The sequence below is a fragment of the Triturus cristatus genome, chromosome 7 (genome assembly GCF_964204655.1).
Source record: "Triturus cristatus chromosome 7, aTriCri1.1, whole genome shotgun sequence".
In the NCBI taxonomy this organism is placed as follows: Eukaryota; Metazoa; Chordata; class Amphibia; order Caudata; family Salamandridae; genus Triturus; species Triturus cristatus.
This window is the reverse complement of record NC_140590.1, coordinates 294,784,037-294,928,215: the sequence shown is the minus strand read 5'-3', so window position 1 is coordinate 294,928,215 and position 144,179 is coordinate 294,784,037. Positions and strand designations below refer to the sequence as shown.

The 144,179-nt window shown below is 45.8% G+C and overlaps 1 protein-coding gene across 1 annotated transcript; it reads left to right on the top strand.

Annotated features, from left to right (window-relative positions):
- Positions 1–32,282: 32,282 nt before the first annotated feature.
- LOC146809486 (galanin peptides-like) lies at positions 32,283–100,922 on the top strand. The gene is made up of 6 exons (XM_085614347.1): positions 32,283–32,478; positions 64,025–64,105; positions 67,010–67,064; positions 77,395–77,484; positions 95,210–95,284; positions 96,979–100,922. Exons 2-6 carry the CDS (start codon positions 64,025–64,027, stop codon positions 97,038–97,040), a joined length of 363 nt encoding a protein of 120 aa, XP_085470473.1. The 5' UTR covers positions 32,283–32,478; the 3' UTR covers positions 97,041–100,922.
- The last annotated feature ends 43,257 nt before the right edge of the window (positions 100,923–144,179 follow it).

The window sequence follows — 144,179 nt, the reverse complement described above, 5'->3', positions numbered from 1 at the left end:
TTATTTTTTATAATCATAAATAAGTAAACGATAAACTATTTTCAAACTTTATTTTTTTATTAACATATATATGAACGATAAACTAATAAACAAAATATACCAACAATAATACAAAACAACAAGGCGGAACACTCCTGTAGACACCATGGATGTCGACGACAGACCTGGAAAATCAGAAAGATTGTTAAAAAAACAACAACATGGTATTCTCAACAAAATACCACAAGAAACAAATCACAGATATATAAAATGCATACAGCTAACAACATTTTATAAGTTTAACTTACAAAAACTGTAAATGTTGCCGCTTTAAAATATTTACCGAATCTGAGGAAAATGTTTTGCAGAAGGAACCACGCCCACAACGTTTTTCTTCAGTGGTGAGGAAATGTTTTACTTTTCCCAAGGGGCAAACAAAGACCAATGCCACCTTGATCATGCACAAGATTTTCAAAAGAGTTCTGTTACGAGGGGATCCTAACAAAAAATACTCATGCGGCACGGCAAGTATGATGAAACACCTAAGGACCCTTCATCCGAACAATCTTGCACGAGAAGAGTGCAAACAGATGAGAAACACTCCTATTCTGTATCTGTAAAAAAGAATCACAAATAAATGTATATTAATAACTTTTAAAATTATACTATTCCATTACTGTACAAACACATTTTATATAAATACTGTAATAACTATGTCCCTGAACCACAAGTGTGACGATGGTTAAAACACTACATCGACGCATCGACGCAAAAGTTATTCCAAATAGAATGTTGCGGATTTCCTATGGAAACACGGTCCTAACTATAACTATCTACTGGCGACCGCCAGTGGATAATATATATATATATATATTAACTACTGGCGGTCGCCAGTAGGTAGTTATAGTTAGGACCCTGTTTCCATAGGAAAACCGCAACATTCTATTTTGAATAACTTTGGCGCCGGTCGACGAATCCTCGTGAAATTTTCAAAACTAATGGGGCGCTATGCTCCGCTCCTACCCTGAAAGTCTCGGGGGGATTCGTCAAGCGGGGGCTGAGAAAAAAGGGGGGTCCTAAAACGCGTTTTCCCCATGCATTTTTCCATAGGACCTTTAGACACAGCTACAGCCCGAACGGCTGAACAGAGTTACTTGAAATTTGGCAGAGAGGTAGTCTACAGGTCAAGGAAGTGCCTTTTGTAGGTCTGGTGTAAATCTGTTCAGTAGTTCCTGAGAAAATAGCATTTAAATCAATATATATATCTGTGGCAGCTTACCGTGCGCTTACGGTAAGCTTACCGTACGCGTACGGTGCCGTGCGCGAGCGCGATTCTGATTGGCTGTTAGATCTTAGTAAACATTCGAATCGGTCGAAACCAGGAAGTGTCGGCCGCCATTTTGTCTCTCGCAGTCCGAGGGAGGTGAAAAATAAAGGTGGAGAACATGAAAAGGGGGCAGGGTGGACAGTTCCTGACCCCCTAGCCATTGTCAGGGGGTCCCCAAAGGACCCCCAAGGCCAAAAATTCATTTTTTTTTTTTTGAAAAAACGCCGATTGCGCTTACCGTACGCGTACGGTTAAAAAAAAAAAAAATTATCCACATTTTCCACACCCCGTGTGCAAAAGGTGCCCGAAGGGCACCTTTTGTGCCTGGCATATATTATTAATATGAGCATTTAATTGATAACCTTTCACAACGAAGCGCATAATATGTCCTCCGTGTGTGGACGATGCGCGAAGCGCATCGTGCCTACATGGCCCACGGCATGGCCCACGGCACTAACTGCGTAAAGTGGGCGCGCGGTGCGCGCACGGAACGAACTGCGTGAAGTGGGCGCGCACGCCACGAACGGCGTAAAGTAACTTAGCATTTAAAAAACCGTACAAATTCACTGAAAAAACCATAGGTTTCACACACGTTATAGTTAGGAATTAGCATTTAAAAAACCTTGCAAATTCACTGAAAAAACCATAGGTTTCACACGTTATAGTTAGCTGGACATTTCACTCGTAAAAAACCATTGAAATTCCCCCGTTATAGTTAGTGCAGGCAACTATAACTCACGCGACCACAATCCTCTGCTGATGACATATGTGTCTTTATGAAAAAAAAATATTTGCAATATATGTATAGCTAAAATTTAACGGAAGAAGACATGGGCAAATAAGTGTCTAAATACAGTATTAGCTTCAGCAGAGGATTGCGGTCGCGTGAGTTATAGTTGCCTGCACTAACTATAACGGGGGAATATATATATATATATATATATATATATATATATATATATATATATATATATATTCTTTTTACATGCTTCACTGTAGTCCTGCACTGTGGCGGCTAGTGACATTTGAAAGTGTTGGGCATAAAATAATTGCCGTACTGCACTGCGGCAAGTGAGTGTAGTGAGCGAGCCCGAGCCACCTACGGAGGGGAGTTCGGGGGGGTTCAGAACATTTTGAAACAAGCACTGGCATAGCCAATAGGTCTTGCCTTTGGGATCTTATAAGTGTTTAGCCATGCAACAGTTGCATAACTAAATACTTATAAGGTCCCAAAAGCGAGACCTATTCACTATGCCAATGCTTGTTCTGATTGGAGAAAGTCCTCTGTAAAGCTGAATCCTTGTTCTGCATTTGCTTTTAAAATATGCGAGTGGTACAGATGTGTACGTTGTGCTCAGTAGCTTGAAAGAATCAATAGTGTACATGTGTTAAGGCATGTATCTGTCATTTTAATTTTGAAAGCGCTTGTGTTGAAAAGTGCCATAGGTAAAAATGCATATAATTGAACAAAAAATGAGTTGTTACCAGTGCATAATACAATGAGGAAACCTATTCTGGAGCAACAATATGTGCCAATCATTGTACGATGGGGTATAGAACACGTTAGTAATTACTTTTTATTAACTTATAAAAAGAGAAAAAAAAGCAAATAAACAAGGGGTAGACCATGCTTTAACCCCTTCCCCGCTCATGACGGAACCGTTCCGTCATGAGCCACGGTTGGCGTGTGCTCATGACGGAACGGTTCCGTCATGACAATCCTGTTGGCGGCCGCTCCGCCTGCGCGGCGCTGTTTCCCCGCCTGTGCGGGGCGACAACGCAAATGGGCGGAGTCATGACGGAACCGTTCCGTCATGAGCACAGCTCAACTGTGGCTCATGACGGAGCGGCTCCGTCATGAGCACAGGCCCACCGCGCTGCCCCCCTGCCCCCCCCAGCGATGCAGCGGAATGTCCGCAGCAGCGAAGGGGTTAATGCAATAAAAGATCCAGAGAGGGAAACAGTCACAGAGGAGCCACTAAACATGGAAAAAGAGAGAACATATGAAAGGGGTGAGACGGTTGTTATTGAATGACAGGATAGTAAATGTAGGAAAAGTAAAGTGATTGGAAAGGTGTAATAACTAGCCAAGAAATTGAAAACACAAAATTAGGAAGTCACTCGAAGCAAGAAAAAAGAGAAAGAGAAACGTGCACAACATAAACATACATTGGCAAAGCTAATAGGCCTGGGTATATTGTCGTGACACATTTGAAAACACAAAATTAAGAAGTCACTCGAAGCAAGAAAAAAAGAGAAAGAGAAACGTGCACAACATAAACATACATTGGCAAAGCTAATAGGCCTGGGTATATTGTCGTGACACATGCACCAGTGCTTTACTTTTAACATTAAAAGTAAAGCGCGGGTGCTGCAATTATAGCAAAAGTAAAGAAATAGATGTTTGTTTCTATGTCTTTACTTTTGCTATATTCGTGGCACCGGCGCTTTACTATTAACATTAAAAGTAAAGCGCGGGTGCCGCGATTATAGCAAAAGTAAAGAAATAGATGTTTGTTTCTATTTCTTTAATTTTGCTATAATCACTGCACCGGCGCTTTACTTTTAATGTTAAAAGTAAAGCACCGGTGCCGCAATTAGCAAGCTAAAAATGCTACCGCCGGCCACAGCTTGCAGTGCATGTGCGCCTCTGCTGAAGCGCGCGCCCGCGCACATGCACTGCAAGCTGTAGCCGGTGGTAGCATTTTTTAAAGCCCTTACTAAAGTCTCTCCGAGCAGCGCATGCACGCTGACTCAGCGAGACCTAAAAAGAGTGGGCAAATGGTGCATTTTCAAGAAAATAACAGTGTACACATGGCCCTTGTACACATTCAGTATTACTTGCACATATAAAACACAGCTTAAAACCAGCTATACAGCTGCGGTGCATTTGTTACACCTATACAGAGCCAGTGCAGCACACGTGCCATGCAAGATTTAAAGTTTGATCACAAGCACAGCAAGTTTAACCTGTACCCAATTACAGAGCTGCGCCCAGCACTTGCTCAGCCTGGAGATGGGTGCCAAGCTAGTGTAGCTTTGGATTTGGAGGTTCGCGACCTCGCCATGAGCCCGCCGCCTGAGAGGCAGAGAGACCCACGAACTTCGTGTGTTTGTATTCCTTTGAGAAACTCTCTGCCTGCACCCGTGGAGCTGATTCTACGTCGGACCTCTTTGGGGAAACCGGCACCACCTGCGGTACCTGCGGAACCGCTGCAGTCGGAGGGCGGCTTCGGATCAACAGCTATCGTAGGAAGGTGAGTGGTGTATTCCTCAGTTGTTTTCAGGATTACTCAGTAACCGGGAAGTTCAAAGTGTAATGACATGCAGAGCTATAGTACATCACACATCCAACCTGTGACTACGTGCAGAGAAACAGCACACATACCACACAAGTTCACTGTATAATTGTATGGGGGAAGGGGGTAAATGTCTGGAAAGCTACAGCACAGAGCGCATTATACACAGCACAAGCTAGCACATGCAGCGCTACAAGATACAAGTGTAACCACGTAAACATATTCAACCTGTAACTGCTTGCAAACCTAAACTGCATACAACATGTGTTCAACCTGTAACCAAAACTACATACAAGTGTTCAAGTCATAACTACACTTCTGCAAGGAAGGTGATGGGCTCCCTGGGTGCCCTTTGAAGTGTAAAATACAGCAATAATCAGGATTTGATGGCCCCTCAAGCCTCTGGGTCCCGGTGCCACTGCACCTGCTGCACCACTTGAAGCTATGCCCCTGCCTATTATTGTAATTGTATGTTCCAGGTTGTTGCTGTTCTGCACAGCAAAAGTCTCTTCTCTAGTACTCATTGTAACAAAGTTCAGAAAGAGAAGCGAGAAATTGAGTGATATCTGAATGTGTGACCTGCCGGCTGCTCTCACATCTCTGGAGTGAGCTGAGATCCCCTGCGTCTGTCTGTACCCTCAGAGACAATCACGTCTGTATATATTGCATTGCTGGCACTTCTACCCTTGTGAAGCGCGCTCCCCCAGTTCTCACCGGTGTGGCCCATTCCAGAGAAACAGGGGTGGTTTTCCTCACGGCCGAGCTGTGCTCCACTGAATGGAGGATGTGCCTGGGCTCCTCACTGTCCTGCAGAGCCTGGGAGATGCAGCAGAGGCTGGCAGGCTGCACAGTGACACAGGGTGCACAACCAGCAGGATGCACCCGCCCGTCGCACAGAGGGCGCAATGAGTCCCCGACGCCTCCCCTGAATGGACGGACTGTGCACGGTGAGCAGAAGAGGGGGCCTTTCTGCTCGTGGTACTATGGACAGTGAAATAATACAAATAAGTGGGGTACGGTCACACTCCAACATGTAACCAATGTCAACAAAAATTATAACATATGGTTTGTTTAGGTGCTAGTGAGTACCACCTCCTGATCCGCTGAGGTGTGAAATAGATAGTCATTCAGTCACACCCTCCTACAGGGAAAGGACGAGCTCACACAAGCACTCTGTATTAGCGATCAATGCGCGTGAAAACTGTGAATCAAGTAATCAAAAGATTCCATTGAATGTAGACTTCGGATAGAAGATTTAATGAATTAATTATCGATATTTCTTCTTCATATGATACTTCTCATATTTCAAATAACTTCACGATCATGTTGTAATCAGAATGCCAAGTAGCATAGACTCCCCGCTGCATTTCGGGTCTAGCCCTTCGTCAGGGGGAATATCCTAAAAGAAACAAATACACAAGCTATACCCCAGGAGCTCATGGATGCATCACCAAATCATACAGTAAAATGCCAAACCTAAATAAACATCATCAATACTTCGTTGTTTAATCACCGTAGCAAACCTTACTGCACTACTTATAAAATAATTAGAGAGTCCATAGTGAAAAGAGGTCAAAAGAAACCTATGTCATTAAAAAACATTGCGTGTCCGTAAAGACCAAACCAGTGAATATCAGCATGCGCATAGACGTGAACATGAAATAAGACGCTCAAGATTATCACCGAGCAGTGATAGAAAGCTGGGAAAAACGTTAATGTTTTTAAGAGGTTCAACACCCGAAAGCGTGTAAACACAAATGTTCAGAACTACATCAGTGTCCTTGTTACCGTAACGGACTAATCGTGTGCAATAGATGCATGCAAAACCCCACATGCAGTGTAGAAAAGAGTTCTAAATTATAATCTTCAAAAGTCGTACCTACTCCAGTGGCAGTCCTCGCGCGTACAACATGTGTTTAGAAAGCGTTCATTCACCCGGAAAAGAGATATCCACGGGACCGGAACCAGGCCCTCGTGATGTCAATGCGAGCAAGAAAATAGAAGAAATACTATGCGTGGTCAGCGCGTGTGAACTATATACAGTTAAAAACGGTGAAATTGTGAAAAGCGTGCAAATAAACACATCTGAAAGATGTAAATAACATACAAAAAGGAAGGAAATCATGGAAAGCGAGCAAAAAGAAGTGTTAGCTAACATATGAAACGCGAGCATATAAGCGTGCATATAAAACAGTGCTTGCCAGGAAACAACACTGGTGGTAATGAAATAAATTCAGTCTAGCAAGTTATAAAAAACAACTAAATTCCAAACGTTCATTTAACCCCTTTGGGTGTACTGCATCGAGTTTGTTAATCCAAAATAATTCACGTTGCAAGAGAACATTTCTGTTATCCCTTCCTTCTTTAAAAATGATTTGTTCTAACACCATAAATCTCAGTTGGCTGATGTTATGATTAGCCTCAAGAAAGTGTGCTGCCACTGTGGACTTAGTGTTCTTAGTGCGTGTATTGCTTTTATGTTCCGTGAGGCGAACCTTGATTTTACGTTCAGTTTTACCAACGTACGGTAAGCCACAAGGGCACTTCAAGAGATATACTAAGTTGCTGGAATCACATGTGGCATTGACCCGTAATTTAATGGGTGTACCTTTTGAAGGATGCAAAACGCTAGTGCCCTTTATGATGTTGTTACAGCTGCCACAGTTGTAACAAGGGACAGTGCCTTTGTAGTTCAATTCTTGTGAAGGAGTGTTCTTGTTGAGTAGTTGTTGTAGGTTATTTGTTCTTTGATAAGCAAAAATCGGAGACAAATGAAAGATGCCTTTGAAATCAGGCTCTGCTTGTATTAATGGCCAATATTTCTTGATTATTTTTTTGATTTTGTTACTGCGAGACGAATATTTTGACACAAAAACCATTCTTGAGTCTGCGGATTCGCAGCTAGTTTTGGATTGCAAAAGCTCAGTTCTACTTATAGATTTGGCACGGTCAGTAGCTTCATGGAAAATAGGTTAAGGATATGCTCTTTGCCTGAATTACTTGATAAATTGTTGGCTGCTTTCGTGGTACATTTCTTCAGTGGATTAAATCTGTTTAATATGTAAGAGTTGTGAGTAAGGTAAATGTCTCTTGAGAGATTTTTGATGATAAGTGGAGAAATGCAAAATGTTATTACGGTCGGTGGGCTTGGAGTACACAGAAGTTGATTGTTTTGCAAGGTGATGTGAACATCCAATTATGAGATCCTATTTGAACTAATGTTGTAGGTGAATTGCAACCGTTCATCAATGGTGTTCAAACGTGAGATATTAGAAAGCAATTCCGATTGATGTCCCTTCCAAATCAAAAAAATATCATCAATATACCTGTAAAAAAACAATCAAATTATTAAACCAGTGCTCTTGTGACAAAATGTGATCCAACTCAAAACTGTGCATAAACAAATTTGCATACGAAGGTGCTGCACAATTGCCCATAGATGTACCAGAAAATTGTGTATAGTAATCATTGTTCCAGGTAAAATAACTATGGTGCAAGGTGAAATGCATTAATTCGAGCAAAAAGATTTTTTGACCCTCATGCGTGTTGCTGTTTATCAAGAATGACTCTAAGGCCTGTAGACCCAAGTCATGGGGAATAGAGGTATAGAGTGATTTAACATCTATGGTACACAGGATAGGGTGAATTTGGTCATCAATCGCAATGGTAGTTAACTTGGTCAGAAAATCGGTGGTATCCCTTAGATAAGTAATCATATTTTGTACAAGAGTTTGCAAATGTCTATCAATGTACTTGCCGATTGGCTCGTGAATGGAATTCCTGGTACTCACTATTGGTCTGAAAGGTGGTCTGTCTAAACATTTAAGGATTTTCGGTATCATATACAAGTATGGTACACTGAGATTTTCTTTACTCAAGTACCTCTTGTCACGTTCGTTAATGGTTCCTCTGTCTAAAGCATTGTTACAAATTGTCATCAAAACATTAGCAAATTCTCTAGTAGGGTCAGATGTTAATTTCATGTAAACATTTTTATCTGAAACATGAGCTGTGAAATTTTCAATATAAAAACAAGTATCCAATAAAACAAGTGCACCCCCTTTATCTGCTTTACAGAACATTAGATCATGATCAGAGGCCAGTTGGATGATAGTATTGCGCTCCTTGATGGTAAGATTAGATCTAAATTGCTCCTTAGAGCTGAATAAATCATTAATTTCCTTCCCTACTATACTTTCGAAAGAGTCAAGGATTTTGTGGCTCAGTGGTGCCATAAATGTACTTTTAGGTCTGAGACAGAGCAGTGTTCCTGTCTCTTGATTGGAAGTAGTTCGATGATATTGGAAAAGTAATGTTTCAGTCGTAGCTGGCGCATGAATTTGAAACAACACACTTGGGTTTCCAATACATTCGTTCTATAGGTAGGTACAAAAGATGTACCCTTTTGTAATGTTTGAATTTGAAACGGTGACAACTCTTTTTGAGAGATGTTAATCACTAATTTGTCTGACTCCTCGTTGATTTTGCAATTGGAAGATCTTGTTTCCGTGCGTCTTGACCTCCTGGTTCGACGTGTATACTCTGTCCTCTTCCTAAAAAAGGAGCCGACTCGATGTTAGTTGCACTTGAGGTTGAAGGACCCGGTTCTCTGTCAGATTGCGAAGTGACATTTTTGGATGGTAATCTCCTAGGTTGTGAATCGTCAGAAGATGATGTTTCGCCATCTGTAGCTCTATTGAATGGTTGTTGTTGTCTACGGGAGGCGTATACCTCTGCCCATGTGTACACCTCGCCAAATTTATAATCCACAGTGTCTTTCTTGAACTTGCGTAATTTTCTCTCATTGATTTCTTTTTGATATTTGTAGAGTTGTAGATTGACATCCTTAAGTGTTTTTGCCAATTAATCAGCGCTTAATTTCTCACTCAGATCATGTTTAAGCTGTGTCACTTCTTTGTTGAGTTGATCCAACAAAATTGAAATGCATCGGGGAGTCTATGCTACTTGGCATTCTGATTACAACATGATTGTGAAGTTATTTGAAATATGAAAAGTATCATATGAAGAAGAAATATCGATAATTAATTCATAAAATTTTCTATCCGAAGTCTACATTCAATGAATCTTTTGATTACTTGATTCACAGTTTTCACGCGCATTGATCGCTAATGCAGAGTGCTTGTGTGAGCTCGTCGTTTCCCTGTAGGAGGGTGTTACTGAATGACTGTGGACAGTGAGGCAGAGTTTGGCAGCACCCACAGCAGGCACGCAAGGGGCTGAGGCATGTGTCTGCCTCCTCACCTTCCCAGGCAGAACCTGAAGAAGTGAAGGCACAGGGCGCACGCTGGCATCATCACACCTTGTGCACTTGTGGTGAGACGCGCCGTTTGCCCACGGGCTGGAGAGTTAAGTACTCAAATTAAACATGACATCAGTGTAAGCATAATTTGGAATGGCCGTCAAACTCCTTAGTAGCATTAACTTTTTAATATTACAGTGTTTGAGACATGAGCGGCAAGAAAATTGGATAAGCCCACTTGGGCTGCATATTTTCATTAATTTTCATTAAAGAATTAGCATTAATTCAAGGTGCCCGATTTTCTTGGCCCACAGGGGCGGAATTGTCACTGTTATGATTCAGTTTGACTGCCATTTCAAATCATGCTAACACTGATGTCATGTTTAATTTGAGTACTTAACTCTCAGTATGAGTGATTTTGTGGCTCAGACGCGTCCACTGACTAGAAGTTTACCACTTTAAAATGGATGCTGTTTTTCTTTTGTTTTACTAGCATTGGGATATATAGTCCTACTTCTATTTTTGGTGTGCACTATATGTTAATGATTTTTTAGAAACAGTCTGCGATCAGTGATCAAGGTGCGGCTGCACCGAAAACGCGTTGGTCGCTTGTTTGCCACATGTAATATTAAAAAGTTACACGCTACTAAGGAATTGGGCTCGGATTCGTACTTTCTGTTTACTGACAAAGGACTTGCTTTGGATTTGGAGGTTCGCGACCTCGCCATGAGCCCGCCGCCTGAGAGGCAGAGAGACCCACGAACTTCATGTGTTTGTATTCTTTTGAGAAACTCTCTGCCTGCACCCGTGGAGCTGATTCTACGTCGGACCTCTTTGGGGAAACCGGCACCACCTGCGGTACCTGCGGAACCGCTGCAGTCGGAGGGCGGCTTCGGATCAACAGCTATCGTAGGAAGGTGAGTGGTGTATTCCTCAGTCGTTTTCAGGATTACTCAGTAACCAGGAGGCTGGCGGAACCAGTGTGGCGGGACAGCTCTGCTACAGCTGAGGAATAGCGTGTACAGGCTTAACTGTGTTCAGCCAGAAGATTCAGTCTATTCCAGTTTTCCCCATTAATTTCAACATGAATCCGGCAAACTGAGAGGCTACGAGAAGAGAAGCCGCATAATTGCTGTTCCTACCCATCAACAGGAACATTGGAGGTTCGCGACCTCGCCGTGAGCCCGCCGCCCTGAGAGGCAGAGAGACCTGTGAACTTCGTGTGTGTGTATATATAAATATATATATTACCTACTGGCGGTCGCCAGTAGGTAGTTATAGTTAGGACCCCTTTTCCATAGGAAAACCTCAACATTCTATTTTGAATAACTTTGGCGCCGGTCGATGAATCCTCGCGAATTTCTCAAAATAGGTGGGGCGCTACGCTCCGCTCCTACCCTGAAAGTCTCGGGGGGATCCGTCAAGCGGGGGCTGAGATAAAAGGGGGGTCCCAAAACGCGTTTTCCCCATGCATTTTTCCATAGGACCTTTAGAACGAGCTACAGCCCGAACGGCTGAACAGAATTACTCGAAATTTGGCAGAGAGGTAGTCCCTAGGTCAAGGAAGTGCCTTTTGTAGGTTTGGTGTAAATCTGTTCAGTAGATTCTGAGAAAATAGCCTTTAAATCAATATATATATCTGAGCCCGCTTACGGTACGCTTACCGTACGCTTACGGTAAGCGTACGGTGGCGTGCGCGAGCGCGATTCTGATTGGCTCTTAGATCTTAGTAAACATTCGAATCGGACGAAACCAGGAAGCGGCGGCCGCCATTTTGTGTATTTCACTAAGAAAAAAAAGAGTGAAAACAAGAAAAGGGGGCAATGAGGAGAGTTACAGACCCCCTTACATTTGTGAGGGGGTCAAAGAAGGACTGTAAAGTACAAAGAAAACATTTATTGATTTTTAAAAAAATCACGGGGTACGCGTACGGTAAGCTTACGGTAAGCGTACGGTAGAAAAAAAAAAAAAAAAAAAATGAAAATCAGATTTAAGTGTTTAGATATTAGGGGGCTCTAAAAAGAGCCGTTGTGTTTATGAAATGATTTTTTAGTGGTACCTACAAGTAAGTACCGATGCAGAGTCTAAGGTTCAAGAGGAAGACTCTGTTCCCTTCATCATTGACGTGCACATCATCTCCTCTATAAATGTCTTGCATGTCATAACGCAAGTTGTTGTGGTAAATGGCACCCATACCATAGTCACGGAGGAAAGCAGAAACAGATTTGTTGACGTGCTTTCTTGCTTTGTCATCGCACCGCGTGCCCACCGTGCGTGCACGGCACTAACTGCGTAAAGTGGGCGCGCGGTGCGCAAAGCGCACCGTGCGCGCACGGAACGAACTGCGTTAAGTGGGCGCGCACGCCACGAATGGCGTAAAGTAACTTAGCATTTAAAAAACCGTACAAATTCACTGAAAAAACCATAGGTTTCACACACGTTATAGTTAGGAATTAGCATTTAAAAAACCTTGCAAATTCACTGAAAAAACCATAGGTTTCACACATGTTATAGTTAGCGGAAATTTTACTGATAAAAAACCAATGAAATTCCCCCGTTATCTCTATCAATTCCAAAATGTTGCAAGGAAAACTGGCTGATTCTGAAATGTGAGATCAATTATTCATGAAGTTATTTACAAATGTACATAAAGTTCATCATCTCCGTTCAATCCTCCAGGGATTCTAGTTTTAAAACGGATGATTAGTTTTGATTCTAATCGTCTCAATTTAAGAGTTCTGTTTCCACCTCTTTCATGTTCTTTGATACATGCAATGCCCGAGTACTTGATGTCCTGCCAATTTTTTCCAACGTGACTCTGTAGGTGTTTAGTCATTGCATATGTCATGTCATTGTTTTGGATTGCGCGTATATGTTCAAGGATGCGCTTTTTCAGCGGGCATATTGTTGATCCAATGTATCTCTTTCCACAAAAACATTCGATCAGATAGACTACAAATTGAGTGTCACAGGTAATCTTATTTTGAATTGTGAATGTTCGATCTCGTGGGTCTTTGAGAGATTTTAGATTTTTGCCTATTTTACACGCTTTGCATGTCATGCATTTTGTAAATCCTTGTTGGAAACAATATGCATGTATCAAAGAACATGAAAGAGGTGGAAACAGAACTCTTAAATTGAGACGATTAGAATCAAAACTAATCATCCGTTTTAAAACTAGAATCCCTGGAGGATTGAACGGAGATGATGAACTTTATGTACATTTGTAAATAACTTCATGAATAATTGATCTCACATTTCAGAATCAGCCAGTTTTCCTTGCAACATTTTGGAATTGATAGAGTGAAATTTAAATGCAAACGTGTTCACTAAGATTATAATTTTTGTATGTAATAATGGATTACTGTCGTTTTCAGATGTGCCGTGTGGTCATCTTTTGTCAAAATTAATGAAATATCAATGGCACTCAGCCATAATGCCTGTCTGAATTAACTTTTTCAGCCACTCTGACATTATACACGTAAGCCTTCGTGTATATGAATTGCAACTAAACGCAAAATCAGACATTTACTACAAGTGTCTTTTTGGTATGTCAGCCCATCTAATAGATATAAACTTGCCACTGAGGACTCGATATTAACCTTTGACATTGGTGCCCACACAGTCACTCAGACTCGACGCAAATCCTAAATGTATTGCTATACATTTTGTTTGTAAAGAACTACCATACCCACAATGCCTCATTGCGGGTAACAGTGGTGAATTGGTATAAATAATGAAAGTGAGAAGGGACTTATGTATACTACCGTGACCAAGAACTGTCAGAGTTCGAAACGCGTAGGTGAAGAGAAAATAAAACTTTAAACTTTAAAGATTCAGGAAGAGTGCGGCGTCTTTGTTTCATCAAAGCTTGCTTTTGGATACATATGCGAGGCTGTCCTTACCTCGCCGCCGGCACCAGCTATACAGTGCTCCTCCCGCAGGGACAATTTGTTGGACTCATTTCATGATTACGGGGGAGAGCCCAGCACGTATCCGGACTGCCACGAACCATTTTGGAAGAAAAACGATTCGTATTTGTGCCGCGATCTGCATACTGGTGGAGAATGAATACTCCTTGAAAAATCATTGCCAGGTCGACAGAGGATATCGGCAAAAACAAATAACGAAGCACCAAATCCAAGGAAAGCGGCCACAACAAGCAGATAATTACCTTCAAGGGGCAACTGGTAGAGCGCCGGCGTGGAGGCGTCGGAGGACACAATCACGACCGGGAGTCTCCCAGGTAAGCTTGAACAACCCCTCGGGTATTATCCGCATATCGTGCTGTAGCGAGTGTGTTTGCTTGCCATAATTACTAAAATTACGGAGTAGAGTACTAATGCGCTAAAGACACACTTTCCTGATAAAAGTAGTTATCTGTGACAAGAACGTCAGTGGGGGTGTGAGAACACATCCCTATCTCTTCACAAACAGTAGCATAAGAAACTTTCACTAACAGCCACAGTGAATTGGACATAAAAAAGACATTTTCACTGAACAAAATAGCATTTGAATAATTGAACTCATAATCAACGCAAAATGGAACAAAGAGCGGCTAAACGAATGGAAAAAGCGGAAAGCATGTTCACTAAACAAACACCTACCACCTCAACTTCAAATACCAAAACAACTGAGCCAAATACCGCCACAATGTCATTGAAACAATTATTTCTACAAATGGAAAAGTTACTTAGGAAAGAGATTTCACGTAGTTGGGAAATAATCACACTGGAAAAGTATGTGGAAGTGGGAAGAGTGCCTCGTGGGTTACGCATATTCACTCTTCCAAACCATCCTGACACCAGCCCCGAAATGCTTGATGAATGGGGGAAAAACAACATGGACTGTTCACGTACAATGATGCTCATCATCATTAAGTACGCTAAAAAGAATGTTGATGAATTGCACATCAAAATAGAGGAAATCGAGCAACAGATTAAAACGCAAGGGCAAGATGAAGAAAGTATAAAAAAGTTAAGAATGCAAATGGATAAAAATTTGGACAAACGTGAGTGTGAAATCCAAGAAAGAAAACAAAGAAAATTTAGGAGAGATGAGTGCGACTATGAAAACGGTACCATCTTTACATTTGCTAAAAGATTCGAAATCTTAAAACAACAAACAGAAAGCAAAAAAGTCAATGTGTCGGAATCTCCCTGCACTACACCAAGTGAAACAGAATCAGACCTAAGTGAAGGAGAACAGCAGTCAATAGTTACCAGAAAGTTTTCTTTTTTAGAAGAAATGAAATTACTTTATCAGGAACAACAAAATCCGAGAACCAGAGGAAGAGGACAAGGCAGAGGACGCACAAGGGGACAAGGAAGGAGCCAATTCGGAAAACCAAACCACGGCGAAAAACAAGAAGAAGCAGAAAAACAAAAATACCATTTACGAAACCGAACAGTGATAAGAAAATAAATAAATCTACAAAAACAGATCCCAATTTAATAATCAACTTATCGAATTATAACTTGACACAAGCAGAACGTACATTATTGAATAAAGGCTTAACATTCTGCCCGGAAAAACATCATGATGCAATCGAAACCCGAATCGACATGTACAAATATGTTCGAAAATTAAAACTAAAGAAATTCTTTGCAAGAATACCTAAACAACTCAAAGCTTGTGAATTGGATATTAATCCAACTTCAAGTGAATCACAAGGAGGATACATTATTGCTGAAACATCAGCTTTAAGAACTGCCTATGATCTTGCCCATGAAACGACTCAATCAGAAACAACAGACATTCAAGCATTGGAAGAAATGGGAATAAGTACAGACAATCATCCACGGACTGAATTTAGGAATAAATCAAAATTCTGTCCATCGCTACATCCAGGAAACCGAATTGACACATTCCAAGACCTAGTTGTGGCAGAGCTAGAAGTCTTGGAAAACACAATCAACTCTAAAAAAGAGAATCTATCCTTAGAAGAGCGTCAAGCATTACAGGCATTAAGAACCAACAATGCTATAGAAATCAAGCCTGCGGATAAAGGCGGAAACATTGTTATCCTCAATAAACAAGCATATATAGAGGAAGCGAATCGCCAACTAAACAACGAAAATAACTACACACTTCTATCCTCTAATCCCATTCCAATGATGACTAGACACATACACAGTCGTTTAAATGAATGGTATGAAGATGGCCTATTAAGTGCAGAAGAAAAGAATTTTTTAACGGTAACTAATCCAGTAACACCTACGATATATTTTTTACCGAAAGTCCACAAGACCCTGCACAAACCCCCTGGCCGACCCATAATATCCAGCTGTGGGTCACTATATGAGAAAATAGCTGATTATGTTGACCATTTCTTGCTACCGATAGTTCCAACTTTAAACTCTTACATCAGAGACACCGGCGATTTCTTGAGAATCCTAATGGAAACAGAATGGCAACCTGACTACCTACTTGCAACAATTGATGTTGTCTCATTATTAAGGGTGGGCGTAGTGGGCGTAGTGGGGCTACGTGAAGCAGCACGTAGTGTGCCCAAATCTACGCACACTACGCGCTTCGCGTAGCCCCACTACGTGCCACCCACCTCCCGCCCGCCCTTCTTTTAAATAATATAAGCATTGAAAAATAAATTAAAATAAGTCGACTTACCCGTAAGCGCGGCATCTCCGGGGCTCCCTCTTTCTGTTTCTAATTTCTTCTGGCAAATGCGCATGCGCGGACGCCCGCGCATGCGCATTTCTCGCATCTTTAGTTTTATGGCTACGCTTCATTGATGACCTCTTCCTAATATGGAAGGGGAAGAAGGAAAAACTGGAGGAGTTCATCACAATATTGAATCATAATGAGGTAGGCCTAAAATTCACTTTCAATATACAATCAACTGAGATTGAGTTTCTGGATACAAAAATCTACATCAAATCGAATAAGATACAGTCAACAGTCTTTAGAAAAGCAACATCCACAAACAGTGTCCTTCACGGATCTAGCTTCCATCCACAATCCTTAAAGCAAAGTATTCCGTATGGTGAGTTCATACGGATGAAAAGAAATTGTTCTGAGCCAGAAGAGATGGAGAGAAAATTTATGGACACTAGACAAAGATTTGCCTCACGAGGATACAAACAGAGTGACATTACACGAGGAGAAAACAAAGCCAGACAAAAAACAAGAACACAAACTCTCACAGTAAGAAAGAAAGTAACAGAAACCACCGAAGAAAGACCTCGACTGATTTTAACTTACTCAAAGGAGAGTTACAACATTCGAAAAATTCTATCTAAATATTGGAACATCATAAAAAAGGATCCTGACATTGGACCGATGATTGGAAGTCATCCACTAATTTCGTATAGGAAGGCACCGTCACTTCAAGATACACTGGTAAACAGCCACTTTGAAAACAGAACAACAAAATCTTGGCTTGAAGTAAGACAACAAGGATTTACAAAATGCATGACATGCAAAGCGTGTAAAATAGGCAAAAATCTAAAATCTCTCAAAGACCCACGAGATCGAACATTCACAATTCAAAATAAGATTACCTGTGACACTCAATTTGTAGTCTATCTGATCGAATGTTTTTGTGGAAAGAGATACAGTGGATCAACAATATGCCCGCTGAAAAAGCGCATCCTTGAACATATACGCGCAATCCAAAACAATGACATGACATATGCAATGACTAAACACCTACAGAGTCACGTTGGAAAAAATTGGCAGGACATCAAGTACTCGGGCATTGCATGTATCAAAGAACATGAAAGAGGTGGAAACAGAACTCTTAAATTGAGACGATTAGAATCAAAACTAATCATCCGTTTTAAAACTAGAATCCCTGGAGGATTGAACGGAGATGATGAACTTTATGTACATTTGTAAATAACTTCATGAATAATTGATCTCACATTTCAGAATCAGCCAGTTTTCCTTGCAACATTTTGGAATTGATAGAGTGAAATTTAAATGCAAACGTGTTCACAAAGATTATAATTTTTGTATGTAATAATGGATTACTGTCGTTTTCAGATGTGCCGTGTGGTCATCTTTTGTCAAAGTTAATGAAATATCAATGGCACTCAGCCATAATGCCTGTCTGAATTAACATTTTCAGCCACTCTGACATTATACACGTAAGCCTTCGTGTATATGAATTGCAACTAAACGCAAAATCAGACATTTACTACAAGTGTCTTTTTGGTATGTCAGCCCATCTAATAGATATAAACTTGCCACTGAGGACTCGATATTAACCTTTGACATTGGTGCCCACACAGTCACTCAGACTCGACGCAAATCCTAAATGTATTGCTATACATTTTGTTTGTAAAGAACTACCATACCCACAATGCCTCATTGCGGGTAACAGTGGTGAATTGGTATAAATAATGAAAGTGAGAAGGGACTTATGTATACTACCGTGACCAAGAACTGTCAGAGTTCGAAACGCGTAGGTGAAGAGAAAATAAAACTTTAAACTTTAAAGATTCAGGAAGAGTGTGGCGTCTTTGTTTCATCAAAGCTTGCTTTTGGATATATATATAAATATATATATATATATATATATATATATATATATATATATGAGAAAAGGAGGTTGCCGTTGTATTGAGTCGCACTCCAACTCGGTACGCTGTTCATGCAGGCGGCCCCTGTGCGGACACACATCACCCCGTTCTTTCCTCGCCGACGCGTTTCGGGCTATTGCGCCCTTCATCATTGGGCGTGGTTAAGGCAAAGCGCGTCGGCGAGGAAAGAACGGGGTGATGTGTGTCCGCACAGGGGCCGCCTGCATGAACAGCGTACCGAGTTGGAGTGCGACTCAATACAACGGCAACCTCCTTTTCTCATTTAAAGTGGTCCTGCCTGGGCCACGAGCCGCACCATCACAAGACCCCATGTGAGTCCGTTCCTGCTTATTGGGGCATGGTGTAACACGGAGCAACTTGGAGCTGTTTGGTAAAACAGGCGGGAGCTGTGATAGGACATATTTGAGCTTCTAAGAACTTTTTAATGGACAATTCTGTGGCAGCAACCCACCTGGGTAATATAATGACTACCAGTCCCAGAAACCAGTGCGTGATACTCACCTGTACGCCATGTTGATTCAAATAAAGGGGATGTAACTGTTGGTCCTGCTTGTCATGGCTTTGCCTTAACCACGCCCAATGATGAAGGGCGCAATAGCCCGAAACGCGTCGGCGAGGAAAGAACGGGGTGATGTGTGTCCGCACAGGGGCCGCCTGCATGAACAGCGTACCGAGTTGGAGTGCGACTCAATACAACGGCAACCTCCTTTTCTCATTTAAAGTGGTCCTGCCTGGGCCACGAGCCGCACCATCACAAGACCCCATGTGAGTCCGTTCCTGCTTATTGGGGCATGGTGTAACACGGAGCAACTTGGAGCTGTTTGGTAAAACAGGCGGGAGCTGTGATAGGACATATTTGAGCTTCTAAGAACTTTTTAATGGACAATTCTGTGGCAGCAACCCACCTGGGTAATATAATGACTACCAGTCCCAGAAACCAGTGCGTGATACTCACCTGTACGCCATGTTGATTCAAATAAAGGGGATGTAACTGTTGGTCCTGCTTGTCATGGCTTTGCCTTAACCACGCCCAATGATGAAGGGCGCAATAGCCCGAAACGCGTCGGCGAGGAAAGAACGGGGTGATGTGTGTCCGCACAGGGGCCGCCTGCATGAACAGCGTACCGAGTTGGAGTGCGACTCAATACAACGGCAACCTCCTTTTCTCATTTAAAGTGGTCCTGCCTGGGCCACGAGCCGCACCATCACAAGACCCCATGTGAGTCCGTTCCTGCTTATTGGGGCATGGTGTAACACGGAGCAACTTGGAGCTGTTTGGTAAAACAGGCGGGAGCTGTGATAGGACATATTTGAGCTTCTAAGAACTTTTTAATGGACAATTCTGTGGCAGCAACCCACCTGGGTAATATAATGACTACCAGTCCCAGAAACCAGTGCGTGATACTCACCTGTACGCCATGTTGATTCAAATAAAGGGGATGTAACTGTTGGTCCTGCTTGTCATGGCTTTGCCTTAACCACGCCCAATGATGAAGGGCGCAATAGCCCGAAACGCGTCGGCGAGGAAAGAACGGGGTGATGTGTGTCCGCACAGGGGCCGCCTGCATGAACAGCGTACCGAGTTGGAGTGCGACTCAATACAACGGCAACCTCCTTTTCTCATTTAAAGTGGTCCTGCCTGGGCCACGAGCCGCACCATCACAAGACCCCATGTGAGTCCGTTCCTGCTTATTGGGGCATGGTGTAACACGGAGCAACTTGGAGCTGTTTGGTAAAACAGGCGGGAGCTGTGATAGGACATATTTGAGCTTCTAAGAACTTTTTAATGGACAATTCTGTGGCAGCAACCCACCTGGGTAATATAATGACTACCAGTCCCAGAAACCAGTGCGTGATACTCACCTGTACGCCATGTTGATTCAAATAAAGGGGATGTAACTGTTGGTCCTGCTTGTCATGGCTTTGCCTTAACCACGCCCAATGATGAAGGGCGCAATAGCCCGAAACGCGTCGGCGAGGAAAGAACGGGGTGATGTGTGTCCGCACAGGGGCCGCCTGCATGAACAGCGTACCGAGTTGGAGTGCGACTCAATACAACGGCAACCTCCTTTTCTCATTTAAAGTGGTCCTGCCTGGGCCACGAGCCGCACCATCACAAGACCCCATGTGAGTCCGTTCCTGCTTATTGGGGCATGGTGTAACACGGAGCAACTTGGAGCTGTTTGGTAAAACAGGCGGGAGCTGTGATAGGACATATTTGAGCTTCTAAGAACTTTTTAATGGACAATTCTGTGGCAGCAACCCACCTGGGTAATATAATGACTACCAGTCCCAGAAACCAGTGCGTGATACTCACCTGTACGCCATGTTGATTCAAATAAAGGGGATGTAACTGTTGGTCCTGCTTGTCATGGCTTTGCCTTAACCACGCCCAATGATGAAGGGCGCAATAGCCCGAAACGCGTCGGCGAGGAAAGAACGGGGTGATGTGTGTCCGCACAGGGGCCGCCTGCATGAACAGCGTACCGAGTTGGAGTGCGACTCAATACAACGGCAACCTCCTTTTCTCATTTAAAGTGGTCCTGCCTGGGCCACGAGCCGCACCATCACAAGACCCCATGTGAGTCCGTTCCTGCTTATTGGGGCATGGTGTAACACGGAGCAACTTGGAGCTGTTTGGTAAAACAGGCGGGAGCTGTGATAGGACATATTTGAGCTTCTAAGAACTTTTTAATGGACAATTCTGTGGCAGCAACCCACCTGGGTAATATAATGACTACCAGTCCCAGAAACCAGTGCGTGATACTCACCTGTACGCCATGTTGATTCAAATAAAGGGGATGTAACTGTTGGTCCTGCTTGTCATGGCTTTGCCTTAACCACGCCCAATGATGAAGGGCGCAATAGCCCGAAACGCGTCGGCGAGGAAAGAACGGGGTGATGTGTGTCCGCACAGGGGCCGCCTGCATGAACAGCGTACCGAGTTGGAGTGCGACTCAATACAACGGCAACCTCCTTTTCTCATTTAAAGTGGTCCTGCCTGGGCCACGAGCCGCACCATCACAAGACCCCATGTGAGTCCGTTCCTGCTTATTGGGGCATGGTGTAACACGGAGCAACTTGGAGCTGTTTGGTAAAACAGGCGGGAGCTGTGATAGGACATATTTGAGCTTCTAAGAACTTTTTAATGGACAATTCTGTGGCAGCAACCCACCTGGGTAATATAATGACTACCAGTCCCAGAAACCAGTGCGTGATACTCACCTGTACGCCATGTTGATTCAAATAAAGGGGATGTAACTGTTGGTCCTGCTTGTCATGGCTTTGCCTTAACCACGCCCAATGATGAAGGGCGCAATAGCCCGAAACGCGTCGGCGAGGAAAGAACGGGGTGATGTGTGTCCGCACAGGGGCCGCCTGCATGAACAGCGTACCGAGTTGGAGTGCGACTCAATACAACGGCAACCTCCTTTTCTCATTTAAAGTGGTCCTGCCTGGGCCACGAGCCGCACCATCACAAGACCCCATGTGAGTCCGTTCCTGCTTATTGGGGCATGGTGTAACACGGAGCAACTTGGAGCTGTTTGGTAAAACAGGCGGGAGCTGTGATAGGACATATTTGAGCTTCTAAGAACTTTTTAATGGACAATTCTGTGGCAGCAACCCACCTGGGTAATATAATGACTACCAGTCCCAGAAACCAGTGCGTGATACTCACCTGTACGCCATGTTGATTCAAATAAAGGGGATGTAACTGTTGGTCCTGCTTGTCATGGCTTTGCCTTAACCACGCCCAATGATGAAGGGCGCAATAGCCCGAAACGCGTCGGCGAGGAAAGAACGGGGTGATGTGTGTCCGCACAGGGGCCGCCTGCATGAACAGCGTACCGAGTTGGAGTGCGACTCAATACAACGGCAACCTCCTTTTCTCATATATATATATATATATATATATAAATAAATTTATATAAATATATATATATATGTACATACATACATATATATATTATAAATATATAAATATATACATATATATATATATATCCAAGATTCATCAAAGAACAAAAATATATTTCCACTACAACGTTTCAGCTTCCGCCTTCCTCAGGTAGTACAAGATGGTTTGCTCTGTGGCTGCACAGATGACACAGCTGAATTTTCAAAAAGCACCACTAGACAAAACTTTGATCCCTCTCTCTAGCAGGAACATTAATCACAAGAGTTGATAATAATCACTGGATGAGCCACTTGTAAGAGAAGTAAGATTTATTGTAGAGAATGAAAAGTCCCATCCATCCAGTAGCTGTAGCCAGGTGCAACTGACACTTCCTTTACACGGAACATTCTATCTCCATGGTACAAGTTGAAGGAAAACAATATGAAGCACACAGTACAGTGGAGAAGACATGGGGAGAACTGAATGAAAGGTTAAAGAAAATGCATTTATAATAAGCATAATGTTACACACCTTCCTTCCATAATAAACAAAGTACAGAAGGAAAAGTAAAATACTTGTCCTAAAACAAAAACATTAATTATTCATCACAAAATCCTTAAATTTTGAAGGTATTATCCTAGTTCTTACACTCTTCTCCCTTACATGGGTGCTTGAGGGTTTCCTTGAGCCAGAGACATCATCAGATGGTTTAACATCAGAAGCATTTCTTAGTACAGAAGTGTTCTTTACAACCACAACCCTATTAAGATTTCAGATGCGAGAATCTTCAGTCTTAATAGCATTGGTAAAAGCTTTCACAACTTTGTGAGGTTTTTGAAACAAACCAGAAGTCTTTCGCCCCAAAGGTTCCTTAATCATAACAAAATCCCCAACATTGACTACTGTGGTTTTAACTGCTTTCCCGATATCATACTTTTGCTTACGTACTCCTTTTCTCTGCATCCACAGATCTTCCTGTGAAGACACATTACTCTTTTTCTTGCACTCTAAGTCATTGACCCAAAAAGGTGCAACAAGCGTACTTGCATATCTTTTTTTAAGTAGATCAAAAGGAGTGCGTCCAGTTGTTGCATGAGGAGTGAACCTATATACCGCAACCTTTTTGTTTACTTCTTTCCAATCCAAGCCATTTTGTTTTGACATAGAAATGGTTTCTTTAAGCACAAGTATAAAACATTCCACCATACCATTTGTTTCTGGATGATAAAGTGAGCAGCGTTTGTGTTTTATGGAACAATGCTGTAGAAACTCCTCCATTTCAGCAGACACAAATTGAACTCCATTATCCCTTAACAAAAACCCTGGTAGTCCATCACGCGTAAATATCTCTTTAAAAAATGAAATTACATGTTTAGTATCAATATTCTTCGTAAATTTAATCTCAGGCCATCTAGAATACATGTAGATGAGAACCAAAGCATAAATCTCACCTCCATCTCTAGAAACCGGGTCCAAGATGTCTAAAGCTAATTCTTGCCACAGACCTTTTGAGCGCTCCCTAATAACCATTGGTTGAACCCTTGGTTTGAGGCATTTTTCACTTAAAGCACAAGGTATGCACTCTCTGATAGTTCACTCAACCTGCAGATCAATACCTGGCCACCAGTGATTAAGTCTCAGTCTTTCTTTGGTCTTAGACATTCCCTGGTGACCTTGATGAGCTAATTCAATTAATTTCTCTCTTAACACCAACAGGGAAATTAACTTAGAACCTCTAAAGATAAGACCATCTATTTCAGACAATTCATTTCTCACATGCCAACAGTTTTCCAGCTTACCATCAATTTTCTTGCTCCAACCCTTCCTAATTAAAGGAGATAGTTCTTTAAGATCCTCATCAGACTTGCACTCCTATTTCCACTTGTCTTCACTTATACCTTCACTTTCAACAGTACAGACCCATTCATTCAACTCATTGTATTTATCATCCACAACCTCTTCATTTGAGTTTACAAGTCTAGAAAGGGTATCTGCAATGTAATTGCGTGCACCAGGTAAGTACTCAACATTGAAATCATAGGCTTGAAGACCTACCACCAATTTAGAAATCCTGCTAGAAATGCCATCAATCCCCTATCTGTTGAACACTTCACACAGTGGTTTGTGGTCAGTTCTAACACTAAATGTAGTACCCTAAAGCAAATTTTTTAAAAAAAATTGTTGCCCAGAATACTGCCAGAGCTTCTCTCTCGATAACAGAATATCTAAGCTCTGCTCCTTTCAAACTCCTAGAAAGAAATAAGATAACATTGACAGTATCACCTTTCTCCTGTTGTAACACAGCCCCCAGACCTTTCATGCTTGCATCAGTGATTAACAGTGACTTTAAAGAAGGATAAAAACTCCTCAGTTTAGGAGCTCTCTTTAGGTGTGCTTTTAAGTTGTTAAATTCTTCTTCACATTGAGCTGACCACACAAAATCAACACCTTTGCACAGAAAAGTTCGTAATCTTACACTCTTTTCATCAAACCCTCGCACAAACTTACTGTAGTACTCTGCCATTCCTAGGAATTTCATTAATTCCTCTTTGTGGGTGCAGCTAAATTTTGGATGGCTTCTATCAACTCTTCTTTAGGCTCGACACCATTCTCAGAGATGGTGTGCCCAATATAGTTGATGGAAGACTTCTGGAATTTACATTTGTCCAACCTTACAGTGAGATTATGTTGACTAAATCTCTCCAACACTTGTCTGACCCTCAAATCATGTTCTTTGTCATCTCTGCCAAAAATCAGCACATCGTCTTTTTAACACCAAGTTGACCTCGTAACACTTTTTCTAAGGCGCATTGGAAGACAGAGGCTGCAGATACTAACCCAAATGGTAACCTTACGAACCTAAAGGTCCCAAAAGGGGTGATAAAAGCTGTGTAGTCTTTCGAGCTGTCATCTATTCTAATCTGATGATAGGCAGAATTGAGATCCACTGTTGAAAATACTTTTGCATCCTTCAACAACATCAGCATGTCACAGATTTTTGGAAGTGGGTACCTATCTACAATGACATGGGCTCTCAAATCTATGCATAGACGTAAACTTCCATCCGATTTGTGAGCTGCGACAACCGGAGCCAACCATTGAGTCCCTTTAACCTTTTCAATTATGCCGTCAGATTTAAGTTTCTCTAACTCTTTTTTTCATCTCTTCTCTTACGGTAAAGGGAACACCACAAACTTTACTCGTGACAGGAACGGCTCCTGAGATTAACTTGATTTTATGTATATAGCCTTTAAGACAGCCTAATATGTCGCTGAAGACACTGGGAAAGGATGTTTTGAGATTGTCAGTGTAAATAGCGGCATCATCACTAGTGTCAATGGTACTTACGTTGAAGTTTTCTTTGATCAAAATGGGAGGATTACTATTAGGATCTAACATCACTCCCAGGTCTCTCTGATGAAACCAGCTTAAGATGCTATCGCTCTTATGCGATACAAACTTTACCTGCAATGAACCTCCCTTTGTATTCTATCACTCCTTGAAAGTACCCCAACAGTTTAATTGGTTCACCACCATACGCATAAGGCTTGATATCCGCTTTAAGAATTTCAACCTTGTCTTTAAGATGATCACAATAAAACTGTTTTAAGGCAATAGTTATTTTTGCTCCAGAGTCAAACAGTACCTGTGTGCCCTTCCCTTCAACCATTATTTCATCAAACGGTCCTTTCTTACTATTGTTGGAAATGTGCAGAACTATTTGACCACAATCAAAATCTGAATCCGAATCATCCTCCACATAACAGCTTTGAGAAATTGAGTTCACTTTCGTTTTGTTTTTCTTAGCTTTACCAGCGGAAGTGAAGTGACCAACTTTTTTACAATTGGTGCATGTGCTTTTCAAGGCAGGACATTTCTTGTCATTCGCTAAATGACCAGTGTTCCCACAATGAAAACATTTTAATTGAAAACTGGCCTTTTGAGAAGGTCGAGATGGAACAAAATCAGTATTGGATTGAATACCCTTCTTTGAAACATTAGATTTAAAATAATACTTTACTTCATGTACTGCTTCACCATTACTTTCACGTTTTGTAATGATTGCTACACATTTCTGGGAATGCTCGACCTGCTTAGCGATAGTAATTACGTCATCTAAAGAAGGCTCATCTTTTTGCCAAATATCATCTCTAACTTTTTGTATATTGCAGCCTAACATAAATTGATCCCTTATTCTTTCCTCAAGTAACCCACCAAATTTACAAGATAATCCTAATTTCCTTAGAGATGTGATGTAGTTTTCTACACTTTCACCATCATTTTGGTTTCTCCGACCAAAATGATATCGCTCTAAAACTGTGCTTATCTTAGACTAGCATCATCGACATCTGGAAGATGATCAAAAACCTCTTGTCCTTCTCACCCGAGGCAATGTAGAAGAAGTGCAGTCTTTCTTTCCGCACTTACATTAGTGCCACAAACCTTAGTGCCACAAACCTTTTCAAAAACTTTCTTCCACTTTTGCCACCTAATGGGTGGATCACCAGGTGAAGATAAGAAGAAAGGTGGTGTGGCAACGTTTTGCATGATGACACAAATAAAGTAAAGAAGCTTGCTTGTTTAAATGAACAGACAAAACATGAATGAGTGAAACTTTGTATCACTGAGCTTGTTAACTTATTGTAAAGTGAAAGAAAGTTGGCAAAGTGGCAAAGTTGTATGACACAGCTGGCTAATGTAGTTCAAAAAAATAAAAGAAAATATTGATTAAAACGTAATAAGTGAATCTATGCATTACACAGCGTGCATAGTTATTGGCAATATTACATATAATACTGAAAGAGCGATTAAGACAGATTGTCAAAGCGTTACTGTTCTTTGCTAACTTCTAGACGCCTAAATGATGGAGAGAAAAATAAATTGAAAACAAGGATTAAAGCATAAATATCAAACCTGGATAAATGGATTTTAAAAAAGAGTTTCTCTTTCAACGATGTTTGAAATATGAAGGCAATCGCAATTAATTACGATGAGGCAACAGGAGCGTTTCATTGTCGTTAGGCAAAGGCAAACCTCAAATAAACTAAAACGCTAACTGTAAATTCAACCTGAACATACTGAGAAAATCCAATATGGCCGCCACATTACATACATTGCGTGTAGCGTAACGTGACAGCGTCCGGCAAGAGAAGTTGAATCACCACGTCCAACGAGCAGGCTCCAAAGATTCCGAAGCTTTAGAGGAGAAACGTCACTGTTGAATGTGAGGAGGTCTCCGAGGGTCAACAGCCGTTGTCATGGTGTAAATGCAAGCAGATGAGGACACGGCGTTGTTTACATACGAAGAAGAGACCACGATGACAAACGTTGAAGCTCAAAGTGTCGCTTGAAACTGTTGTGCCACTCAAAGTCAGTAACCACCGTCTACACAGAACATTCTATCTCCCTGGTACAAGTTGAAGGAAAACTATATGAAGCCGAAAGTACAGTGGGGAAGACATGGGGAGAACTGAATGAAAGGTTAAAGAAAATGCATATATAATAAGCACAATGTTACAGTTACCTTGATATTTGTATTACTGTCTGAAAACTGAATGCACAAGGAACTCTGCTGCAGGCGTTTTTAAATCGTAAGTTATTGCCAAACACAGTGCCCCTTCTTGAGGTCAGAGCCCCCTCCCCAGGTCAGCGCACAGTGCGGCTGCACCAGTTGCACTGCCCTAAAGCCGGTCCTGCAGCAGCTCATTACAGTTATCGGATGTCGGATAGGCCCTTAGTTTCCTTATTGGAGGGCCAAGGTTTTCACCCCTGCCCATTATCTCAGGGAGTGATGCCAGTCTCCACCGGAGGGGGCAGACCAGGCTTTTCCAGTACATTGTGATGGACATTTTTACAGGGATTAGGGCATGATCGAGGAAGCAGGTGGCTGTTTTAGCTTTCTTTGGCCGTTTCTAAAGTCTCAAGGCACCAGCCTCCCAGGAGCCTACCCATGGCAAGCCCGTAACAGTCTCCGGACTCTGTGACACCATGTCCCAATACTGTTGCAGATCAGGGCAGGCCCAGAGCATGTGCTTTATGTCCCCCACTGGGGGCTATCTCAAGCACTGGAGTCCAAAGTGCCAGGAAAAAATTAATTTTAAGGGGCGAAAGATAGGCTCTGTGTAGTAGGTAACATTTTAATTTTTTAATTGGGTATTGCGAGAAACGTTCTGAGGGTAGTATAGTGCTCTCTCCCCCTCTATGTTGTGGAAGACTATGAAATCTCCCAGGTGTCTCTGGTGCCCTGCAACAAATTCTGAGTATGAGTTACTAAGGGCCCTAACCAACCAACTCACGATCACTACAACCACTCCCCACAGTGTGCAGGGTATGCTTTAGAGTATGGGTAGTAGGCTCAGAGGCTACCACTGCCTGGGTCGCTCGGAAGGCGTGCATAAAAAAAAAACATAAATTACAAGCTGACCCTCATGAAGATAAAACTAGTCCACAAGAGCCGGAAATGGAAGTAGATGGCCATCTTGAAGCAGATTTCTCATTATGGAGACCCCGGCTTGGTTTCAGAATTGTAGTTCCCGCTGTTCAAGTGCTCAGTCTGGTTGGGAAGATCCAGCAGAGACATCGTAGGGGAATAGGGAAGAAGGGCTTTAGTAATATTCTGAATTGTTTTCAGGCATATCAGTGCTACCTGCAAAAGATGGGAAAGACTACATCTGTGGCAAACGCCCAGGGCGGATAGCCCCAGGACTGTATCATGGTTGAGGGGAGGTTTCGTTACTCTTGTTTCTTCCAGAAAGCTCGCATCCAGACAATGGCTCAGCCATTGGAGTTTATCTGCTAATAAATAGTATTTGAAGTAGTGAGCCCCTAGACCATCTCGATCGGGTGGAAATCACAGTTTGATAGAGCAACAAGAGTTAAAAATAAGTTCCTAAAACTCAATTTATAAAGGGGTCAAAAGGGACTCTAAGTTTAAGGACTACTACACCTCCAATCCCTTCAGAAACTACAAAAAACTAACAGAAGGTGTCAAGTCCATTGAGAGAAGGAATAGCGAACCACTAACCACTGTGAAAAGGTGCATGAAAACCCTCAGGTAGTGGGGACAACACCAAGCTGGAGTTTAAGAGTTCATCAGCCCACCTTTACTGGCGGAGCATCGTCATCTGAAACTCTTGGGAATAGCAGTCTGAGCCCAAAGTCACGGGCCAGGTAGGCTCTGCTGGATGCTCAGCCTGATGATTCCCGAAAAGAGATACTCCTGCCAGGGTTTGTATTCAAAACCTGGGGACTCAGGTGGTGTGCAGTGCTCAAGTGTGATAGTGAATTTAAAAATGAATACCAGGGCAAAAAATATGTTTATTGGAAATTACCCAAGTTTCATATCTAAAAAGCCTATAGTCTTTGAAAAAATAGACTATTTCTTGATTCAATTACAAAATGGTCGACATGTTTCAGCCGAGATGGTCACCTGACCCGGCTTTCTTCAGGACCAAACCATAAGAAAGATGCTACTGCAGGAAAAGAATTTCTTGTGAAATGTGAAAAGTGAAAAACACATACAATAAAAGTGTGAACGTCAGATATGATAGTGGCAATAGCCACCCTACCAGACAAGCAATCTCGTGCTTGGACGTAAGAATTATCTCTTCTTTCCTAGAGGGAGAATCCAAAGAGTGAACCATCAGGAAAGGACATTTATCACAAAGAAAACACAGTATTTATGGCCGCTATTCGGTAGTGCCTACTCTGCACTGCTATTCTTACCAAAACCTACAGTGATATTACCAACACAATAGTATATGAACGATATTGGAAACTTACCCAACATTTTGTGGGAGAAACGCCTCACCTCACCCGGCTGACTGCTCGGAGATAGAGGCACCGCTCTGTTTAAAAGTGAAGGCAAACAAACAAGTTGCATGTTGATACTCATCTTGTTCAGACTCTTCACACAAACCTTTAAAAAAAATAAGTTCTCCAAGCAGCATATCCAGATCATGGAAACACCTATTGGAAAGGAACACCGGAAGAGTGGCGAAGTGGTATAAAAGACTGTTCATCCTAAACTCTGTCGGGAGCTGGGCGATACCAGAGTGACACCCCGCCAGGTCTTTAGGGTAGAATAAGACATCATCCGCATACAGCGGGATGGCGTGAATTCTGTATTGTAACGGAATACCCCACTCCTCCAGTAAAGACGGGCTCAGGCTGCCATGGGATTAATTTCCAATTCAAATAGGAGGGCAGAGAGGGGACAACCTTGTCTAGTGCTGTGCAGACTGGGAAACGCACAGAAACCAGGTAAACCAGCTTGACTCTTACTGAAGGGTCTGTATGAAGGAGATGCTTGATACACATGTTAACGCTATCTCAGCAAATGTTCCACCTTATTAGTGCATCCAAATACAGTAATAAGTAACTAAAAATTGATCAGTCAACCTTTGCATAGACCCTTGCACTGTGCTGCAATACATGTTGCTGTAATTTTAGTAACCTTTCATCTGTTTGAGCTAGAAACAATTTTGTTGTTGAAATCTGTGCAGCAGATAATGGATTATGCGGTAAATGCAAATACATAAATATGCAGAAACCAATGCAGTCGCAGAATTACATATGGGCAGTGAATTTTACTGATGGCTCCATATGTAGTAGTATTCTTTTTTCTGTTGGGATTCCCCCTTGATCATTATACCATGTTTGTTTGCCTCATAAGCTTCAGAGAATCACTTTACAGATGTTGGGAGTACCTTGCCCCCACGTTCCAGTTGGTATAGAGTAAAGAAGGACGTCCACAAACTTTGCTAAGCAACTGTATGCAGGAACGTTAGTTATTGGGTGGAGATGGGAGTTGTAGCAGCCACAAGGTTTACTTGTGTCCTGGGTCCGAGTCAATGCACAATAACTGCTTCTTAGATTTGCTGACAGGCATGAGTGACAACCTTTGTAGGACAGTCTAGGGAGTTAGTCGAGAGCTGACCGAGGTTTGCATGAGGCGTAGACTGAAACAGCATGCATTGGAGTGCCATGCAAAGGGACCATTGGAAAGGGACTATAAGTGGGAGGAACCGTGCTGGCCAGTTAGCCAGATGTGACATTATCTGGTACAAAACATAAGGGTACTTCCAGAATTGACAGCGTTTTCTGTCTTCCTAAAACTTTGCGCCAGGTAGATGCTGAGATGCAGAGGAAGTGTTATGAAATGGTCTACCATTCCCGTAGGAAATCAGCTGTAGATATCTTTGTGGGCGGCGGAGGGCTTCATTTTCTTTCCCTTGATTGCTCCTAGACTAGAATACCAAATATTTGCCCAAATGCTCCTTACTGTGGTCTAGTGACGTAGCAAAGGAGGGTGGTCCGCCCCCGGTGGCACAAATTTTGGGGGCGGCGAACTCCCCCCATCAGCTCTTACCACGGGCGGCCAGAGGCCTAGTTATGCCACTGTGCTGGTCTACCACTGGCTAGCTAGGGACCAAGCACAGCCCAGCTCCGGCAAACATCTGATAGGGACAGAGACAACAGAGACACAAAAGATATTCCAGGAGTCCAGGTTCTGCGGAACACTGGACCCCTCGCGTCGTTTCATATCCGCCTCTTCCTACCAAAGGCACTTCCCGTAAGAACTTCTGCGAAACGACTACATTCTGTGATGGGAAATCTGCGTAATAGCAATAAATTCAAACAAAACCAAACAAAGGCCTATGGAGAGTGGGAGGAGTGGGGATGAGCAGATTACACAGAGAATGAGCCTTCATCCTGAGAGGCTGCTATAATGCAGAAGTCAATTATACATAATTACAGCTATCAACTCATTTTCCTGTCTAAAAAAAAACATCCACCTTAATCAAAAAAAAAACATGAAAAAAAGCTTTTTACACATCTCACTCCCCCTTTGCTTCCTCTTCAGGATAATGATAGAAATTATGCCCGTAGTTATTGGCGGTGGAGGTATAAATACCGTCGTCCTTACACCCAAGTCCCACAGGCTCACGGCGCAGGACGAGAGGGAAGCAGTGAGAGGAAGCCGAATATTCGCCTCAAAAATCAGAGGGCCGCTTCCTGAACCAGCCTCTAAAATCGCCCTCCTCGCCTCCATTTTTTCTATTTAAAATACAATTAAGGTTTATGAACTTCAGCCCCTAACTTTTATTTCCATCTGCTGTCTGCACGGAAGACTTGAATTTGGAGCCACAGTGAGTAACGTTGATTTGTTTACATTTAGTATGCTGTGCAACACTTTTCTTTCACTTTCGGATATTGTTGCCTGCTGTCATGCACATTTGTGGGCATCAGATTTCAAAGGGGCATCGAGGCACAGAGACAACGTTATTCTAGAGCAGACACTTGAGCAGTGACTCTGGGACAATTTTCAGAGCTGAATTTGCTGCCATCGATGTTACATCACGGATTCTGAAATTATTCGGCATCAGACAAAGCACAAGTGTACAAATGAGCCACGCTCATTCAGAAGGCGTGTGGGGAGGTTGTAGTATGTAAGTGGTGATGCATTTTGGAGAGCACAGTCACACATATATTACTATAGCTTGGTGTCTTTGGTTTGCTCAGAATTACAGAAAGTGATTAATTAGTGCTTTCCTAACTTCTGACATATTTCAAAATATTTCTACACATCATTTATAGGTATTAACATTTTGTATTGTTCGAAAAAATAACACCATACAGCCTTTAATTCCACACCAGCAGATCCACTTTATAAAACCCTCTCATTTTGCAGTCAGAGAAACAAACTTTAATATCATTCTCCATGTTAAAAGAACAAGGAGCAGTTTGTCATAAGACATAGCCTGAAATTTGACATCTGTCTATAAACACACAGCAACTGTGACAAGATAAAAACAACATTTAAAGGCATCTGCATCGGAAACGTTTTAAGGCAAGGGCAAAGTGGGCTCTGGCCCAGGGACCCAGCCTTCGAGGGGGGGCCCTGAAAGAGCCAGCTCTGTTCTGCAGAGTCTTGTCCCGATTGCCTTGAATAATTCTTAAGAAGATTGAGTTAATACCGTTTTCCTTCAATTTATTTTTAATGTGGGTGAAGTGTGAGAATCTATTACAGACATTTTACAGAGAAATTTTGTGTTTATGTTTCATGTAACATTCATAAAAAAGTTTCTTTTAGATCAAACCAGGACCTCACAAATGAGAAATGATAGGGTGTCACAGAGATTATTTACAGTAATATTAGTGAGCTGGTGCTGTGTTAAAATATTGAAAACACACATCACTATCCCTGAATCCTATATGCAAACACATTTAGAATTTGGCCAGAGTGCCTGTGGACTGTCAATGAACTGGTCAAAGAGGGCATGAAAGAGCTGGAATTGGATCATACATCCAAAGCTGTTCCCATCAGGGGGCCCCAAAATATGTTTGGCCCAGGGCCTCCAAAATCCTTAAGATGTCCCTGATCTGCATTGCTTATTCGCCTCGAAACTTCAGGATGGTTACCTTGGAGGTGCTGCCGCACTCCACATCCCTTCTACCAGCAGCTATGCACAAGTAAACGCTGCACTTATTACAGTTCTCTGGGGCTGGACCTCTGCACTTAGGGGCGTTAGATAAAAGTACAAAAATATCAAATGCACAAAATAAGAGTAACTAAATTAGGTATAAAGATAAATACCTTGTTTATGTAAGGACAACGGTGCTATGGGGGCTAGCAGCACAAAGTGGGACATTGTATCTGTTCAAATGTCGTCTGATTACAGATAAAAATTGAGGGAGCAAAAATTACTTTTTGAGCTTTAAGTTGTATTAGAGGGTTGGAATGATTTCTGTTTGGAGTTATTAATTTTAACTCGATTTGTTGAGACGTCAGGTAACAAAGACTGCCTTTTGCACTCCATATTCTCTTAGGGGCATATTTACAATAACTGGCGCATCCCTGCATATCAGCAGGGATGCGCCAGTTATTGTTCGCCACAGCTCCGCCACCATGGATGCGCCGCATTATCAATGCGGTGCACCATGGGGCAAAAATGGCACAGATGCGTGACGCATCTGTGCCGTAAAAGTGGCGCATTGCTGAAGTTGCGTTGCAAGCGCGACACAGCTCCAGCAATGCTCTGGGGGGCCCATCTTGCTAATTCTGCGTCAATCCCTACGCCTGCTTCAGGCAGGCGCAGGGTTTTGACGTAGCATGGGTCTAAAAGTGACTGAGTGAAATCTTGTAGATTTCACTCAGCCACTTTTAGGAGGCGTTCCTGCGCCGGAACGCCCCCCCCCCTCCCTGCGCAGGAATGCCTACATGTGGTGCAGGGCTTTACAACGTCTCCCAGATGCGTCACGTTGTAAGTACCCCGCACCATGGTGCAGGATTTGCGCCGCCGCTGCGTCACAAAAGTGACACAACGGCGGCGTAAATGAGGCACAAGGGGCTTGTAAATCTGCCCCTTAGTAGCTGAGGATTTTTAATCGGAACTGTGTACACATATTAATTATCCTGTAGGAACCCAGACCAGTTGAGTGCATGTATTAATTTACACTGCCTGTCCGATAATTCTCCAGCTGTATGGGTAGAGTCCTGCGCTTACTAAACCGCAGGAGATCTTGGAGTTGAGTCTTGTACTCCGTGTACCAAGGTTGCCCATGGGCACTGGTCCCCAGCATAATTCTATCCCAAGATCTCCCTGGAACCGAGTTCCATCCTGTAATCTGGCTCTCCCAGTGATGTGATAAATCTGGTTCTTATTAACCAGGTTTTTGATTCTATCAGCCCAGTTGTTCTTGAGCTCATTAATCTTTCACTGTCTACTGGGATTGTCCCTTCTCCATGGAAACGGGCCATGATCAGAGCCCTTCTAACGAAACCTACCCTGGATCCGGATATCTTTGCCAATTATCGGCCAATTTCACTGCTGCCAGGTTTTGCAAAGATTTGTGAAAGATATGTTACTCTGATTCTCTCTACCTTTTTGGAAGAAAACGATTGTTTGCAGTCTTCCCAAACTGGCTTCCGACCAAAGCAAGGCACTGAAACAGCCCTCCTAGTAGTGGTCGAGGAATCAAGGAAAATTCTTGATATCGGGGGGACCGCAGCTATAATATTACTCGATCTTAGCGAGGCCTTCGACACAGTCAATCACCAGCTTCTGATTGATAGACTCAGGGAGGCCGGGGTTTCGGGAGCCCTACTTAAATGGCTTGAGTCATTCCTTAAAGACAGATCTTTTCAAGTCTTTGAGGAAAACTTTATATCGGACAGAATGCCGGCGCATTGTGGGGTTCCTCAGGGTTCCTCCCTAAGCCCTACGCTTTTCAATGTGTACATGCGACCTTTGGCAGAAGTGGTTAAGCCTTTCGGGGTCAAGATTGTCTCATACACAGACGATACACAGCTAATTGTGTCCCTTAATCAGCTGAATGATAATCAGTTTTGCCTGGCCAGCTGTCTGGAGAAAGCGTCTGCTTGGATGGATAACTCCTTTCTAAAATTAAATGCGGCAAAAACTGAATTGATGTTTCTGGGTAAGCCCACTAACATAAACCCTGATGCTTTTTGGCCCAAATGCCTAGGTACTATGCCCACACCCAAAGAACACATAAAGAGCCTTGGGGTCTGGCTTGACCGCAAATTAGAGTTCAAGGAGCAGGCATGTAAGGTAGCTGCTGCCTGCTTCGGAATCCTGAAAATGATCAGGAAAATCCTACGCCTGCTCCCTTTTAGTGCAGGGAAACTGCTGGTGCAGGCCCTGATTTTATCCCGGCTCGACTACGCCAATGTGCTCTACCTTGGCTCTGCAGGCGCCACTATTAAAAAGCTTCAAGTGGTACAAAATTGTGCCGCTCGCGCCCTTATGCAAGCCCCCTACCAATGTACGGCAAAGCCTTTGCTCATCTCGTTGCACTGGTTACCAGTGGCAGAGAGAATCCAGTTCAAGGCCCTGTGCATCATTCACAGGGTTCTGTCCTCCTCTGCACCTCCACATCTGAGGGCTTTCATTACCCCTATGTTCCAAACAGATCTCTACGGTCAGGAAAGAAATGCCTGGCGACAGTCCGTAGAGATAATCGAGTACAGAGTGGTGGCAGAATGTTCTCTATTATATCTTCGAAAAGTTGGAATCAGCTTCCAGACCATGTTCGTCTCGAGACGAATCACCTTTCCTTCCGTAAATCGCTGAAGACCCTACTGTTTCCCTTATGCTCCTTATGGTGGGTGATTGGTACTGTCACTAGCGCTGGGAGGCCTTTGGTAACCATGCGCTTTACAAATACCTATTCATTCATTCATTCATTCATTCATTCATTCATTCATTCATTCATCCTTTAATATATCCCAACTGCTCCTGGGGATGACTTTGTGCCACCATCATACCCCAGAATCTCTATGAGTTGAACCCTGACTTTATTATAGCCGCCCTTGTTATACCCTCGGAGCTCTAGTAGTTGATTCCTGCCATAATTATTCATTAAGAGCTTCATTAATTGAGCCGTGCCCTTTCAATACCTTAAGAGCTCCATGACAATGAGTTGAGCCCTGCCCATATTATACCTTAACAGCTACATAGGTTGAGAACTGTCCTTATTATCCCTTAAGAGTTCCATGAGTTGAGCTCTGTCCTTATTATACCTTGAGAGCTCCAGGGTCAGACTGGGACGGAAAATAGGCCCAGGCATTGGCCCGATTAGCATATAAGATAGCTCAAAAGTGGCCCACATTTGTGAATTGGGGCAGTTTTGAACTTACAAAGCAATGCTTGTATAGGTATTTTGCAAGGATTAGGAAAATGTATGCATTTTAAAATGAAGTGGGCAAAGTTTATAGTAAAATCAGAGAAAGCAAGAGCAAAAATTGGCCCACCAAACCATGAAAGAGGCCCTCAAACAGCCAAATGCCGGTCAACACACTGACATGTCAGGATGGCCCTTCTGCCACCGCCACATTGCCCTATAAGCCAGTCACCCAGAAGAGATCCGTGAGTTGAGCTCTGTCCTTTTCATACCTTAGGATCCCCGTAAATTGAGCCATGCCCATATTGAACCTTAAGAACTACACGAGAAGAGCTCTGTCCATAATATACCTTCAGCTCTCCATGAGTTGCGCCCTGTTCTTATAACATAAGGACTCTGTCCTTGGTATACCTCAAGAGTTTTTGGGGCCATGTACCTCCCCATACCTCCCATAATATACTCCAGTGAGCTGTAGGAGGTGGATTCTTCCACATACTATACCACAAGAGCTCTAGGATGTGACCCCCACCCCCCTTCTTATACCCCATTGCCCTCATGAGCTGAATCATTTCCCTTAGGATATCCCTGTAGCTCATGGAGTTAAATCCTTTCCTTTAGTACATCTTAAGAGTTTTAGGTGTTGAGTTATTTCCCTTATCACACCATGAGCTCTAGGAGATTAGCCATTCCAGTATTAATTCTTAGGAGCTCTAGGAGTTGAATCCCTCCAATAATTATATATCATGAACTGTAGGAGTTGTGTCCCTCCTTTAAATATACCTCAAGAGCTCTAAGAGGTGTGTCCCTCCCCTTATTACACTCTGGGAGTTGAGTCTCATCCATCATACTTCAGAAGCTACAAGTGTTGAGTATCTCTCTTTAACATGCCTAGCAGATCTAGAAGCTCTGTTCCACTCCTTACGATAACGCTTTAGGATTTTGGAATTGAATTCTTTGGGGCTCATGGAGCTGGGTGATGCCTGGGTAATATGGTTCAAAGCTCACTAAGTGCTACCTGGATTTCTGCACGTATTACAGGAGCTTGGTCTGTGCCTTTCACATAAATCACATGTTCCTGGATCTTAATACCCAAGGAGTGACAGGAAATGTATAGCCAACATTTCTTTTTATCATGACATCTGGGCACTGCATTCTTATATCTCAATGGCATCTGAAGATGGATGCTGGATTCCTGCAATGATTATATCTCAGGTGCTAGTTGAGATGAGCCCTGTGCATATCATACCACAGAAACCCCAGAAGCTCATTCTCTGCAATTTGTACATCAGGAGTTGTTGGAGGTTGGCCCCTGTCCTTATCATGCTTTGGGAGCTCCAAGAGATATGTCCCGACATTCTTATATATCGAGAGGATATTTGGGGTGCATTTCCTCCCTTTCCTTTGCCCTGGCAGCTCCAGAAGCCAAACTTCCCCTCTTACTCCATCTTGACCTCCACTAGCACCCTACCCATACCCCAAGAGCTCTAGGAGTTTAATTCCTGAACTCACCATATCCTAGAAGCGCTTGGAGTATAGTCCCCTACCTCACTATACCACAGGAGCCTTTGGAGTTTAGCCCATTCCCTATCTATTCCCCAGGAATTATAGGAGTTGGATTCCAGTCTTTACTATTGGTCAGGAACTCATGGAGGTGGGTTCAGTCATTGTTATATGTTGCAGTTCCCTAGTGCTGTCTCTGTGCTCTTTAACTGCTGAAGTTCAAAGACCCTGACATCATCCCTTATTAGAGCTCAGCAACTCATTGTAAATCAGTAGTTCCTTGATACTAATACACAAGACGCGACAGTTAGTGTTCCCGGCCCTTTGTGTGCGTCAGGACAGCCTGGCACTCAGTGGCTCCTAGAGCTGAGTTGAAGCTATTATTATATTCCTGTTGCTAGTGGGGATAAGCCATGCCAATACCATACATCAGAAACTCAGAGAGCTGACACCCTGCTGTTTATATCTGGAGTTATTGGGGACTTGTCCATGACCCTATTGTGCTGTGACAGCTCTGGAAGCTGTGCCCTACTCCTATTATACCTCAGTGACTCCCTGGATCTGGATTCATGCTCTAATTATACCACAATACCTCCAGGTGGACGGGTTCAAGCCATAATATATGCCAGGAACTGGCCCTTTACACTGTGCCTGAGTCTCTGCACCATTGTGCCCAGTGAGGCGCTGGAGCTGGCCTAAAGTCTACCCAAGGAGTTTCCTGGGAGTGGCCTTCAATGCCTGTTATATTGGCGGAGCTTCAGGGGTTCCAAGAACTGAGTCCTGTCATTCTTATACCTCACAAGCTCCTAAACGTGGTATCAGTTCTCATATTTTATCGCTGCAGTTTCAGGAGCGGAGTCCTATTATACAATTATACTCCAGAAGCTCCTGGGATTTAGTCTGTGTCATTAATATATATTAGTGGCTCCAGGAGCTTAGCCCTGGCATATGATTCTCAACGTGCCCCTGTAGGTGAATCTATGTTATTATGTCACTAGCTCTAGGAGCTATGGCCTGCCTCTCACTCCCTCTGGTGCAGATTTCTTTCCCATATCAAAGACACTGAACACATGGAGCTGAGTAGTACACAAAGGGGGTCACTGTTCTTTGAAGAGGATGAAAGAGGAAGGACTTTTTTCGTGTACTACTCTATCTGTGGGGGACAGTGTGTCTTCATCATAATGCCAGATTTTAAAGAAGGTGTGCAGTTCCTATGTGAGTGTAAGGGGAAGACAGGTCTTTCTTCGTGATGCCCTCACACACCCCGAGAAGTGTCATGCTTCATCATAGGGCGATTGCCCCTCATCATGCCGGCGCTGCAGTGCCTGACGGGCTCCCGAAAACGGGGCTCTTTGTTGGGGATCTTTTGAAGAAGAAGCCGTAAGGTGCGTGCGGGTGTGGGGGCTAGCTAGTGCACAGTGAGACTAAATAGGATAAAATAGGTGTAGAGCAGTCCTCTAGAATCACATTTTATTAGAAAGGTAACTCTACCCTAACTAAAAGCAAGAGCGAGCCCCTGTGTGGACGATAATGTTCCTAAGGGGCAGTTTATGTGTGGAAGGTCAACATGTTTTGTGCCTAGTCTTGCCCCTAACGGGTCAATTGGCACTTCTTCAGGACCGTTTAAAGAAAAAGTGAGATTCGTGCACTACCGCCTGGTATTCAGATAATCATTATAAATTACCAGGGGCGGTAGAAATGCCCTAGTTGACGTATACTGGGGAATTTAGTAGACCCCTAGTACACTGTCAAGAGGCTAACGGGGATGGCCAGAGCACCACGTTGCTCCGGTAGTGGGTGTGGAGAAGCAACTTGCCGTCCTCCTACCCTAGCTCCAGGGTGCTGTCATAATGCCCTCACACACCCCGAAGGATGTCATGCTTCATCATTTAGGCTTTGCTTCTCGTCGGGCTGGCGCTGCAATGCCCTACGGGTCCCCCGTAGGGTCTCTTCATCTGAGATCTTTTGATGAGAAGCCATTTAGGTGCGTGGGTGTAAGTGGCAGTGAAGTCTAAAGTGATGTGTTAAAAAATGACTGGAGGCAGAGTGGGTACTATTTATTAGGGTGATCCCTCTGTCATTGTTAACACAGAGTGTGTAGAGCTGCTTTAGGGGATATTATGTCCCTCTGTAGCTGGGTATATGTCCCTAATGGACATATATAACGGTCAACATGTTTCGCGCTGTATGTGGCCTCAGAAGGAGATCCAAAGCGCTTCTTCAGGATCAAAGGCAGGTCAATTTTAGTATCAGTGGCGGCCTGAACTAACCAGTGCCGCCAAGTTTGTAGAAGGGAGTAGCGTTTCCCTTAATATTAGAGTCAGGACCACATGGAGCTGAGCCTGTTGCTTAAGGAGTGTGTGCCCTTGTCTTTAGGGTACCCTAGGACATTCTGAGGACAGGGGTTTTGTTGTTACTACTGAGCAGCATCTTCCTGGCATTGAATTCATGACATTGCTACTCCCAGGAGGCAGAGTTTTGGAGCTGTGGCATTGCTCCTTTTTTACCACATGTGAGCCCTTTAACCTAGTTCTACACTTACTATACTATTTTGTTCAAAGGGATGTCTTCTTTTATTCCTCAGATACTGCATCTGTGCTTGTAGTATACCTTAGATGGTCTTGCAGCCAAGTCTTGTTTTTTTCCTATACTTTATATGCCCCTTGAGCTGAGTCTTTTTCTTATTAGAACCCATGTTCTCCACTCACTGAGCCCGGAAGCCTTTCCTTGAGTCAGTGTACTTTAGGAACTCCTGAGGCTGAGTCCCTTGCTGTATTATACCTTATTATACTCTGTTCCTAGAGGCACACATTGCTACCCAAGAGCTCTGTGGGCTGAGCCTGGTCCATACTGTGAGATCCTTGTCAGTCCCTAGTAGATCCTTGATCTTATCTCTTGCTTTATCACAACGTTGGAGCTCCTCGGAATGAGTCCCGGATTTTATTACACCACAGGATCGATTGTAGCTGCGACGCACAAGGTGCCATTCTCTGCCTTATTATACCTGGTGCTTTAGGAACTGAGTCTTTGTCCTTATTATAGCACATGCTTTCTTGGCATTTATCTCTGGGGCTAATACCTCAGGTGCTCAAAGAGCTGAGTCTGCACCCTTGTGGTATCATTTGATTTTCCTGGGCTGAGTCTGTGGCTGTCATTATATCGTATGAGCTACTACAGCTTATTATTATTATTAATATTATTATTATTATTGTTATACTCCATGAGCCTCTGGCTCTCAGGTTATGCCTTTATTATACCCCATTACCTCCTCAGAGCTATAGTTCTGTCCTTAAACCTCTGGTGCTCCGACCCTATCCTTAGTATACATCAGGACGTTATTGGAGCCCCTGCACTAATACCATCGGAGCTTCAATAACTCTGTTCTGAGCTTTTTATACAGCAGGGGTCTTTGGAGTTGGGCCATGTTCTTATATTTCAGAAACTCTCTTGTGCCGAAGTCCTAATCCTATCATACATCTGGAGCTCCAGGATGCTGAGTCTTTCCATTATGATACAAAGGGAGCTCCAGTGAGCTGAGCCAATGTATAGATGGATGTACATGTGTGGTATTTCTATAGTGCAAATCCAGCCAAAATATGGTGGAGTGTTGTACATGGTTAAAGGCAGAGATACAGTCAAAAGTGACCGGAGAGAATGATGGTTTGAAGCTCCATATAGGTCCTAGACATCCAAGTCTGGATGAGGTGAAGGCAGGTTTTGAGGCTTTAATGTCAGGAACGGAGAAGACTTTTAAGTAGAGTTAAATTTCATCAACGTATTGTAATGTAATGTAAAAGAAATTTATAAAGCGCAACGTACACCATACAGTTTCTTGGCGCTGGGAAAAGCAACTACCTGGGGAGGAGGGGGGAGGAGAGAGAGGGGGAAAAAAGGGAAGAAGCGATAAAAGAGAGGAGGAGGAATTAGTAGTAAGCAGAGCGGAAGAGATGAGTCTTAAGGAGAGATCTGAAGTGAGTGTAGGATGAGGCCAATCTTATGTCCAGAGGGAGGGTGTTCCAAAAAGAAGGGGCAAGGAACGAGAATCTGAGACCGCCCCATTTCTTGCGCTTGACTTTAGGAACTTTGAGAAGAGCCAGGTGGGCAGAGCGCAGATTGCGATAAGGAACATAAGGGTGAATGAGAGAAGAGATAAACAAGGGGCTGAGACCAGCCAGAGATTTAAAGATAAGGCACCCCAGCTTAAATTTGCAGCGTTCAGATACAGGGAGCCAATGCAAAGATTTTAACAAAGGGCGGGTATGATGATGCCTAGGTTGATGGAAAATGAGGCGGGCTGCCTGATTCTGGACAAGTTGCAAGCGTTTGAGCTGGTAGTCGGGGATGCCTACATATAGAGAATTAGCATAATCGAGTCTAGAAATGACTAGGGCTAAGAGGGCCAAGGTGAGGGCTTCAGTAGTAAGAAAACGAGCAATTTTACGGATTTTGCGCAACTGAAAAAAGCAGGCAGAAACAGTGGCGTTAATCTGGGGTTTCATTGAAAGATCTTTACTAATGATAACTCCCAGACTTTTAGCCGAGGTGGAGGGACAGGGAGGCAAACCCAGACTGGCGGACCAGAAGTTGGAATTCCAAGGATTGGAAAGGCCTCCGACAAGGACCAGTTCGGTCTTGTCGGGATTCAGTTTCAAGTGGTTAGCCCCCATCCAGTTGCTGATGTGACAGAGGGTAGCTTGAAAGTCAGCAACTGACTGATCCGAGGAGTCGATGTTAAAGACTAATTGAAAGTCATCCGCATAATTAAATGCGGAGACATTTTTATCTCGGAGAGAGCTGATCAGAGGAGTGAGGTATAGGTTGAAGAGTAGGGGGGACAGGGAGGATCCCTGAGGCACACCACAAGTCAGGTCGACCTTATCCGCGGAAAACTGAGACAGACGAACCGCTTGTTGGCGGCCGGAGAGGAACGAGCGAACCCAATCCAAGGCAGTACCCTCGATCCCAGCCTGCCTGACACGGTCGACCAGAATCACATGGTCGACCGTGTCAAAGGCAGCCGACAAGTCCAGGAGAACCAGGGCCTGGCAGATTTTAGAGTCGGCTCCCCTACGTAGTTCTTCCATAACGGAGAGTATGACCATCTCCGTGGAGTGGGCAGGCCTAAATCCGGCCTGTTGGGAGTCGAGAAAATGAGACGACTCGACATGAGAACTCAGAATGTTAGTGACATGGGTTTCGAGTACCTTCCCGAGGTAGGGGAGGAGAGAGATGGGGCGAAAATTACTCATAACCGTGGGGTCAGCGGTCGTTTTTTTAAAAATAGGTACCACTTCTGCTGTTTTAAAGATGCGAGGGACTTGACCGGAGGTAAGGGAGGAGTTCAGTAGAGCCAGAGGGGGAGCGGGGCAGACCAAGAAGGCCTTACATAAGATCTTAGGGGGGCAGCAGTCCGTGGGAGATCCTGAGGAAACTTTGCTGAGGAGGGCGGGAAACTCCACTTCCGTAATGACAGGGATCCGAGTGAGGGGCGGGGAAAGAGAGGGATCTACGCAAGGGAAGACTGGGGGCGGGGAGGGGTGTAGGAGGGGCGGTACCTGGATGCTATTTTTGATTTTGGCAATCTTCTCAATGAAGAAATGATTGAGGGAATCGCAAAGCTTCTGGGAAGGGAGGGGTTTGATGGACACTCTGTCAGGATGGGATAGTTCCTCTACGATCGCAAAGATGTTTTTAGCTTTGTTAGCTGACTCCATGATTTTGTTGGAGAAGTGTGTGGTTTTAGCTAACGCGATGGCGGATTTATATCCTTTGAGGAGGGACAAGAACTCTGCCTTGGCTACAGGAGAGTAATTTTTGCGCCACCGACGCTCGGCTTGCCTGAGGCCGAGTTTTAAAGCTTTAAGGTCCTCAGAGAACCATTTTTGTGCGTCATGAAGACGTCTAAGTTTGATCCGTCTGAGGGGGGCGACCAGGTCACTGGCAGACTCAAGCCAGAGATTTAGGTTCTGAGCATAGATGTCTGGAGAGTCAGATTCCAAGGGGATGGAGGTCCTGAGTAAATTAAAGAAGTGATCAATGTCCGCTTTGTTCCAGTTACGGGCAGAGAGGTTGGAATCAAGGGGACTGCTTGGAGGAGTAGGAATTTTGAAAGAGAAGGAAATAGAAAAATGGTCGGACCAGGCACATGGCGATATGAGAAGGGCCGAAATCGCAAGATTGGAGGTCCAGACCTGATCCAAAATATGATCTCTGGTATGGGTGGCAGTATTAATATGTTGGCAGCAGTTCAAGCTGCACAATAGCTCGGAAAAAGCTGCCGAGCAGGCACTTTCCTTCTCATCCAAAGGCCAGTAGTTGAAATCCCCGAGGACAAGGATTTTGGAGTTGTTAATAATTATCTGGGAAAGGAGATCTCCGAACAGGGATGGAAAGTCTGACATGGATTGGGGGGTGCGGTAAACTAAAACACAAATGAGGGGAGATACAGGGGAGTCCAGTCTGACAACAAGACAATCAACCTGGGGGATGCAAGATGTGGTGACAACGGAAAACCTGAGAGGATGCTTAATGATGGCTGCAACGCCACCTCCAGGTTTACTGGAAGCCCGGTTGCTTTGGATAATATAGTAACCAGGAGGGATGGCGGCCAGAATATCGGGGAAAGAGCCGTCATGCAACCAAGTTTCGGTAAGAAACAGAATATCGGGACTGTCAGTGTCGAGAAGGTGAAAGATTTCTGTCTGATGCTTTACTAATGAGCGGGTGTTAAGATAACATACTTTGAGTTCAAGATTGGGAAGCGGGCATCGGGAGGAGGAGTGAGGAGAGATTTGAGGAGCAGTGAGGTGTGTGCGAGCAGCTAACTCGGGAAAAAGGCTGCGAGTACAGGCTAGACCCAGATGGTTAAGCTGCGAATATATAGTGGGGGCCAACGGCCAAGCAGCGTGCAGATTGAGAAGGTCCGCTGAAGAATATTGAGTGGCGTGAACAGGAAGGGCAAAGTGACTGGCCCCGTGCCCCGGTCGAACGCGGACGGGCGCAGTCGGGCTTGCCTTAGGCGCGCCTTCGGCACGCCAGCGGCGCGCCCGCTGCGCTCGTCCGCTGCGCGTCTGATGGAGGCACATTATTTATAGACAGGAGAAGTAAGGGAGAGGGCGTGCCCAGCGCTCGTGGGCGTGTCCTGGGGAGTTCCCGGGGAGTTCCAGGAAGTGACGGCAGTATCCAATGCGGACCCGAGGCAGCGATGGAGACGCTGTGCGGGAATTGCAAGGTAAGCCAAACGAGTGACAAGTGCCCAGGAGGGGTGAATTTTGATTCTGTTATCAGTGAAGTAAAGTCCCAAATATGATGGGGGACAGTCTGCAACCCTGGGGAACTCTAAGTGATAGAGATCTTCTGGGACAAACAGGTGTCAGTTGGTTAGATAAGGAGAGAACCAGTGAAGGACAATGCAAATAAATCCCACTTGAATCTTCAAGGTGCGGGTGAAAGCAGGATGAGTGATTGTGTTAAAGGTGGCTGAGAGGTCCAGTATTATCAGGATACAATTGTCACATTTATCTATGGAAAGGAGAGCATTCACTTTTATTTGTAATAGAGCTGCCTCCATTCTACATTGTGATCAAAAGGTGGAATGTTAGCCATGTAAGAGATGGTTGCCATTGATGTGATATTTGAGTTATGTGTAGACTGTCTTTTCTATTACCATGGAGAGGGCAGAGGAAAGCCAAAGGCAGAGGTTGGGCTGCAGGGCATACTTGAGTCTAACCCCCACCAGCTCAGGGTCACTGGAGCTCGGAGGGATGGAGGAAGGGTAATGCTGCTCAGCTCCTGGGTCTCCCTGGATCGGTTGAACAAAAAAAAAGCAGTTTGACCAAGCTGGGGAAAACCAGCAACTGACTTCAGCCATCTTTCACAGCTCCTGCTGTGAATGTTCAACAGCTAACAAAGGTAGGCTCTGCATGTGGCTGTTAGATGCTGAACAATCACAGCAATAGCTGTGAATCAAAGGCGTCAGAGCGTCAGATTTCAACTCCCTCGAGCTCCGATGCCTTTGTTTTTATAATTAGAACATTCTGCCCTTTAGGTGCGGAATGTTCTGATAGCCTTATAGCCTGCCATAATTGGGCTATATCGCCATCAATGGTTCGCACCTTTGTTGAAGGCCCTTGCCTCCGACTCGGGCCTTTAACACTGGAACAGGCCTTTAATGGCCGGTATAGCCCGCTACATCGAGCTGTAAGGCTATATTATATCTCAGCAGCTCCCGGATGCTCATTTCAACTTATTTTATTCCCAGAGCTCCTCCCAAGAGCTCTAGTGAGTTGAGTCTTCCTCTGTTGTACCTCTGCAGCTACCTGATATTGAATCCCTGATCTGATTATGGACTAATAGCTCCCAGCTTTTCTGCATTGTTCATTGATGTATGGATGAAATTTCTCTTTTCATTGGGAAAGCTGTGCCGCCTTGCCCCTGCTATACGTTTGCTGGTTTACCCTTGAAACAACAATTTCTCAGTCCACTTTCACTGGCCCATGATTTTTCTAACAATTAACACAGAGCTAGACTCTGCTGGTTATGGGGTTCACCAAACGTTGCCGTTACAAATACTTGACAGAAGTACAGTTACTTGTACGGTTCAGTATTATCAGACAGTGCCAGCGTGCATCAGTAAACCAACTAAAGGACAATCAAAAACACACAATGTAGGTGAACAAAGGACAACTATTCCACCAGTGACCGAATACAGTAAGTAGTGATTTACAAGAAAGTGGGCTATAATGAAGAGAAAAAGGCTAATAGGAATAAACAATTTTAAATAACTCAATAAACCATTCCAAAAAGACAAAAATAGAGGGAATGAAAGCATTACAATTCAGAGCTGGAGAGCGGGGGACGAAACAAGGCCTCAGCAGCATTACAGAGAACGGTAGCCTCGGACTTTAGGGACTGGAGAGAGGTGATAGAAAGAATGTAGTGCCTTAGAGGATTAAAAATAGAAAGATGTGAGGCTAGGAAGATAGGGAAAACACGAGGTTGAATAGAGCTGTAAAGCATACATATATTCGAAGTATACTGAGGTCAGGGAAAGAACCATCGGTGTAGAGTACGTTTGATGTTCATGTGAAGAGTCAGTGTTTGGCTCAAGCTTTAATAGTTTATGGTATCAAAGGCTGCTGTCAGATCAAGCAGAACGAGACACATTCTACCTTTTCCAATGACAGAGAGAGCATCGCCTAATATTTTCAATGCAAAATCTATAGAGCCTTTCAAACCGTGGGTTTTTATCATTTCACTGTTACACCCTAGGTATGTGCATAGTGTGATGTGTGTGAAATGAGTGTTGTGTAGTTTGCAGACCATGTACCGGATCAGTGGTGTTCTGTGGAGCACTGAATGATAGCCTGCCAAACATGTTTTTCTCTTCCTGTCCTCCTTGCCCAAACAATTGAGTTTGCAAAGCAATTGCTGCTGTCCCTGGGTCTTCCCACCAGAGGTCACAGATATCTGGTGGGCTGAGGTCGGAAATATATATTCCCTGCAACAGCATCTGAGCTCCTTACTCTGTGTTGTGCTGTCCATCGCATACCACCCTCACATCTTGGTTGAGATTACTGGTATTGGTGAAAGCTAATGCATTTATGTTGATCAACTGATACCACCTATTCTGTCCACCCAGAAAGCCATAGAATAAAATAAAAAGCATTGGAAGATGCACCGTGTCCTGACTGGAAAGAGATCACATTTTAAAGTAAGCTAACCTTTTGGCTGGCTTTGGCTTCCCACTAGTTCTAGACAGATGTTTGAGCCAATTGGCTGTAAATTGTGCACGATGAGTGCCCTGAAGTATAGTTATTGCACAAGCTCAATTAGATGATTGCCATGGCAGGACTGTGCTGTTGCAAAGCCCCTGCACGTATTGGGCCTGGCCAAGCAAATGTGTGAGCAAGCTATGCTTCTGTGATCTGGTAGGGGGAAGGTGAAGTAGCTGATGTAACCTTTCTAGTGAGGAGTTGGCTTCTGACCAGGAGGCCAACAAGCAAGGTCGAGCTCACGTAGGATTACATGCAGGGTACCTCAAGGATGTGAGCCAGCAAGGAGTCATCACAGCCTTGCAGCTGACTTGCAAGAACCAACCTAAGCACTTTAGATCATGAAGATGGTTTGGGGACTGCAGAGAGCATTGGAGGACTGCGAGTGGAGTAATGACAAGAAATATGGATTCCCTGTGTTTCAAACAGGTCTCTGATTAAACAGTAACAATAATTAATTCAATGTAATTTTCAAAAGCCAGAAGTACACCAAATTATATAGCAATGTAATGATTTGTCCTGCATGAATATCCATGAAATGATGGCCCTTTGTTTTAATTTTTATGACAGTGTTCACATTTACAGAAATTGTAACACATTACAGTGTCAGCCATATTGAATCCTGCCTGTGTTGACCAGGCTATTGCATGACATCCAACATGTCAAATGGTTATCTAGTAAGAAAGAGCTTCAAATATAGATCAAAATTGTGAAATCCTATCAACCCGCCCAATGTAGCTAATCACACCTTAATTTGTTCAGCCTGACCATACCAATAACACAATAAAGTCATGCTGAAATCCATTATTTCATCACCTGAGTATCAACTGCATTCAATCTAGTTGTTCCATCAAAGCAGTTGCTTATGTGATTTAGGGCCATATGTAGGTAGCAACACATTTACCGATTCATAAATACCGAATTTTACCGATTTGGTAATTTACCGAATCCTGAATTATGCCTCCTACATCCCAAATAGCTAAATACCGGTCGGTAACGGGATATTTTCCGAATTTCGGCCGTTACCGTCCGGTATTTAGCTACCTACATGAGGCCCTTAGCCTCTAAAGACATTAGGATTGTGTCCCAGGCGTAGGGGGTGATGTAGTGGTGTCTCTTTGCAGGAAGAACAATGTAACTAATTTAGCCCGTGTCCATTTTATAACATCATGCAGCCATTTCCGAACCTACGGTGAATTTTATGCCGTTCATTCCATTGCAATATCTCTTTTAGGGATTATTAAAGGTAAATCTACATATTTACATTTTTGGTACATGTGCTTGGGCCTTCATTTTTGACCAAAATAATCCAATAAACGCTACAGGGGTTCTAATGGAATCTCTTGATCCGAAGCTCCGAAAATCTTGGCCCTAATATGTCTCTATTTTATTTGTGTGCACTCCCAGACCATGTGGTAAAAGTGTGCCTATGTCGGCAGGCATCTGGGAAAGTGTCTACCGCACCATGAAACATTTTGGTGATCTGAAGGGAGATAAATATGTTTGATGCGCATAATTAATTTGAGTGAACTTAAATCAGGCATTCCAAGCTATCTTCTTAATCTATTCCTCTTTTTCCCTATATTTCTGCAATCTCATCCCCGAGAGAACGTTTCCAGATGCTCTTAGCCGGTGTAGTACTGACCTGAAATAAGAGGGATAACGTGGTGCATAGGATTAAGACAGATTAATACAATCAACAAGCTTTAGGATGTTCAAGAGTGTGCTCAACTTCATAGGTTCACTTACATCATGCAGTATGGTAATTTGGCTTCTTTAATAAGTGAAGGCCTGGTGTCAAAGTCCTTTGAAATGTAATTGAGGCTGGGTACAGTCCCTCCCAGTCATCCTGACAGAATGGCCCACCTACCCTGTCCACACCTAAGCCTCCTTTGTGTCATTGTCTGGAAGCAATACGCAAACCCAACAATCCAACAGCAGAACCATTCACAGCCATGTAATTGAGGATTCAGGCAGAAACCGCAAATGGTTAGGACAAGAAAATGCAAACTTTCTAAAAGTGTCATTTTCCAAATTGTGACTAAAAAGCTGACTTTACCATTAAATAGGTTTTCGAATTACAATTTACTTATGTGTTTAATGTTACTTGTGGACTTCAGCACTTATTGTGCCCTCACTGCTGTGATAAGGTGAAAACATGGCTGTAGGTTTGCCACTGCAGCCAAGTTGGGTAGCTTTTAAAACTGCCAGTTTGACATGGCAAACTAACCCTTTTATCGACATGCTCTCTCTGTTCCAAGGGGGTAAAATCCGTTGTAGAACCATTTTTCAAGGAGGAATGACAGATTATACTGGACCCACCTCAGGGTGGTGTCCGTGGCTCGTCCCCAGGGAAAAAGCATTCCAGCATCTTGGACTTGGGCAGAGTGATGCACTGTTGGACTTTTTAGAGCCAGCCCCACAGTAAGAGATGTAAAAGGGGGTAGGGTTGCAGTGGCGGCTCGCCGAGGGAGTGCTGCAGAGCGGTGAGGTCGGTGAGGTTTACTCCGTTCCACCGTATGTCGGAGGCTGCTACCCCCCCACCCATCCCCTCCCCTGCCCCACAGCACACCCTCTACGAGCTGCCACTGTAGGGCTGACCTGTGGAAATAGTTGCCCCATTGGCTAGTGAGTCCTCCCCACCCACAAACTCCAAATTGGCATAAATGTTGCATCACTGGCTTCCAGCCTCAGAAAACCATTGGACTCGTAGAGAACTGAAGAAGGAATGCACCTTCCGGACCTGTGCACCTCAGAAAGAAAGGCTACACCTATCAAGACTGCACCTGCTGGGAAGTTGGGATATTGCTTAATCTTTGTTATTTGTTTTGATGTTCATAGCTCAGGACCAAAAGAGATGCACCATGCATGCACGGATAAGGGGAATGGAGAGCGAGAGGGAGGGGCGTGAAACGAATTCTGGTACAATGGCTAGGACAGTAGAGAGCCCAACGCAACTCCGGGCCTGGGCCTCGAATGTGAATGGTCTGGGAAATAAAATCAAGCGCACTCTTGCCCTACAGCATATTAAGAGGCACACCCCAGACGTTATAATGATGCAGGAGACACACCTTAAAGGGAACAAATACAAGGCACTGGATTGCTTTGGATATAGATTAGTGGCTCATTCAGGGTACACATCTGACGCCAGGGAAGTGGGAATTCTGCTGTGGACTGCATGCCCGTTTATTGTAGAGGGAGTCTGGCCTGGCGAAGCTGGCTGTTGTGTGGATGTAGCGGGGAAATGGGAGGGAAGAAATGTAACTTCTGCTCATTCTATGCACCCCGAGGCTCCAGAAAATTGTCTTCCCAACGATTAGTAAAATCCTTATAGGGCTCCCGGTGGGCACTCTCCTGGTGGGAGGCGATGCAAACGTAGTCTTAGATCTTTGGTTGGACCACTCGGGCACTCCACGGGGGTAAGGGAGTGAGAGACTCCTCTTCGGCTTCCTGACTGCCCTGGGGTTAGTGGATATCTGGCGAGAGCAGAACCCCCAAAAGCAACAATATACATACTATTTAGTGCGCAACGGTTCGTTTTCTAGGTCAGATTATTTATTCAAGCACGGCGACAGGGTGGGAGACTTTCTGGCACCTACGCATTTGGCCAGGGGCGTCTCCGATCATTCCGAGGTGGGAGTCAGAATTCAGGGATCGCACATTAATAAAGGGGTGCTCCGGAAGATAGATCCATGGCAATTACGAGATCCAGTTTTGAGGGATAAACTCCGGGAGGGTACGGAAAATGCTGGACAGTAGATTCACATCAAATAATCTGGGACGCCTACAAAACGGTGGTGAGGGGTGAGGCTCAGGCACTTATAGGAGGTCAAAAGAAGGAAGAGGCAAAGCACTCCCTGGAGTGTGAAATACGCCAGATGGAGGAGGAAGCTACAACGCGGGGAGAAGCAGACCTGAGTCATGCCTTGGCTCTGCGTCAACACAAACTCAGAGTAGCGGCTGAAGGTGCGGCTCGTGCACACGCGCTGGCAGTGCAACATCTTCTCTACGACGTGGGGGACAAGGTGTCCAGACTACTTGCCTGGCTGGAGAAGGGTGATAAGGAGAGGTCGTGGGTTGCATGTATTCAGGATAAAGACGACATTCGCCGGGCCTCCAGTGTAGACATTGCGGAAGCGCTTGCTACATACTACGAGGGTGTACATTAGCCAGTAATTACAAGATCTGAGAGTGATTGCATAGAGTTCCTGAGGGACTTCTCATTGCCGGTAGTGTCGGCCGAGGCCTGTGAGGGTTTAGAAGTGGAGATTACGGAGGAAGAATTGTCGACGGCACTGGGGTCCTTAAAGGTGTGTAAGGCCAAGGGCCCCAATGGCCTTCTAGTTGAGCTGTACAAGGGTCTAGCTTCCAAAATAGTGCCACCATTACGTAACATGCTGCAAGAGGTGCAGGGTGAGGGCCAGCTGCCAGTCTACCAGCGAGTGGCCACTATTGTGGTGATACATAAGCCAGGGAGGCCCCCATATCTATGCAGCTCATACAGGCCAATCTCCCTCCTTAATGTAGAGGTTAAGGTCTTAGCCAAGACCTTGGCAAATAGGTTGATACTGATTATCACCAACTTAGTCCACGGGGACCAGTCGGGCCTTATGCCCAATAGAAGTACTCGGCATAATCTGCGTAGGTTATATGGAGTACTGCACACAACACGGGACCCCCCAGGTCAGCAAACAGCGCTCACAGCTCTTGACGCATCCATGGCCTTCGACAGTATTGAATGGCCCTACTTATTTGCAGTATTGGCTCAGTTGGGCGCTGGCCCAAATTTTTGTAAATGGGTGGGACTGCTCTATCAAGATCTGTTGGCTCAGGTGTGAGTCAATATGGTGTTGTCATGGCAATTCCACCTGCGGAGAGGCACGAGGCAGGGTTGCCCCCTGTCTCCCTTACTATTTGCCTTGGACTTAGAGCCATTCGCACACTGCATCAGGAAGCACCCTATGATATGGGGCATAGAGGCACCAGGGGGCTGGGAAGATCGCATATCCTTATATGCTGATGATATTCTTTTGTATCTTGCAAGACCATATTATTCAATTGCCAGGGTAATCCATCTTTTTGACCTATTTGAGAGTTACTCAAAGTATGCCATCAATTGGGCCAAATCAGCGGTGTTTCCGCTGGCGGGCTTTCCCTGAGATTGCCAGTGCATAGCACAGTGCCCATAGTCACAGAGGGCTTCAAATACTTGGGCATTCAGATGGTTCGGATTCAACAGCTGTTCCTGGAGAGGAATCTCAACCCCCAACTGGAGAGACTCCATATAGATGCAAAAAACTGGCGAACCTTGCCACTGTCCTTTGCAGGGAGAGCGGCTCTTTTTAAGATTATGGCCCTACCACGCGTGCTATACATTTTGCAAAACACCCCCTTCCCATCGCACCGACGGTGTTTAAAAAGATTGCTCCAGATACACAAGAGTTGCTATGGCAGGCAGGCACACCCAGAATAGCACTGCATAAGTTGCATAGAGGGGTACACGATGGTGGCCTGGCTATACCAGATGTTCTGCTTTACTACTGGGCATTACAGCTGTTAGTAGTAAATGATTGGGTCTACGCGGATAGAGACGAGCCAGCGTACAGGGTAGATTGGGACACCATGCCAGCAGGCAACTGTGAGCTGCTGCTAGACGTGCGAGAACACAACCCTAAATGGCCTCCGCACACAGCAGAGGGGGTGGCATGTTGGAAGGAGGCCAATGGGGCACTGGGGTGGCAACATAAACTTACCAGCAGAACGCCACTTTGGTCAAGTGCCAGCCTCCCTGCAAGGCTTTGCAGGTTGGACAAATATAGGAATATAGCGGCTGGGGGATGTGTGGAGGGAATGGGCCCCATTTTCCGTTTGAGGATCTGCAGCGGAAATTTGACCTGGCTGAGACACAGATTTAACTACCTGAGGCTCACGCATGCCCTACTGATGCATTTACATGGCAGCGCCTCCCTTCCTGACCATTCTCCCCTCGAAGACAGACTGCTCATTGGTCCTATCCCTGAAAAAGCAACCTAAACAATATATTGGAAGGTTATGAATAACCTGCCTGACCTGCTAACAACCTTAAGGGCTGCTTCAACTGACGACCTGGGTAACATACATGATGATGAGTGGCAAGAGGCACTCTAGGGCCCAAGGGAAATAGCGATACGAGTACAGTTCCGACTTTTCCAGCTCAGGATACTGCACCGCTCCTATTACCCCTCGACGCTTTTCCATAAGATTGGAAAGGCACCGTCGCCGCAGTGCATCAGAGGCTGTCAGGGCGAGGGTACTTTCCTTGTGCAGTTTTGGCGCAATGTTACGGCAATAATGGCCAGAGTAGTGGGAGCTGATGTTCCGCTAGATGCAAAGTGGCTTCTACTTAGCATTATGGGAGAGATAGCCTGGCCCAAATATGCAACCATCTAGCCTATGCTGGCAGCGGGAATCGCAAAGCGTAACATTGGCAAGAGAGGAGATAATCAATCATCTTGCACACGCGTTGTCATTGCTAGCGATGTAAAAGTCATTGCGCAGTTGTAGCATGCGTTCTAAAAGCATGCGATGTAAAGCCTCCTGCGATGTTAAAGTCGCGTTGCGATGGCAGTGCGTGAAAAGACCGTCGTTGTAATGGGTGTTTCCCCCAAGAGATGGGGAGCACCGCTCCCCGTCAGTGACAGAGTGGGAGAAGTACCTGGATTGGAGTCAGAGGGCGGAAGAAACGGTGTATAACATTAGAGGGTGTGCCAAGAAATGGGAGATGGTGTGGGCACCATGAATATACGATGTTACATCGCGGTGTTCACACCGCGATACCTTTACAACGCAGGCATTACAACGCAAGTTGTTACAACGACTTGCGCTGGAGGGCGCTGGACTTAGGAATATTATGATTTACTATTCCAACTCCAGCCTACGTTACAGTAGGGAAGGTGTTGGAATAGTAAATCATACTATTCCTTAGCTTAGAGCGCCAGCCAGCGCAAGTCATTGTAATGATTTGCGTTGTAATACCCGCGTTGTAAAGGTATTGCTGTGTGAAGACCGCGATGTAACCGATGTTTCCCGGGCACCATGGCATGCGTATAGGGGGTCATTGGAAATGAAGCAACCAAGGGGGCCCGAGCTGACAGTAGAGTGGTGGTCCCTTAAATGCACGCTTCTATCTAATGTATAATGTTGTCCGCTCTACCCATTCCCATATTCTCCTAAATGATGTAATCAAAATTCAACTGTGCATGCTATGACGAATATTATTGTACTGTCTATTGAGCTTGTTTAAGAAAAAGAGTTTAAAAAAACAAAAAAAGACTGCACCTGCTGTACCTACTGAGACAGACAGGACTACCGGAAAAGAATGTCCGCTCTTGCTGTTGAACCTGTGGAGAGAGAACCAAGGGGCTGGACCTGCTCCCACTCCTACCAAGGACTGACAATGATACAAGCTTTATTCGATTTAAAAGAAATCATAAAAGCACATGGTAGTCATTTTCTGCATAAGAACATGTTTAAAAACATAAAAAAGTGACAAAATTAATCACTGTGGAAAGATAGAAATACCTATCAAGGACTAGTGAGTGGACTTCAAAGGCTAGTTGACATGCCTCCTGTTAAGCTTCAGGGGCACAAAAGCTAAAGAAGCCCTGCACCTGCAAAGTGCCCAGCTGACTAGTTTTCCCTGGACTAGTGTAGCCCAAGAGATTGGATTCAAGCCTCAAAGAGGTCCCTCTAAGGTCCTGGACCTTGGTGATAAATACTTTTCAATTGTTTTCTTTTGAGTTAAGCCTGACTACTCTGTACCATAGTTACCTAGTACTGAGCTAAGCTTTATCTAAAGAACCCTAACTAGACCTGACACGGAATATTGACATTATTACTTGGTGAGGTCTCACAACCACCCCAACTAATAATTCACTTTCTTTCATAAATCACGGTGTTCATCCACCAAATAACACTGTGTCCACAATGCATTTCAAACTGGTTGGTCCTATATGAGGGAGATCCACTTGCTAAGTTATACATAAACTGTAAATGAAAAGGAAACAGAGAAAAACATAGTATAATAGTAATTGTTCCTACTCCCTAAAATGTTCATATGGAGTGCTGTTTTTGAGCAAGACAGAACGTAAATTGAAGACCAGTATCTCTGAACATAAAAGCAGCATTCAAAAAAGAATGTCAAGTTTAGTGTGTGTTCATTTCAGTGATAAAAGACACAATGTAAGCCAACTTTAGTTTCAGGTTTTAGAAATATTTGCTTCAGTGACAAGGACTGGCATCATAAATAAGTTGCTGCGAAGAGAAATTGTTAGACACTATTCAACCCTGGGGTTTTAATGATAGAAATAAGATTTCATGTTTTTTATGACAATATTACCTAATGAACAATGTTTCCTGTGTTTTGATATTGGGACATGCCTGTGCACACCAGTAATGTGTTTGCTAACGTTCCCTACAGAGGTGAACTGTTTCTTACACATTGCTTGCTATCCCGCCGTTTACCTGGGATATAATAGTAGAGTGTACCTAATGGCTAGATCACGCTTAGCCCAGGTTTTCTATTCAGAGGACCATTGTTGGTTTAATGTTCTAATTTAGTACAACGCTGGGTTTGTAAAATTGACATCAGTATTGTTTGCATTAGGTAGCTCAATCATTAAGCTATTTCCTTTATGGCAGCTCTTAAGGATGTTAGTCGATACGCTTGTAGCATAATAGGTAATGGGAACTTTCAGTAACCCATTCTTGTAATAATTTAATCATCCAGTTGTCTTTTTGAGGTCCTGGGCAATAGTTTGAATCCGTTCCCCCTGTTGGGAGTTAAAATGAGCTAGAAAACTGGTTTTTAGCTTTTTGCTCAATGCAGGTAGCATAATATTTACAAAGAGTTCCAACCGAGCAGCAACCATTTTAGGCGCAATTTTTATGAAGCTCTATGTTTTTCACATTAGAGGCAATGGCACATTATCCACATAACACAATGTTACTTCTGTTTCTTCGTAGAACATGTATAGGACCTTTCTGTTTTTAGAAGATAGGATAGTTAAGTAGCCATTCCATTATGGCTATCTGTAACCACTCTACATGCTTACAGACTCGGAACTCACTCATTTAGAATTGAGAGCTTTAACGAACACGTTCTTGTGATAACATAGCGTTGCCACATACACTTTAATATCAGTGTTTCACTATAAGCCCATTGGCTGGGAGTTTGTACGCGCAGTCGATTTTGCTCCTACTATTTACGTTGGAACATTTATTCCATGTTACTTATGACTGCTGACAAATAAGGAGAGGTAAGCACACATTGTGCTTTTTTGAAGTAATAGATATACAACCACGCGGCATGTATTAAAGACATGTATTTTTCCAAAGGGCAAGCCTCTTAGTATTTATACTGTACAACAGAATACAGAATCAGTACCACATAAGGAAATGACATCCCTGGCATGCCAATCACACTTTTGGTTGTGGGAATGTTTTGTGGAAACACAAGGCTATTTCCAGTATACAGGGAATGCACGTGGTTTTGCACAATATATTAAGACCTGTTTGTACCACCAAATGCATATCTTTTCAATGCAACAATAATCATCGATTCATTGATGTGATGATGAAAGCATGTGGGTTTGGCCGTGGCATATACTGTCATTTCTCTACCCAGTTAATGAGTGGATTGAAGGTATAACCAGCAGCGATGCACTATGACACATCCATTGGTGAAACCACTGTTGAATTTGATTTACAGTATTTTTTTAATGTATCAAGTGCAGCCCCTTGATGAAGGGCTAACTGGTTCAAAATTCATTGGGGACGCCATAGTATTTGTTGAATGAACATCCTGATTTCTGAATGATATAAATCTGCAATATTGATTCTAGATGAAACTTGTGATGATGACAAATATAAAGTACAATATGAAGTCAGTATTATAATATATATATAGCAAGTGTAAATATTACAAAGCATTATTTGAGCACTCACGTGCTACCTTTGAGTAGTGCAACAAGGGTCTATTCCCCTCACAGGGGATAGCAATTATTCAACAGCTAAGAATTCCACACAACAGGAGAACAGGCTAACTCAAATTGAAGGCGGGAGTGGTGATAAGAACATCAATCATGATACTAGCGTTGTTCCCTAGCAGACCCAGGAAAAGGAGACTCTCACTACAGGAGCATCAACAGGACAAACAAAACCAAGATCAACAAGAACAAACAAACAACAAGCAGAGTCCTGAGGGAGCACACCTGACCCATTAAGGCGGACCAGGAAGGGAGAAAACAGGAAAGGTGGAGGGACTCAGAACCAGATGTCAGAACTAAGCGGGAGTGGCAGTCAATATGACTCACTGATTGCTGCCAGGCACGGAGGCATGTGTGAAATGGTTTTAAGTACTTGCTCTACTACTCTTGATGAAGTGGAATCTTGTACCCTGGATGTTCCCTTCAGTCGGGCAGTTAGCTCTCCACACAATCCAAAATCACAAGGCAGACTCTGGTCTGTGACACCATCTCCACGACCAACGTTTGAAGTTTCCTTCCTTACCCTAGGTTCCAGGTCCTTGTCTGTATAGGGTGATTCTGTGGTAGATACAGAGTGTACCATAAAAAATAGTGTGACCTGACTACGTACAGTGGGGATGTTGAATATTGGGTTACTAGTTGGGAGGGGTGAAACCCCACTTAAGCAGCAACCACAACTTTTTGTCAAGGTGGAAAACAAGCAAACCCGAAATTAACCTCTGCTTATCCTTCTGGTAGCTTGCCACAAAAGCAGTGATGCTTAACTTAGAAGCAATGTGTAAAGTATTTATGCATCATACCAGACAGTAATAGAGTGGAAACACAACACAAGAAAAATCCCAAACCAATTTAGAAAAATAGAGTAAAATTTACTAAATAATTTTACAGTAAAATGACAAAAACCCAATCAGTACAACTGGAGATACGCAATTTCAGAGGTTTGAGGTAAGCATAGCGCCTAAAAGCACAAACTGCTGGGTGAAAGTCACAAGTTCAGGGGACGTAATGGAGCGTGGGCAGGATACAGGACTAGATTAGTCTTGCTGAAAGAGTTACCTTCTAAAGTCTAGAGCGAACAGTCCAGTTCGCGTTGGAGGAGGACTCAAAGAGCAGGGTGAGCGTTGTGGATTTATTGTCGCTGTAGCACGAAGAGTAGGCTGGGTGCCACGGACAGCCGTCGCTGTAGCACAAAGATCCTGTTGAATGTAGCAAATGGTCATTGCGGAGATTCTCATTGGCGGTCTCTGTTGGCTGTCAACACTGAAGCAAGAAGTGCTGATTTCGCATTGACAGTCATTGCTGGTGGCCGTTGTAGAGTGAAGAGTCTGGTTCACCAGATGTTCCCGTTGGCTGGTGTTGGGGGTGGCAAGATCTGAAATATTTGTAGTTGTGAAGAGTCCAAAACTTCTGGATTTCTCCTTTATCTTAGAGGGGGAGCTCAACTGATGCCACACCAGGGTCTATCACCTAAGGGGCACCTCTTGGGGATCAGGCACTAACTTTAGCCGAGACCAGCAGGGCTCAGGCAGTTCCAGTTGCAGGCCAGCTGGGCAGATGCAGGGAAGCCTTTGGAGCTTGTTCTGTCCCTGTAGCTCAAAACAGGAGGTCAATCAGCTGACCTTTGGAGTCACTTCAGCCTGGGATGAAGGTTGCAGGTCCATTCTTCCTTCTCAGCAAGCAGGGCAGACTTCAAGCAGCAGTGCAGTAGGGCATTTTTCTTCTGTAGTATCCAAAGGTCCCAGAGTGTACTGAGGTTTGGGTTTAACGGTCCAATATTTGTGCTTGCTACCAGCTTTGAAGTAGGAGAGGCTTCTAGAGGTTTCCACCCCCAAAGGTTTTTAGAATGTCCTGCCTTCCTGCCCTGACCCCAGCTTGTCTTGGGTACAATAGGCTGGTTTGCACCCCTTTGTGAGTGGGCTGAGGCAGAGTCGTTGTAATGTGCAAGTGTGGTAGGTGACAGCTCCGCCCACATATTAATTCAGAGATTGCCCATCCAGCTAACACCTATTCCCCCTTTGTCTTACTGTCTGGGAGCAATACACATAGACCAGCTGCCAGCTATACCTAGTCATGTGACCCAGGATTCAGGCTGCAGGCACCCAATAGTTGGGACTCGCAAACTACTTAAGAAAAGTGGCATTTTTAGAATTTGTGACTTCAAAACCCAATTAAAGAGGGTTTCAAATTGCAAATTTTTAAACACCAAACACTATACTCTTACCTGCTTCCAATTGAAAGTTGTCACTTATTAAATGTAATAAGGTAATCCAATGTTATCTTAGGGGGAGGTAGGCTGTGCAGTAGTGAAAACGAATTTAAGAGTTTTTCACGACCAGGACATGTAAAAGTTAAAGGTACTTGTCCAACTTTTTAATAGCACTAAACCCTTCCCTATGGGCTGTTTAGGGCCTACCTTAGGGGTGACTTATGTGTATTAAAAGGAAGGTTTATTCCTGGCAAAATGTTTATTTAGCCAGGTTGATATGGCAGTTTGAACTGCACCCACAGACTGCAATGGTAGGCCTGAGACATGTTTAAAGGACTACTTAAGTTGGTGGCCCATGTAGTGCTGCAGGACCAGTAACAGCATTTAACTTACATGCCCTAGTTAACCACTTTCTAAGGACTTGCAAGTAAATTAAATGTGCCAATGGGGTGTAAGACAATTGTACCATGCTTAAAGGAGAGTTCAGAAGCACAACATCTCTGGTTAGCAGTAAGAGTAATAAAAAGCCAACAAAAACGGATTCAGAAACAGGAGCTTTAAGGCAAAAGGTTTGGGGATGACCCTGCAGAGAGGGCCAAATCTAACATGGGAGATGTGGGGCTCGCACTGAATAGATAATTCAGCTGGGTGGAAATCATTAGGTATTACCAGGTCTGGTGTTTGACTTGTCTTGAGGATTGTAGAAATTTGTTGCAGTATGGTTTGCATAATCTGAGACTCTAAAAACTGGTCTGACTATGGGATTGCTCCAGCCTACACTCTGAATACTGGCACAGCTGTTCTATGTAACAGTCAGGCTGGTATCCATATTGCCAAATTATGTAAAGTATCACAGTCAATAGGGTTTTCACTATCATCTACTATCACTATCATCTACTGTATAATGTGCCTCCATGGGTAGAGGATGAACAGCAAAACAATTTGTATTGGAAGCCCACTAACATACATGACTATGAACTTTCATTTTAGGATTTGCCTGCACCACTGAACCCCTACTTTTCAACATAGGTACAAAATTCTCTCTGGGGAAATCCAATCTTACAATTTAGGCCGCACAATAAACCTTATAGATGAATCCATTCCTGTTGCATAGTTTCAGTTGCATTTTGGGTGATTATATATTTTCTAATGGTTTGTTTGTTGGATTGCCAGATAACTTCACTTGTTTTATAGTTCTGGATTGCATAGTCATCCTCAGCTTCTCCTCTTTTCGGTAGCTTATCATGCACTTTTGAAGGACCCTAGGTCCACCTGTCTCATGTAGAGACAGGCAGACCTTTTAGTGTTCCTTCATCAAAGCTGCTGTTGGCTCCATCAACATAATACTTCCACCAATGTGCCAATGGAGTAGGGGCCGTTGGAGGAAGGACATTACACCACCCATCCTATTTAGGGTGGATGGTGCAATGCCTTTTTCCCTGTCCATTACCACTAGAAAAAACCTGCTGATGGAGTACAGGGAAAAACACAATAATGATCCCCACATCCTGGGAGGAAACTCTTAGGGTGTGGAAGTCGATAGTCTTTTTTGTTTTTCAAAGCTTTGTGAGATTGTTTTTGAAAAATAAAAAAATGTCAATATGTTGGTGTAAGGCTGTCAAAACCTAGACCTATAGTCCATTGAAAGGTACTGCCATAATGGCAATGTACAGAGATGACTGCAGAGACGTCTGTCATCCAGTGGCATGTCTAGAAGTAAATTTTAGGGGAGACATATGTTGGCCCACAGATAAAACTGGTGGGGCAATCTCCAAACTCTAGGCACAATTGCTTTGACAGAGAGGAAGCTGCATGTTCAGCAGCAGCCTCTCAGTCAAAGCAATGCCGGCTTCCGCAGTAGACAGGGAGCGGCAGGGACCCACGGTCCAAGACAGATTGGGTGCCCTGGGTGGGACCAGGCACCTATAATTGAGGCCGGACCCCGGGGGAAGGTATCCCTGGGACTGAAATCAGCCCGGAAGTGGGGCTTAATAAATTATTATTTTATTTTTTTCTACAAAAGATGCCGGCCCCCTGAGAAAACTGGCCCGGGAGGGGGGTAGCTCGGCCCCCCTCCCTTTTAGGTTATATATATATATTTTATTTTTAAAGGCGGGCTCTGGGGGAGTGGTCCTTAAGGATTAAATCGGCCCCGGTCAGGGGGGGGTGCTGTGCGGCCCGCCTCCCCATTCAAAATAGGCCTGGCCTTGAGGGATGGGGTTCCAGGGCTAAAAATGGGCCAAAGAAGGGGGGGCCATGTGGCCCCCTCCCCAAATAAATAAAGAAAAAAAGACTGGCAGTTTGCCTGCTGGCCCTGTTGATATCACCACCACTCTGCGAACACGACTCCTGGAGCACAACTGGTTGGGGGATGAAGTTCCCTTGGCTGCAGAGGGTCCTTGGGGACCAACAAGCCCTCCTCTTATCGCCAGTATGTCCCAAACAGCGGGATTGCAGAGAGGTCTTCAGACCCTTTATTAACCACTCTGAAAACGTGCCTCCTGGTGCACTGCTGGTTGGGGGATGAAGTCCCCTTGTCTCTAGAGTGTCTTTGTGGGCCAAAAAGCCCTCCTGTTACCTGCAGTAAGTCCCACACAGTGGAATTGCTGAGAGGTCTTTGGCTGCCACGCCCCCTTCTTCCACCACTCTGCAAACTTGACTACTAGTTAAAAACCATCGACATTCACTTTAAAAAAACAAAGGTTACAGAGACATTATAGTTAGGAAATAGAATTAAAAAAACCTTTGAAACTCACCTAAAAAACAAAGGTTACATACTTGTTATAGTTAGGAAATAGAATTTTTTTAAAAACCACCAAAAAAAACAAAAGTTACAGGGACTTTATAGTTAGGCTCAGATGCAACTCGTACAAACCCATAGAAATTCAGCAGTTATAGTTACCTGAGTTTTCTATAACCTACACCCTGTACATATATGTGTGTGTGTGTGTATATATGTCTATGTTTGTACACTGCTTTGCAATTAAAGTTAGTTGCCCAGTTAAATATGACTAGCCAGGTGCAATGCTGTTTGTTTTTTCTGTGTAGCTTTCTGGCATGTTCTGCAACTGTGTTGGTGAGGCACAAGGTGAGAGGGCCAAGACAAATACTGCTGGGGCACAAGTCTCATCTGGCCCCCCTTTGAAGACGCCATTGCTTTCATTTCTAAATTTCAGGAGCGGCCCTTGCAGGTAAGAGCGGTGGGCCGAGTGGGGGGGACGTGACAGATGATGAAGAGGGAAAATGTAATATTTCTTTAATTTTCCCTCCTCGTCTGTCGAGTTCCCCCCCACCATACCCCAGTGCTCTTACCTGCATGGGTTGCTCAGGCTACATTTGGTGGGTGTAGCACCCTCAGAATGACAGAGGCAATGTCTTCTGCTATCCCTATGAACACTTCAGTCTGCCAAACATTAATTCAGACTCATAGTGTTTCCCTCTTATGCTTCTGTTCGTCTGCTAATACATTCCCCTATTGCGTTGCCAGATAGCAAAGGACAAGAAGACATGTGAAAGCTTAGCTAACATACCTTCTCTCTTTCAGATGAAGAACACAACAGCCCTGCTGTGCGTCTCTCTGGTTCTCTGTGGCTTTTTCACTGAATGCTTTGGATTCACCCTTATGGTGAGGACAATTCCTCTTCCTACGGTTTTCTGATCTGAGTTCAGGTCTGTTGCAATGTGGGCTACTATGATAGCTCAGTGGGCAAATGTACCCATTGAATCAATGGGTGTGTAAACTGGAGCTCACAGGTTTGAATCCTGCTGAGTCACTCTACCTTGCTTCATTCTGATGTCGATAAAATGAGTACCACCGATGTTGGGCATAACAAATTTCAACATTACCTAGAGACCAGACAAATGCTTGAGCATGCTATATAAGTGTTGTAGTGGGTATTAGTATTAGTTTTTCTCTTGCAAGCTCCTCTGAAGTTTTGAGATCACTACAATTACTACTTTCCCCAGTTTCCAAAGATTTCTGCATGGTTTCCATGCTAAAATTGCCACTTTTTAGGCACTGTTAAATTGTTTTGGAAAAAACGTTGCCAACCTGCACTGACTTTAAAAGTTGCACGCAAGCCAGTTTTAGAGTAAATTGGTGAGAAAACAGCACCCCCAAATTTCAGTATCAACTGACCCTCAATGAGCTATGATTGATATTTGTCCCGTCATTGTCACAGCTATGAATATCCCCCTACAGACATTTTAGCTGAGACTATATCCAATCCAATCCAATCTCAATGTCATTCATCTTCATGGAGCTCATGGTTCTCCAGTCTCTATGTCAGACTGAGGTTCGGTGGTTTCTATGCCATATTGAAGTTTTCTCAAAATAGATTTTATTGAGGTTCTGCACTGTCAAAACCAGATTGAGATTATTTGTCTCTGGATAAGACAGAGGTTCTCTAGCTCAGGATCAGCTGGAGATCAAATAAAGTAAGTTCCAAAGGTGGTTCTTGATTTCTAGATCAGATGGCGATTCTCCAGCTCAAGATCAGAAGGAGGTTATTTTTACTCTGGATAAGACAGAGGTTCTCTAAGGTTTGCTTTCTCCAAATCAGACTAATACTCTTTAACTTCGGATCAGACAGAGGTTATTTGTCTCCAAATCAGATGAAGTTTCCCTATCTCTGTGTCAGGCAGAGATTCCATATCTCCAGATCAAATGGAGTTTCTCTGTCTGCAGATCAGATTGAGGCACTCTATCTACAAATCACACAGAGGCTCTCTACCTGAGGATCAAATGGAGAGTTTCTAGCACCACATCAAGGGTTTTTTTTTTCTACACATCCAAAACAGGTTCACTATCTCCAAGTCAGATGGTGGTTACCTGTCTCTACGTCAGAAGGATATTCTTTTTATTCAGTTCAGATGGAAGTTGTCTATCTCTAAATTATATAGAGGTTCTCTATCATCAAGTCAGAGTTTCTCTGTTTGCGTATTAAGCTGAAGTCCTTGCTCTCCCTAGATCAAAGTGAGGCTCTTTAACTCCAGACAAAACGAGATTATCTATCTTCGGATCTGATGGGGGTTATCTATCTCCAGATCAGACCGGGGTTCTCTAACTGCAGATAAATCAGAGGTTCTCTGGCTCCAAATCAAATTGCGGTTCACTATCTCAACTTTCTAGATTAGGCTGGAGCAATTTATCTTTATATAAAGTTGATAATCTACAGTCTGAAGGTCAAACTGAGGTTCCCAATGCCTACATTAGATGTAAAGTCTTTACTTTTACTGCAAGGCTTTGGATTTACAGTTGTTCAGGTAGTTCAGGATCCTCTAAACTTTGGATTGGATTAAGATTCTGCAATCTCCTAGGCATAGTGATGTTCCCAATCTCCATGTGAAAGTCAGGTGTGCAGTTCTGATTGGCAGGTTGCATTCTTTAACCCCTTCCATGCTCATGACGGAACGGTTCCGTCATGAGCATCGGTTGAGCTGTGCTCATGACGGAACCGTTCCGTCATGGCCCCGCCCGCGCTCGAACCCTTCAGCACCGCGGGGGAATCCGCGCAGCGCTGAAGGGGTTAATCTGTGGGTCAACCTACGTTGTTTTCTACTTTGCCAGTGAGGCTTTTGCCCTCTGATTCACATCCCACGTTCTACTTCCTTAACGCCCACGACAGGGTCAGATTTAGGGTTAGATTTACAGTTTGACATGCGGTGCCACAGGTGGCGGAGCATATTACATCTGCCACCCTGATGGAGTACTGTCCACCACACTCACAAATCCCCTCTGCACAGTGATGATCTTTGTACCCTGATAGGAACTGCCTTCATGGCTGTTCCTGTCAAGCTGCAAAACGTTTGGTAGACAGCTGCCTACCAAAACTTAACAAAAATGTTGTTGTTTAAAACCAAGCTCCCAAAGTCGGACTTTGTCATTAAAAACAACAAAAAAAACAATGACACCCACACCCATGGAGAGTTTTCTCTGGGTGTTAGAGTCATTATTTGTATTTTTTTGTCCCTCAGTGCTAGGTTTTACCCGGAGGGGACAGACAGAAAAAGGTCATCATGCCTTTCATCCTAAATAGGGTGCTGGGTGTATGCTTTCCATCGACGGAGCCAATGAGGACTCAGTTAACAGAAACTTGGTGGTCCACCCGGTTCTAAATGAGACAGGTGGACTGAATATTTGGCGAACAGGGTAGTCTGTCACATTTTGGACGGAGTATCCTGTCGACCAAACCCTGTATAACTAAGCCCTTCAGTCTTCAGGACCAGTTGAATGTCAAGTCACAGAGGTTCCTCGTTTGCCCAGTGGAGAAGGATTTTGCGTCTCTGGGGGAGGCTGGCTGTGCAATACAAGGTGGTTTATAAATCATTCTCTCCATTCTCCTGGGAAGTCTCCAATTCTTTGTCATTAGTGAAGGCCCAATCCCACAATGTTTAAATGAATCTGTGCTTGCCTAAAATAACTGAATATGCAAAATCCACAGACCTAAATTAAAGGAATTCTAATATCTTTTATTCTTGCTTCTTTATTTTTTCTTCCTGCCTTCTTTCCTCTTTTTACTTATTCTAGCCCAAAGACAAAAGAGGATGGACGTTAAACAGTGCTGGGTACCTGCTCGGACCACGTGAGTAGTCTTTCACCATTGCTGCATTTCCCTACACTATCCCTTCCCTCCCCTCCACAAGAGACAAATGTTTGCCTTAAATCATAGATTGTGCTTAAATCTCTCATATCTGTTAGAAATGAGTAGTCATGTGATTTCTCCTCACGAGAAAATAAGATGAGATTTATCAGTAACAAGCATTGGTAAAGCCAAATGGTATGGGTTTAATGTGGTAATGTATGTAGACACGGCGTAAACACATTAAAGCCAAATACATTTAAGAAACAAAAGTCAACCTATATTAAAAGCATCGTTGCTTCAATACAATCCTGTATTGGCCAGATGGTAAAGGTGTCGTCATTATATTCCTTCTTTCTATGTCCAATGGCTGCCAAAGGAAAGAAGGACTCCAATGAAGGTGCCTTTGCAACTCGACCTTCATTTGATATAGAAAGAAAACTAAAGTAGGACTGTATGGAAGGCAAGGAACCCTTCAATACAGACAGCTTTTCATTTCTACGAAAGTAAAAACAATAACAATCCTCAAAGGTGACAGCGGGGAAGAGGAGGGGCGGTAGCTCCGATGAGTGATACAAAGGGTCAAGGTTTGAGAAAGCAACAAGACAAAGGTGGGATTTAGGAGACGTGACATACAGCGGAAAGAGGGAGGGGGGAGAAGCAACGACAGGGAGAGCAGGAGGGACAAGGTGCACTCAGGTGAACCTCGAGGAGAGGATACAAGAGCAAGAAGTGCAAGGGATGGAACAGAAAAGCAAGCATTGGCATAGCCAATAGGTCTCGCCTTTGGGACCTTATAAGTATTTAGCCATGCAACAGTTGCATAACTAAATACTTATAAGGTCCCAAAAGCGAGACCTATTGGCTATGCAAAGCGGCCGTTCGGCCGCGAAAGTGAAAGTGATCGAGATCACGATCAAACATCAAAGCGGCCGTGCGGCCGCGAAAGTGAAAGTAATCGCTGTAAGGCGCGGCGCGCGCGCGCGCGCACATGCACTGTAGCTCTAGGCTGGCCTGGTAACACTTTTTGGAGCCCTCTCAATAAGTCTCGCCAGACGAGCGCATGCGCTGGGTCAGGCGAGACCTAACGACGAGCTGACAGAGGGAGAGGCCAATTGTAAACAAGCATTGGCATAGCCAATAGGTCTCGCTTTTGGGGCTTATAAGTATTCAGTTATGCAGCACAATATCCTTGGTGCAACAACATCAACTGTTGCATGGCTCAACACTTATAAGGTCCCAAAGGCGAGACCTATTGTCTATGCCAATGCTTATTTTACTTGATTTCATATTATGATTTTTTTCCTTTCAGCTTTGTTTTAATTTATCTTTAAAAAATGTCTCCCATGGACAAGCAGAGCCATCCAAAGCGTAATAAGATAGCTGTAAAATATTTAGGAGTTTTGCTTTAATTAAAAACATCACTGCTTCGAAGGAAGACACGTATGTTCCTGGTTTCCGACATTTTGGTACTCGATTAAATGGTTAAAAAAACCAATGCTGCGGTCTCTGAAATTTGACATAAAAAGAGCTGGCACCTGTACTACAGGTGCAGTACAAAGTTGGGGCGTGGAGGGATTTTTTTAACGTCTTCGTACAAACTAATTCCTTTGAGAAACCCCTTCATTTTCTGCAAACTGTTAAACGTGCATTTTTATGTTAACATAGTATTAAACAACACTCGGGCTCGTTGTCACAAGGCTGCGTAGCTAGGGCAAGAACCCCCTGTTCATCTAAGCTCTGTGATGAGAATTGATTTGTTCGGCTTATGAAAGACCCAACATAAAATGACACTAGCTATTTTAACCATTACACTCGGTTATATTTGTGTCCTATTCTGATTTAAGACTCACCATCAGCTTTTATAAAATAGGCTATGTACGATTAATGCAGCTCTAATGATGTTATTGATACCAAGCAGATATGCTATAAATTGTGAGTGTGAATACACTTTCGTAACAGTGGTCTTGTTTTCATTATAACCACCCTATTTAAAACAAGCAACAGAGCAGGAGGTGCGGCCGCAACTATGAAAGATTTATCGTGGCGGCCGGTACGAGGGTAGCAAAAAACGGAACAGGATCTGCGGCAATTATGAAAGAAGCACGGCACCGGAAACAAGCTCAACAAAGTAGTGTTTACTGAAGCCGTTATGGCACTTGTCACGTGACAAGGTGTGAGGCAGGTCAAAATAAACATGGCAGGAGGGGTGACAGAAGCGGATGGCAAAATAATCAATGAGCTTCAAAAGTAACTGCAGACACAAAAGAACATGGAAGGGGGGGAGGGGCGGTGAGTGCTAAAGCAACACAAGGAAGGCTGGCATATGGTGAGCACTTTCGCGGGTGCTTTGATGTTCTCAGTGGCCGCGCGGCTCACTGAGAACATCAAAGCGCCCGCAAAATGTACACGCAGGCTGCCAAATGGTGCGCGTGCCCGGCGCACATGCACTGTAGTTGGGGGCCTGAAAAGCACTCGTTTGCACTTCCAAATCCCCGTTTTCTATAGCTCTCGCCAGAGCAGCGCTAAAGCGCTGGCTCAGGCGAGACCTAAAAAAAAGCACATCATGCTATGCGGTGCAACCAACTTGATTTAAGGCAGAAGGATACACCCAAAAGCATTAGATGAAAGAAAAATAATCCCTTGCTTGGACCAAGATGTAACTGAAAAAGTCTCTAGCCCAGAGCTGAACGAAGCTGCTACAAACACGTATTTGATGGGTGTGGATCCAAAGTCCATAAGAAACAATAGGTCGATTACACGATTGAGCTGCCAAAACCAGCACTTAAAAGTAAACGGGCAAGCCAATGTAAGAGATGAAGGCAAATGAAAGATTCACTCACCTCCTGTTCGTGACCACTGCACACTTATGCTTGTCAATTGCTCTTCTCTGTTGCCCAGTTCAAAACGTTTTTATACATAGATACTGCATAATCGGAAAACGTCAAACTTATTCTTTATTTGTCTCACATTGGCATCTAATAAACACTCAAACGCTTTCCTACCTTAGCCCACTCCTTGTGTACTCAGGTAAACCAGAGGGTGCTGCAGTCTGAGTCCAATGAAGGCCAGTGGTATTGGATACATCTTTGTGCAGAAAACAATGAGCATCCATCTATATTTGCTGTTTACAAGTTTTGGGAGAGTGAATACAGCAAGTTCTTATATGGTTCTGGCTCTCTGAGAGAACCATTGATGCATTGCCCACCGCAAATCTGCGCAAACACTACACCATATAGCATATTATGTATGAATTTGTTTTCATACGCATCCAAGACCAAATCGTGGTGTTAGCATCCTGTCCAATCTGACGGGGTGCAAGCACAGGTAACATCATATTTTCAATGGTTACAGTGATACCAACAAGAGACTTGAGCTTGGTGTGATAATGAGGCATAACCAGGAGACCATAAGCAGCGTGGTGTATCCTCCAGTGGAGAGGCTCGGAAATAGATCTAGATGCTTGTGGGGCTGAAATCCTGCTGGACAAGGTAGCTTTGCGGCATTCAGGGCAGAATCCATTGGATTAAATTGGTGTGCTATATTGTGGCCCGTTACTTTGTCTTACTATTTTATGCTCAGGTGAGACTTGGCTGCATCCTGCATCCCAGTTCTGCCACCAGCTGAAGTTGAAGTATAGTGTATGCTAGTCAATACCATGGTATGATAATACACACCTAAAATGCTCAGAAGATTGACCGGGTGGTATGACAGTCATAGCTGATGTTGGTTACTCCCACAACAGCCAAAATGACTTGGGTCTCATTTCTGCTGGGGAGAAATAATTTGAAATGACGCTGGGGTCAATTCTGCAGGGATGAAGATTGTGATCCACTGATTTCAAATGACCTGAGATGGGTTTTGCTCTCCTCCTGTTCATCCAGGTTTCACTGTCAGGAGAGGCAGTTCTGGACACCCGGGGACGGGCTTTCCGAGACACAGTAAGCACGGGTAGTCACCCTGGACACGTTCCTGGTGGATAAAATAGCAAGCCCTCATTTCAGTGGTAACTCATGTTTTTCACCACATTGCCAGATTTCTTGTTGAATAGGGTACAGTGGACCAGCAGTTGAAGAGATGGCGTAAGGAATATGGCGGGGGGCTTTCAATCCACTCTACTGCGAGATCCCCACTGACCGGTGTGCTGGATTTCTGCGCCAAAAGTGCATCCCCCCGATGAGAAGGATGCACTTACAAAAGGAATGAATACTAAGAGGGGTGCCATGTGTTTTGGCTCCTTTGGCACTGTTTTTCTTTTTCAAAACTTAATCCCCAAAGCAAGGTTTGTTGCTGAAAAAAGACAAAAACAGTGGTCCCAGTGACCAGGGAGCTTTCTCCCTTACCCTTTATGTGTTGACCATTGTTTATGTTTCCCTGCTCATGTCCATCATGCCTGCCATAATGGACCTGTGCAGGGAAAATATGTCTCAAGAGGACCCCTCTAAATAGGCTGGACTTCCTACTGCATAAAAGGTAACCCTGCGGAATTTGGGTTGCTAAATTTTAATGACCAGCTGTCAGTGGCTTCCCTGGCAGTCATTAATCAGTTCCACCTACTCTAAATGAGAGGAAGGTGCGAGTTGGCAGGGTGGGAGAACAGCCAACATCTAAATGGCTTCCTTACTATGGGCATATAATTGTCCCTTCGATCAAAATGTTTTTCAGACATCCTAAGTCCATTTTGATGTTTGCAGAGGCGGAGCAGTCCATTTTGGAAATTGGGAGTTTTTTTCTTGGTATGATTGTTATGGGTGCAAAGAAGTTCTCAACCCTGACATTCGACTGACACTTTCCTGTCCTAATGTCCTTTCAGAGTTGGTGTCCTACAGTGAAATCTCCTAGGAGCCAGATGTACGACCCTTCCATTTTGCTTGTCGCAAATTACCTCGTTTTGCGACTCGCAATTTGCGAATCGCACAGTGGAATGTACAACAGTGTCTTAGATGGGGTCGCAAACAACCTGCCTCATTAATATTCATGAGGCATGTCGGAATTTGCTACCCCATTGGGAATGTCCAGCACTCACAGGGATGGTGGCCTGCTGTGGTCAGCAGACCACCATGTCTGTGACTGCTTTCTAAATAGAGCTGTTTATTTTTTAAATGCAGCCCGTTTGGATGCATTAAACAAAGAAAAATGAAACGTTTCTGTTTAATTTTTTAAGAGTAGGTAGTGGTCTGTGGAACCACTGCTTGCTCTTAAAAAATCTTTTTGCTGCCAGTCACAAAGGGGGAGGGGTCTCCTGGGGACTCCTTCCTGTTTGCTAGTGGCTTACGACCGTTCCCTAATAGCAAGTCACAAAACTTATTTTGCGAGTTGATAATATGTTATCGACTCGCAAAATAGGGTTTGTACATTGCACAGACCTATTTTGCGGTCTCAAACTGTCGTACATCTGGCCCCTTGTTTCTCCTATTGACTTTCACACCTATGGCTCATATAGGATTTCTGCAAAACACACAAGATGATGGACGGAATGTTACACATTGGCAAAACATTCACCCCCAGTCACAGATCTGGGTTTAATCCATCGTTATGTTGCTCCACGCCACCCCAGTTCAGACATGGCCATATGCAAATCAGTCTTGACCCTGTGCCTCATGGGAACAGTCCAGCCCGAACTGCCAATCCATGTCTTCCCTGGACCGGAATCAAGCATCCTAGGACCGGTTTCGGAGTTTCACCCCTCTTCAGCCAGGATAGCTTGACTCCAGTGGCGTAGTGAGCACGGGACCCACGTCTGGGCATACCCATCCCACATATAGGATTTCTACCTTTGCCTATAACAGGCATCTTACAATACTAGACCAATGAGGATTGATTGATAACAATAGCACACACAGTCTCACCAATGTCCATCGAAAAGTTCAACAGCGAAGTCAGCGCTGGAAGAGTCGAAAAGGCGCAGCAGCACAGCAGAGCAGATGCACTCAGGATGTCTATGAGAAGCAGGCCATGCCTGTTAGGTCGCACTCTGCCGCAATGTTGGCACATGGATAGACGTGTAACCCATTGATTCATTCACCCTTCCAATACACAAACTAGTAAAACCGACTTCAAAAATGACCTGAAATAAATGCCTTTGGGACTCAAAAAGACTTCCGGTGCCTCCATAAGCAGCAGTACCATTCATCGGCAGACTCCTGCAGACGCGGGGAGGTTAAAGCCGGGATACAGATCTCCTACGGCTGCCGGGACGCCCTGCCCTTGCTGCCCATGGCTGCTCTTTAGTGTTTACCTGCAGGCTTTATTTCATTGCTGAACTTGCATTAGTCCGATGAGACTCGAGAATTAGATTCAGGTGTTGTGATCAGTTGACATTAAATCCGTTTATTTTGTTTCTCTCTTCAGTTCAGTTCACAAAACTTTATTCGGATAAACATAGTATCCATAAAAGTACGACAATGGTTAAAAATGACAGGGAAAAAAGTAACAATACATAATAGTTAGAATTACAGTTGTATAAACATAATATCATAAAATTTGGATGACAGAATAAAACAAGAGTCCTCAACAATAAATAAATCACTAATATATAAAACCAATCCAATCGATGGCTAAGAACTGTCCGTACATGAATAAAACTCAGTGATTAGACATTGCCTTACGCGCCCTGGTGGCAATTCTCAAAAATGTACTTAGACGAAAAACCAGGTCTTCATCAGCCAAGGCAAGCATACATGAATAAGCAGAAACCAAACTAATAGGCCTGCTCTTATTAAAAAATGGGAAAAGAAGCCACTTGATATATTTCATGTAATATTTGCAGAAAAACAAAAAGTGTTGAATTGATTGGTCACTCACCCCGTCACATGGGCAGGGTAGTGAATCGAGTTTCGGATGATAACCCAATGGAAAACACAAAGCAAATTTAACTGTCCCAGCCCTCAGGCGGAATAAGAGGCTCCTTTCCCACCGACTCATAGGTAAGGTGAGATAATTTGGTATGGGGTAGCAGTGCCGTTCGTAGGCCATATAACTGGAAACAGTAGGTTTATTTGATTCTGACACAGTTCTTACAGTGCTATATAATGAATAAAGAGCGCTTCTAAGTTCTCTTTTATTTACAGCTTCTGCTTCACTGGGATTTAAGAAAATGCAGCCCTTATTGACACTGCATAAGCTTTGATACACTCCAGATAGCCAAGGAATATCCATCCCCTTCTCACACTTCAAATAGTCTGTTATGATGTTTTTAGTTAAGGTAGCTGCCTGATTCTTCCAGACTGATAGCCAGAAGAGAGCTGGGCGAGCGCGTATAAAATCAGATATATAATTCAAATTCAATTCCCTGTGGCAAATGTATTGTGGGGTCGAGATTGGGATACTCAACAGCTTTCTACAAAACCAGTTTTCTTCCTGCTGAATGCAGGAACTATCTGCGGTGCCCCAAATCGCTGCTCCGTACGTGGCCACAGGGACACATTGTAATTTAAAAAAAATTTAAATAGCTAAAATAGCACCTGTGTTCTTTGGGCGGGGAAAGCTAAAAATAAAATTAATAGTCTTTGAGAACTTGCCCCTGGAGTGGGTAAGATGCTCAGTCCAGGAGCCGTTCGCAGCAAAGACTACTCCGAGATAAGGGAATTTACAGGTACTTGTCAATTTTTGATTGCCGGCAACAATAGAACTAACAGTTCTATTGTTGCCGGCATTTTCTAGGGCCACAGGACATTAAAAATGATTTTTTTAAATTTACGCACAAGTTCAAACTATCCATGAATTTAACAAAGGACTGTACTAGGATACGCAGAGAATTAGGAGTGCGGCCTATAAGAACCGCATAATCTGCGTAAAGTAGTACAGGAAGAGGTTTCCCGAGAATCATGGGGACATCTTGGGTCATAGGTACCAAAGACTTATTTAGACCATTAAGATAAATGATAAAAAGGAGGGGGGCTAGGACACATCCCTGCCTGACCCCCCTTCCGACCTTAATGACTCCCGAAACCTCTCCCCCACTACCTATCCTCACCTGAGCCTCAAGGTCTTTATGGAGATATGCCAGAAAATGAACCAGTGGCTCATCCAGCCCATAGGCCAGTAGGATAGCCCACAGCCTTGACCTGTTCACAAGGTCAAATGCTGAGGACAAATCCATAAAGGCCAGATAGACCGGGGAGTTCCATGCGATAGTATACTTCCCAATTACAAGGTTGAGATTAAGGCATTGTTCATTAGTACCAACCTTGCTACGGAAACCTAACTGGCAAGGCTCTAAAATACTACACTCCTCTGACCATTCCAGGATCTTTTTGTATAAAACTCTGCCCAAAATTTTAAGGGTATTATCAATCAATGAGATCGGCCTATAATTGCTAGGCTGAGACCGATCCCCCTTTTTAAATATTGGGACAATAATGCTCTTTGCCCAGGTGCTAGGTAGCAGGGCGTGCATTAAATTGTTAAAAAACATTCAAAAGGAGCGGGGCTCAGAAATCCGGGTTCCATTTGATTAAATCTATTGGTAACCCATCTGGGCCGGGGGCCTTATTCCAAATGCTGTGATGAATTGCTTCCTCTACTTCGGGGAGTGTTATCTGGATGCCGGCGGATGGGCCAAATTCGTACAGGTCCATCTCCGATGAAGAAGTGGCATAAATATTAGAAAAGTGGTTTACCCAAGATTTACTGGATATGGTGCAGCTGATGGGGGTTAGTAACTGTTCTGTGGATCGGAGATCCCTTACAGCAGACCAAAACATTTTGCCCTTTTTATTTATGGCTGCCTGAGATAAGGTTTCCCAACGATCGTTTAAGAGTACTCCCTTCCTGATGCTAACTGCTGCATTATAATTCTGCCCTGCCAATTTTGCATCTGGGGCACACCTAGGTTTGGCTGAAAGGGCCCTACATAGGTTCCTATTCGGCAATGAACATTTGTCATCAAACCATCTAGGGCCCTGCTTCCTCAAAGAGGCGGGCTTCGACAGTAAGGTTTTGATGACCATACAAAGTTTAGAGAAATCATTGACTATCTCTAGGTGCGGAGTTTTGAATAACAGACATGAGTTAATAAGGGGCAGATTATCCTTCACTAGTAACTTAAACAGTTCATCACTATCGACACCCCTCCATATTAATCTTAAATTATCGGTGGATAGCGTTAAGTCTTTAGCCCCACATTCAACTGAAAACACGGGTCGAGGTGCCAATTTCAATGCTAATTTAATGGGGTTGTGATCCCCATGAATCGTGGCGATAACCTCGGCGCCCGTTAAGTAATCCACAAACACAGAAGAAATAATAACAAAATCTATTGTAGAGGAATGACCCCTACCTCTGAATGTCGGGGTTGATAGTTAATGGCGTGTGCTGGACCCATCTGGTCCATAACATTAACCAAGTCATGTAAACTTAGGAACGCAGCCAACTCTGCGCCCCTACAAGAGGAGCAACCTTGGTTAAGTATCTCTACACCATGATGTGTATCTTTAAGTTTTGCATTAAAATCTCCCCCTAGGATTATCCCGATAGTATCGCCCAAGTGTTGCTGACAATCTAATTTAGAGATAAAATCAAAAAGCATAATAAAATTTCTATTAGGAACGGATTGGAAATCATTATTATAAAAATTCACCAAATTAAAAAAACTCTTCTTTTATAAAATACAACTTGATAATTAGAATTATTAGTTGGTAAGACCTTAAAGCTCCCTCCAGCTACTACATTAAGCCCAATGTTTCTCTCTTATTTCTAGCTCTAGCTCGTATTAGAATTGTTTTTTTCACGCTCAGGGACGAAAGCAAATCTCTTGATGCTTGCCACTTTCTTACGCTTATTCTCCTTTCGCAAATATTTTTTGTAATTGTTCGATAGTTTCCTCTTACCCTTCCTTTTTTCTACCTTCCTTCCTTCCTACTTCTGTTTCTCTTCCCATCCATCCCCTCCCCTCCCCTCACTTACCTTCCCTCCCCTACCCTCACTCCTCTCAGCTCCCCTCCTCTCCTCACCTCTTCTCTCCTCTCCTTTCTTTTCCTCTCCTCTCCTTCAATCATTTGCTCCCTGCCACCCTCCCTAGTTTTGTTTTTTCCTTACTCCCTCTTTCCTTTCCACCTCACATACTTCCCCCACACTTTCTTACTTTCCCTCTTTCATCCCTTTACTCATCCATCTCAACGTCATTCCCTGAATCCCACACCCAGCGGTATCTTCCCTGTTTTTTAATTCCTAGATCTCACTCGGCCCCTGGAGTACTTTCTTTGTCTCCCTTCCTTTAGCTTTGTTGCCAGTATGCCACCGTTTTCTCTGCCACGCTCTCTTGCTTGAGTCATCACGTGTGAGCACATTGACTACCTCTTGCTTCATCTGCCTTCATGTCCTCGTCCCACAGATGCCCACCGAACCCTGACTGACAAGGGAGGACCCTCTGGCAAGCGCGAGGCGCTAGACGTTCTACACAAGCCTGGATTCGATGGCTATAGTAAGTGGCACTGTCTTACCGCTCTTACCATGCTGCAGGGTGACCATTTCACTCCAGGTCAATAAGAACACTGCCTCCATTTTTGCACTTTTCCCCTACAAATAATTAATTCCAGGTGTGTTAGTCAAGTAGTCCAATGAGAGCGAAACAAGACCACAACAACCATAATGCATTAATCTAACTCCAAGAACTGGAAAATAGTGTAACTGATCACCTGGAGGGAGGTGGGCACCCTGCCATACTGTGTCCTTGCTGTGGGTCAGTATTTGTTGCCAAAATGTGGGAGTTACATAGTTCTGCACGTAGTTAGCATAGGCATGTCAGAAGGTCTTGCGTGGCCTGGGCTATCATATTGAAGAGAGGCCCTTCATAGAAGGAGAAACGGTTTCCCAGTTTACAGATGTGTTCTGCTGGGAAAGATTGAGCACAGCAGTGGAAGTAACCGTTATCTGCCTCATCATTGATAAAGAAGACACCTTTGCTTTCGTAATCTTTAAATAAACATGGTGCTGCATGGTTGCGGGTCCCCTCAAAAACTGTATAGCCATGGGAAGAATGTCCCCTCTGCCACCGTCCGACTACTGTGGTTAGTTGACTTCACAAAAGCACATGGTCCACAGAATTCAACTTTGCCCAAAATTGTGCAGTTTTTCTTGGTAGTCCAAAGCAAGGATGAAGACTGGGCATTCCTACATAGTCATTTTACTAATCGTGCTCAAAAGTCAATACACACAGATTCATTTTTTAGCCCAAATATCAACCTCTAAAGAAGCCACATACCAACCATTTTAAGTAAATCAGTGGGTGCCTCAATGTTATGCTGTGGCGGATCAGCTTGTATTTTCAAACTGGTCCGTATCCCTGGAAGGATGGTTGAGCAGACAAAGCTCCACCATCTCACCAGGTTACCAGACGGCTTTTTTCCCAAAGTCACCAGGGCATCAGAGATTCCATCTACCTTGCATGTTTCTCATCGTGGGGACGTACTACATATTTGCGTTGTTTGCACCCAGCGCACCTTTGAAAAGGTGCGCCGGGCGCAAACAATGCCAATGCGACGCATTATGGTGCATGTGCTGCCCCAGGGCAGCCACGAACTCGCCTGCACTTTCACAGGGGTTTAGAGAGTCAGTGACTGCACCCGCCTGCAAGGGGATGTCTGGGGGGTCCATGGGTCCCCCTTTACCCCCTGCAAAGGGCAGCTGTCAGGAGGTGCACTGCCAATGCGCTACCTTTTAAATGGCTCACTGTCAGTGCGCCTCCTGAGGGCTTCTTTGACTCTGCTCCCACATCTGTAATATGGCGCGGGCGCAGAGCCAAAGGAATCCCTTCATTTGCATAGGGCACGCCCCTATACAAATGAGGAAACACCCTCTGTTGATAGCGCTGGTGCTTTAAGTGCGCCAGTGCTATCCGTATTATAGAAGGGGACGCACAAGCGTCTGCGCCCCCTTCTATAATACCAAAGTGCCCTAGGGGCGCGCAAAGCGGGTGCAAATGCCCATTGAGCCCTTGGGGTACTATCTGTAATACAGCCCCTGATGTTCAAGATATTACATTTGCACCAATATCCTTCTTCCAACAACAGAGCAACCGAGACAGCTAATACATGTGAAATGCCCCTGTTTTGAGAATAAAATAGCCCAAGCAACTGAACGAAATAAGTACAGAAAAACTGTCATTGGGATAGAACAGCTAATTACTTTCAAATGAGTGCGACCAAATGCTGAAGAGATGAGGTCAAATCCTAGGATGCCTACAAAACCCTATTGTGCTACTTCCCTGAAGGCGGATCGGTGCAGTGTTGACCTGGCAATCTTTATGGACAAGAAACTAGTTGGTCATGGGAAGACTCCCACCAGGAAGCCGAGTTTGTCGGAATTAAGGTGCTATTTATTGCGCTTGATAAATAACAATACAGAAGGGTTCGTTATTTATCAGATGCAATAAATAAAACCTATGCTGAGTTTTTTTGGAACAACATATGTATTGTGCTGCCGAAATGTAAGGAAGGATGAGATATTTAATGCACCCAATGATTGCTGGGTGCGTTAAATGACACCGACCCTTTCATAATCAGGGCCTCACAATAAAAGAATTATTATTGTGAGAAGTTGGCCTGGCATATGCTGTTCCTAGTTATAGGGACCCGTTGCACCAGTCCAATTTGACTCTTGTTGATGATAGGTTTAAGACAACCTTTAAAGAAAGCTATCCTAGTGGTAGCTGTGGAGAGCAGCCTTCAGGCTAAGTCTTGAAGGAGTGTTAAGCTTATTGTTTTACCATAATAACCTCTTGAATAACCAAATGAAAGAGTAGCCCACACAGGTATATATATAAAATATATGTATTTATTCTAGACAGAATCCCACAGTCACTTTATGTGACTAGTGGCAAAGTTACACTTTAAACAAGCATTTATAAACACAATAAATAGCACAGAAATCAATGGGCCCCAGGGGGGGACCAAACCATATACTAAAATAGTGGTATAAGAACCACGACAATTCTACAGGCAATGCCTAGGGCATTCAGGATCGCTTGCCCCTTCAGAATCCACCCACAGTTAAGAGGAAGGGGACCCACGGGAGACGCGTGCAGTGCAAAGAGCTGCTTTCGGGATCGCAATGATAGCCTATCGAGAATGTCGCGGTTGAATATTTAAAGATTAAAGACACTTCTAGCAGTAGTACAAAGTTAAGGCTTGAGACTTAAGGCTTTGGAGAGCCCACCACCACGGCAGTACCGAAGTACCACTGTTACCTGCCCCAGGGAAGCCGGGTGCATAGGTCGATTCTGGTGTCGGGTCGCGGGCTGATTTTCAATGGAAAAGTAGTCCAAACTGCTGCTAGCTGAAAGCGTCGATGAAGTCGTGAAGATCTAAGATGTAGAAAATGTAGAGAAGAACCTGAAAGCAGAGGGGACAGAGTCTGGGTCACGGCCCAGTGACCAGGGGGCTCAAAGCAAGGAGCCCTTCGATGTCGGGTGCTTCAGGTGAGGAAGATGCAGCTTGGCTCTGCAGTCACGGGCTCCGGGAGGCTTCATGGAAGGCCAGCTTCTGTAGGGCAACTGTCCCACGTCAGATGAGGTTCGCTGCGGTGTTAGTGTTCCGATTGGATCCACTAAGCCTTGGCAACCGCAACCCACACAGGATGAACAAAGCAGCTGCTGGTGCAGACCCACGAGGTCTGAGGGTGCTCTCCTTTGGAGGGAGCGTAGAGCAAGCCTGGAGCAACCAGGGGAACTCTCGGATGTGAAGATTGTCCTCCGCCTGGGCCCACAAGTCGAGAGACAAAGGACCGTGGAAGGCAGCAAAATGGAGTGCGTAAAAGGGCTCCCACGGGCCACCGGAGCGGGCTAGGGAGCTGAGATTTGGCACGGATGCTGCTTGAAGGTTGGCTCAGAAATGGGCCAAAGCACAACTTCCCCACTGGTCGGGGTTGTGTGCTATGCAAGAGGTGGCTGGGTTCTCGGGGTATGCAGGGATCTCAGCACCCACGTGGTCCATGGTGCTCAGACTTGCTGGGCACGCTCACAGGACTCTGGGATGCTCTAGAGACCCACCTCAAGGTTACTGGAAGATGTCGAAGTTCGTGAGAGCAGCAAAGTTCCAACCAGGTATCTTGCAGTCTTTCAGGTGCCTGCCAAGCAGGGGGATAACTCCTTTATCCCAAGGGAGATTTCTTCAGTCAGCTGGGCAGCAGCTCGTCGAAGGTCAGTTCTGTGAAGTTCTGGATTAATCTGAGGCTCTGGGGCCAAGTTATTCACATATATCCCCAAGATTAGGGGATGGTCCCAACTAGAGCCCACCAATCAGAGTAGAGGCGGGAAAGGGTGGCTACACCCACTCCCCTTTGTGTGTTTCCCGCCTGGGCGAGGGGCAGGATGCCCCTGAACCGGTTCCAGGCGGTGTATGCAGAATTGGGGCTCTGCAGCTGCCTACGTGCAACTCTGAAAGGACATTTGGTGCACCCACCCTGTTCCAATCCACATATCCTGTCTGGGGAGGTGCTGGCACCTCCCTGCCACAGGAGCCCTATTGTCCAGATGGCGAGGCTGGGGTTTTCCCCAGCAACAGCCAGCCAGAGTCGTGTAGGTGGCGGACAGTAGCCATTTTGTGGTACATGTGCACTTTTAAATTGGTGTCTAAATTCTACCGCTTTTTCCATATCGCCCTTCTAGCAAGGGGGAATCCTACCCTCATGCCCATGGCTGGACTGGGGGTATGATTCCTTCATGTTTGACACCAAACACGATATGGTTCTGTGTAGCCATTCTCAAGTTATTGCGATGACGCGATTCACTTATAATGCGGTTAAGAGTATATGGTATGGCTACACTACAAACAACCCAGTAACAATTTTACGAAGGTTGCAGAGAGGCCCTACTCACGTAGGGGTCCCCCCTCACACATACCTCAGCACCCAGCCCTGTAGGATTACCAGGGCCTGCCATAGGGGTGACCTATGAGAGTACATGTGATGTAATGGTGTGGGATATAGGGTACCTACATCCCTGTAAGGGGTGCTAGCACCACCTTACCCAGACTACAGTAGTGGTCTGGTGGTGTCAGTTTGGGTGGCTGTCCCAGGGTGGCACAATAAGTGCTGCAGCCCTGGTAGGCCTACTGGGGGACCCATGCCCTGGGTACCTAGGGTACCATCTACAAGGGACTGGTAGGGCATGCCCAGCATCCAATTAGGTTTGTACCTAGAGTACTCACATCAGTTTTAGGGAGAAAGCAGATAAGCTGGGGTCCTGGATAGCAGAATCCCAGCCAAACTAGTCAAAAACCACTCAAATACCAGGCAAAAAGTTGGGGGCAACCATTAGTCAGATTCCACTCTCCTACATAACCCCACCCACCCCCGCAAACGAAAGGAGATAAGGCTAACCTTGTCCAGATAAGCCTTTATTTCCTGAGTGGCCATATAAGGAATAACCTGCACTAGCATGGTTGCTCCCTGTCTCATGGTCCACTTGGGAAATCTTACCCCAAGGCGTTCTAGAGTTTCTCCAAAGTCTAGGGAAATTACCTGTATTGGTTTTTGGGTCAGAGATGGGCTGGTGGGGTGTCTGAGTCTGGAAGTGAGGCCCTACTTGGGTTGGTCTCAACCTCCTCAGATCACTGGCCACTATGGAAGCCTTTCTGCCCATGACTGTGTCATATCTTGCCCTAAGGGTCAACCTCTGGCTGCCTACAGCTGGGGGTCGGATCCCTTTGGCTGGAATAGTGGAGGGCACTGGAAGGTTTGGGGCAACTGTGCCCCAGGTTTCCCTGTGCTCAACATCATCCATTTGAGGGGTGCCTATACCTAAGGGTAAGGGGGATCCCTCAGTTTGTAGAGGAATATTCACCTGGCTGAAACTACTCTGCTGGGTGTCCCTAATCTGCTGATGAGGGGGTTCCTCTGGACAGGGGCCCTTTAAGGGTCCACTGACCTCCCTGACCTCTGCAGCCCTGGGCTGACTGAGGCAGGGTAGAGAGGGGCAAGATACCTGCTCCAGACTGGGTACCACCTTGGAAGGATCCCCTGCCGTCAGAGAGGTGGGCAGGCCAGGCCTGTCCACTTCTGGGGCAGTTACTTCCCAAGGGGCAGGATCAGTTCCCTGAGAAACTTGACCCTTACCTTTAGTCTGGTGGGGGGAGGACTGTTCCTCTTCCCCTATGCTCTCTGTTTGGGTAGAGTGATCCATAGTTTCAGGCTTCACTCTTTCTATTTTCTCCTGGGGTGGAGGTGAGGCCCTCAGGGTCTCATCCACTCTCTCAGGGATTCCTACCATTTTCAAATGGGTCTTGTGGTCAACCTCAGCCCAGGCTGAGATTTCCAGATCATTCCCCAGTAGGCAATCTACAGGCAAGTTTGGGGACACTGCCACTCTCTTTGGGCCAGTGACCCCTCCCCAGCTGAGATTTACTACTGCCATGGGATGGTCTGTCCTGATTCCATCTATGTTGGTCACCTGGTAGCTAAACCCAGGTAAAAGATGTTCTAGGGGCACTAGCCTCTTGGTCACCATGGTGACACTGGCCCCTGTGTCCTTATAGGCCACAGCCTTCTGACCATTGATCATGGGCTCTTGTCTGTACCTGCCCAGAATACTGGGGCTCATGGTAAAGTTGGCAAACCCCATGCCACCATCACAGACTAGAGTTGCTTGTGCAGGGGATCTGGTTAGGCCAGGGTCCACCTGCGTTCCCCAAGAAAACCCAACTAAGTTTTTGGGTGCACTCCCACCACCTGGGGGATTACTACTAGTAGCAACAGGAGGTGTTGGAGCAGTACTTGGAGGAATATTTTCTTTATTGCCATTCTTTGGACAACTGGAGTCAGTTTTCCAGTGGCCAGGCTTCTGACACACATGGCAATATGGTTTCTTTTTTGAAGAGGAAGGATTTTGGGACCCACCCCCAGCACTGGGTTTTTGTGGCTCTTCAGGGGACTTTTCTGTTTTATTATCCCCTCCTTTCTCTTTGGGTTTGGTAGAATCTTTCTTCTGGTCACCACCTTGGTTCTTGGGCCTGATCTTGGTTCTGACCCATTTGTCTGCCTTCTTTCCCAATTCTTGGGGAGAGGTCAGATCAGAGTCCACCAGGTGCTGGTGTAAGAGTTGGTTATGACAATTATTAAGAATCTGCTCCCTCATTATGAGATTATACAATCCTTTATAATCATTAACTTTACTGCCATTTAACCAACCTCCCAATGCCTTGGTTGCACAATCCACAAAGTCTACCCAATCCTGATCCTGTGCTTTTTGGGTGTCTCTGAACTTAAGTCTGTATTGATCAGTGGTTAAGCCAAACCCATCTATTAAAGCATCTCTCAGGATATAGTAATCATCAGCATCCTCTTCTCTTACAGAGAGGAGCTTGTCTCTTCCTTTGTCTGCAAAGGAGAGCCACAGGATTGCTGCCCACTGCTCTACTGGGACCCTTTGTACTTTACAGGCCCTCTCAAGAGCAGAGATCCATTTGTGGATATCATCCCCTGTCTTATAGGGGGACACAATCTTGTGGAGGTTCCTATTGTCAGGGACTTTCTCTCTAACTCTAGGGGTTTCATTACTGCCACCAGGGGTCTCTAGACCCCACTTTCTTGAAGCTTTCTGAAGCTCCAGGGCTTCCCTGTCCAATGCTAACTGTTCTCTTTTAAGCTCAAGCTTAGCCTGCTCAAATTTGATCAGTCTGCATTTCCTCTCATGAGAGGATTCTCTTCTCTGAGAAGAGGCAGAGGACCCTTTGGATCTCCCAGAATGGTTGGATCCCACTGAGGGGGATCTGTTCCTTCTTGGATCCACCACTCTCCTTTTAGGGATGGAGGGAGTGCCTCTTGGGCCATCACCTCCATGTTGTGAGTCGTTTGTTTATTCCAGGTCAGGATCTTCATCCTCTTCCTGGTCCTCATCAGAGTCCACTCTGGGACTGTCCTCTTCTGATGGATGCCCACCCAACCTGTCTACCCCACCAGACCCTATGGTCTCCATAAAGTCTGCTATGAGCAGGATTTCCCTGAGACGTTGGGTGTTGGCACCTTTGTTTGTCTTAAGTTTCCTAAGGGTGCACATCTCCCTGAGCTCAGCAAAGGAGAGATGATCATACTTGTCGACTGGGACCCTTTGGGGTCCTTCCAGAGCCTTATGGGCACCTGAACCTAAAGACATTTTCTAGTGTAGTGATAGTGGTGTATCTACCTACACTAAGTGTGGCCTACTGAACCCTCTCTTGAGTTGTAGTCAAGGTGTGCTAAACCCTCTACACACAACTCTAAGTTCAGTAGAACTTATTGTATTCTAGCTTGAATTTATATGTACCTTTGGTACCAAGTGGCTTTCACTTTAGAAATTCAATTTGTTATCTGGTAAAACAATGGCAAGCTTGAATCCCACCGCTGCCACCAATGTGAGAAGTTGGCCTGGCATATGCTGTTCCTAGTTATAGGGACACCTTGCACCAGTCCAATTCGACTCTTATTGATGATAGGTTTAAGACAACCTTTAAAGAAAGCTATCCTAGTGGTAGCTGTGGAGAGCAGCCTTCAGGCTAAGTCTTGAAGGAGTGTTAAGCTTATTGTTTTACCATAATAACCTCTTGAATAACCAAATGAAAGAGTAGCCCACACAGGTATATATATAAAATATATGTATTTATTCTAGACAGAATCCCACAGTCACTTTATGTGACTAGTGGCAAAGTTACACTTCAAACAAGCATTTATAAACATAATAAATAGCACAGAAATCAATGGGCCCCAGGGGGGGACCAAACAATATACTAAAATAGTGGTATAAGAACCACGACAATTCTACAGGCAATGCCTAGGGCATTCAGGATCGCTTGCCCCTTCAGAATCCACCCACAGTTAAGAGGAAGGGGACCCACGGGAGACGCGTGCAGTGCAAAGAGCTGCTTTCGGGATCGCAATGATAGCCTATCGAGAATGTCGCGGTTGAATATTTAAAGATTAAAGACACTTCTAGCAGTAGTACAAAGTTAAGGCTTGAGACTTAAGGCTTTGGAGAGCCCACCACCACGGCAGTACCGAAGTACCACTGTTACCTGCCCCAGGGAAGCCGGGTGCATAGGTCGATTCTGGTGTCGGGTCGCGGGCTGATTTTCAATGGAAAAGTAGTCCAAACTGCTGCTAGCTGAAAGCGTCGATGAAGTCGTGAAGATCTAAGATGTAGAAAATGTAGAGAAGAACCTGAAAGCAGAGGGGACAGAGTCTGGGTCACGGCACAGTGACCAGGGGGCTCAAAGCAAGGAGCCCTTCGATGTCGGGTGCTTCAGGTGAGGAAGATGCAGCTTGGCTCTGCAGTCACGGGCTCCGGGAGGCTTCATGGAAGGCCAGCTTCTGTAGGGCAACTGTCCCACGTCAGATGAGGTTCGCTGCGGTGTTAGTGTTCCGATTGGATCCACTAAGCCTTGGCAACCGCAACCCACACAGGATGAACAAAGCAGCTGCTGGTGCAGACCCACGAGGTCTGAGGGTGCTCTCCTTTGGAGGGAGCGTAGAGCAGGCCTGGAGCAACCAGGGGAACTCTCGGATGTGAAGATTGTCCTCCGCCTGGGCCCACAAGTCGAGAGACAAGGGACCATGGAAGGCAGCAAAATGGAGTGCGTAAAAGGGCTCCCACGGGCCACCGGAGCGGGCTAGGGAGCTGAGATTTGGCACGGATGCTGCTTGAAGGGTTGGCTCAGAAATGGGCCAAAGCACAACTTCCCCACTGGTCGGGGTTGTGTGCTATGCAAGAGGTGGCTGGGTTCTCGGGGTATGCAGGGATCTCAGCACCCACGTGGTCCACGGTGCTCAGACTTGCTGGGCACGCTCACAGGACTCTGGGATGCTCTAGAGACCCACCTCAAGGTTACTGGAAGATGTCGAAGTTCGTGAGAGCAGCAAAGTTCCAACCAGGTATCTTGCAGTCTTTCAGGTGCCTGCCAAGCAGGGGGATAACTCCTTTATCCCAAGGGAGATTTCTTCAGTCAGCTGGGCAGCAGCTCGTCGAAGGTCAGTTCTGTGAAGTTCTGGATTAATCTGAGGCTCTGGGGCCAAGTTATTCACATATATCCCCAAGATTAGGGGATGGTCCCAACTAGAGCCCACCAATCAGAGTAGAGGCGGGAAAGGGTGGCTACACCCACTCCCCTTTGTGTGTTTCCCACCTGGGCGAGGGGCAGGATGCACCTGAACCGGTTCCAGGCGGTGTATGCAGAATTGGGGCTCTGCAGCTGCCTACGTGCAACTCTGAAAGGACATTTGGTGCACCCACCCTGTTCCAATCCACATATCCTGTCTGGGGAGGTGCTGGCACCTCCCTGCCACAGGAGCCCTATTGTCCAGATGGCGAGGCTGGGGTTTTCCCCAGCAACAGCCAGCCAGAGTCGTGTAGGTGGCGGACAGTAGCCATTTTGTGGTACATGTGCACTTTTAAATTGGTGTCTAAATTCTACCGCTTTTCCCATATCGCCCTTCTAGCAAGGGGGAATCCTACCCTCATGCCCATGGCTGGACTGGGGGTATGATTCCTTCATGTTTGACACCAAACACGATATGGTTCTGTGTAGCCATTCTCAAGTTATTGCGATGACGCGATTCACTTATAATGCGGTTAAGAGTATATGGTATGGCTACACTACAAACAACCCAGTAACGATTTTACGAAGGTTGCAGAGAGGCCCTACTCACGTAGGGGTCCCCCCTCACACATACCTCAGCACCCAGCCCTGTAGGATTACCAGGGCCTGCCATAGGGGTGACCTATGAGAGTACATGTGTTGTAATGGTGTGGGATATAGGGTACCTACATCCCTGTAAGGGGTGCTAGCACCACCTTACCCAGACTACAGTAGTGGTCTGGTGGTGTCAGTTTGGGTGGCTGTCCCAGGGTGGCACAATAAGTGCTGCAGCCCTGGTAGGCCTACTGGGGGACCCATGCCCTGGGTACCTAGGGTACCATCTACAAGGGACTGGTAGGGCATGCCCAGCATCCAATTAGGTTTGTACCTAGAGTACTCACATCAGTTTTAGGGAGAAAGCAGATAGGCTGGGGTCCTGAATAACAGGATCCCAGCCAGACTAGTCAAAAACCACTCAAATACCAGGCAAAAAGTTGGGGGCAACCAATTGTGAGATTCCACTCTCCTACAGTCTCCCTCTAAAGTTCTCTGGCTAAAACTGCTCTCTCAGTAAGTCTGAGCATTCCATCAGAGCCATAACAGCTTCAAAGCTAATGAGCCTTCTCTCCTCCTGGCACCACTATTATTAAGATTTGTAAATTCCACTGTTAACATGGGCCAGCTTGAAGGCCACACTGTACTCTCTGTATCCCGCCTGGGAAGTTTCTTGGAAAGGGTGAAAACAATTCAACCCAGGATCATAATGACTCTGCTAATGTTTTAAGAGACCTTTAGTCAGTACCCACGTTGAGGAGGCGTAGTTTTGCCTCAGGTTTAAGTTAACTCACCTGAAATCTGTGGCTAGAGAAAAGTGGATATTGCTATTTTCTTATAAGTCTCAGCTGCTTTTTCTGCATCTAGTTCCAAAAGAAGGTGCTTGTGTGGTCCTGATGTCCAACATAGAGCAAGAGTGGTTTGCGTCATTCTTGGGAATTGATTGTCCCCTGCATGGTAAATGGAAATGTACACCTCCCTGCACTGAGTGCTCAACTGCATGTGAAACTGTTATCCTACGTTTTGTTTGGCCCTAGCGTCACACCAAATCTACCTGTCCCTGTCTCTGGTAATGTGCGTGAGGTCCGTAAACCGGTTCTGTGACCTAGAGCGGTGCAACAAGCGTTCTTTCACAGTGGACGTATGTGAGAAACTGTGTTATTGGTTGCAATACAATCAGGGATCGAAAGAAATTTTTAAAAAGGAAAACAATGGCCAAATCGGGAGAGAAAAAAACTTGAATATATATCAGTATTACACAAAATCACTGTATGGCACTACACCAATACAAGTACTGAATCTCACCACTGAACACCAACGTGAGACTGGGGTTATTGGTTGAGGGGGGCTATTAACTATCCTCAAGGAACAACCACAATCTCTTTCAATGTAAAACACAGTGGTTATGGTAGCTTGGCATGAAGCTCCAGTCCCCTCTGCACACACTGCGCTCCCTGCTCATACACAGCCCTTCCTGTGCCCTCACACTTAGTCCTCCACTGTCTCTGGCCCCTGAACACTCGTTGCCCTCTGCCCTACGAGTTACTAAACTGCTCTCTCTGCTCCCTGGCCCCTCTGAACACTCACTGCCGCCCCTCCCTACCTCACCTTGCTGGTTGGCACAAAAAATATAGGTCACAACGCACACAAGTTCAACAACTTTTACATGAGGCTGCCTGACTTCAGTGTTCAATCAACAAAATGAATTCACAGAAATTGACCCACAAATGCATAGAGAGAATATCAAGCACGTTTAACATTAAAATAAAGTGTTTGCTCCTGGCCTACTGTGGGTTTGCCCAGCATCATTACTGAATGGTATAAATAAAAAACAAGCCTTGGTGACCACAGACCTCATATTAAAAACAGAAATATTGCACAGATTCTAGCACCAGCCTGCAGATTCAGTATATTTTCTTTAAAGAGATTTATTAAAAGGCCCAGGCGATTAATACATTAAGGGAGTTCCCCCAGTGTGAATCCCAGTACCAAAGAGAAAGCATTCACACTAGTCTTAAACAATGAGGCTTGCTAAAAACTCTTTCTCCCCATCATGGTCAGAGCCCTTTAGAGTGTGAACCACTAGCCACTCCCACACCTCCTGCGGTCACACTGTATTGGCACACAAGGGAGTCACCGGGAAAATAAAATACACCCCTCTACCCCATTTTCAGACATTTGACCCTAGATGACACAGCAAAGTGCGATAGCCCAACCCTTCTTTATGGAAGTCAACAAAAATTGTTCTCCAGAGGAACATTTTCAAAAAATGGTGCAGTGTGATGCATTATACAGCATGAAAGGAATTTAGTCAAAAACTGTATTTATCACTATTTGGCTTCTTTCTTTTCATTTTTTTCTTGTATTCTTCTTTCATCATGTCCTTCTTTCTCTCCATCTTTTTTCCTATAATTTGTTCTTTACTACTTTTCATCTTCATTTCCTTTCTCTTTCCATCTTTTGTTCTGTCTCTCCATCCTTCGTTTGTTTCAGGTCACAATCTTTCTTTTAGTCCTTCTCTATATTTTGGATTTAACTCTTTCCATCTTTTCTTCCTTCTTCCAATTCTTCCATTCTTTCTTGTTCCTTCCTTTTTCTTATCATCCTCTTCCATCTTTCTCCCCTTCACACCAGCCTTCTTTCTTTTTTTATTCTTTCAGTGTTTTAATTATTTCTGTTGTTTCCTTCCATCACCCTGCATTAAACGCCTTGTTTCTTCTTTTTATTCTGTTTCCTGCTCTCCTTATTTTTTCCTCCTTCCATTATTCTTTTTGCATTTCTATATTCCTTCATTATATTTTTTGTTTTTCCTTCCTTTTTCTTCTTTTCCATCTTTCAGAATGAAATAATGGAAAATCATTGAGCCTTTCTAGTAAGGGAAACCATTTAATTACTTCTTAGCAGTGGAAATTGTTTAGCCACTGTCTTTGTTAAGAAATCTAAGCTTTCCACAAAGCCTGCTCTTTACATTGGCATGGCGCGCCACGGCCAATAGGGAAATCCATTCAGAGGATTCAATTAGTTTGATTATCCAAGCATCTGCTAATCTTTTGAGTTCATTCTTCACCTCATCCCTAACCATAAGGGGAATGCTCCTGACTCTATGAATGTTTGGTATAGCATCTGATTTTAGAATACATTTGTGTGTGTATCCTTTTAATTTTCCAATTTTCTTTTTGAAAACTTTGGGAAATGTTTACATACCCCAGGTCTTGGTATCTTCCACTTTAGTGGAGCTTTCCAATCACTCTGCTTGTTTTTGCCATTTTAATAACATCCTTCAGAGGGGAATCTCCATGTACCCAAGTTTGTCTTGTATTGCTTGACACTTAGGAAGCATTAGAATCTGATTATGGATTAAACTGTCGTGTAGAGATTCGTATTTGCAGTTAATTGCAAGAGACTGCAAAACAGCTACATACTCAAGTGATTCTACTTTCTTCTGCTTATGTTGAATTGAAATGGCACCTTGTGACCTCTATGCACCCAGAAGGAGCAAAATGGTAATTCAAACTTGTGATAATGTGCCCCAAAAAAACTGTGGCACAAGCACTTCTCTCTTACTTCTACAATGTGTTGCTACTTCAGAGGCATTCAGGACCTAGACTGTGTTGCAACAGACATTTCTTTTTTTCAGGTGATAATGTGGCAACTTCATCCTCAATTGTGCCAATGCAATTATTAACATATTCCCTCCATTCATTCCAAGGTAAACTAGGTTGAGACAGAACAGAGAGAAATGTATTAGGAAGGTTTACATTGACACAATGTTTGGTCGTCATACCTCTTTAGTGATAACAAGAGTAAGCTGTATAGTTTTTGAAAGGTATACCCTAAAAGTACACAGAAGCTTCAAACGTAGACAGCGAATCAAAAATAGAAACATGCTTTAAAAATTGAGCTCAAAATGCTTTATATAGTCCTCACCTGCACACAATTGCAGTTGTCATCTCTTCTGATCTTGCTGAGTAATCAGGCGACTAATTTAGAACAAATAAAGGAGCTTCTGTTTAGATCTTTCAATCGAGTTCCGCTGCGTGTAACAAGGCAATGACGCTGACGGAGAATGCGTGGTAAGACTTGTGAAATTGCTGCACTCTGTTATTGTTAAAACGTCACGCGTACATGAGCACGAGGATGTAGACACGAGCGCGCGGCACGTAAGAGCGGGTTTGACCGTTAAATCAGTCGGAAGGGTAAAAGGGACAAAGCAGTCGAGTCGAGAGTGAATAAGAAAAGAAAATGCCACCGACATGCATAAGCGGTATTTTATTCTTTGTACCTTGTAGTCTAAAATGTATAATGGACACCCACCATGGTAATTCATCAAATCTGGAAGAGGTAGGCATAGGTCCTCAGCAGTTTGGGCTGATCGTCACTAAAGCTGTAATGACGAGTTGTGCACTGATGTAGGTTTTCATCCTCAACAGCTTTACCCAAGAAGTCACATTGAGATGCGACCACAGATTTAACAGTTCGTGTCTCCTTCTCCATACACGTCCCCGCTTGGTTGCCGTCCTGCTCTTCTGGAATCCCTAAGCATTCCATTGCATAACAAGGCTTATTACCCGAAGGGCTGGACGTGCAACACACAATACTAAATATACACTCACACACTACACCCCGGTTTCCGTTCATAGTTCATAGATGCTCCCACAAACCATGGGCGTCATTTAGGGGTCGCAGCTGCGACCCCTGGCTTGCCCCTTGCTACCCCTGGCATTGTTTTTGCTACACCTGGCCTTAGAGGTGGCAAAATCAGTGCTTGGAACACAAGGGCAGCTCTTCATAATGGACGCTGGTTGGGGCTCCAGTTACCTGGTGTCTGTCAATTTTTTTTATTATACAAATAGTGAATAATATCATTCATTATTAGTGTAATACAAAATGGAGTACATTAGCTTAAATATGACCGTTATCTTGAAGTTAAGTTAAGTAAAACATGCTGTTAAATGTATGTTGTATGCATGCTTGTGAGTGAGTGTGTGAATGTGTTAGTATGTGTAAGCGTGTGTGTGTGTGTGTGTGTGAGTCAAAATAAAGGTCAAATGGCATGCAATGTCACTTCCGCTACCCCTGGCATTTTGGTGAATTGACTTCCATGCAACAAACTCCCACAGAAGCTCAACGGGGTAATGCTGGAGACCATGTACACTTCAACAAACGCCCAGAAAGACTATACCAAGCTTCCTCCATGCTGTTCTTTTCCTTATATCTTCTTTACAGGTAGATCTGTCAGGAAATATCCACTATGTAAAATGTAGACTCCTAGAATGGTTGTTTTTAGACACCATTTGAAGTATTTGAAGGGTTTTTGGGTAGCATCTTGAACAGCTACCAAAGCTAGTTCAATACACTATAACTAAGTTGACTAGTGCTACTCTTCTGTTTTTCTCTGGCCACCTATAGCGGAGGATGGCCTCAGACTCTTCCTATGAGGCTATGGGTGAATGACAGGTGGTTTCAACTGTTCAAATCTCGAGGCCCACAATCCTTTTTGCTTGTACCTCAAGACGGAAAGTGCCTACCTGTGGTGTGTAGTGTGTTGTGTGGCTAGAGTGGCATGTAACATGAGTGCTCTGTGCCTGGGATACAGTGTGGCAGCAGAATAGTGTTCCGGGGAAATCACCGTAAGTGGCTGCACAAAAGATGATTTAGTCTCAAGGTGGTCATTATCTTTTCCCTGTGGAAAAATAACAAATTACATTGCCCTTTGCGCCCTGCAGTTGTCTTGTCATTTGATGAATGAATATATATTGGCTCTCTGTTATCCAGTTTCTACATGTCAGTACCTGAGCTCTCGGTACCCACTTCCTGCATCAATTATTAACCTGAGGAACTTGGATGAAAGCGTCTGGTATTGGTCAAGGCTAGTACACATAGCTTGACCGGTTAATGACAACCTTTGACCTTGTCTGCTAAGCAGGCATGGAAAGGAGTACTCTTTTCTAAGTGGTAGGGTGTCTACATTTTACAGAAAGTGTGTATTTTAGCTACGGCTGTCCGCTAGTGTCACACAGCAGGATAAATCATTTAAATACAAGCCATATCCAGCCAGTTGTTGTACTTCCTGTGGGCTTTTGAAAGACTATCTGCACTAGCTTCCTGGAACAGACTGCTGCTTATTGCTGCCTACCTCCTGGCAAGGACTAGGTCTAGGTTCTGGAACATCCCTGCTACTGGAACTTTTTTGGAAAGGAAAAGTAATGTCACTTCCTTTGAGAATAGATGAGTGTGAACCAGACCAGGAAGAGAGAGACCTAGGTGCAGCTAACTGAAGCCTGCATGGAGGACATCTTGAGGAAGTGGGACACCAAGGACATTGCACCATAGCCGGCCAAACTCAACATCTGGAGCATCTGTGAGATCATAGATAGATCATTCTGTGGAACCCTTCTTGGACTACAAATGGGTCTGCATTGTCCATGATTTTAGAGGAGTCTGTATATGTCCATACCCAGGCTCAGAGGAGCTTTTAGGTTTTTCCTCTTTGTCCTAAGCCGTGGGGTAGTGTAGCATTGGTTGCAGTCAGACGCTCTGATTCTGGAAGTAGGCCGTTCTAACACTAGGGCCTGATTCTGATTCGGTTAGGAAAGCATTCCCACCTAGGGCCCGATTACAATGCGGTTAGGAAGGCCTCCTAACTGCATTTGCTCCTTCCAAATCGGATCAGGAATGTGTCTTCCCAACCGAGGGCCAGATTACGATGCGGTTAGGAACATAGGCTTCCATAGAAGTCAATGGAAGTCCAACCAAATCGCATCTGGAAGCATACGGCTGCATCATACTTGGTCGGTAGGACTCTCCCGATCCGAGTCGGTCGGGAACCATTTCCAAACCGATTAGATCAGGAAGATTTCCTAACCGCATCAGAATCAGGTCCTTAATGTTACAATCTCCTTACCCTGCCTAGCTGTCTCTCCCCAGTAGCTCTCCTAAGCTCTCACCATGTCTGCTTCTCTCTCTTCCCTTTAGCTCTCTTCACCTCTTCTCCTTTTCTCTGCCCTCCATAGTTCGGATTATACCCCAACATGCCTCCTCTCCTCTCATCATGCCCGACAGTCTCACCTCAGTATCTCTAATTCTTCTTACTGAGCATTCTCTATTTCTGTTTTAGCTCTACTCACCATGCCTTCCTGTATTCTCTGCATATTTCTTCCTCACTCGAGTTACCTGTGTGCCACAACCCCTATATTTCTCCTACTGTCTCACCATGTTTCCCTCTCTCCCAAGTATTTCTCGTCACATCAAACCACCTCACCCTCTCCCACGTAGCTCTCCTCACATCACACCATGTCTTCCTCTTTCTCTCCTTAAGCTTTCCTCACATCTCACCACGCTTCCCTTTCTCTCCTATGTTGGTCTCCTCCCACCATGTCATCTCTCCTCTGTTGCTCGCCTGACCTCTCCCCATGTCTCCCTACAACACTCATCATCTGTCACGACGTCTCTTCCCAGTGGGCCTCCTCCCATTTCACCATGTCTCCCTTCTTTTCACTTGTGCTGCTCGTCTCCACTCAGTGTGCCTCCTCTTCTCGTCCCTGCACACAGGCTCTCAGCTCCATTCCATGGATGAAGACTCCCTTCAGATGGTTCTGGAGTTTCTCACTTTTCTTCGTCTCAAAGGTAAGTGCCTCTCTCAGTTCCTACACACCTGAAGTCACTGTTTATTGAATATTCTTCATCTTTTTCCATCTACTGAAACAGAACTCGTAAAACTGAGTGGGATTTGCACATAGTTTATCTCACCCATCACCGTATTCAAAAGTCCTCACAAGAGAGCGTTGAGGGGCGGGTTCTACCTCTTATTGATAGATTGCCGAGATATATCTTATCCTGTCAGGGAAAGGTCAGAGAGACATTTATTAGCCTCAATAACAAATCTCAACTCCTCAATGTCTCGACGGAGGGGCCTAGTTTATCCCCTAAGTGACAGATCGGAGGGACATATGCCTTAAGAAAGTGACAGGACCGAGCTACATGCCTTATCCGCTCTAAGAGAAAGTGGCAAGGATCTATCCTATTCCTTAAACAGGATGCAGGGACATATCTTATTAGAAGCACTAGTCAGAGAGACATGTATTATGCCCTCCGTGATGGTCATTCGGTGACATGTGAGGGCTACATATACCTTTTCTGTTCAATGACATGCAGAGGTACCTGTATTACCCCTTTATTGTCAAAGGGGAGGTGAGGGGCGTGCCTTTTTCAAGTTGTGACACGTCGGCACCTTGCAGTGAGATGTGTCCTCCCCTATTGCCAAGCTTGTCCTTTTCCCTTAGTGGGAACCAGATCTTATCCATTCAAAGACATGCTAAGGGAGCCGCGTTATGTCTTCACCTATAATTCAGAAAGAAATGTCCTATTATTTCCCTTTTATTTTCAAAGGGAGATGTTTTTTTTCTCAACCTATGGCTAGTCTATCGTTGAAGGGACATGCCCTGTGCTTCTCGTGACAGACCAGGCGCCCATGCCTGATGTTATGCTATTCATGTTCTCAGAGACAAGGGTGCGGAGACACAATTCATTCCTTCAGCAAAGGGCTGGTGGTAAATATCATGTCCCTTCCATAAGAGGCCGCACCGACATGCCTTGCTTACTCACTGACAGGTCAGACTTAGAGAGATATTTTTTCTTCCATGAGAGGGATATATCTTATCCCCGCTGTCACAGATTGGAGGGACACTTGTTATGTATTCTCTCAGACAGTGTCAGGCTTGAGGGACATATCGTATTCCTTGAGTAACAGATTGGAAGGACATGACTTATCTCAGAGGTCAGAGGGAAATATTATGCCCTCTCAGTAATAGCTTATAAGGTAGGAGAGAAAGGGTGTATTATTTCTGTAACAGCTGGAGAATAAGCCCTTATTCCTTCGGTAGCAGGTCTTAAGCAAAGGTATTGCTGCTCCATTGACAGAAAGGAGGGAAAGATTGCATTGCCTTAGTAGCAAGTAGGGGAGAATGATATTATTCCATCAGTAACAGGTCGGGAAGCCAGTCTTAGTCCATGAGTAACAGTTCAGAGGTAATGGACTTATTCCTTCATGGAAGGTTGAAGCAAAATATCCCATTACCCCTTTATTGTGTTGGAAGGAAACGGTCTAATTCCATGAGGAATAGGTAGGAGGGGTTTGTCCTCTTCCTCAATAGCAGGGTGGAGGGAAATTCCTTCTGCCCTCACTATAAGCAGAAGTGAGTCTACTTGGGCAAACAAACACCCCCACATTGTGGTGTATGCAAGCTCAGATTGTCACTGTATATCCTATGTGTACAATAACTGTCCTGTAACTGAGCACAAACCTTCTCTTCTTCTTCTAGAGCTGGGAGCCCTGGATCATCTCTCTCTTCCAGTCTCTTCAGAGGAATCCAGCCAGACTTAGAACCAGAATCACAACTTACAGCCAGAATACCCTCTCATCCCTGTGACCGCAGCCAAACCTGTACATATATCAGCAGATTTAATTATTGAAAAACCAACCAAGTTCGACATGAGGATGAAGGAAGAATGGAACAATAAAACTGGAAAGTAACACCTAGTTTGGGCTCTCAATCCAACAAATGGCAGATTTGGGTGGCTCCTTTTTTCTGCCATGTGACTGACTTTGCCAGCCTAGCTCAAACAAAGCCTTATAGCTTCCCTCCAGGTCAGCCCACCTCGGATAAAAGGAAGGATGCACCCAAATAAAGCTAACCTAACCAAACCCAACTTTTCCTAACACACCCTCACCAAACCAAGCCAGCTCCTACTCATGTCTATCCAACCTAACCCAGTCTGACTTACCCTAACCAAAACTGAACCAGTTCAGATCCAATCCAACCCAAGCCAACCTAACCCAACTCATCCTAACCAAAACTGTGCCAGAGTCAACCCTACTCAAGCCAGTCCAACTAACCCAACCCAACGCAGTCTTACCAAAACAAAATAAATTCACTCCAACCTACCCAAATCTAATTAATGATAACCAAAACTGAACTAGATTAAACACTATTCAAGCTCACCAAGTTCTCTGTACAACACTCTCAAGTTGCATGATGCTCAACTCATTCATAGTCCAAACCTAGGTTCATTGTCACTCAAGAAAGCAAAACTATTTCTGGATTGTTATTCATACTCTGCCAATAGTAGGAGGCCAGTGTCCGCTATCAACTCACTTAAATTGCCTAGAATTTAATCACATTTTGAGACTGCAATGGATGCAGATGAATACCATATTTCCGTCATGAGGTATTGAGAGAGCTTAATTCCTATACTGGTTGACCTACGGAGATTGCCTTCTTGCAGCAGGGGTCCTTTAAAAGATACATCTCAAGTTTTATAAGTGTATTGATGTGGTAAAAATGAATGTTAAGTAACTCTACTCTGTTGAAAGGCCATGAAGCCTGAGGTGACTGTTCACCAGACCTAGAAGCCCATACAGATTTATATTGGATAGGGACTCATTTTGGAACTGTTCAGTATCAGAATAACACTTCCATTCTATTTTAGCTATTGTGCTTGCTTGAGGTTACGTACACTTTCTGGGGCGCTAACTTGGTCTTTAATTTAGGGCTAAATCTATGGGACGTCAACCTGGGTCTTGAGTTAGACCTGAACGGCAACAGGAAATCATTCGATTTGTGGAGGAAGTGATAGATCCAAGGGACAATGCTGACTAAAATTCTTCGTATGGCAGGGTAGTACAATGGAGGAAATGTTGGATTATCCTCTGACTTTACAATTTTTCGCACAAATCGGAGGATTTTCCATTACCACTGAACTCTATATCAGACTACAAACTTACTTTCTAGGGCAGTGTACTTTAACCGTTGGACTTCTGTGGACCCCCACTTAATAATTACTGGATTCCGGTAATTCCTCACAGAACCATTATTGGGATCCTGACTCTTTGCTAGAATTCTGGGACCTCTGCCTAAGCAATTTTGATGATTTGAACCACAAAACAATACACAAAAATGTGGAAGCAGACATTCATAAAACAAATACACAATTATTAAATAGTTTATTTAATTCACAAACAATTATATATTTTTTTAATCTACATATTAATTTTAATGGGAAGGTTAGAGCTTTCCTAAATTCAGTTGAGTCCACCTGTGTCCATACTATGCACTTTACTCTGTTTGATTTTCAGTTTTCTGCTTTATTTAAATGTACTGTATCAACCTGGTAATATTTAATTTTCTAAGCATTCGGAAACCCCTTGAGTATGCATTGCGGACCCCCAGGAGTCTCCAGACCACATGCCAAGAACTGCTGTTCTAGGGCACCACCATGAGTGGGGCGCCTGAGACTCCCTGTAAGCAGTGAGGTTGCTGTTATGCCTTGGGATGGGAGGGAGTGAAATATATGCTTCACCTAGCACTGCAAAAACTCTTGTTCTGGCCCAGCTCTGGTTTATGACTCTTAAGAGAGAAGATTACCACGGGTAGTTCTTTTTAAGAAAACGATTATAGCACACATTCACCAAAATAAAAATGTTAGACTTGCTTTCTGGATGCTTGCCTGATGTTAGATTTGGATCACTGCACAAATGCTAGCTTATGCCTGTGCCTTTCTGCCTTATGTTACAATGGAGACATGACCCAACTGCTTTTCGTACTAGACACTGCCCATGCTTACTTAGAGTTCATTGCATTCCTTCAGTACACTTTTATGGCCAAATTTCCAAAGGTACACTTAGACCTGAAGTCTAAGCACCCAATTCACAAAGGTAAACTTAAACCTCATGTCTAAATTTATCTTTGTGAATCGGGCCCTTAGACTTCAGCTATAAACTTAAACTTCAAGTCTAAGTTTATCTTTGTGAATTGGGCCCTTATTGTTTTTCTACCACAGTTTTCAATGTCAGTGATTGTCTTTGCCGGCTGAATTCCAGGGAACCTGCCAAGAATGACCACTTATTTGAAGTCCACTAATAACCTTTACTTGACTGGAACACCCTGTCTCTGAGGAGGACCTTTCTTTTCAGAAACATACCTTGATCATCTCTTACGTTGAGTGACATAGCCTTATGAGGCCTTTAACTTTGATGGTTCCTGATTACGACAGACTTGCTTTGAGTGTCCCTAATAAAGGCATCTGTGGATGGTTGTATTTTGAAAAACTGAGGTCGGGAATATTGACTTGAACTTATTTTGTATTCACAATATGGACTTCCAACATATTTTCAAAGTAAGTGTGCGTTGTGGAGGCAAGATGTACTATACTACCCCTCTACGTACCTTAATGATACGTTGGTAGCCGATACTAAGCAGAGAATACAAATGCTCATCAGCATCAAAACCTCGAAATTTCGGTAGCACACCCATAGTGGTGTGCTACCAAAACAGCAAGTCCATAACCAAAGTGGTCTACTTCAAAACAATTCCAATGCAGAACAGTGGCCTTGGCTGTGTTTGTGTGAGGCATGAAGTACATAAGAAATAAATAATGATTAAAATGCATTTATGCCAGAGTGATGCTGAAACCTTTAAGAACTTTGCTTTATCAATAACCCATACATTTCCTAAATGTAAATAAATAAAATGTACATTTCCTACCGTTCAGGACATTCACATTTTTGAATGAAGGACCTTTCATGCAGGATGCCTTTGAAAGTCAAGCTGTCTTACATTGTCTCTAACTTAGGTGAAAGCTCCGGACGACCTAGGAGTTGCTCATGTGTTGAGTATAATCTATCCTTGGCCTGCATTGAAAGTTCCATTGGAGAATCCTTACATTGTCAACTGCTCTTGTACGCACCTACTTACACTTGCTACAAAAGTTCTCACATAAAAAGATAGTTTTTATAGTTTGAAGGGTATGTGTCTTGGGAAGTTCTACACCTCTAAGAAAACCTTGCAGATCGCTACTATGGATTTTGCATGACATGCTGCTGCACCATCCTTTCATCCTTTGTTGAAGCTCCATTCTTCCATTCTCATTTCCGTCCTGTTAGTTAGTGGATCCACACCATCAGACTTTGATGGGAGATTAAAGGGAACTTCGAGAAACTGAATTGATTCTTTACCAATATGTCTGACTGTTAGCTTGAGTGCTGTGGCGCTCTGTGCCCCGCTGGCCTTATCCGGGTTGTCCCTGGCCTCGGCAGATGGACTATATGAAAATGGCAAGGACAGTCACATGGCAACTTCAGGGTCTCTGATGGCTGGTGCTTGGTTGTCTGCAAAAAGTCATGTGACTTGCAAAGCAAATTTCCTCTTAAGCCCACAGCCCTGCAGTTAATGTCTGTCTGAACTATTTTATTAACTCCTTAATAGAGACTTGCATCGAAAATTATATTTGCATAAATGTTAATATGAATAAACCACAGTTTGAAAATCGCTTGTCTAGAAGGTTATTTTGAGTGTGAGTGAAAAACCAGCCAGTTTTTTTGCAGGTATGTCCAATGCCTAGAGCAAGCAGAACTAAGGTATAGGCTGTGAATGTAGGGCCAGGACAGTGCCACGGTTATGTGGTTCTGGCTGATGCTTAAAAAGACACACTTTTTGTGCAATCATATACTGTACAGATGTGGTAGAAAGTCTATATTAAAAAAAAGCTTTGATGTCCTGAACCAAACAATGTATATTTGTCAGGATAATTCTTGTACCTCCTTGTTTACTTTCTAGGTCTCAAAATAGTAAAGTGTGCATTGGGGTGTAATATTTAGGTTGCACATACCGGCTCTGTGGATGACAAAATCCCTAGCCCGATGAAGATGACTAACATTTAGCAGTCCAAGAAACTATAGGTGTGACATTTGGGTGTTTTGAGTAAAATTATTTACTAATGATAAATGTGACTTTGTAGCGATTTCCTACACCATCAACTTATATAAAACTGAAGCGAGGTAGATTGTGGTAGAGTACAGGCCCGTGCACGTACATGTGGTTGGCCAAGGGGACAGGGTGTGGGTAGTTGACATATGATGAGGTTAACTTAAATAAAAAAAACTCTTACCCGGCGCTGGCGATGCGGTGAGCACAAGATAAGTGGTTTTCGTTTTTTTAAATGTAAGTTTACCTCGTCGTTGTCTCTCGACTCCCCCCACCCCACTACTTTTACCTGTATGGGTCGCGCCTGGTAGAGTGGAGTGTGGTAGATTGGGTAGGAGTGGAGTGGAGTGTGGTAGGTCAGAGTGAAGGGGATAGATTGGAGTGGGGTGGATTGGAATGGATTGTGATAGACTGGAATGGGGTGGATTGTGGTAGATTGGGGTGAAATGGATTAGATTGTAGTGGGGTAGATTGTATTGGGGTAAATTGGAGTGCAGTGAGGTAGATTAGGGTGGAGCGGAGTAGACTGGGTGGATTGTGGTGTGGTAGATTGTAGTCGAGTGCAAGAGATTATGGTAGATTGGAGTGGGGTAGATTATGGTAGATTGGAGTGGAATGGGTTAGACTGGATTGGAGTGTGATAGATTGGAGTGGGGTAGATTGGGGTTGAGTGGGGTAGATTGGAGTGGAATTGGGTAGATTGGAGTTAGGTAGATTGAGGTAGGTCGGAGTGGAGTGAGGTAAACTGGGGTGGTGAGCTAGATTGAGGTGGAGTGTGGTAGATTGGGTAGAGTGGAGTGGGGAAAATTGTGGTAGAATGCAGGCTTGGCCAGTGCAGGTAAGAGCAGTGGTGCGGGGTGGGGAAAGCCGACAGATGGTTACAAGGTACATTTTTTTTAAAACACTTACCTCGCAATCACTGCATTGCAGAGTCGGTGATGCGGCGAGCTCAAGGTAAGTGTTTTTTGTTTTTTAAATTTAAGTTGACCTCTTCGTCGTCTGTTGCTGCCCCCCACCCCAATGCTCTTACCAGCACGGGTTGCGCCTGGTAAGGTGGAGTGTAGTACTTTAGGGTAGAGTAGAGTGGAGTACACTCGGGTAAAGTGGAGTGTGGTAGGTTAGTGTGAAGTGGGGTAGATTGGAATGGTTTGGGATAGACTGGAATGGGATGGGTTGTGGTAGATTGAGGTGAAATAGGATACATTGGAGTGGGGTACATTGGAGTGAAGTGGGGTAAATTTGAGTGCAGAGAGTTAGATTGGGGTAGAGTGGAGTAGATTGGGTGGATTGTAGTGGGGTAGATTAGAGTGGATTGTGGTAGATTGGAGTGGGTTGCATTATGAAAGATTGGAGTGGAGTAGATTGGAGTGGAGTTGGTTAGATTGGAGTGGAATGGGTTAGATTGGAGTCGAGTGAGATAGATTGGAGTGGGGTACATTGGTGTGGGGTACCTTGGGGTGGAGTGAGGTAGATTGGCGTGAAGCTAGGTAGATTAGAGTGGAGTCGGGTAGATTGGGATAGATTGGAGTGGAATGGGGTGGGGTAGATTGGGTGGAGTGGGATGGATTGGAATGGAGCCAGGTAATGCAGAGTGAAGTTGGGTAGATTGGGGTAGAGCGGAGTGGTGTAGACTGGGGTGGGGTAGACTGGAGTAGAGTCGGGTAGACTGGAGTGGAGTCGGGTAGATTGGGGTAGATAGGAGTGGGGTGAATTGGGATAGAGTGGAGCGGGGTGGAGTGGAGTGGATTAGAGTGGAGTTGGGTAGATTGGAGTGGACTTGGGTAGATTGTGGTACTGGAGTAGAGTGGGGTAGAATGAAGTGGAGTTGGGTAGACTGGGGTAGAGTGGAGTGGGGTTGATTGGAATGGGGTGTGGTAGACTGGTAGACGAATGAGGTTGATTGGGGTAGATTGGGTGGAATGGGGTAGATTGGAGTTGGTTAGATTAGAGTGGGGTAGATTGGAGTGGAGTAGATTGGAGTGGGGTAGAGTGGAGTGGGGTAGATTGGGGTAGGGTGGAGTAGATTGGGTGGATTGGATTGGAGTGGGGTAGATTGGGGTATATTGTAGTGGGGTAAATTATGGTAGATTGGAGTGGAATGGGGTAGATCGGAGTGGAGTGGGATAGATTGGAGTGAAGTAGATTGGGTTGGCATATATTTGTGGTGGTGTGGGATAGATTGGAGTGGAGTTGGGTAGATTAGAGTGGAGTCTGGTAGATTGGGGTACATTGGAGTGGGGTAGACTGGGGTCGGGTGGTTTGGAGTGGAGTGTGGTAGATGGGAGTGGGGTGGATTGGGCTGGAGTGTGGTGCATTGGAGTGGAGCTGGGTTTATTGGAGTCGAGTGGGGTAGATTGGAGTTGAGTGGGGTAGAGTGGAGTGGGTTGGATTGGGCTGGAGTTGGGTATATTGGAGTAGCGTGAATTGGGTACAGTGGAGCGGGGTGGGGTGGATTAGAGTGGAGCTGGGTAGATTGGAATGGACTGAGGTAGATTGTGGTACTCGAGTAGAGTGGGGTAGATTGGGGTAGAATGAAGTGGATGGGTAGACTGGGGTAGAGTGGAGTGTGGTACATTGGAGTGAAGTCGGGTAGATTGGAGTGGGGAAGATTGGAATGGGGTGTAGTAGACTGGTAGACTGGAATGAGGTGGATTGGGGTAAATTGGGTGGAATGGGTAGATTGGAGTTGGTTAGATTAGAGTGAGGTAGATTGGAGTGGAGTAGAGTGGAGTGGGGTAGATTGGGGTGGAGTGGAGTAGATTGGGTGGATTGGATTGGAGTGGGGTAGATTGTGGTACATTGAAGTGGGGGTAGATCATGGTAGATTGGAGTGGAGTGGGGTAGATTTGAGTGAGATAGTTTGGGGTGGCATAAATTCTGGTGGAGTGGGATAGATTGGAGTGGAGTTGGGTAGATTAGAGTTGAGACTGGTAGATTGGGGTACATTGGAGTGGGGTAGACTGGGCGGGGTGGTTTGGAGTACAGTGGGGTAGATTGGGGTAGATTGGAGTGTGGTGTAGATTGGAGTGGGGTGAATTGGGGTGGAGTATGGTGCATTAGAGTGAGTTGGGTTGATTGGAGTCAAGTGGGGTAGATTAGAGTTGAGTGTGGTAGATTTGAGTGAGATAGATTGTGGTAAATTGGAGTGTATTGGAGTGGTGTAGATTGGGGTAGATTGGAGTGGGGTAGATTGGGGTAGAGTGGAGTGGAGTAGATTGAAGTGGAGCAGGGTAGATTGAAGCCGAGTAGGGTAGATTGGGGTAGCCTGAAGCGGAGTGGCGTAGGGTGGAATATGTATGGTGTGGTAGCGCACTACCATTACAGACCACACATTTTCCATTGAAATGACCATTGCATTTGCACAGACATACAGTTTTACTGTGCACTAATGGAGTATATTGATGTGTTTTGGTTGTATTCTAATATTTGTTTCCACTACACTTCTGAATTACAAAAACATTACTTAATTTGTACTTTTCTAATTCTTATATACATAATCTGAAATCTCAGCACAGTTCATTTTTTGTTGTGTGCTAGAAAAAAGCCTTTAGTTTCACAGGAAAATTGTCTCATAAATGCTTTCATTTTGAAGACAGAGAAAGAAAAGTAAATGCAAAACTCTCTTGGAAAACAGAGCCGGACATTTGACCTGTGTCTTCGAATGCATTGTAAAGGTGACAAGACAAGAGCAAGATTTAAAGGCATGTGTACAGAAAGTGAGCACTCAAAAGGATAGAGTAGGGCCTATTCACAAACAAAATTTTGTAGTACATGAGTAGTGCTAGAGTTGCACCACTCATGTACTACAAAATGAATGCCATTTGCAAACCTAAGGCAGAGCTCTTCTCCTCTCCTGTCTTTTCTGTGTGGCGATCTCTGTGCTCATTGTGAGAAGTTGGCCTGATGTATGATGTCACTAGTTCTAGTGTACACCTTATATCAGTCCAAACAACCCTTATGGTGATTGGTTGTAAAGTCAACCTTATAGACCAGCTATCCTAGTGGTAGCATGAACAAGAGCAGTCTTAGGCTAAACTCTGAATGGCATGTGAAGCCAGCTGTTATACCATATATAATCCCTTGAATACCAAATGAAAGGACACCGCAACAGATATATATGTAAAGTGTATTTATTCTAGTCAAACCCTCAGCACTCTTTATGAGATTCGAGGTAAGTACAACACAGTCTTATTTAAGCATACATTAAGTCACACAGGTAAGTAATACAGTTAGGCCCTAGGGGCCACGCAAACCATATACTAAGTAAGTGGTATAAGGACCACTGTCACGGAAATAGGATAGGCCTAGGCCTAGGGAATCGCTGGGGCTACACTATGCTAACCAAGGAAGTGGGAGGCCCACAGGATTCAGGTGCAGAGTGGAAACACTCATGCGTAATGCGTATAATCGATAGAAATAGTACAGTTTAGAGTTAATAAGATTTAGGACACTTCTGGAGTAGCTAGGAAGTCGAGACTTGAGAACTAGACACTAGGATAGTCAATACCCTGATGAGCACCGGTGTACCCAAGTTACCTTGCCCACGGGCTGCGGTGCATAGGTGTGAACTCGTGTCGGGTTTCGTCGTCGACTCCTATGGATGCCTGAAGGAAAGATGCTGACAGGCAGTCAGTGAAGAGTGTCCGGTGGATCCCAAGGCCGGGATCAAGAAGGAAGGATACCTGCAAGCAGAAGGGACAGAGGCTGGATCACTAGCCAGTGACCACGTGGAACCAGGAAGGAACCAGGCGATGTTGGGAGATTGCAGGTGAAGAGGTGAAGCTTGTCGCAGCAGCCACGGGTACCAGGAGATGTCGAGGACGACCAGGACCAGGAGGCGAGCTGTCCCATGAAGGCTCGTGCTGTCGGCGGCGTCGAAGTCGAACTAGGACTCACCAAGCCTTGGCAAGCGGAACCCACGAAGAATGGAGGACTTGCTTCTGGTGCAGACCAGGAAGGTCTGGGGTGCTTCTCGTTTACAGAGGAGCAGGAGCCAGTCTGGAGGAGCCAAACCAGCAGTAGAAAATTGAAGGTGTGTCGTCGCAAAGGTTGCTAGCCAACGGACAAGCAACCGGACAGACGCGGCAAGCAGGAAAACGCAGAAGGGCCCCACGCAGGACTCGTGGCGTGTGGGGGCTGATCTTCGGTGCAGATGGTGCTTGGGGTTGGGGCTTCTCAATCCCTGGTGCACAACCTCGATGGTGCCTCAGAAGCTGCGCTGGAAGATACTCGCCACTTTTCCCAGGTAGCCGGTCCCACGTCTCTCGTCGCCTCCACGGATCTCAGCTCGGCTGTGGATGTGGATCAGGGTCGGAGAAGTCTGGAAGTCAAGGCTCTGGTCGGGCTCTGCAGTCGGTGCCTCGTAGAACTTCAGCAAAGCAAAGGGTAAGTCTCTTGATGGTGCCTGTTCGCACAGGGTGGCCACTCCTTGGCCACAAGGGAGATTCTTCAGTCTTCTTCTTTCGTCGAATGTCGAAGGTCCAGAGTTTCTGTTCAAGTTGCAGGTTCAGGATAATCTAATCTCCTGGGGCCCAGCTACCACACTTATACTAATCTGGGGGGCTGGGTTGCCTGCTAGGTCACGCCTTATGGGTGGGACCTGGGAGGGGGGTGGTTACACCCCCTTCCCTTTGTCCGGTTTCGCGCCAGGACTGGGGCTGGAGTGCCCCAGCACCGGTTTGAACTGGACTATGCAAGGGACACCTTGTGTGCCCCAGGCAGTGTCTCGTTTCTTTCATCCCTCCCTGCCCCAATACACTAAGGCCTGTCTGGGGTGGTGCTCGCACCTCCCAAGGCAGGAAACCTATTGTCCAAGCCTCCCGTGCCGGGATCACTCCCAGCAGCAGGAGGTCAGACTTGTGTCATGGCAGCAGCATCCATTTTGTGATGCTGGGGCTCTGGTTGACTTTAACCGGGTAAGTAGGTTTCAACATGTCTTCTCCCTCTAGAAGGGAGGGATAATATCCTCATCACCAGAAATGGGATGGGGTATTATTCCAAAGTGTTCGACACCTTACACAACATGTTTTGATAAAGCCAAACCATAGTTACCATAACCGTTTAAGATTATAAGGCCCTTTAAGAGTATATGGTAGGCTATATCATAGAACAGCTATAAGGACATGGTTCCGAAAGCTGCAGACAGGCTCAGCTCATGCTAGAGCACTATCTCACATGTTACCAAGCACTCTGCCTCCAGGATTGTTAAGGCCTGCCATAGGAGTGGCTGATAGGTACACATGTGTCTATATATAAGGTAGGTATAGGAATACTACACCTAAGCAAGGGGTGATTACACGACCTTGCCCCAGCTGAGTGATCAGCCAGTTGTGTCATAATGGAAGGCCAGGCCAGGGGTGGCATAATACATGCTGCAACCCCTGGTAGGCCTAGAGTACACCTATGCCCTGGGTACCTAAGGTACACTGTACAGGGGCCAATAAGGTGATCCTATCCAATTGGGTTATGCACCTAAAGTACATAGTATTCATTTAGAGAGAGAACAGCAGGGCTGTGGGTCTGGTTAGCAGGCCCACAGCCACATCTAAGTCGAAAACCAGTAAAGCAAAAGCAAAAAGTGGGGGTGAACATAGAAAGCAGGCCCTACTCTCCTACACCCCCCCCCCCCCCCAAAAAAAAACTTAGGGACATTAAACTAACCTTGACCAGTTGAGTCTTCATGTTCTAAGTGGAAATATCTGGAGACTCCATCTGCATTGGCATGGTCAGTCCCAGGTCTATGTTCCACTGTGAAGTCCATCCCCTGTAGGGAAATGGACCACCTAAGAAGTTTGGGATTTTCACCCTTCATCTGATTTAGCCACAAGAGGGGCTTATGGTCTGTCTGAATCTTGAAGTGGGTGCCAAACAAGTATGGCCTCAGCTTCTTCAGGGCCCAAACCACAGCAAAGGCCTCCCTCTCAATAGCTGACCAACGTTTCTCTCTAGGGGTCAGCCTTCTACTTATAAAAGCAATGGTCTGGTCTTGACCATCTATATTAAGTTGTGAAAGAACAGCTACCACACCCAACTCAGAAGCATCTGTCTGGACAATAAACTCTTTGGAGTAGTCTGGACTTTTCAGAATAGGTGCACTGCACATGGCCTGCTTCAGGTCATCAAATGCTTTTTGACAGCTTACTGTCCACTGAACTTTCTTTGGCATTTTCTTGGAGGTCAAGTCATTAAGTGGTGTCACAATGGACCCATAGTTCTTAACAAACTTTCTGTAGTACCCAGTCAGGCCCAAGAAAGCTCTGACCTGAGTCTGGGTAGTTGGAGGAGTCCAGTCCTTTATGGTCTGGATCTTGCTCTCCAGTGGTTGAACCTGACCCCCACCAACTAGATGGCCAGGTACACAACCTTGCTCTGCCCTATCTGGCACTTAGTGGCCTTGATAGTGAGGCCTGCCTTTTGCAGGGCCTCTAAAACATTCCTCAGGTGGACCAGGTGATCCTCCCAGGTGGAGATAAAGACAGCAATATCATCAAGATAAGCTGCACAGTAATCATCCAACCCAGTAAGGACTTGATTCACCAACCTTTGGAAAGTGGCAGGTGCATTCTTCAAACCAAAGGGCATTACCACAAATTGATAATGTCCTCCTGGGGTCGAGAAAGCAGTTTTGGCCTTTGCATTCTCAGCTAGTCTGATCTGCCAGTAGCCTGCTGTCAGGTCAAATGTGCTCAAAAACTTAGCAGCTGCCAGTCTGTCAATGAGCTCATCTGCCCTAGGTATTGGGTGGGCATCTGTCCTAGTGACAGCATTGAGACCTCTGTAGTCCACGCAAAACCTCATCTCTCTCTTACCATCTTGGGTGTGAGGTTTTGGCACAAGAACTACAGGACTAGCCCAAGGGCTCTCTGAAGGTTCAATGACTCCCAGCTCCAACATCGTTTGTACCTCAACTTTTATGCAGTCCCTGACATGGTCAGGTTGCCTGTAGATTTTACTCTTCACAGGCAGACTGTCACCAGTGTCCACCTCATGGGTGCACCAGTTTGTCTGACTTGGGGTCAGAGAGAACATATGTCTGTAGGATTGCAGAACGTGTCTGCAGTCCTGTTGCTGATAGACAGTGAGGCTGTCCGAAAAGACCACACCATCAACTGAGCCATCATCAGGGTTCTGAGTCAACAGGTCTGGGAGAGGGTCACTCTCTTCCTCCTGCCTCTCATCTATAGCCATGAGTAAGCCCATGTCTGCCCTGTCAACATATGCCTTCAATCTGTTGACATGAAGCACCCTGTGGGGGCTTCTGGGAGTCCCAAGGTCCACCACGTAGGTGACTTCTCCCTTTTGTTCAACAATAGTGTGGGGTCCAGACCATTTGTCTTGGAGGGCTGCTGGGGCCACTGGCTCCAACACCCACACTTTCTGCCCTGGCTGGTAAACAGTCAGCACAGCCTTTTGGTCATGCCAAGCTTTTTGGAGTTCTTGGCTTGCCTCAAGGTTTTTAGAAGCCTTCTTCATATACTCTGCCATCCTGGAGCGGAGACCAAGTACATAATCCACTATATCAAGTTTGGGTTGTCTGAGAGGTCTCTCCCATCCTTCCCTTACTAAACATAGGGGTCCTCTTACAGGATGCCCAAACAAAAGCTCAAAAGGGCTGTAGCCAACCCCCTTTTGTGGGACCTCTCTGTAAGCAAACAGAAGGCAGGGTAAAAGGATGTCCCATCTTTGCCTAAGCTTGTTTGGTAAACCTTTTATCATTCCCTTTAGGGTCTTGTTGAATCTCTCCACAAGCCCATTGCACTGTGGGTGATAGGGTGTGGTGAACTTGTAGTTCACACCACACTCCTTCCACATTGCAGTCAAATATCCTGACATGAAGTTGGCACCTCTGTCAGAAATGACCTCCTTTGGAAAGCCCACTCTGGAGAATACTCCAAGTAGGGCCCTTGCCACAACAGGAGCTGTTGTGGTCCTTAGGGGAATAGTTTCTAGATACCTGGTGGCATGGTCCACTATCACCAGTATGAATCTGTGCCCAGATGCTGTTTGTGGGTCCATTGGTCCTACAATATCTATGCTCACTCTCTCAAAGGGGACACCCACCACAGGTAGTGGTATGAGGGGGGCCTTTGTGGTGCCACCTGATTTGCCACTGGCTGGGCAGGTGACACAGGAGCGACAAAACTCCTTGGTATCTTCTGATATATGAGGTCAGTGAAAGTGAGGGACAAGCCTGTCCCAAGTCTTGTTCTGGCCTAAGCGTCCTGCAAGGGGAATATCATGGGCCAAGGTAAGAAGGAAGCCTCTGAACTTCAGTGGTATGACCAACCTCCTGGATGCACCAGGCTTGGGGTCTCTAGCCTCTGAATACAGCAGCCCTTCGTCCCAATACACTCTATGGGTACCTTGAGCATTCCCTGCAGCCTCAGCAGCAGCCTGCTGTCTCAGGGGTTCAAGAGAGGGGCAGTCTAATTGTGCCTGCCTCAGATCTGCCCTTGAAGGTCCCCCTGTCCCAAGAAACTCAACCTGATCAGGTTCAAGTTCTTCTAGGACAGTTCCTTCAGGGCTCTCAGAATCATCCTCCTGTGAGGGCTGATCCATTACCTGAGGCAGGGGGGAAGGCACAGCCTTTACCCTACTGCTCTTTCTCTTGGGTTGTGACTGGTCCATGGTTCCAGGATCCAGCACTTGTTCAGTGTTGCACTTTTTGGCCTGTGGCCTGGTCACAGCAAGGACATGTGCATATATCCCCAGCATTTCTGCATGGGTCCTATACTCCACTTCAGACCAAACTGAAGTTTCAAGATCATTGCCCAGTAAACCCACAGGAAGGTCTGAACTAACAACAACTTTCTTGAGGCCAGTTACCCCTCCCCAGGAGAAGTTAACAATTGCCACACTATGGGAAGTAGTGGCATTGCTAGCGTTGGTCACTAGGTAATTCTCACCTAGCATGATCTGTCCAGGGTCCACAAAGGCAGGGGTCACCATTGTGACACTAGCCCCAGTGTCCCTGTAGGCCTGAGCCATTCTTTGGTTGATAAAAGGAGTCTGTCTGTACTTGCCCAGGTTACTGGGGCCTATGGTAGAGGACAAAGCTATGTCCCCATCACAGATCAGAACAGCCTGAGTAGGTATCCTGACTAGGCCAGAATCCTCCTCAGTTCCCAGGGTTAACCCTACTACACCCTTTTGCTGGAAACCACCACTTACAGCTGAACTAGGGGGTACAGTTGCCTTAGGGGCAATGGTGGCTGGGGGCTTATCCTTTTTGGTGCACTCACTAAACCAATGTGAGTTGGACTTACAATAGTTGCACCATGGTTTCTTTTGGCCATCTTTCTTCTTATCCTTTTTTGGAGCACCCTCCCCCTGAGCCTTTTGGGGGCCTGGTGAAGACTTCTGGTCTTTTTGTTTCTGATCGTTACCCTTCTGGTCTGCCTTTTTCTGATCACCGCCCTGGTTCTGTTTTTTCTGCTTAACTCTAGTCCTGACCCATCTATCTGCCTTCTTTCCCAATTCTTGGGGAGAAGTCAGATCAGAATCAATCAGGTGTTGATGCAGTAGCTGGTTTTGATAGTTGTTAAGGATTTGTTCTCTCATGATCAAATTATACAATCCTGTATAGTCCTTAACCTTACTTCCCAATAGCCAGCCTTCCAAAGCCTTAGTGGCACAATCTACAAAGTCAGTCCAGTCCTGAGTCTGTGTCTTCTGGGTATCCCTGAACAACAACCTGTATTGTTCAGTTGTTAGGCCAAACCCATCAATCAGAGCACTCTTCAGGACAGTGTAATTGTCTGCATCCTCATCACTAACTGTGAGGAGCTTGTCTCTTCCCTTCTCAGAGAATGAGAGCCACAAGATAGCTGCCCACTGACTTTGGGGTACCTGCTGTACTTTGCAAGCTCTCTCCAAAGCATTTATCCATTTGTGGATGTCATCCCCACACTTGTAGGGAGGGACAATCTTGCTCAGGTTTCTATTATCATAGGTCCTGTCTCTATCCTTAGGGATATTGCTGCCACCAGTGGGTTCTAACCCACTTAACTTCTGCTCTCTAGCCAGAGCAAGCTTTTCCTTGGCAAGGGCAAGTTCTTCCCTCTCAATCCTTAGATTAGCTTCCCTCATTCTGGCTTCATGCTGTTTTCTCTGGGGGGAAGTCATTCCCCTGTGAGAAGAGGCATTAGAGATGCTAGAGACATGGGAGTCGATGGATTCCCTTGAAGGGATCTGTCTCTCCTGTTTCTCTGGTTAAGTCCACTTGGGGGTCTGAATGGGGGAAGCCCATGTAGACTCCCATGTAAGCTTAAGATAGCCTGGCTAAGTCTTCCTACTTTGACCTGGCTGTCTACCTCCTCATCTGAAGTCCCATCTGACTCATCTGTAGCGGGTAGACCTCACCTGTACCTAGGGTACCAGCCTGGCAGGCTCTAAGAGCATCATACTCCTCTAGGATCTCTACTAGCTGAAGGAGGGTAGGGTTTGCACCCTGTTTTAACTTTCTGGAGGTACACAATTGTCTCATCTCCTGAAAAGTTAGGGTATCATATCTAGAGGGGATCTTTCTAAGACCTACCCCTCCTGAGAGAGAATCTCCTTGATCTCCTCCCAGAGACATGATCTAGTGAGGGTGTGGTGTGTGCACCTACCTACACTAGTTGTATCTACTAAACCTCTCTAGTAGTTGTAGTCAGGGTGTGCTAGGCCCTTCAGCCTACAACACCTAAGTCCAGTAGGACTTAAGTATTTATAATCTGTGTTATATGTACCTAAACAATATCTGTGTGATCTTTCAATTTAGTATCTCAAGATTAAAATGGTATTACAACAGCAAGCTCAGATCCCAACCGCTGCTCACCAATGTGAGAAGTTGGCCTGATGTATGATGTCACTAGTTCTAGTGTACACCTTATATCAGTCCAAACAACCCTTATGGTGATTGGTTGTAAAGTCAACCGTATAGACCAGCTATCCTAGTGGTAGCATGGACAAGAGCAGTCTTAGGCTAAACTCTGAATGGCATGTGAAGCCAGCTGTTATACCATATATAATCCCTTGAATACCAAATGAAAGGACACCACAACAGATATATATATAAAATAAAGTGTATTTATTCTAGTCAAACCCTCAGGACTCTTTATGAGATTCGAGGTAAGTACAACACAGTCTTATTTAAGCATACATTAAGTCACACAGGTAAGTAATACAGTTAGGCCCTAGGGGCCACGCAAACCATATACTAAGTAAGTAGTATAAGGACCACTGTCACAGAAATAGGATAGGCCTAGGCCTAGGGAATCGCTGGGGCTACACTATACTACCTAAGGTTAGGAAGTGGGAGGCCCACGGGATTCAGGTGCAGAGTGGAAACACTCATGCGTAATGCGTATAATCGATAGAAATAGTACAGTTTAGAATTAATAAGATTTAGGACACTTCTGGAGTAGCTAGGAAGTCGAGACTTGAGAACTAGACACTAGGATAGTCAATACCCTGATGAGCACCGAAGTACCCAAGTTACCTAGCCCACGGGCTGCGGGTGCATAGGTGTGAACTCGTGTCAGGTTTTGTCGTCGACTCCTATGGATGCCTGAAGGAAAGATGCTGACAGGCAGTCAGTGAAGAGTGTCCGGTGGATCCCAAGGCCGGGATCAAGAAGGAAGGATACCTGCAAGCAGAAGGGACAGAGTCTGGGTCACTAGCCAGTGACCACGTGGAACCAGGAAGGAACCAGGCGATGTCGGGAGATTGCAGGTGAAGAGGTGAAGCTTGTCGCAGCAGCCACGGGTACCAGGAGACATCGAGGACGACCAGGACCAGGAGGCGAGCTGTCCCACGAAGGCTCGTGCTGTCGGCGGCGTCGAAGTCGAACTAGGACTCACCAAGCCTTGGCAAGCGGAACCCACGAAGAATGGAGGACTTGCTTCTGGTGCAGACCAGGAAGGTCTGGGGTGCTTCTCGTTTACAGAGGAGCAGGAGCCAGTCTGGAGGAGCCAAACCAGCAGTGGAACATTGAAGGTGTGTCATCGCAAAGGTTGCTAGCCAACGGGCAAGCAACCGGACAGACGCGGCAAGCAGGAAAATGCAGAAGGGCCCCACGCAGGACTCGTGGAGTGTGGGGGGCTGATCTTCGGTGCAGGTGGTGCTTGGGGTTGGGGCTTCTCAATCCCTGGTGCACAACCTCGAGGGTGCCTCAGAAGCTGCGCTGGAAGATACTCGCCACTTTTCCCAGGTAGCCGGTCCCACGTCTCTCGTCCCCTCCACGGATCTCAGCTCGGCTGTGGATGTGGATCAGGGTCAGAGAAGTCTGGAAGTCAAGGCTCTGGTCGGGCTCTGCAGTCGGTGCCTCTTAGAACTTCAGCAAAGCAAAGGGTAAGTCTCTTGATGGTGCCTGTTCGCACATGGTGGCCACTCCTTGGCCACAAGGGAGATTCTTCAGTCTTCTTCTTTTGTCGAATGTTGAAGGTCCAGAGTTTCTGCTCAAGTTGCAGGTTCAGGATAATCTAATCTCCTGGGGCCCAGCTACCACATTTATTCTAATCTGGGGGGCTGGGTTGCCTGCTAGGTCATGCCTTAAGGGTGGGACCTGGGAGGGGGGTGGTTACACCCCCTTCCCTTTGTCCGGTTTCGCGCCAGGACTGGGACTGGAGTGCCCCAGCACCGGTTTGAACTGGACTATGCATGGGACACCTTGTGTGCCCCAGGCAGTGTCTCGTTTCTTTAATCCCTCCCTGCCCCAATACACTAAGGCCTGTCTGGGGTGGTGCTCGCACCTCCCAAGGCAGGAAACCTATTGTCCAAGCCTCCCGTGCCGGGATCACTCCCAGCAGCAGGAGGTCAGACTTGTGTCGTGGCAGCAGCATCCATTTTGTGATGCTGGGCCTCTGGTTAACTTTAACCGGGTAAGTAGGTTTCAACATGTCTTCTCCCTCTAGAAGGGAGGGATAATATCCTCATCACCAGAAATGGGATGGGGTATTATTCCAAAGTGTTAGACACCTTACACGACATGTTTTGATAAAGCCAAACCATAACCGTTTAAGATTATAAGGCACCTTAAGAGTATATGGTAGGCTATATCATAGAACAGCTATAAGGACATGGTTCCGAAAGCTGCAGACAGGCTCAGCTCATGCTAGAGCACTATCTCACATGTTACCAAGCACTCTGCCTCCAGGATTGTTAAGGCCTGCCATAGGAGTGGCTGATAGGTACACATGTGTCTATATATAAGGTAGGTATAGGAATACTACACCTAAGCAAGGGGTGATTACACGACCTTGCCCCAGCTGAGTGATCAGCCAGTTGTGTCATAATGGAAGGCCAGGCCAGGGGTGGCATAATACATGCTGCAGCCCCTGGTAGGCCTAGGGTACACCTATGCCCTGGGTACCTAAGGTACACTGTACAGGGGCCAATAAGGTGATCCTATCCAATTGGGTTATGCACCTAAAGTACATAGTATTAATTTAGAGAGAGAACAGCAGGGCTGTGGGTCTGGTTAGCAGGCCCACAGCCACATCTAAGTCGAAAACCAGTGAAGCAAAAGCAAAAAGTGGGGGTGAACATAGAAAGCAGACCCTACTCTCCTACACTCATATCCCTACGTTTTAGTAAATGTGAGAGGGCTGATGAGGAGTGGTTGGAAAGTAGAAAATAGTTATTATAAAATGGGAGGGGTTTAGGAACAGTAAGGAGGTGTTTAGGAAGGGACAGGCTACTACAAACATCCACAAAAGAGTAAGCCCATTATAATTCACAAACTACAATTCTAAAGTTACTAAAGCCCATGTAGGTGACAAAAAAGTAGTCAAAGAACTCGAACCTAGACTTGAAAGAAGTCAAATAACACATATGGCCACTTACAGGCACTGCAAGCCACTCCCATACAAAACAATGGGGATAGACTTAAAATAACACCCCATAGCAATTAATGTTAAATAAATAAAAATATTGCTTTCTTTCAAAATAAATATATGTGTATCCATATCTCTCTCTCTATATATATATATATATATATATATATATGCACTCAAACCACTCTCAGTACTTCCCTCCGGCAAACTGACAGAAACGGACCACCAGGACAAGTCAATGGCAAGGTTCTTTTATTACTCTTTGTTCCTCATCTTATGACGCGTTTCGGGCATCAAGTGCCCTTGATCACATAAGGAGCTTACAGTACGCCATCTTTTTTATATATGCTTTGTGAAAAGGAACACAACTCCATAGTGATAAACAGTGAAGAAACACTTCCTTTTGTTACATGCTACAAATCATTGCAAAGTGTCTCAATAGCAGAAAGACAGACCTCAACTCATTTGATGAACATTACCAATCGCAATTGTTGTGGCGTGTATTTTCAATAAATATTTTAAGATATATTAAATATTTAGAAAAACAATAACGTTTCAAAATTAAATAAAACATGTATAAATAATTTAAAATATACACATTATCACACTCCAACAAATATAAAAATAGCGAAATCGTGTGCAAACGTCTGCTTTTGGAAAACATATAACTGCTTAAATGCGTTTTATTCTTTCAATTTGATTTTGTTAATATCAGCATATATATATGTATATCTATCTATCTATCTATCTATCTATCTATCTATCTATCTATCTATCTATATATATATATATATTCACTGGAAAAATCAGAGGCAAATGGAATTTCAAAAAACTTAGAAATCAATTGAAAAAACCAAAGGTTACAGGGACTTTATCATAAGGCTTAAGTTTCACTTGTACAAAACCAGTGAAATTCAGCAGTTATAGTTAGCAGAGCTAACTATAACTCATTCCCCTGCAATGCACTGCTTATGACCTCACATATTACATCACTCATGGCATGACCAGTGACATCACTGTGACAGCACTGATGACATCTCAAATGAAATCACTGATGACATAATCCGGTGAATGTGATTGTTTTTAAAAAGTTTATGACTTCCACCAATGGATCGCCGACTGTGCCAACACGCTCACCCCGGAACTCCAACAGACGACACAACACTAAAGCCACCTGGTTCACTACGGACCTCCAAGAATCCAATCGTTTGTGCCAACGATTGGAGAAAGCATGGAGGAACAGCAAAACCCCGGAAGCAGGCACCGCCTACAGGGCCACGACGAAGGCACACCACCAACTCATCAGATCGACAAAAGAAACTTCTTTTAGAACAGAATCCTCTCCAACACCCACAACTCCAAGGAACTCTTCACCATCATACAAGAATTCCCCAGACCCCACAGCGAAACCTCTGATGCCTCACCCTACCAGGACCTCTGCAACAAACTCAGCTCCTTCTTCCACCACAAAATTAGGGCACTCTACGACAACTTCGACCACGTAGACCAAGGCACCGACCCAACACCATCCACCAGCGACGCCACCCAGCCGACCCAGCCAACCCTCCTCACCTGGACTCCTGTCACCACTGAAGACACCACTACGACTATGACGAGCATCCACTCCGGAGTGCCCACTGACCTCTGCCTGCTGCGCATCTTCCACAGAGCCACCTCTGCCATCGCAACAGAACTACAATGGACAATCAACTGCACCCTCAAAATAGGCACGTTCCCTGATTACTGGAAATGCGCCGAAGTCAAACCCCTCCTCAAGAAGCCCTCCGCAGACCCGACAGACCTCAAGAACTACAGGGCTATTTCTCTCCTCCCCTTCGCCACCAAAGTCACCGAGAAGATCGTCAATACCCAGCTAATGCACTCCATAGAATCCAACAACATCCTCGACTCATCTCAATCTGGATTCCGCAGCAACCACAACACCGAGACCGCCCTCCAAGCCGCCACGGACGACATCTGCACACTCCTAGATCGAGGCCACACTGCAGCCCTCATCCTACTAGACCCCTCAGCAGCCTTCAACACAGTCTCCCACTGCACTCTAGTCCCCAGACTCCACAAAGCCAGCATACAGGGAGCCGCCCTGGACTGGATCCACTCCTTCCTCTACGGCAGAACTCAAAGAATAAGACTCCTGCCCTTCCTCTCCGAACCCACAGATATCAGATCTGGAGTACCCCAAGGATCCTCCCTCAGCCTCATGCTCTTCAATATCTACATGGCCCCCTCGCAAAAGAGTGACCTTCAAGCTGCTCACACATGCCTACAAATCCCTCCACAACACTGGACACCTTCCACGCCCCCAAGAGAATCTTCCGTTCCACTGACCTAGTCCTGGCCGAAATCCCCCACATCCACAGAGCCAGAACGGTAGGCAGAACTTTCTCCTACATCACACCCAAGACCGGGAAAGAACTCCCCCCTCAGGCTCAGTCAACGCCCTACACTGCAAACCTTCAGAAAATACCTCAAGACCTAGCTCTTTGGATGTCATCGGAGTTGCCCGAACCCCCTCCCCCCCAGTGCCTTGAGACCCTTAAGGGTGAGTAGTGCGCTTTATAAATCCCTTCTTGATTAAATATATATACCAAGGTGTAATTAGTAAATCAGTGGGTGTATCAGTGCCTGTATGGAAGCTTCAGTGAGTACATGACTGACTGCATAAGTAAAAGATTAAGTGTCTCAGTAAATGTATAGATGAGTGGCTGGTTGCGTGAATGTCTGTTTCGGTCTGTCAGTTGGTGTCTAAGTGGCTGTATGGGTGTGTGAGTAGGTACGTGAGTGGCTGTATTCATGAGTGATTGGTTGTCTGAGTACCTGTATGGTTGTCTGAGTATCTTTGTGGGTGGGTGAGAGGTGTATGACTGCCTGTATGGATGAGTGAGTGGGTGAGTCAGTGGGTGTATGAGTTAGTGATTATGTGTGTGAGGGGCTATATGATTGAGTGAGTGTGTGTAGGGCTGTGTGGATGAGTAAGTGAATGTGTCAGTGGTATATGAGTGAGTAACTGGGTATGTGAAATGCAGTATAGATGAGTGATGGGGTATAGAAGTGACTATGGGTGAGTGAGGGAATGTGAGAGTGGCTGTATGGGTGAGTGTGTTTGTGTCAGTGACGGTATAGGTGAGTGAGTATATGTTAGTATCTGTATGCATAAGAAAATGTGTGTGTGTAGGTGTGGCTGTATGGGTGAGTGACTAGGTGTATGAGTAGATCTATGGGTGACTGATTTAGTGTATGAGTGGTTGTATGGGTGTATAAGTGGATATGTCAGTGTCTGTATTAGTGACTGGGTGGGTGTATGAGTGGCTGTATGGGTGAACAAGTGGATGTGTGTGTAGATCTATGAATCAGTGAGTGGGTGTGTAAGTACTGGTATGGGTCTGTGTAGGAGGCTGGCCAAGTATGTGGTGCTCACTTATTTAAGTGAAGTACCTTGCACTAATCCAGACAACCCTTATGGTGATTTTAGTGGTCTTAGGCAACCATAGAAAGCTCTCTAAGTGGTAGCTGTGGAGAGCAGCCTTCAGGCTTAGTTCAGAAGGAGAGTTGAGTAGCTTGCTTTACCAGAGCTAATCATGTAGTTTACGTTAAACGAAAAAGAACCACACAGTGTAGTTATAAAAATAGGTCTATTTATTACACAACACTCACTAACACATTGGTATATCTCCTTCCTGGAGATATCTACACAAATATACAACAATACTTTAATTGCAAGAGGTTAGTAAGCACAATACACAGTGGTCTACAGGGGGAGACCTAACCATATACTAAAGAAGTGGAATGCAAACCATGACCAAAGTCGGGACTTGAACCAGGAGACTCAGAAGAGCTGGGGACACAAGGAACCAGCCAAGGTAAGTACCCAAGAACCCCACGGAGCTGTGTGCAGAGTGGAACCATAGCCGTGTACTCAATGCAAGTCAATGGGAAAGTCACGATTGCAGCTTTAAAGAAGAACCCTTCCCAGATGACCATCAAGACATCCTGTGTAAGATGGAAGGCTAGGGAGTCACTCCACCTGCAGATACCCCAGGAACCAGGATAGCTACACCAGGGAAGCCGGGTGCATGGATGCAAATTGATGTGGGAAACTGCTGTAGACCACAATAGAGGACTTCAGGAAAGATGCCACTGGCAAAGAAGGTGAAAGAGTCCGGTGGAATCCAGGGGTGGATTCTTGAGAAGAACCTGCAAGCAGAGGGGACAGAGTGTATGCCACTCGGAGGTGACCAGGAGGCATGGAAGAACAATGACCACCGATGACGGAAGATGCAGGAGTGATCACGGTGACAATGTCGATGCAGCTGTGAAGACAAGGAGCCGTTCACAAGCTTAACCAGGGGATCGGTGTCCAGCGGGAGCACCAACAAGCCTTAGCAGCAGCAACAGATGTGGTAAACGATAAAGGAGCAAAATTGGGACCACCACGGTCCAATGAACTCACCAATTGCAGGAGAGTCAGATTAGGCCCTGAACAAGCAGGGAAGCCCACTGAAACTAAAGAAGACCCTCAAGAGCACCCATGGGCCAAAGGCACAGGAGTTGCAAGAGGACATCGAGCAGCTCACCAAAGATGCAGGCCCATGGTGCAGAGGATGTGGTGAGGACAAAGATCTTGGCCGGAAGAGATTTTGGGGCCTGAGCTTCCAGTAGCCCAAAGAACCCTGGATACAGAGCCAACAAGCCTTGGCAACAGCAAGTCTATGCGGTGCACAGGGGTTCTGTCCCAGCAGCCCCAGCAAGGGATACTGGCCTCAAACTTGCTGAATTGCCTGAGGGAGTTGCAGAGCCACCACCTGTGTTGCTGAGCCTTTTGAAGTCCGTGGGACGTCGGGAGCAGCAGACCGGTCCGCTTCGTTGCGGTGCCTGCAGATGCAGGGAGTGACTCCTTCACTCCAAGGGGGATTACTTTGGGTGTCCTTGATCCCACAGGCCTGTAGAGGAACCTGGAAACAGCACAGATAACAAAGAAGACTTGCAAAACAATAAGACTAGGAGCAGCAGGAGTCTTCCTTGGTGCAGTCTTGGTTCCAGGCAAAGTCCAGCGAAGATCAGGTGCCCAGACGATCGAAGTTGAAGTGGTTTCAGGTTTGAATCTTGTTCCACGATGAATCTGAAGAGCCACCAACAGGTAAGCCCTTAAGTACCCTAAGCAAAGGGTTGGAATGATTCACGAGTCCCTCCCAGAGGAGGGGCTAGACAGAGGGGAAGATACTCCCATGTCCTTTGTTAGGTTTTGTGCTAGAGTGAGAGCCATGGTGTGAGAAAGTGCCATCTTTCTTGCATGGTATGCCCCCACTTTTTGCTAAATTGCTGAATGTACTTCGATTGAGTGTACCCTGGGTTCCTGCCAATCAGGTGCCCAGGGCCTATGTTCCTTCCTTAAACCACACAAACTCCAAATTGGCAAACCCTAGCCACATGTCAGCCCCTAGTAAATGGTACCTAGGTACCCAGGGCCTTGTGGCCAGGGAAGGCCTCTAAGGGCTGCAGCACTCATTGTGCCACCCTCAGAGGCCCTGTACCCTTACACACACACTGCCCTTGCAGGCTGAGTGTCTGGGTGCAGGACAAAACAAAGAGTCGACATGGCACACATCACTGTGTACCATGCCCATCACTTACACTGCCAAGGCATATGTCAGCCACCCCTCTAGCTGGGTGCATTACGCCTATGGTGTGGGCACAGGAGCAGGAGCCCTGTGCCCCTACAGTACCCGGGTCCATTCCTGGGCACTGTAAGTGCAGTGCTGTCATTTAAGAGTACATGGTGCTGAGAGCTTGTCAAACACGAGCTCCACAGCACCATATTGGCAACACTAAAGCCTGGGAAGTTTGGTATCAAACTTCTCAGCACATTGAACCCACACTGATGCCAGTGTAGGATTTAATGTACCAAGCACCCCAGAGGGCATCTTAGAGATGCCCCCTTACAGCTAACTTACAAACTACGTCTGCTCTGAGGCTGCCCAGGCTGCCACACAGCAGACACGTTGCTGGACCCCTGGGTGGGAGAGCCCCTGCTCTCCCGGGCCTGCAACAATGCACATCCTGGGTGAGGTGAGAAATCTCCTCCCCCAGGATGAGCAAAGGGAAGCTTCAAAGGCAGGCCGCCATTTGGAGTTTCCCCAGGCCACTGCAACCCCCCACTCTGGCAGGAAGCTTGGCCGGAAACCCCATACAAGGACAGGGGATGTGCCAGCCTGCCCACCCCACCCCTCAGGTGGGGGAGGCGAGGTGAAGCACATCTCCGGGCTCTCGCCATCTTGAAGATGGGAGGCCCTACCCTATCAGGATTAGGCTACTGCCCCCCTCCCACAGGAGAGAGGCAGGATAGGGGGTGTACCCACCCCAGGACAAGGACCCATGGGTCCCTGGCCTTCACCTACCTGTAACGCCCCTAAATCTAGTATTTAGGGGCACCCTGAACCTTCCTTCCTCAGATTCCAGATAGAAAACTACAAGAAGAGCAAGAAGACCAAGGACCTGCCCTGCAGCTGCTAAAAAGAGAAGAAGACACCAACTGCTTTGGCCCCAGCCCTACCGGCCTTTCGACTCTCAAACCTGCACCAGCGCGGCATCTCCCGTGGCCAGCAACCTCACCAACCCCGGAGGACCTGGCTACCTTTTGGCTCTAAGTCCCTGGGACTCCCATGAGTAGAGGCTCTACTCGAGAAACCTATTCCTAACTCCTGGCAGCAGCCCGGAACCGCGGACCCAACACACTCTGCACCAGCCAAGCCTGGCCAGTGCCGGAGTGGACAAAGACCCTGAGGATGACCCCACGGCGACTGTGACCCCGAGTCCGGCACCCAAGGACCCCCCTCGACATCCCGGACGAAGCCTGCAGCCTCAGAACCAAGTGCCACCCCAACCGCGATCAACCAGAGGTTAAGATTCCCGACGTCAAAAGGCACCCCTGCACCCGGCGCCCTGCGGCCCCTTGTGCCCAATCCCGGGGTACCCACCTAACCTACAACTACCCAACTTACCCCTCGAAGTGGTGGTGGCACCGGAAACATCCTCGTCCCCGAGCCTGCAGCCTTTTTCCAAACCGGAACATTCCCATTGATTTCCATTGAGCGCCCGAAGGCTCAAAAGCACCCTGCACCCAGCCGCCCGAGTGGCCCTGGCAGTGCACTCTCTACACTAACTTACTTCCCCACTTGCCCTGAGTAAGTGACCAGGAGCCCAGCTCCCCCAGCCGTGTGGCTTGCCAGACAGCAGCCACCAACCAAGGCCCCCCTATCCCTCATAGGATAACATTGGGCCTAACTCTCTCTGCACCCGGCCGTCCTGAAACCGCTGAGGGTGAACCAACTGTACCTACCTGACACTGGGGGACCCCTGAGTCTATGCCCGGAATTTCAACTCTGCCAGTCGAGTACTTACCCTTAAACCGCTAACTTCATTTTCCTCATAGGGTAACATTGACTGGCTTTTTCTTCAAAAATCTTCTAAGTGTGAACTTTTCAAAACTGTAAAAATTCACCAAAAATCAGCCAAGTGACAAAAACGAATTTACTCACCTGTTCCTGGGTGAGCTCCCAGTGCTGGATCTTGGTGCCCAGCCCTGACCCTGAAAAGTACTCACAACTATACTTACCTCTAACTCATTTTTCTCCCATAGGAAACCATTGTCTGCTTTTCTGTGAAATTTCTTCTAAGTGTCTATTTTTGCAAATTTGAAATATTCTTTTAAAATCGTACCATTTCTGCAAACGAAATCACTTACCTGTGTTTGACAAGGACCCCAGTCCTGGGTCTAGGTACCCAGTCCTGGATTACTAAAGTAACGATAAAGTACTCTACCTGCAATTTGAATTCCTTGCCATAGAGATCCATTGAATGTTTTCGTTGAAATATTTTCTAAGTGCTAACTTTTGAAATAGCTAAATATTATTTAAAAATCATTACAGTTATTAAGTCGACTTTCATCACTTGATTCTGAATACTGACCCCAGGCTGGATCTAGGAGCCAGACCTGGAATTCCAAAAGTAATCTGAAAAGTAATTTATTACAAATAACCTGAATTTACCATTGAGCTCAATGCATTGTTATGTTTAGGAAATAGGATTGTTTATTGCAACCAACTGTGACTGTTTACACAAATTTATTGCTTAAGACAAAAGTATTCATATTCAACCTCTCATTCTGAGAAAGTATATTTTTACCCCCTTTGTGGTTCTAAAAATAAAACAAGCATATATTTTATATATATAAACCATTGGCCTGGAGTTCAGTTATTGAGTGTGTGAAACCATTTGCTGACTGAGTGTGTACAATAAATGCTTTACACTGTCCTCTGGTACTGCCTTACTGCTCGACCAAGCTACCACTTTTGAGAGTAAGGTCATACCTAACTTTGGCCTCTATCAGCCTCTGGGGGACTGTGGACTCTGTACACCCTGTACCTATTAGGGAACAGTATATACAGAGCCCCTTTCTCACACATGGTCTCCCTGAACTGACTCAAACTGGAGTATGAAAGGAGGGCACCAAATGTGCCCTTCACAGCAGTCTGGTGGTGCTGGCAAGCACCCCCACCCCAGCCCAATACACTGAGTCCTGTCTGGGAGGTGGTCACACCTCCCTGTGACAGGAAACCTTCCTCTGCTCGAGCTCAGCTCAGCAGCAGGATGGCAGGAACGTGTCTGTGGTTGGCAGCAGCACTAGGTTGCTGTTAGACCCGGAATGGAACGTACTGGGAATACAGGGGCGCACCTCAGTAGATCCCCCAGTACAAGGGATCCGACATCCAACAATGGAATCGGTATTTGGGGTAGAATTCCAACATGTTCGATGCCAAACACAACCAGCTTTGGTGCAGCCAATATATAGTTAGACATTTTGTAATTGACGTGATGTCCACTATATGTATTAAATGGCTGACTAAACATACAAAGCCTAGAAAATCGACTCCGGGGTTTGTAGGAGTGTGCTGCTCATGCAGGGGCACCCTCACACTTATAACCAAGCACTCTGCCCTCAGGACTGAAGAGTCTGCCATAGAGGTGACTTATAGGTTTTAAGTGTAGTGACCTCAGATATAAGGAGACTTATATCTGCTGTGAGAGGTGCAAGCATGAACTTACACAGGCTACAATGGTAGGCCTGTAGTCACCTTTTAAGTGGACTCCCCTGGGTGGCACAATACATGCTGGAGCACAGGGGAGACTTCCGGTGTACCTATGCCCTGGATACCTCAGTACCATATACTAGGGACTTAGAAGGGTAGACCAGAAGCCAATTGGGAAGGTACCAAAGCACTTACCACCGTCAAATTTAGGGAGGAAGCACAGTGACTGGGTTCCTGATTAGCAGGATCCCAGTCAGACTAGTCATAAAAAACAAAAGCACCAGCAAAAATTAGGGGTAACCATGTAAGCAGATCTGATTTTCCTACTCAACCCCCTCTCCTCGCCAATGAAAGGAGATGAGACTAACCTTGCTCAGTTGAGTCTTCATTTTCTAAGTGCAAATATCTGGAGACTCCACCTGCGTTGGCATGGTTACTCCCAGGTCTATGTTCCACAGAAAAAGTCCATCCCCTGTAGGGAAATTGACCACCTCAAAAGTTTGGGATTTTCACCCTTCATCTGTTTAAGCCATAAGAGGGTTTATTGTCTGTCTGAACAATGAAGTGAGTATCAAACAGGTATGGCCCAGACCACAACAAAGGCATCCCTCTCAATAGCAGACCAACGTTTCTCCCTGGGCTGGGGGTCAACCTTCTGCTTATAAAAGCTACTGGTTGTTCCTGGCCCTCTGAATTAAGTTGTGATAAAACAGCTGCTACCCTTATCTCAGAAACATCTGTCTGAACAATAAAGGTTTTGGAGTTATCAGGATTTTGCAGAATGGGAGCAGTGCCTGCTTCAGGTCATGAAATGCCTTCTGATAGCTAACTGTCCACTGAACATTCTTAGGCATTTTCTTGGAGGTGAGATCATTAAGGGCAGTCACTATGGACCCATATCCCTTAACCAACCTCCTATAGTACCCAGTCAGGCCCAAGAAACCTCTGAACTGAGTCTGGGCAAGTGGGAGCAATCCAGTCCATTATGTTTTGGAATATGGCCTCTAATGGTTGAACTTGGCCTCCACCTACCAGGTGACCCAAGTACACAACCTTGCTCTGTCCTATTTGGCACTTTGTGGCCGGATTGTGAGGCCTGCCTTATGCAGAGTCTCCAGTACACTCCGGAGGTGGACCAGGTGATCTCCCAGGCGGAGCTAAACACAGCAATACCATCCAGATTTGCTGCTCTATAGGCTTCCTGACCTGTTAAGACTTTGTTCACCAACCTCTGAAATGTGGCAGATGCATTCTTCAAACCAAAGGGCATTAAAATAAATAGATAATGTCCACTAGGGGTTGAAAATGCTGTTTTAGGCTTGGCATCCTCAGATAGTCTGATTTGCCAGTAGCAAGCAGCCAGTTCAAATGTACTAAGATACTTGGCTAAGGCTAGCGTATAAATGAGCTCATCTGCCCTGGGAATTGGATGGGCATCAGTCCTAGTTACTTTTATTAAGGCCTCTGTAGCCTACACAAAACCTCATCTCTCTCCTACCATCTTGGGTGTTAGGTTTTGGCACAAGGACTACTGGACTAGCCCAAGGGGCTTCTGAATGCTCAATGACCCCCAACTCCAGCATCTTTTGGACCTCAGTCCTCATGCAATCCCTGGCACTGTCAGGCTGTCTGTAGATTTTACTCTGTTGTGTGTAGATTTAGATTCCGTATATAGGTTTCACGATTTATGCCCTTATATAGGTACAATTCATATTGCCCTTATTTAGGCATAGAAAATCCAGCCCTTATTTAGGCATTGTCCATGCTAACCAAATACAGGCATGGTCTCCTACATCCGTCAATCCACGTCACAACAAGTTCTTGGAAAACCAGACTCTTAAGCCTTTAGGAATTTCCCTTGCTTGGATATTGATTTCTCCAAGAACTCATTACTATGCATGAACATATATTCCTTAGGGGTTCATTCATGACGTTCCGATGCCCGACTTTTACGTCAATACAGGCATTCCTAAACACCTTCAATGTATAAATATACCTGCACTTGCCCTGGCAAAGCACGGTTCCGGTACGGTCCAGCTCGACTGCCTACTTGCGGTTCGCCAGGGCAAGTTCGGAAGGAGATCGAGTCCCAGCCTGATGCACTGACCAGATGCTGTCATCCTCCTCGCAGAGAATCCAGCTCCAGTGTTTCTGACTCCCCTTGCGGGGTGTTAGATATTGAGTCCCGGAAAGAGATTCCAACCTCACAAATTCTAAGGTATAGAGCAGACTAGAACTTAGAGAAACTTTTGGCAACTCTTGGCAAAACTAAACTATATCTAGCTATACTTTAGAAAACAGCACCTACTTCTAACCTCGTACTACACTTAGGTTAGATACACTGGGGTAGAAAAATTTAGAAGCATCAGATGAGTATTCACATTTTAGCCAGTGTTATTTATGTATGTATTTTAATTAATATACGTCATAGCTACAAACCATGCTATTGCAGTATTATTTTATCTTACTGCTAACTCTGTACATATTGTACTTCGCAGCCTGTCTTACGATTGTAGCAGTTCATATCTCTTGCATGAGAAATAAGACTGTTCAATAAACCCTTTTTATTGAAACGCCCGTCTCTCTATTTCTATGCAACTCTGTAGAAACGAAGCATGCACGATTGACTGAGTGAAACTGTTATCTATTGTTTCCACGGTTCTGAGATAGTTTCGACTCCAAGGGAAACAAAGTTGTCATGTTTATGTGGTTGTCAGAAACTAATCCCTTCTTGTTTATTCGAGAAGTTTCTAGTGACCTCTGAGTTAGATGGCACACACAAGTAACTCAGTTTAATGTACTCGATAGAGACATACTGACCTCAGTCCTATGTCAAATCTATAGTGTATATTATTCCAATGCGCAGAGCCTTGTGACCACTTCATAGGTACACAAGGTGGTTTGACTTGTTGGTCAGTGAGGGTGCCTGCCAAGGCTGCTCCATCAACTGACTCATCAACAGGGTCTTCCTCTTATACCTCATCAGTGGTATGAGCAAGCTCTTGTCAGCCCTATCAACAAAAGGGTTTAGGCGGTTTACATGAAGTTCCCTTTGGGGACTTCTAGGAGTACCTAGGCCAATCAAGTAGGTGACCTCACCTTTTTTCTCAAGGGAGGCGTGGGGGCCACTCCACTTGTCCTGGAGAGCTGCTGGGGCCACAGGCTCCAACACCCACACTTGCTGTCCTGGCTGGTAGACAGTCAGTACAGCCTTTTGGTCATGCCAAGCTTTCTGAAGCTCCTGGCTAGCCTCAAGGTTTTTGTTGGCCTTCTTCATTTACTCAGCTATACGTGAACGCAAGCCAAGGACATAGTCCACAATGTCCTGTTTAGGAGGTTTACAAGGCTGCTCTCATTCCTCCTTAACCAGATACAAAGGACCCCTAACTAAATGAACAAACAGACGTTTTAATGGGCTGTAGCCCACCCCCTTCTGAGGAACCTCTCTGTAGGCAAAGAGAAGGCAGGGTAGTAAGACATCCCATTGTCACTTGAGTTTTTCTGGGAGTCGCATGATCATACCCTTGAGGGTCTTGTTGAACTTATCAACAAGCCCATTGCACTGTGGATGATAGGGTGTAGTAAACCTGTAAGTTACACCACACTATTTCCACTTAGCAGTGATGTAGCTAGATATGAAGTTTGTATCTCTGTCTGACAAGACCTCCTTAGGAAACTCCATTCTGGAAAAGGAGCAGTAGTGGTCCCAAGTTGAAATCCCACTCTGGTAAAGGAGCTGTAGTGGTCCTAAGTGGAATAGCCTCTGGATACCTAGTGGCATGGTCCACCACCACTAGTATCTAACTGTGTCCAGATGCTGTTAGAGGGTTTAAGGGAACAACAATGTCTATCCCTACCCTCTCAAAGGGAACCCCAACAACGGGAAGTAGAATTAAGGAGGCCGTTGTAGTGCCACCTGACTTACCACTTGCTTGGCAAGTCACACAGGAGCGACAACACTCCTTGGTATCTTCAGACATATGGGGCCAGGGAAAGTAAAGGACAAGCCTATTACAAGTCCTGCTTTGCACAAGATGTCCTGCAAAGGGAATGTCATGTGCTAGGGATAGAAGAAAACCCCTGAACCTCTGAGGTATTACCAACCTCCTGGTGGCACCAGGCTAGGGTTCTCTACTCTCAGAAAACAGAATCCCATCTTACGAATAGATCCTATGGGACCCACTGACATTCCCTGGTTCCTCAGTAGCAGCTTGCTGTCTGAGTTGTTCAAGAGAGGGGCCTCCTGCCTACAAGATCTCTGCCTGGTCAGGCCCAAGTTCCTCTTGGACAGTTTCTTCACAGGGGCTGAGGTCACCTTCCTCAGGAGACTGACTCTCACTGGGAGTTTGAGAGGAGAATAATACATTACCCTTCCTGCTCCTTCTTTTAGGAGCTAGCTGGTCCATTCTTTCAGGATCTAAAGCCCCCTCGGCGCCTAACTATTTGGCCTGAGCCCTGGTAACAGCAAATGCCCTGACAGAGATTCCCATAATCTCTGCATGTTTCCTAAACTCCACTTCAGACCAAACTGAAGTTTCAAAAGCATTGCCCAGCAGACAGTCTACTGGTAGGTCAGTGTAAACCACAACTCTTTTAGGGCCAGTTACCCCTCCCCAGCTGAGGTTCACAACTGCCAAGGAATGATCAGTCCTGATGTTGTTTACATTGGTCACCTGGTACGGTTGACCAAGTACGATTTGTTCAGGAGACACAAGTTTCTCTGTCACCATTATGACACTGGTCCCTGTGTCCCTGTAAGCCACATATTCTTGACCATTGATCAAAGGCTGTTGTCTGTACTTGCCCAAGTTAGTGGGACTTACAAGTAAAGTTGCAAGTTCCATGCCACTGTCACAGACAAGGACAGCCTGAGTGGGTGCTCTGACTAGGAAAGAACACACTTAAGGACCCAAGGTTAACTCTACTAATCCCTTGGGGACTGTACTGCTACTTGTACTGGTGCTAGGGGGCAGGTTGCCTTAGGGGCAGTAGTAGTAGCTTCTTTGGTGTTAGCCTTAGAACAATTGGCATCTCTTGGTCTATGGCCCTTCTCCTTTCATAGGTGACACCAAGGTTTCTTGCCAGAGGAGGATTGGTATCAACCCCAGAGGAAGGTTTTTGGGGACCTTGTGAAGTCTCCTTTTGTATTTACCCTTCTCCCCACCCTTCTCATGAGCTTTAAAAGAATCTTGCTTCTTCTGGTCACCTCCACCATGAGCTTTCTGCTTAACCCTGGTACGGACCCATTTATCTGCCTTCTATCCTATTTCTTGGGGAGAGGTCAGATCAGAGTCCACCAGGTACTGGTGCAGTTGATGATTTTGACAATTATTAAGGATATGCTCCCTCAGCAACACATTGTACTGTCCATCATAATCATGTACCTTGCTTCCATGAAGCCACCCTTCCAATGCCTTAATAGCATTGTCTTTTAAATCAACCAAGTCTTGGGTATGTGCCTTTTGTGTGTCCCTAAACTTAACCCTGTATTGCTCAATGGTTAAACCAAACCCATCTATGAGAGCACTCTTTAAGGCTGGGTAGTTGTCTGCATCTTCCTCTCTGATAAATAGAGAAGCTTGTCTCTTCCTTTGTTAGAAAATGAGAGCCACAAGATAGCTGCCCACTGCCCTTGAGGGACCTTCTGAACTTTACAGGCCCTCTCCAAAGCACTGATCCATTTATGGATATCTTCCCCCTCCTGGAAAGGAGGGACTATCCTGCTCAGGATCCTAGTATCAAAGGAAGTTTCCCTGACTCTAGGTACACTAGTGCTGCCACCATGGGGCTCTAGTCCCAAATCTTTCCTAGCCCTCTGGACTTCCAGGGTCTCCTTATCAAGGTCCAACTGCTGTTGCTTGAGCTTGGCTCTCTCAAGTTTGAGTAGGTGGTATTCCCTCTCTTTCTAGAAATGGAGATCCCTATGGACGTGTATGAGGTATGGGAATAGACCTTCCCTGTACTCTTTGCATCCCCACAGGAAGAATAAAGGGGACCTACCTCTAGGGACTCCCTCTGTACCATCTGTACTATTCTCTGAGGGATCAGTGTTCACCAGTGTGGAGTCATCAGACTCCTCTTGGCTATGCTCAGAATTAAGGTCACTAGGGAAAACCCCTCCTGACCCCTCTTCTGGAGCTTCCCGATTTAGTTTGTCCTGCCATTCTGACCTATCAGGAATCTGGAAGTCATCCTGCAGAAGCAGCTCTAAGGGTTGCTTAGTGTTAGTGTTAGGGCTACCTGTCTTTATCCTTCTAGAGGCACACAAGGTCCTCATGTCCTGGAACTTAAGGCCACTGTATCTAGAGGGTTGGAACCACTAGGTTCCACAATTAAAGATTGGGGCCAGAAGTACGATTCTACCAATTTGCGAGTCTCAGACACTGTTTGTGATTCCTAATGGGATCACTATTGCCTGCCTCATTAATATTCATGAGGCAGGTGCAATTTGCAACCCCATTAGGAATGGCGAGCACTCCCAGGGATGGTGGCCTGCTGGGGTCAGCAGACCACCATATCTGTGACTGCTTTTTAAATAAAGCGGTTTAAAAAAGAATGCAGCCCATTTTCCTTAAAGGAAAACGGGATGCATTTAAAAAAGAATAATGAAACGTTACTGTTTCATTTTTCAAGAGTAGGCAGTGGTCCGTGGGACCACTGCCTGCTCTTAAAAAATATTTTTAGTGACAGTCAACAGGGGGAAGGGGTCCCCCTGGGGACCCCTTCCCACTTGCGAGTGGGTTACCGCCCATTTGAAATGGGTGGTAAACTGCGAGTGATTTGGGGCCACAAAACAATCTAACATTGAAGTGTGAGTCTCTATTAGGAAGGGATGCCCTTGGCACGCCCCTTCCTAATAGCGAGTCGGAAACCCTCTTTTGCGAATTAGTAATAGGCTACCGACTCGCAAAATTGGGTTTGTAAATAGGGCGGACCTATTTTGCTGTCGCAAACAGGCCGATTTCCCGTTTGTGAGCCCATAAAAAGGTTGTACATCTGGCCCTTAGTGACTAGGTGTAGTGTGGTATTTTATCTACCAACCCTAGTGAAACTAAACTTCCAAAGATTGGAGAAATGGTTGTGCTATGCCCTTAGCAACCAATCTAAAAGTTCAGTAGGATTTACTACTTTTTTGATAACCAATTTTATTGATTTTATGAAATCGCAGCGAAGATAACACCACCAGTCAAGATTATTATATGTAAGACAAAATATAGAGGAAACACATCACAACCGCATGTACAGCTGACAAACATAAAGAAGGTAATGACAGTCCAGTTCCAGTCCGTATTCGTATGATAGAAGCCCCTTCCTTTTTCTCCTCCACCACCCCCACCCACTTGCCCCACATTTGACAAAACTTTTGCGGGCACCCTCTTGCTGCGTACAGGGGCCGCTCCTGTGCCGCGCACCAGTCCACTCCCCTACGCCAGCGTGCCATTGTAGGTGGGTCTGAGTTTAGCCAATGAGCTACTATGTCTCTCTTGGCCACCATCAGGGCAGTGTTGAGGAAGAGCTTTTCAGCCCTGGTACCATCCAGCCCCTCGGAGATGCCCAGGATCACATTCAGTGGAGCGAGAGGGACCGCCCAGCCCAAGTACTCAGTATGTTCCCCGGTTACTAATTCCCAATACCTCGTGATCACAGAGCAGAGCCATACCATGTGATAGAAATCTGCCTGGGGGTGACAACATTGGGGGCAGGAAGCATCGGGCCGGAGCCCCACGCGGTGGAGGCGCAGTGGCGTGAGGTAAGCAGTGTGAAGGTAATATACTTGGACTAGGCGAAGCCTTGCTGAGACTGTAATTGTTTTGGGGGCCACCAATGCGTCTCTCCAGTCAGCATCATCTAGAGCCCCAATCCAAATGTAGCCCGGAGGTGAGATAGGGAATTGGGGGTATTGTTTGTAAGGGATCGGTAGATACAGGAGATTCCCCCCTTCCCCAAATTACCGGTCATTACCTGGGCTTCCTGTGGCCTGTATTTAGGTAAGGAGGTACCCTCCGAAACATGGGCACTAAGGGCATGGCGTAATTGAAGCTAGCAAAAGAACTGGGATGAATGAAGTGAGTATCGGGTCTGCAAGTCCTGGAAGGAGCATAAGTGAGTACCACTCCAGATGTCGCCCAGCAGGGAGATTCAAATGAGATCCCATGGTCGGAATCCTGAAAGATTGGCAACCTCTCGGAGACTGGTCCCGCACCACAGAGGGGTATACTGGGTCAGCTTACCTGTGTGGTGCAGAGAGGCCTGCCAGGCCAAGAATACTCCATTTGTGACCTCCGAAAGAGCTTGGGAGACGGTGTCCCCGTATAGCATCCCCTGAATATTAGACAGACCCAGGGTGTGTAGCTCCAGACGATATGCCGGGTCAGACCAGCCCCATTAAACCAATCATGCACGGTAAGGAGTCGAATCGCTAGATAATAAAGATACAGACTCGTCATCCCAAGATCACCGTCAAAAGGTGGGATCCGGCATTGAACCAGGGCCAGCCTGGGTCTCCGCCCTCCCCATAAAAACTTAATGGCCAAGCTGTCCATCTCCCAAAACCAGGATCTGGGGAAGAAGAGGGGCGCATTCTGGAGCAGGTAGAGGAATCTGGGTAAAATCATCATTTTAAACAAGGCTATCTGACCAAGAGGGTTTAGCGGTAGCTTTTGCCATTTGTGGAGGTCGGCACGGACCCGCTGAACCAACGGGGTAACTTTAAGCGACCAAGCAAGGTCGGGGAGAAGGGCCGCTCAGATCCCCAAGTACTTGAAGGACTGCCGCCAAAGAGGTATCTTCGACTGCCAGTCGAAGCACTCCCGAGAGAGGTGGAGGGGGACCAAGATGGACTTGGTCGGGTTCAACCGAAGGCCAGAGGTGCGCTCGAAGAGAGTGAAGACCTGAAGGCATTGGGGCCTGACTGGACAGAGTCTGCTAAAAATAACAACACGTTGTCTGTGCAGAGCGCGATCTTGTCCTCTACAAAACAGGGCCAGCACCATCCCATGAGAGACCGGTCGGAGCGGACAAGACAAGCAAAGGGTTCCATGATCAGCACGAAAAGAAGCGGCGAGAGGGGGCACCCTTGTCTCGTGCCCCTACTGATAGGAAAGGGATGGGACAGAGCCCCGTTCACTAGAACCTGAGCCCGAGGGCGGCAGTACAACGTCTTAACCAGATTACGGAAGGGGAGCCCAAAACCCATTTCCTCCAACACTGTGTCCAAATAACCCCAGTCCACCGAATCGAATGCCTTCTCAAAGTCTACTCGAAGGAGAGGTAAGTAGGGAGTTAGGAGGTGGTTAGGAGGTGCCGATTCACTATGGCAAGGTGGAGGCGTCGGAGGCAGTGCCTGGTCCCTCTGGAGGGCATAAAACCGCACTGGTCTGGGTGGACCAGCTTGGCAAGGTAGGGTCGTATACGGTTGGCCAAGATGGAGGCGAAGATTTTAAGCTCTGAGTTGATCAGTGAAATGGGGCAGTAGTCGGAGCAACGGTTCAAGGGGGGCTGAGACTTAGGGATCACCACGATGGTGGCCAGGTCCGTCTCTGGACGGAAGGAGCCGCAATCCACCACCTCTCAATACATTTCCAGGAGAGGTGGGACCAGGTTGTCCCGGTAGGATGCATAGAACTCTAGAGGGAGTCCGTCCGGTCCGGGTGTCTTACCTGCAGCCATGCACGATATGGCGTCATGAACCTCCTCAGGGGAGATTGGAAGGTCCAGCTCCTCGGTCTCTGAGTCACTAAGGCGTGGGAGGGGGAACCGTTCGCGCCAGAGAAGGTCCGGCAAAGTGAGACTAAGAGCCCGAGCCGAGTAAAGAGTGGCTTAATAGGTAGCAAAGCACTGGGCCACCGCCGCCGGGGCGTGATAGGCTTCCCCGCTCAGATCAATCACCTCCGGGATGATAAGGTTGGCCATAGGGTAGGTGCCAGGCGATGGAGGAGCTTCCCATTTTTATCTCCCCATCTGTAAATTTGGGCCACAGAAGATCTCCAGAGCAGCTTGGCAGCCTCCAGGGAGGTCTGTCTGATCTCATCCCTCAGAAACGCAAGCCGCCTGTCTTGAGACACGGTTCTACCCTCTGGGGGCAAAGTCTCAAGCTGGGTGGCTTGGGCCTCCAGAAGTTTGAGTCGTGAGTCGTGCACCACGCGGTTAAGTTTAAGTTGGCCTTTGGCAAAGCCTCGAATGGTGGCCTTCCCAGCCTCCCATAGGGTACGAAAAGAGGACACCAATCCTTGATTGTTGGTGAGATAGAGATGAAGCTCAGCTCCCACCTGCTCCCTGAATTCCTCGTCCTGGAGGAACCAGGTGTTGAGGCACCAGATCGGACGTGAGGATGGAGGGAGTGCGCCTAATTGTAGCACCACCGGGGAGTAGTCTGATAGGCCCCTGAGGAGAATGGTAATGGTCTGGATCGCCCGACAGTCTTGGACCGGCAAGAAGACATAATCTTTTCACGCGTGAGTGTGATGGGAAGCTGAGGTATCGGTATACTGTCGAGTCACCAGGTGCCAGAGTCTCCAGGCGTCCCCGATACCTAAGTTGGTAGCCCAGGTCGATAGGAGGCCCAATAGGGCAATCCTACTAGCGGAAGGATGCGAGGCAGTGTCATGGCCAGGGTCCATGACTGCGTTGAAGTCACCCCCAATAACAGTCGTACCCAAGGGCAAGGCAGCAACGAGGGAGGTGAGTTGTGTAAGTGTGGAGGCCAGCAGGAAGGGGGGAGAATAGACAGCAAGCATGTTCAAAGGCCAGTCTCCAAGGGTCCCCTCCAGGAGAACGAAGCAGGCCTGAGGGTCTTGCGTCACCTTGCGTGTCACCAGTGGAAGACTGCGGCACACCAGGATGGCCACCCCCGGGACCCCCTATTGAAGCCAGAGTGCCAGACTCCTCCAAAGCTGTGACGTGCCAGGAAGGGGCAGTGGTTGCCCAACAGGTGGGTCTCTTGAAGAAGAAGTATGTCTGTGGTGTGACGCTGGGCATAACGCAGGACCGCTGCGCGCTTGACCTTATCCAGGAGACCGTTAACATTCCAGGACATTATATAGAGTGGGACTGCGCCATCATAACCGTCAGGCAGGGGGAAGGTGGAAAGGGGCTGGGCAGCCGGCAGGGGCGGCCGAAGGAAGGCCTCGACAGTCGGCAATGGACATGTCGCCGTAGTGTTGGGTGATGTGTGGTCGTCTCACTGTGGAAGGAAATTGTTGGTGCAATAAACAACGAAAAACAAACAATACAAACTGGGGCTGCAGCCTCCTCCACCCTCAATGCCCCCATACCCCCTCCCCATACTTCAGGAACAGAAGTATCTGCCGCCCAAACAGTGGATAACTAAGAAAGAACCAAACTCATATTAGGACGTTCAAAGCTGTGTCCATCGGGATATAACAGTGATAACTAGCAAGTGTACACTCTGGAATGGATTCATTAGCCATCCTGAGGAGCAGGTGGCCTCAAGCAGGGCCTGGCAGAAGCGTCGGGCTGCCGGAAAGGTCCGTATCGGGAAGATCCAGCAGCGATGGAGGGGGCGATGCAGTTCCCCGATCCGAGCGGCCCGGATAGCCAGAGCGCCACCGAGCGGGGGAAGCCCCGGCGTGCGATCCGGAGGTAGGCTGCCGAGAAGGGCCCAACAGAGAGTCTGAGCAGGCATGTCTCTGGCCCCTGCGCCTATTCGAGCGATTACGTTTTGGTCGGAGAACTGGCATGTCGCGCCAGCTGCCCACGGCACTGTTTAAGGTGGACGAATTCAGGGCGTTGAATCGCAGGGGACGTTCTTCCGTTGCCCATGCCCAGGCCTCACCTGGATCATCGAAGAAGAGAGTTCTGTCCTAAAAACACCACTCTCAGACGGGCCGGGAAGAGGAGCCCGTACTGTGTGTTAAGGGAGCGCAGCTTTTGCTTAACTTCTCCGAATGAACGGCGCTGGCCCTGGACCTCACAGGTGTAATCTGGAAAGATCATGAGTGTCCGATTTTCATGCTGAAGATGTTGTTGCTTACGGCCTTTGGCCAGTATAGAGTCCCAGTCTTTGAAGTTGAGGATTCGCATGATGATCGGCCTGGAGGGCGCTCCTGGTTGGGGTCGAGGAGCAAGCGAGCGAAGAGAAAGTTCAATGGTGAGCCACGGGGAGAGGGAGCCCTCGGATATCCACGAGTGCAGCCAGAGCCCCAAAAAGTCCACCGTCCGGCCCTGCTCCACGCCCTTGCGGAGATCCTGCCTAATAAGGGTCATGTCGACCCTGACTTCCGCGATCTTGCTTTTGACCGAGGATTGCGATGCATGAATGGCTTGGAGAATCGTGGATAGGTCCGCAGCAGTGGGGGCCTCTTTATCAGCAGCCCCTCCAGTCGCCCCGGTGTCCGTGGTGGTGAACCAGTCAATTTTGGTCTAAGTGGCAGGAGTCTTGGGTGCTCTGTCTCGACCCATAGTCACTCTGCAGCAGAGAGAAGGGATGCAACTCGGCCCCCAGGTGCCCGGCGGAAGGATGGGAAAGGAAGAGGGGGCCGAGGCGGGAGGGCACCCGGCTCAGCCACCCACACCTCACCGTCCAATCCACCACCGGCACCACCCCACAAGCGTCCGTGGCGGGAAGCCATAAGCGTGCAGGGCAGCAGGAGAGGTCTGGGTTAACGTTGTGCCCGGGGCCAAGGGCTGGTGTGGGCAGACGTGCCTACAGGGTACCGCAGCGGCGGATGACCCAGGACAAAGGAAGGGGGCCAGAGAAAAAGGCTAGAGGACCACTCGCACTCCGCCACTCGAAGTTGTGGGCAAAAGCCCCAAGGAGCTGTCAGCACTCAGCACCCGGTGTGGAATTGCTCTTTAAAGGGGCACCGCCGCCTGAAATGGCAGCCGATGCATTCCCGACACCTCACTAGGTCTTGGGGAGGGAAATACAGCAGGCCGGGCCGTTGCACTCCGCCATCCAGGATCAGCCGAGTGGGGGCGCGTGGGGGTAGGGCCCCCCCAACTGCAGGGTCTCACCAGAAGCGTGGGGAGCTGGGGAGGGAGAGGAGGGGGGGAAAGAGGAGCTGTGCCAACCAGCGGGCCCCCTTCCTACCGATGGCCGAATCCTCACCCCGAACCCTGGCGCAACAGCACCCCCGCTCCTTACTGCCAAGCAGATCTTCCGTGTGCCCCTGGACGTCACTGCTCACAGCAGGCCTCCCATCAGATGGCGGCCCACGGCGTCTGCCGCTTTAGTCTGGGCCCCGGGGCAGCAGGGATGGTGCATTCACCGCCCGGCCTCACTCTCGAGCCCCGCAGGGGCACCGCTCGCGGTCTGCAGGTAAAAGGGAACCTCACAGTGCAGCCACAACAGAGCAGGGGGTAGGCCCATCCCTCCCATGGAACACCAGGCGAGCCCTGGAGAAGAGCGCAGTGGAGCACCAGGGTGAGAGGTGTCGCCTCAGGCCGCCACCACCCGACCGACAGCCGATGCCGTCTCAGGCACTCCGGGCCACAGGATCTTCAAGGGAGCACGCTGGCAGGCAGCCCTCCCGGCCACCCAAAACGCCGGGGACCGGGGCAATCAGGCGTCGTCAGGGGGAACCGGCTCAATCAAACAGTCGCCAGTCGCATCAGGAGCCCACATCCGCAGTCGAGGCCGCCGCGGGTTCGGGGGTCTCTCCGGCAGCCGCCGCCATCTTGGGGATGGCGCGCGGTGGGTTTGGGAAACCAGGGCAGTTCGCACCGTCTGGAATCACCTCACTGTCGTCTCAGAAGAAGCCCCAGGGGCCCCAGGCAGCCAGGTACCAGATGTGGGGTTCAAGGGGGTCCAGATGACGGCGGCTTGCAGAGCGGATAACAGAGGTGTCCGGAGCACACCTAAGGTGCGACCGCCATCTTACGCTTTTCAGAATTTACTACTTACAGAAATATGTTATATGTGCTTAACGCTAGTGATGGTTTTTCGTCTAACCACACCTAGATTAGCTGGTAAAACAGTGCAGGCTTAAATCCCAACAGCAATGTAGGAGGCAGGCCTAATATATGGTGCACACTATAATAAGTGTGCACCATATACTAAGTGAGCCTATACAGTCTGTAAATGGGTTTGTGAGGGTGTGTGGGAGTGGGTGTATGAAAGGTTCTATGGGGGTGTGAGTGGGTCAGGAATTCTGTGGATGATCAATAGAGTTCCAATGCAGGCAGCTATAGGTATGAGCTGAGGTCGCAGACCTTGACACATGTGTGACAACAGGTCTGGCCCCCCTCAGGACTCATGGGGGTCTTTTCTGAAAATCTCAGAGAATTGAGCTTTTGGAGGAAACCATCCTCTTCCAGTTAAAGCACCTTTGTGCGTGCTACACAATGTTGGTCTTCTAATACACCATTAAGACCACCCCTTATCACCACTCACATACGTCCTGAAGAAAGCTAGTTTAATACTGAGACCTGGCTGAAACATGTTGAACACATGGGATATTTGAGCCATAAATTACCTCCATTAAACATCCGCCTCTCAGTTGTTAATGCTGCCAAGGACCCACCATTAAAGTAGTCTTTTAGCTTCTGGGACCCCCGGGACAGCTTTTTTAACTCACACACTTTTCACCTTCACTGCACACAACCTGCTCCGCTGTAATCGGGCGTCAAAGCACACCTGAGGTACACTTGGTACCTTGGGTGAGACCCGATGATGAAGCATGCCACCAACTAGGTTGGTGGGTGTGGGTCTTTTATTAAAAAAAAATAAAAAAATTCCATTCAAAAACATACACATGGAGCTTCTTCCCTGTAGCTAGTTCCCTTTGATCTTTACATACATAACAGGGGAAGTGAACTAGCATAGTTTTTCCTCTCTCTCCCATTCGATACTCATCATTCTGTGGATGATGCCATCAGTGATGTCATCAGTGATGTCATTTGAGATGTCATCAGTGATGTCACTGACCATGTCATGAGTGATGTAATAGGTGAGGTCATAAGCAGTGCATTGCGGGCACGCAAGCTATAGTTAGCTAAGCTAGTTATAACTGCTGAATGTCACTGGTTTTGTATGAGTGAAACCTGTGCCTAACTATAACGTCCTTGTAACCTTTGTTTATTTCAGTGAATTTCTAAGGTCTTTTGATTGCTAATTACTAACTATAACATCCCTGTAACCTTTGATTTTCAGTGAATTTCCATGATATTTTCAGTCCTAGTCCTGTTTGCAGAGTGGTGGAGAAAGGGGGCTGGGCCTCTGACCGCTTTCAGGAATCCCTCTGTGTAGGACGTAAAGGAGGTACCAGGAGGGTTCTCAAAGGATTTACAAATCTTTATATTTCCGCACAGATTTCCATTGAACCAGGGGGCTGGTGAAAGGGTTCTGTGATGTGTTTTGATCATAACGGGAATTAGAGAGTCGTGCGTAGACCTAATCCAGCTATCAATAATGGGATCATCCGGTTCCAACGAATTGTACAAGGTCGGGCAGTTGGAATCTAAAGTGGAATTCAAAGCAGAAGCATTAATCTTCGAACAATTCCTGCCAGAGGAGCTGGGCTGGGCTACCCCTGCCCGGGATGCACCTGCGATGAGAAGGGAAAATGAAACTGAGAAATGGTGAGACCAAGAAAAGGGTATTGGCTGAGATCATCCCGCAGGTTCTTCCAATTCTTCATGGATGGTTAATATTTTATAATATTATGGTGACCCACTAATCATTAACTATACTCAGATAAATTCGGAAGATGGCTGATATATCACCCCTTTCTGGACATTCTGGTGACCTGCCAGTTTTCAGAAGTAAACAGCTGCATGTCATCTTTTGGTTGCAGATTGACAAGATAAAAACCGTTCTGCACTCTTGACCTCCGCTGACTAATCTTTTTAGGTCCCTTTTCATTTTTTAGCACATTGCCAATCCCAAGTGGACTGATGGTGAAACTCTAAACCAATAACTGCAGTCGGAATTCAAACAGTATTTTCTGGGGCTGTGAATACACTTTAGTATTGGTACTTACGTTTTTATGACATGAGATACCACTAGAAATATGTCTAGCACAGTATTTGCCAATTACTTGCCCTCTCTGTGCATGGTCTGTAGTTATCATTCATCTATCTGAGATTTCCACAGTGGGGATTTTGTTTCCGAACCACATTGGTGTGGATGGTACCATGGAGGTTGTGAGTTATCCTCACAAAGGTTTTTTGTAAAATGGGTGGTTCTTGCAAACGTCTTGCCTATAATGAGTAGAAGGTGCATTTTTTGTAGATATCCATAGTACACATATTTTACTTTTCGGTGGAGACAGCACATATTATTTGTTTAATTCTGTGCCTCACTATTCTGTGACCAATAGCAGAAAGCCATGAATTGACTAATGTTGTTATTCATTATTCTACAGTTCCACTGATACATGTAAAGTACCACCAGCCCTTCTAATATCAAGAAGTCAACATTTGGAAAAACAGCATTTCAAGTTCTCTGATCCTTTGCAGATCACAGATATGCCACACACAGCTCCCGTTAAATAGCAAATATCTTCTATTGGTGCAGCTGGTGACAGGTGATCACTCCATGCAGAAGTCACAGTTCCTCTATTATAATTGTGAGGCCTGAGACCATAACAGGATCTTAGCCATTTGCATGATATGCCACGTCATACACTCAGACTCTGTTCACATATCAGACTTTATTTCATGTTTTTCCAGGTAGGGTATTACCAATCCTGAGCTGATGATGGTTTGCAGGCCCTCATAGCCCTGCTATCTCTTCCATCTGCACATGCCCTGTGCCATAACCATGCAGGGGGGCGTTGACGTTTCGCGTTTATCTACATTTGTTTACTGTTATAATTAAATGTGGTTTCCATAGTTTGTGATGGAATCAGAATGCATGAATAGTATAGGTATACAGCCCCCCCCCCCATGCCCCTCCCCCAATGGCCACCCGCTATTGCTTGGAATAGACGTTTGTGAAGTGCCTATAAATGTGCTTGGCTCTGTAGTTCGTAATGCTAGAACAGGAAAACTGGTGAATATAACAAAACTCAGAAAGGATTTCAGAGGTTTATCCAATTTACAAATGATAACAGGGATATCTGGTGTCAAATGAGTTCAGGTTTTGGAGTTAAAATATTCCTAAATGTGGAGACATGTGACTTCGGAATTTCAGAAAGCAAAATAAATAGAAAGAAGTTTATCTGGGATGAGTTGAATAGGCAATGTATTTTATGCATCAAACATGGTAAGCAGGGGGGCGTGGCTGGCAGCAAACGAAAATGGCCGCAGCCTGAGAGAGCTCCGCGATTGACTGCACTTTCCCCTATAATCCTGTAATTAATCCGGCGGCAACATCAAAGCACAGCGATAGAGGTAGCTCCGGAGCAACTGGGGCACAGCTGCCGCAAATTGGAACTCCCTGCAAGCAACCGGCGAGGACTGGGACTGTGGGACGGAGTCACGGCCCATGAATTGCAAATATGCCAGGGCCTCAAGTGAATCAGGCACCGCCTACGGCGGAGGCGAGAACGGCCCGGTCCCCCGCAGATTTATAGTGAAGGGATCCGAGGAACGTGAAGAGCTACGCTGGCCACAGCAAGACCAGCCTCACAGCACGACGTGTGGGTCCCCGAAGCAACGGCCCAGAACAGACACGACATCCAGGTACCTCACTCACCGGAGGGTCCGGAGGTAGTAAACAGCACTAGAGAACCGTACTGGGGCCTGGGCCGGGGCCACGTGTTGCCACCTGCGTTACAAGGACAACTCGGACGTGGGCGGGGTCCCGGGAGTATCTGGTCAACCTGGCAGAAGGCCCTCACACCGCCGCTGTGCCCCGGGCTCCCCACCACACGATAGTGAAGCAAATCCCGAGTATTGGACATCCGGAGCGGCGGTGACGGTGCGGGCCGATGGTAGAGAGAGGCCCGCTCGTACAGGCACTGCAGCGCTAATATCCTTAAGGTTGGTGGTACCAAGACAACGTGTCCCCATACCCCCTAAGCCATAAACTCCTTACTGGACCATCCTGTGGTGGCACTAAAGGGTGGCGCTACGTACTCTCCCGGCCGGGGGTTCACGCCTACACTCGATTCCAGCTCTTCATTATGATAAAGGAGATTGACCTCTGCAGCACCAGAGGTGGGCAAATAATAACACAATTGAACAGCGACAGAACAGGGGGGCATTGCGACAACGGTCTAGCCCAATAAACTCTTGGGGCACTATATAGTCAGCAGGAGATACAGAGTGGAGACGGAGACACAGCACTGAATATACAACAGGGTTGGGGCGGAACCCATGTGATAGTACCCGCTCTTGGAGGGGTGATAGTGGGAAACAGGACGCGCGTGGAGGATACTCCCGCTGGCAGGCAGCGACGACTACTGTTCTGCCTGCCGCGACGCCCAGCGAACGGGACACCATGGGAAGCAAAGGCCAACGCACGGTACAAATCAACAAGCTGGAAAAATATGCATTCCACAAGGAACAGCCAGACACAGCAGCTATGCTCACATAAAGTGGAAGTGGCCCACAGACTGAAAAACCTAGAGAAGTCACTGCAGGATATAATGACCACCCTGCACCAGGTACAAACATCTATTGGTACGATCTCCACAGACATTACACTGCTGCGTGCCGATGTTTTCAAAAATGAACACAAGGATAGCAGAGGTGGAAACTACCACGGCAGCTCTCTTCACAGATACAGTGGCTTTGCAGCGGCAGGTGCGACAACTGGAACTGGCGAATAAGCAAATGGCGGACAAGCTTGATGATCAGGAATGCCGATCGATGCGCAACAATATACGCCTGGTTCGGGTGCCGGAGAACGTCAAGAGGCTGGCCCTGGATCTCTTTGTAGAAGACCTCAACTGCAGCCACGTGGATTATCCAGCTTCTTCTCGGTGGAGAG

What these genes read in the sequence shown, in the direction of transcription:
- LOC146809486 (XM_085614347.1), top strand. Translation starts at nt 64,025, where the DNA reads ATGAAGAACACAACAGCCCTGCTGTGCGTCTCTCTGGTTCTCTGTGGC. An exon ending in GCTTTGGATTCACCCTTATG is followed by an intron (nt 64,106 to 67,009) that starts GTGAGGACAATT and finishes TACTTATTCTAG; the next exon opens with CCCAAAGACAAAAGAGGATG. An exon ending in TGGGTACCTGCTCGGACCAC is followed by an intron (nt 67,065 to 77,394) that starts GTGAGTAGTCTT and finishes CTCGTCCCACAG; the next exon opens with ATGCCCACCGAACCCTGACT.